Source organism: Lepisosteus platostomus, chromosome 2 (assembly GCF_059453375.1).
Source record: "Lepisosteus platostomus isolate fLepPlt1 chromosome 2, fLepPlt1.hap1, whole genome shotgun sequence".
Lineage (NCBI taxonomy): Eukaryota > Metazoa > Chordata > Actinopteri > Semionotiformes > Lepisosteidae > Lepisosteus > Lepisosteus platostomus.
In genome coordinates this window covers 60,760,196-60,904,374 of record NC_142612.1, presented here as the reverse complement: position 1 = coordinate 60,904,374, position 144,179 = coordinate 60,760,196, and the positions used below count along the sequence as shown (strand labels likewise).

The 144,179-nt window shown below is 37.3% G+C and overlaps 3 protein-coding genes across 4 annotated transcripts; 2 read left to right on the top strand and 1 right to left on the bottom strand.

The window, feature by feature from the left end:
- The first annotated feature begins 23,313 nt into the window (after window positions 1-23,313).
- Window positions 23,314-31,159, top strand: LOC148676675 (5-hydroxytryptamine receptor 3C-like). Its single transcript, XM_088622781.1, has 7 exons — window positions 23,314-23,323; window positions 23,789-23,958; window positions 25,091-25,200; window positions 25,897-26,066; window positions 26,535-26,695; window positions 27,744-27,954; window positions 30,906-31,159. The coding sequence occupies exons 1-7, from the start codon at window positions 23,314-23,316 to the stop codon at window positions 31,157-31,159; spliced, it is 1,086 nt and encodes a 361-aa protein (XP_088478907.1).
- Window positions 31,160-52,584: 21,425 nt separating this feature from the next.
- On the top strand, window positions 52,585-64,042 carry ostn (osteocrin). The gene is made up of 5 exons (XM_088611012.1): window positions 52,585-52,965; window positions 55,673-55,771; window positions 59,143-59,360; window positions 61,579-61,667; window positions 62,427-64,042. The coding sequence occupies exons 2-4, from the start codon at window positions 55,673-55,675 to the stop codon at window positions 61,661-61,663; spliced, it is 402 nt and encodes a 133-aa protein (XP_088467138.1). The 5' UTR covers window positions 52,585-52,965; the 3' UTR covers window positions 61,664-61,667; window positions 62,427-64,042.
- Window positions 64,043-72,002: 7,960 nt separating this feature from the next.
- Window positions 72,003-114,466, bottom strand: masp1 (MBL associated serine protease 1). 2 transcript variants are annotated; one of them, XM_088611001.1, is made up of 16 exons: window positions 114,314-114,466; window positions 113,263-113,488; window positions 101,931-102,108; window positions 100,210-100,341; window positions 94,768-94,964; window positions 92,459-92,606; window positions 91,902-92,020; window positions 91,693-91,771; window positions 88,174-88,311; window positions 86,708-86,782; window positions 79,702-79,836; window positions 77,502-77,615; window positions 75,850-76,047; window positions 75,352-75,419; window positions 74,992-75,091; window positions 72,003-72,242 (listed from the first exon to the last, which is right to left on the bottom strand). In XM_088611001.1, exons 1-16 carry the CDS (start codon window positions 114,316-114,318, stop codon window positions 72,049-72,051), a joined length of 2,106 nt encoding a protein of 701 aa, XP_088467127.1. In that variant the 5' UTR covers window positions 114,319-114,466; the 3' UTR covers window positions 72,003-72,048. The 2 variants fall into 2 exon arrangements, with proteins under 2 accessions (XP_088467127.1, XP_088467119.1); XM_088610993.1 differs by lacking the exons at window positions 72,003-72,242; window positions 74,992-75,091; window positions 75,352-75,419; ... (1 more) ...; window positions 77,502-77,615; window positions 79,702-79,836 and adding an exon at window positions 84,695-85,596.
- Window positions 114,467-144,179: the final 29,713 nt, after the last annotated feature.

Here is a 144,179-nt window from a genome sequence, read left to right as displayed (position 1 = left end):
AGTTTGGAGATGAAAGTATGTGGTCTCATCTTAAATATACTTTATAATCTATAAAACAAATCTATAAAACAAAAGTCTTATTAAGCATAGTTTTTTATTAATTGTCTGGAAACTATATATTTGTTTCGTTTCTACTTTGTTTTAATAAACAACATCATCATCATCATCATCCTTCTTCTTCTTCTTATTATTATTATTATTTCTGTGGGTTTTCTCTGGGTGATCAGGTTTCCTACCAGAGTCCAAAGACTTGCTGGTAGGTTAAATGGCTTCTGGGAAAACTGGCTCTGGTATGAATGTGTGTGTTGTTGTGTGACCCGTGATGGACTGGAATCTTGTCCAGGGTGTGCTCTGCTTTGTGCTCATTGCATGCTGGAATAGGCTCTGCCTCCCCTGGGACAGCAACCTAGGCCTTTTGAAACTGAAACTAGTTTATTTTTGTGATCAGGGTCACATTGACAGCATTTTCATCAATAACTAAAATACACATATTTTGGACTGTTTGATACAATATTAAAGTGAGATAAAGGCAAATGAGAAAAACAATGACACAAAACCAGCAACTGATACAGAAGCGGGGAGCTGAAGAGGAAGATCTTTTAAACTGCCTGGCTGAATTCTTTCCGTGTTATCTGCTCTACTGAATGAAACCTTTCTTGTAGTTCTATTGTTCACCAATTCCTCTCTCTCTCCAAGCCCTTCATCCTGTCACCTGGCCTGACCCCAGCATGGCCACAGCCTGAACTGGTCACACGCGATTTTGAAGAATTTTACAGTTACAGATATCACTTACAGTAGTTGTCTCTGTTTGCTCTGTTGTCTGTGATCTTCACAATGGGAGAGGGAGCGCTCCAATGAAAGTGAATTAGAGATTCGAAGAAGTGTCAATAATATCAAAGCAATCAAAAATGAAATTAGAAATGTGGAAAACTCCAAAATACAGCACCTCTACACACTTTTAATTCACAAGCTCCTCATTTTTCTTTATAGAAACCATTTGTTCCTAATCCTAATGAAATGGGGGTTTTGAAGGAAATTCCAAATTGCATTCAATTTTAAAATGGCCTTTATCGAGCTGGCAGCATAGACATTACTGTGTTAATATTATATTTGGCATCTGACAGCGCATTTTTAGCTTTCATTAGTTAGGAGGGACTTCTCATGAGAAACACACAGCTGGCTCTATTTTAAAAAGCTGGAGTTTAATTGACTCATACGTATCTGCCTGATCTGATTTCTTTTCTTGAATATGAAGAGAAATCACAAAAGTCCCAGGCTTTAAGAATCTGCGTTAGCCAGATCCTGCCAAAGCTTTCCACTGAAATCGAGACCAATTGGAAGCCGGGCTACATATCCCTATACAACAGGCTTTCATTAGAGGTTAATAAAAATTCAGAGAGAGAGCCAGATTCTAGCTGCTCAATGTGTCTGTGGACCCAAGCCGAGAGAATCACTCCACACACAGTGTCTGAAGGCTACAGATGCATGTAAACATTTTTCAGCTCATCCCTGTGAATATAAAAAGATATTCCAGAAATAACTAAGTGGTGGGGGGGTTGTTTCTCCACTGCATTATGATAAAAAGATGTTGGAAACAGTTCTAAAATAACAAAGTAGTTTTTTAAAGAATGAAGACTTTTTTAAAAGGTGCCAAGAGAGGGGTCGCTGGGTTTTCTACTCCTAGCATGCAAATCATTTATGTGATGTTACAACATTTACATTATAGTGCTGATTCAACCATAGGTCTTTTGTGGGATTTCACAGAGTCTGAAAGAGCAAAGAAAGCATTATAGAACCACCAATTGATTAATTAAATGATTGTATAAGAAACTCTTAAATTAGAGGGAGAATTGTACTATTTAGCAAATGGTAATGAGCAATTTCCCAATTCTGAATTCTGAGAATTAATACTCAAGATGAAATGAATCATTGAATGAAATAAATTGAGTAGTGATCTGGACACTATAAATTTCCCATCATATAAATGACATACTCATTTAAATAAATAGTATTAACTCGTATAATTTTTTTCTCTTTTTGGAGATTTGGAATCACGTAATTAAAAAACAAAAATTATCTCCATTGAATTTGGAATTGTTCATCAGTTAGTTTAAGGAGAAAAATGGTCTGTGTATGTTCTCTCTCAAAACACCAGCCTGTCAGAATGATTCATCACAATCTCCCACACTGCAAATTCCAGAGAGCCGCTCAGGACAGTCAGAACTGCTTTGAGGAGTGGCATCTCTCACTGACAGCAGCTCAGAGGTGCCTAGAAGCTAAGTATGAAATGATTTAAAGGAAACTCTCAAGTTTTTTTAAGGGACTTTGAATGTAGCACATTAAAGGCACGTGCGCATTCACAGTGAAAGCACATGTGCATGCATACTAAAGGCTGCTTCTCCCTTTCTCTCTAATTAAACCTTTGGAAATTTTGGATTTGCCTCTTCAGCACCTGCATAATGTATTATGACACCATTTTAATTAATGTTCTTTTTTATGTTTTGCTGATCACTAAAAGCTTAATGTCAATCCTGTATTTTACCCAGGGCCAGTGGAAGTAAGACAGTTTTGGAATGATGTGAAATAATTGTCTCGATGTAAGGATTCTCACAGCTGCACATTACATGAATTTCAGTTGTAACAAAGCCTGGTTAGAGAATCCAGTAAAAGGAACTCTGCTTTATTCCAGTCTAGATGTAATAAAAGCACAAACCATTTGAGCAGCACCACTGCTTGGGGAATATCAGTCACAGCCTGGGTAGCTAACATAGCCCCCATTGAAACAGGTGATGTCTAGGATTTAAGGCTCAAACTGTGTTCCAGGTAAGTTTCTTTATCGACAATCTAACTTTGAATATAGGTACTTATTTGCATCTCAAGCAGGTGAAATGTTGCAGTAGTTATTGGTCTTGGAGGAAGTAACTCTGACAACTGACAACACTCAGTTTTTACTCTGGGTGAGAAAAGATGAGTCATTAGTTTACAGATCTCTCACAGATTTAATTCCTGTTCTACAACTTTAATCCTCATTTCCATTTTATTTCCAGTACAAGAAGCTACTGATCATTTCCCCTCAGAACTGCCTTAATCTCCAAATAATTTATTGTGAGATCAGACAACATTGACCAACAGTGATGGATGGACAGTTGTGACTGTTCAGCAATTATCAGCCAGGCAAGTGCCCTGAGTCAGATATCAACGTGCATGAGGGCTGGAATACAGAATTACCTGATAAATGATGGTGAATAATTTGAAGAATTATTTGGCTGCTTCCTAATACATTAGATCTGAGCATGCTTTTCTCTTCTTAAATAGGAGTAGTTTTAATTTTTGTTCCATCATCTTTAGCCAGCAGTCAGAGAAATGGATTTGGATACTTTCCCTATATGCTCAGCTGTATAACAAGTAATAAGCTGTACAAAACCTATAGTATGTGAGGAAAAAATTATAAGGCTTGTGACCCGGGTAAGAACTTTGTAAGAACATGTGTTTAAAGTGTTAAATATGAAAGCTTACACCCAGGGCAGGCAGGAAATGTTCTGTGCAATATGTACAGAAACTGTATTTCTATCAGACGGTTTTCATTTTTTCCCTTATGAAATGTGCTAATTACACTTATTTGTGTTATTTGTTTTAAGTCTGTGAATGCAAGATTCTTCCTTAAATGGTATGACTTGGAATAGAGAGTAAATAAAAAATCGGTGTAGCTGCAGTTGAAAGCTTATCCCTCTAGACTGATATAAAAGTGAAGGGTCTTTATCTGGGGGATATTGGGAGTGCAGCTGACACTTTTTCCCTTCATGAATAATTTCGGCCTCCAATGTGTGGCAGAACTCCAGAGTCCCGGTGTGGTGTCGGACGAGGAGTGATTCCGCCAATGGGATTTGTATAATCCCTGTTCACTGCTGACTTCCAGGGGGCGTCTGGCAAATAGCCAGTGGTTAATGCTGTCCACAGGTCCAGCACAAATAGAGAGGGGCTGGAAAAAATAGGAGATTTCTTGGCATCTGGAGAACAGCCAAGCCTGAAGGGGCTCCTACGGTATAAAAAAAAAATTAAAGAAAAAAACATCTGCTTCTTCTGATAGGGACTGACTCCTAATGCTGTGCAGTACTCTGGTACTCTCAATAACTTTCATTTTTCTGTACAGAATTCTATGACCTGGAGGGACATACAGGACTAATATTTTGTTTAATAGTATTACTGTTCTTTTGTTGTTAAAAATATTATTACAACTTCAATTACAACTGTTAATAGCAACAATAAGAAGAAGAAAATGTCACGCTAGGCTTACAGTACATATCTTAAAGGTTCTAATTACAATTACATGTATTTTTTCTATACAAAAATGTGTTGGTGTCAATGTGAAGTAGATCGACATTTTGGCTCAGACATGAAAGAGAGAAAAATAATTAACTGAAATGTATGAAAGGATTATTTGTTGAAAATCTATGAGGTGTAGCAGAGCGCCTAACATTTCACCATTAAGGATAGTATAGAAAGACAAAATGACAAAATCATGATATCACTATATCTGTAATCCAAATGATTTTTTTCTAATAGTAACATACTGTATATTCATATTAAATGCATAACAGCTGTGTATTTGAACCTGTTCCACCTCTAGTAGTAGACGAGCAGGCTGGGCCACTTATAGTATGTGCCATAAATTAATAGTTTAAAAAAACAGCATAACTTTATCCGATCTGTCTGGATCCTGAGGAACTGAACTGGACTGTAAATCAGTCTGTAAAACTTCTTGATTCACGAGCACTTACACATAAACCCAATATATCACTGATGCCATGGGAAGTGTCAAGACAGACAAGCAAGAACATCATCTTACTTGATTTCTGGCAGCCAGAGGAATCATCTGATTGCACGTGCACCAGGCTGCTGTTCCAAATCTGCCATTGCATTTGGGACCCCAAGGAAAAAGTAAGCAGATCCCCCACTTCTGTGTTTTTTTCAACCTTAGCATTTCATCAATACAAAAAAGGTGTTCCAGAAACAATTATCAAGGAATGCATCAAGTTAAGCAACATGAATGTACTAGATCTCAACACGTTACAGAATCCCCCCCATGACATACATAAACAAATGTAAATCACAGTAATTTGGGAAGCATTCCTTCATCTCTTTTGGTTTTTTTTTTTGGCTTTTGAAGTGGAACAGAACTGACAGACTAAAGCGCTGCAGACTTGGAACAGCAGTTGATCTGATCAGAGCCCCAGGTCATTGTTCCACATCAGGCAGGACAAGCAGGTTGGGCCACCCTGTCTTGTACATAACAAACAACACCTCCAGGTGATAACCTGTGCCTGAAGGACTTGTGCTTATCTCTGAAAATGGTGGCAGAAGAAATAAATATGGGATTTGCTTGACAAGGAAATTCCTTTGTCAGCTCTCCAGTTTCACCTTTTACCCTCACACAGCCATCAAATGGAAGTCTCATATAGAAAGCTTAAGCAGAAGTCCATAAATATATCTTGTCTCTTTAATGTTACACCTGCCAAGACTACCGTAATGCAAGAGAGCTTCCTCTCTAGCAGAGAACAAATCCTTTAATGGAAATATGAAAAATTCATATATTCTGGATGAAACAGAAAATACACTAGTTCTGGAGTGATGTGAGAATTTATCCTTTATTTAAATTAAATATGATACAGCAAAATCCAATTGAAGTGAGCTATTTTTTGGATGAGTGATCCATCGTATAGAATCATACCGTTTCCTTGCTGAAGAACTTACATGAAGAGCAATTACGTAAAAACGTAAAATGTGAAAAAATATGTTTGGAGTTAAAAAACCATAATACACAATACAAGGTACGGCGGTTACAGCATAAGCATGGATGGATTGTGGGATTGCAAGGCAGCCTAAATAAATGGATCTTGATGAGGTGGCGGAAAGCAGTCAGAAATGCTGCAGCCGTGATCTGCCCAGGTGTCTGGTTTGACCTCAGAGATACTGTACATGGGTCGAGCATGAACAGGTATGAGATAGGAGAAACAAATGAAGGAGCAAAAAAAGTATTCTGAATATGAGAAATATTTAAATTGGGAACAATAAAGTCAGAGAAACAAAAACAAGGGTCCAGAATTGACTGGAGACTGTGAAGAGTGGATCTGTGCTCTGGCTGTCTGCAGATTGACACCGGCAGTGTCAGAGTAAGTCTGATTATTGAGTGGGAGAGTGAAGCCCACTTAGAAACAGTGTGTAGGAGTCATTAAGGCTCTGGATCATAGGTTGTGGATAATACTATTGTGCCCTTGAGCAAAATACTTCACACACAAATTAAGCAATATACTCAGCTGTATGAGTGGGCAAAGTACATGTTGCTTGTGATTAAACGTCAATCAAATTAATACAAATATTACATTTTACTGGGTATAAAACAGAAGCTAGGATACCATGATGTTTAAAAATGCAGATTTCTGTAGTGTGGCTAAGCCTAATTAGCAGAGATGTGATTTAAATTAGTTTGCTTCACTCACCCTGCAGAGCAGGAGAGGTGAGAATGAAACTGACGTCATGAAGTTAAATGTGAAATTTGTGTTTGACATCCATCAATTCCTAAACATCTGAAGTTTGATCTAACATGCCCCGCATTAGTATTTTGCAAGCTTTTGAGATTTTGTGGAACGATTACCAAAGTACTGTAAAAGTACGAGGAATAACAGACCTCATTTGCCGTGTAATATATTTGAAATATTTATAGCCACTCCACCTACAAATGTTAAAAAAGTGGAGTCAGCTAAATCTGTTTTATTGTTTAATTGTCACTGAGTACACATTAACACCAAAAATATATAAAAAGACAGGATCAGAATAATTTTTGTTCACAGTTATATATTCTTGTAAAGAAGGAGTCTGTACCAGGGATGATAAAGATGATAGTACGTGATCACTGATCGTCTGGGATGATGCAAGAAAGAGCTCAATTTCATCATTGTCTTCTTGCTTCAGTTTTCATGTTTGACTCAGAGCTTTACAGCTACGTGGAGTGGGTGATGAGTACGTGTGGGCTGTCACCGGTTGCGAAAGCATTGCATTAGGACTGCTTCCCTGGGCTACCAGAGAAAGGTCCTGCGACTACATGGGCCCAAGTCCTGCCCTTTGCAGCCTTGTCACAGTAGCGAGTAATATACATAAGAACCATAAGACACACGAGGGGAGGCCATTCAATCCATCTAGCTCATTTGGTTGTTAGTAGCTAATTGATCCATGGATCTCATCCAGCCTTTTCTTTAAACAAGCCAGGGAATCCGGCTTCGACAGCTTGGCATGGCAGCGTGTCCCAGACTCCCACAACCCTTTGTCTGAAACTGTCCACTTTAATTATCATTTACCGACTCAGTTGTGTTAATATCACATCGTACAGTTCAAGTAGGAAAGTGAAGCACTTCTGAAAACTCAGTCTCTGTTGTCAGTTTGGAAACAAGGCCGCAAAAAGGGAAGCATAAAGCATTCTTTTGAAGCATCACTTTTAAATTCCACATATGTTTTAAACAAAGCCACTGGGTGTTTCCAAATAAGTTCAACTTTACAAGCTCATCTAAAAGAGGCTCAAATTTGCATTGCTTTCTCCCCCACTTCAACATTAAGTGGTTAGTTTTACAGTTCATTAGGCAAAGTTAGCAGTGCCATCTACTGATCTCTTCTCACCACTACCAGCACCATTTCATTATTGTTCAGTGTTCACCTGTATAGTCCTGTTTACTGCCCTGTTTACTGAGAGCAGTGAAAAGAAATTTGCACAGTATGACTGATTTCATTTCCTGGCCCACCTTGCTACTCTTGGCAAATAAAGGCCATACTTCTTTTATCCGATTGAAGACAACAAAAATATCAATCCCAAATACACAACCAAAGTGTATTTAAACTGGAGACAGGAGAAAGGCAGCCAGGCCTTTGGATCTCTGTGTGGGAATTGCAGCTCGAAACTGCTGAATAGGCCTTCCTGTTTTCAGAATTCAGAGATCAGAGCACTAGATGGATTGATTGAAGACAACAGACTTGAAGGAATTGTGTCTTAGCGTGAAACTGATTGTGATGTTGTGTGGCCCCCAGCACAGAACGACTGCACAGTGGGCACAGGACTATAGCCGAGCGAAGAAAACAAACAACAAAACTGAAAGAAATCTTGTGGAAAGCCCACAGTGAAGCTTTGAAGGAAAATTCCACAATGCCTCTAAAAAAAAGAACTGGAGCTTAAGAGAGTGCAGCTTTATGCCAGTAGTGAGAGAAGCTGAAGATCAACAGAGGAGAGAAGAAAGACTAGTCGCTTGGGGAGAGGCACAAAAGACCTGTAACATTTCATCCTTTGTAATAGGAACATATCTGTGCCTTCTTAATTTTTGGGTTTGTTTTAAAGTACTGTCCTTAATTTTAGCCACTTACTTTCTCTTTTCATATCTGTGTATGTAGGATGATATCATCTCCAGCGTAATTAGAAATGAAAACGTATTGAATATATCTTTTTATATCGTATGATGATGCATTCTTCCTTATTGCAGCTGTTGCTGTTATTCTAATGTTCAACTTTTTTTTCATTAAACTTGCAAATATTTCCCCTGCCTGTTGGGGATCTTCTAAAAAAAAGTCAGTGTAGCAGTATGCCCGCAATATAAACACAGAAATACATAGTTTTTTTTAGGAACCGACATGTTTCTGTGCTGGGAAGTGCAGAATACTTGCCAATCTGGATATATTGGATAAGGAAATCAGTAAATATTACATAAAACATTTTATTCATTTGATTCATATTTTGACTGTCACAGCAAAAACATGTATTGTAAAGACTGCATCTACAACATCTTGTACTTATTGCTTTTCTGCTCTTGCAAAGATTTAAATTAGATTTAATATCGCCCTCTTGTGGATTTAAACTGCATTTTTTTACTTATTATACGAACACTGCTGATTCTAAAAGAAATGAGACACACAACTGTGTTTTTCCGTGTTTAAAAAATGAGAAATTTCAAGTGTATAGCACACAAGCAACAAAACATTTTTTGCTCGTTTTGAGTATTTCTCTTTTCCACTTTTCATTTAACTTTTAATATGAATTGGAAAACCTGATGTTTAAATATAGTGATGAATCTTCTAAGAAGATGACAACTCTGTACTTTTGTTTTTTGTTACAACATATCCTTAATTATATAAGGAATTGTTTTAGCACCTGGATTAATAATTAATGGTGAATTAAATTAATGTAGGATGGGCTGGGATGAAGGTCTGTTTAGAATGGATTGCCCACCTCTAAACTAGACAATATCGAAGGGCAGGCAATGATTCTTCAATAATATGAAATTGGCTTGAAAACCATGAAAAACAAAACAGCAAAGTCGTTATGAAATAAATAAATGATTAATTTTAAACTGTCACACAGAGATCCTCTTATCCACAAAAATTAAAACATTGAGCCGGCAGGTGGCACATGCCTGTCTGTAACTACGATAACTTCACAAGGACACCCAGAACAGAGAAGTGGGTGAGCCTGTGGATTCATAACTGGCAGGTTGTGGGTTCAAGTCCCTGTTGTTGCATCTCTGAGTGAGGCACTTTACCCCAGTGGCTCCAGTCCCAGCTGACTCAATGGGGACCAGCATTCCTAGGGGGGTCACCCCGTAATGGATCAGTGTCCCATCCCAGGGGGAGTCACATGCTCTCAGTCTGCCAGGGTGACCAAGATGAGATCTGAACCAATGAACTTCACTGTGAGCATCTGGATACCATTGCCCATGGAAATACACATGCTGTATGATACTGTATATTGAAAAAAGGTTGCCAAGTCTTTTAAAGAAGAAAAAAGGATCTTAACTGAGGTATCTGGAGTAAACTGCAAATACAGCACTGATCTGTTTTCTGTGAACTTTAGAAAACATACTGTACAAGGCACAGGAAATGATACCTTCAACTGAAAACATTTTCATCTTCCCTTTCCTAATAGCTTTACTGGTGAAAGGTAGGATTATTTTGGTTTTAAATCTATCTACTGAATCTGCTTCAAGAAAAACACAACTGTAAATGCTATAGATAACAATTATTTTTAGTATTTTAAAAACACAGTTTATGGTAAGTTTCTATACAGTTTCAGTACCTACTGTATATTATACATGATGTGCAATAACAATACTTACAATATTTTTTTTGTTATATGTTATAACCAGCTCTTTTCAAAGCTATGGGTTATTTAAGATTTCTTTGTAGTTTTCCTGCTGTTTTTCAAATAAATGTAATAGAAATTTGTCTTATAGATATTGCTTCTAGTGTAAGTTGGAAACTGTGCAAACTAAATCTAAAATGATAAAGAACATACATAAAAAATCTGATATTTGATATTTTTATATTTTGCTTTGCATTATTTATAATGACAGAAAATTGCACTATTGTGCTTATATTCACGAGACTGAAAAGAATGTGTTGTATACAAGATTTACTTGTTTAAAAATCACGTTTTGGAACATTATGGACAAAGCACATACAGTATGTTTTTCCACAGCTGAAGAAGGACCTTTGTTTAATCACCCTATAAGAATTGTTTTAATACTTTGAACCTTGTGCACAACACAAAATCTTTTTTTCCTGTTTTATACAGTTCAGTTCAACCTCCTCTGATGCATTTACTGCATCCAACATTGACATATACAGTATATAATATATTGTATATACTCTCTGAGGCACAATGTCTTTTGAATTTAGCTTGCTTTATATAATGATTCCCCAGGCACAGTTGTTTTTTCATTATTTTCCATGTTCCATATGGCAATCCATTATCTAATCACCATTTTGTTCTCTGTGGATTTTGGCTCTACAAGTAGATTGCTGCTTATAATACAGGCATATTAAAAAAAATCACAGCCTGGTAGTTTAATCGTAGAGTAGGACTTTTGTATTAATTAATGTAGCTAATTACTATGCTATTTCCGTTAAACATTTCAGACAGTAACAGTTTTAGGATTTTTGTGTAGTTTCATACTGTAAATGTTAAAATGTTTAGCTGTGTCTAAAGGTAAGAAGATAATTAGTCAACATACATAAAGTTTTGTGAGGGAACTGATGGGGATGTTACTGCAATCTTTAATATTTTGGATCGAAAGAAAGCCATAAACTTTTTCTTGCATTTAACCAGGGAATACCACAGACTTAAAGGATGTATACACTAAAAGTGTCTATGAGGAATTTTATGAGAAGTTTCAGCTTATTCTCAGCAATCCTGGAATGAGACCGAAAATCAACTCAACCTATCCAACACGAATCAACATTTCAATAAGCATTCATGAGATACTTGGATTGGTACGTACTGTGTCTACTGTATATGGAAGAAATACGGTTGAAATAAGGCATAAAATCAGGTAGCATGTTGTGGTGGAATGTAAGGTTTTTGGAACGACAAGTTTGCAGCGTAAAAAAAGAATAATGCTTGGAGTGAATTCTTGTGAAAAGATTAACATTTTAACAATTGATAATAAAAATATTTTCTTTCCTTAGAATGAGAAGGCACATATCCTTACAACCTTTCTTTGGGTAAAACAGGTAAGTCTAATTAAAACATACAATTCTTTCAAATGTATTTTTATCCAACAATATTCTTGTTTGCCTTTGATGGACAGCTTTGGCCCTTAAGACATAAGCACAGAGTTATATTATAACAGCACTCAGAATAGAAAGAACAGAAAATTAAAAAAAGAGGGAAGGAACTCTAAAAAAAACATGAACTCACTTAGGATGATGAAAAACATTTGTTCAGTTATTATGCTGTACCTTCTTTGATAATGAAAAACCACTCTTATTCTTAACTTTAACTACTCTGTATGTAACTTTAATATTGTTTTTCTTACAATAAACTTTTAATTGGTCTTAAGTTTTGGGTGAATGAATTCCTGATGTGGGAGCCTGCAGAGCTTCAGGGCATTCAACATCTTACTGTGCCCACTGACTTCATCTGGATCCCTGATTTTTACATTTATGAATTGTAAGTGTTTTCTATTCCAAGGACATAAAAAACTTTAGAAGTAAACAAGCCATCTGTCTAATTTAATCATCCAATGTCTAGTAGATTGATGACCCAATTACTGTTACAATTTTGCCCCAACCTCCGCCCTAAAAATACACACCCTACCAGTCCTCTTCATCTGTTATTTGTTATGTATATTATATATATATATGCATAAGTGGGTGACACAGTGGCACAGTGGTTGGCATTGCTGCCTCACAGGATTGGATCCCTGGGTACAGTTTCTGGGGTGCTATCTGCTTGGAGTCTGTATGTTCTCCCCATGGTCGCCTGGGTTTCTTCCAGGTGCTCTGGTTTCCTCCCACAGTCCTAAAACATACTGGTAGGTTAAGTGGCTTCTGGGAAAATTTTACCAGGGTATATGTATGTGTTGGGAAATAGATGGAGGGTAATGTATGTGCCTATAAAACTGAAAATAAAAGGATATCTGTAGCATTATCTCAGTTTTAAAACATCTGATGGCAGGGGGGAAATTGTTTTCAGGGTCACTAGGCGCACGTTTATAAGACAACCTTGGAGCAATGGAGTTAAAATAATATAAAGGAAGGTTTTCAGTGCAAGGATTCACCGAATTACATTAACTGGACTAATCTGTCTCTATATTTGTACATCTATTTGGTTAGATCCAAATAAATGCATCAAGTTCAGAATCGAACCCCAAGATCAAAGAGCAGTGAGGAAGCAGAAGTCGCCTTCTATGCCTGCCCTATGCCTCTATGGCACCCCAAAACCCTAAGATCGGGTCTCGTATTCATGGGATTCAGAAGTATGGTCAGATCCTAATAAATGTGATATTGGGATGAAATGTATTAGATGAACTGGATAGAACCTTCCTCACTTTCAGAAGGAATGAGCCAGGGAGCTGCTGTAGGGGATGGAAGGGGTAATAGAGAATGTGTGAAGGTAAGCTCAGGAAGTAAAATATATACAGAACAGAAATGGGTGAGATTAGGATCCAAACTTATGTTAGAAACTTCATGCATATTTCACAAATGTTTGTCCTTGTATGGTAAACACTGCCTAGTAACAATGTATCACTAGTGTGGGCGAGGACCTCTCTCCTGCTTCTCCGTACCTGCATCTGAAACATGATGGAATGGTAATCTGGAATGAGCCAATCCGAGCCGTGACCTCTTGCAACCTGGATATTTTCTACTTTCCTTTTGACACACACAGCTGTATCCTTACATTTGGACCCTACCTACACACAGGTAAAAAATAATTTCTGTTTCATGGAGAACTCTCCAAAAATATGAATAGGCTCTTAGCAGGAGGCAAACAGTACATGAGCTTGAACAAGGTTGAACTACTGTACATACCCTTCCTTTGTCTGAAACCTCCACAGATCACAGTCCTATTGAAAAGTGCTGGAATGTGCCATTTAATCCGATGCATCACTACCCTCATCACAGTCTGGAAGAATGGGATGGAACTGGGCTGAAAATGTAACAAAACCTTATGGAATATGGGCTTGTTCCTGCTAAGTGAAGCCCATGTTATTGGTTAGCTTAGGGAAGCGTCCTAATATTTTGGCCAGTGGAGGCATAGAGACAAATTAAGATTAATAAATTACGTCAGACTTTATAAGACACTATTAAACAAGGGATGATTATTTCATCCATTTCAATAGTCTTATATAAAAAAGATGTAAAAACATTCCACATTTTCAGGCCTGTTATATGAAGACTGGGTTTCAGTACAATGTGATTGTACCTTGGCTGTTTTCATTTGAGCATTTTGACCTTGGTTTCAACTGAAGTCAAGGTCAGGCCATTCCATTGCACAGACATAGCTTTCTAACCTTGTTCTTGCCTTTGGCTGGTACTGCACACATGGATCTGTATTTATAATACAATCTATTAATACTGTATACTATATATAATAAAGGGTGTAAATCACACCTTTTCTGATTCTGGGGTTCACGCAACCTAAACTTAGTTATTTACTTTTAGAAAAATAGGAAATTTATGTATTATCAAATATTGGAATAAATACATATTCAGTTTTTTTAATAAATAATCCTTATTTCTAAGTATACAGCAGTCGATTCTGTCAACATACAGAGGTAATTTGATATATAAATATGATTTCTAGAGGGTAAAGGATATCTCACTTCTGATTCACGCAACACAACCAGTGGCCTGCCTTGGTCTAATTGCGTAGATATTCTTTCTGAATGCTGCAAAAAAAAACTATAAAAAAGCTACGACAAACTAGGTTTCCACTATGTTGCTGTTTTATTACTAAATACTTGAAATAACTTGGATTGCAGTTAAAAAGTGCAGGACTGCTGCAGTCCCTTCCTTATTTTCGCTTCGAGCAGACGGTTTGTAGCCCATGAACTCTTTGTGGACTCCAATCCCATACCGACTCAGACATCTCTTTTTTAATTATCTTGGAGCACGTACGCACGTACGCACAAACAAGGTTTACTGACACAGCATCCAACACCCACAAATCAGGGAGTCAAAGGTTTAAAAAGAACTGCCTAAAGGTGACTTGACTGCCTCCTTATCTCCACCCCAAACGGCGGAGGGCAGATCCATACAGTAGATAACGAACACAATCGCAGGTGAGATGGACTGCCACCATCCATCACTTGCTGTCTACTGGGCTGAAGAACCTGTTTACCAAGTTTATATGTGAAATACTTTTATACTTTAGACATATCAACAGTGACTGAGTGAAATTAGCTTAATGGGAATCATATACTAATGTATATCTTTATGTTTTCTATGTAAACAATGTTCCAGTTTTAGGGGCAGTGCTTTGTAAACCTACTGGTTTATTAGAATTGCACTCTTTGTTCATTTCATACACCCCATGAACTCTAGATATTTTAAATTCTTTCTCAACTTGCAAAGTACTATACAACTTGCTCAAGCCCTGCAGTACCCAGAAATAGTGTTCAGGGTTCATGAGACCAGTAGCTATATCCATGCTTGTGCACTACATCGATTCTGTCATGTTAAAATAAAATATGCAGAGCGTTTATGTGGTTATGGCACCAAAAATGTCAGAAAGTGACACAAAGACACAAAGAACAGAAGCTGTCAGAAAAATTTGAGTATCTCTGTCCCTAACACTGTGGCATTGTGGTTAGCACTGCTGCTTTGTAGTGCGGGGGCCTTGGGTTCAATTCCAAACTTGGAGTGCTCTGTGTGGAGTTTGTATGTTTTCCCCATGTTTGTGTGGGATTCCTCTGGGTGCTGGTTTCCTCCCAAAGTGCAAAGACATACTGGTAGGTTAATTGGCTTCTGGAAAAACTAACCCTGTTGTTAGTGTGTGCATATCTGTGTTTGAGTGATCTGCGATGGACTGGCATCCTGTCCAGGGTGCTCATGTCTTGCGTCTGTTGCTTGTCCAGATAGGCTTCTGCTTCCCTTCAGCCCTGAGCTGGAAAAAGAGCTTAGAAAATGAGCATGGAGCCTTTGAGAATTAAAGTGACTTCTTTAACTGCTTCTGCTAAGCCTACCTAAGGGGAACTGGTAGCTAACCTCAGTAAAGACAGAAAGTCAAGATCCCCCAAAAAAGTGATCCACAGTGTGCACATGGATCAGAGATTTTTCTGGTTCAAACTCTGCCTTCATCCAGCTATGCTAAGGATTCCCAAAGCAGAGGAGAACAAATGTCCCTTTGTAACCAAGGTTACATGATCCTCAGGCAGCCAGGCTTGAATCATTTTTTCAGGATACACAGCACTTCCTCGGAGCTTGAGGGAGTGCTTGCGACCTCATAGTGACATCAGTGGGAGATGCTCTGCTCCTACAGCTGGTGTTAGCAGTCCTGCGTGCCAAATAAAGTAGGGTTCTGAGAGGTGAGGAGCACACAGGTTCCTCTAATAAGTATCACTTTACTGAGGGAACAGAGGAATGGCTCACTTATTTTGCTTGAGGGTAGCACTTTATTGCTCTTTCATCCCAAACTTGTAAGCGTGAGGAAAAAGTTAATTGTACTGTATGAGCGTACTGTATTTGCTGTCTGTAAAATGGTGTCTTTACTGAAAAGCTGGGATGAATGTCCTGTATGTAATTGTATTGTATGTATTTAATTTTTTTCTACAGTGTCTGACATTGTGATGGGGCTTCATCTTCCATCAGAAGAAATGTTTAAAGATTCTCTTCAAAGTCTTCAAGACAGGGGAGAGTGGGAACTGTTGGACATCAATGGGACATCATCCTTGTTTTTCTATCAAAATGCTGTCTGGCCTATGTGTTTCTTCACTGTGAGTAATTCTGGGCCAAACCAAGCATTTCATAATTGGAGCTGAAGGTGCTTTTAGTGTTTGGTTCTTTGATACATTGTGAATTGGAAGAGTTAAGTTACTCCAGCGATGTTCTTAATGTTACAGTTATATCCTAATAGATGACTAACAAAAGACGTACACTGAAATTTAAAGCTAAGACAATTGACCATGATATTATGGGTTAATATGCAAGATAAAAGTAACCAAGAGGCTCTATTGCCTGCAGTGTGAACAGCTTCTCGGTTTATTATCTCCCCCTCTTTTGTCTCTATTCCTGGGCATTTGTTTTGAGTTTCTGGTACACAGTTAAGAGTACCAGCTCCAGTTCCACCAATATGTTTTAATTTACCCAGTATTGATCAGCTTCATCTTTCCTTACATACAGAATTTTGTTGAGATCAGACTACTGTACCATATAATAGCAACATAGAGTCTGTGGAAACCATGTGGACAGACAACACACAGGAACAAACTGTGAATTTTGTGTCACTAAACAATAATAGACATTTATTTCTTATAAAAACTGTAGGTAACAATCAGAAGGAAACCGATACGGTATGTGGTCAACCTCCTTATTCCCAGTGCATTCCTGTTGCTGCTGGATGTCCTTAGTTTCTATCTCCCACTCCACTCTGTCAACAGACCACTGTTTAAAGTGACTCTCCTGTTGGGATATAATGTTTTTCTGCTCATGACGAACAGCATTCTCCCCAACAATTCAGGAGGGACACCCCTTATTGGTAAGTGTTGATTGTATCCTACATACTCAATCACTTATTAAACAAAACCATGTGAAAACTCCAGAACAGTGCAAATCAGAAGTATTTGACATTACCTGTATCTTTCTCAAGGATGATCAAAACAAATCAAATAGGATGTCATTAAATATTATTGATGTCATTGTGTGATTGCAAAATGTTGGTTCACTTTGGTATATTCTGTGGGAAAACTGTGTTTGTTTGTTTTTTTTAAATTGGTCAATTCAGTAGCTGCTGGATTTGCAAGCAAAGACTTTAGGGGGAACAGTAAAACATTTCTTCAAAAAGTTTTAAAGGAACACCTCTGGACCCTCAGTGCTCTTACACATCCCTAGCAGCTATAAGCATAGAAACTAGGATTTGTGCAAGATAAATATTTCACTGCTTTTCCATGGGGAGCTGTTCAAAGTGGGTTTTCGGACATGCATGCAAATAAAACAGAACATTACATTTACTGTAACTGTTTATTGGAATGTGAGTGTGTTGATTCCAGGCATGGATCAAATAAAAAAATCTGATGTTACTTTGTTTCTGTTTCAATTCGCAGGGGGGTATTTTTTAGTCTGGCAGGCACTCCTGGTTTTCAGCTTGTTAGAAAGCATGTTTGTTGTTTACGTTCTACATGGAAAGTATCAGACCCAAATGAAGGTTCCATCCTGGGTCAGAACACTGGCCATGTGTTATCTGGCCATACTCATAAATTACAAAGTGGACTGGTCCTGTCAGCATGAGAATGAAGAGATGATCTTCACCATAAAACTACATAAATCCAGAGATGGTATGATGCATGAATTAAAAATATTCTGTAAGAATTATTTTATGCCCAGGTTTCACCTTGCCATCTGTGTATCAAGGTTTACAAATAAAAATGTAATTCTAACATTAGAAGAGAAAGAACAGGTCTTTTAAAATAGAATTTCTCATCATTGTTTTTTGTGTCTCCAGCTATTTTTTTCAGTATTAAGACATTTGATCAAAATAAATTAGACTACCTGGACACCTGATCCCACCTTTAACAGGTGAATTGTTGGCAGAGACTGACCGGAGAGAAAGTTTTCATGTCCTACTTTGCAAACCTCACTTTAATGTTGAGGTAGCCTGAGTCTGCCATCCTGCCTTTTGCTCATCTAATCAACAAAAATCACCTGTTTACTTTCCCCACAAATTCCACAGATGTGGGCAAACATCTACAAATATTGGTTTGTTAAAGAAGGCAGCTTTACATGGATAAGAAGATGAACAAGTGTCTGAAAACATTAATGCTGTTGTATAGGGAATTGACACTTTTGTACCTTGTAAGCTTGTCACAATTTTGTTGCTTATTGTTCTAGACACCTCCTGTTTAGAACTCGACAGAAAGACGTTAAACTCAGAAGACACCATGAGAGTTCTTTGCAAGATTTGTAATGATGTGGAAGCAATATGCAGCAGCCTGAAAAAGCACCATAAGAAGGAGAAAGGGCACCAGGACTGGACTGAGGTCGCCTGCATTTTAGACAGATTTCTTTTCCATGTTTATATTGTGTTTGTAGCTGTATGTGTACTCTGCCTCTGCGTTCTGTGGAACCAGTGGTATATCAGATAAGGAATGGAAATAGATAAGTCTACTCTGCCTCTACATTCTCTGGAACCACTGGTATATCAGATAAGGAATGGAAACAGACAATAACGGTATGTCCTTCTGGGTCATAGGCAGAAAATAGAGTACAATAGGAAGGTTATACTTTGTAATACCACGTTCATGTAACTCCTAAGCTATATTTAGTAGGTTTTGCTGTCTGGTCAACTTTGAAATTGGTTACGTACATACTGTACATTAAATAAAACCTCACTTCTTCATATCCTGTTACAAGAGGGCATGTTGTTCGTTTAATGGTTTAAAACAGAAAAAAATAAAAAAATTGAATGTACAGTATGCTATGCCTGCTTTGTTGCATTATGTAATTTTTAAAAAGTATGATTTCCGGCAAAGGCCTTTCTTTAGCACTGTTAGAAGCAGTCAAAAGGAGATGATGTTTTCCAGAAACATACCTTAGTTAATAGAAAACAATATTTTTTGCCGTGCCTTTGAAAGAGAGGCACTGTTTTAACTACAGTATACAGTATAAGATGAGTCCTCCAAGTGAATAAACATTCAGAATAGTTATAAACTTTTCCAACACCACTTTCATCATACAATCACCTAATGTTCAGTATTGGTGTAATACTAGGGCAACATGGGGACACAATGGTTAGCATTGCTGCCCTACTACTACACCAGTACTGAAAAAGAGGTCATCACCTGATGAAAGTGATAAAATATGTTAAAACCCAAAGCAAGAATTCAGTGGTTCATTGTCTAAAGTAGAAGCAGCATGGTAGGGCAGTGTTGCCTTGCAGCGCCGGGACTGTGTTCAATTGCTGGGGTTCTATCTGCATGGAGTTTGTAGGGTCTCCTCCCTGTGCTCTTGTCTCCTCCGGGTGCTCCGGATTCCTCCAACAGTCCAAAAACATACTGTTACAGTAGGTTAATTGGCTTCTGAGACAATTGGCCCTGGTGTGGGTTTTTGTGTCTGTGTGTCTCCCCTGCTATTAACTGGTGTCCTATCCAGGGTGTACCCTGCCTTGAGCCCATTGTTTGCGGGGATAGTTTCAGGCTAACCCATAACCCTGAATTTGAAGAAGCAGTCCGAAAATGGATGGATCAATTTTCTAAAGTGACCTTTCATAATGGAGGCCTGAGAAGAAACCACTCGTGCTGCAACCTACTGTATAGTGTGTTTCTGTGAGTTTCAGATACAGTTCTTTGATTCATGTGCAAGCAACATTCTTCAATGTCTCTCGCTCATCCAGAATGAGTCCTGCTGTCATGTCATGGACTCCCAACAGGCTAAAGTAGCTACAATAATTATTTTTTTAAATATGATTTTGGGGATCTGGCATTTCATTTGCTTATTCTGACTCTGGCTGTGGGATTCCCATTTCAATTAATTAATCTAAAACTGCACATCTCCCTTCCAAGCAAAATTTTGTGAAAATCCCCATGTCATAAGCAATTTTCTTTTAATTTAAACAAAGACTTTCTTTGTGTTTTCACATGGCCTGCCTTGTGCATATCTGCCATGCGACTCCAGGATTGGGTGCAGGAGGTGGTATTTCAGAAGCCAGGTCTGTTCTTGGATTAAGAACATGCAGAATCCTGGGTTTCATTGCAGATGTTTACACCAGGAGAACAGTATGTTCTGTGGTGGTCAGTGCAGGATGTTATGCTGGACAGCTCACCCTTTTAAGCCCACTGTGTTTCATATACTACACAGATGGGAAGAGAATTAACAACACCTGCAAATCGGCATGAAGAAACATTTTATCTTACCATCTCAGTAAAAAGTCCAGTGAACTTGTTTTTTTTATTATCGTCTATTTATCACGAGGAGCCAGTGGGTAAACTGCCACAGCTTAATGGGTCTCAGGGTGGCATGATTTATAATGAGTTGATTTTAAAAAGGATTTATTAACAGTTATTATCAATTTAATAGTGTGGTTGAAAAATGCTGTCATACTTTCACCAGGATACATTTTCTTCTAATGCTCCTCAATGTAAATTTTCAGAATTTGTATAATGATTGCTTTTTGATACTCTAAAAGGTTGACAACTTTTTGCTCCTGTCATGGGAAATATCTTTTCCTTGGATTTCCTTTCACTTTAAAAAGAGAAAAAGTGAACGTTTTCAGTTCCCATTGCCACGGGGGGTGTTATTATTACTGTGCCAGCATTTTAAGAGATGTGATTAAAAAAAACTTAAAACACTTCACCTCTTTTTCCTCCAGAGGGAGAAAGTTCTCTTGGCTCATGTGGCCTGTAGCATATAAGCATTTAATTGCACTTGTGCCTACAACTCTGAGCTCTACATCTCATGCCGACAGTCTAGAGTCTGTGTTGATCTGGGGAAGGACATGAGGTGGAAGGCTGTGACTGTGAAAATGGTATTGTGTTACACTTTTAACATACAAAAGAGCCAAAATGAGTGAGGAAGAAAGACTGAAAGTCAAAAGGTCTACACAAAACTGCATAACAAAAATGATTCTCTAAAAACAGTTGCTTTGTATTCAAAGCCATTCATTGCGGTGGCTTAAAGACTACAGAGTGACCCTTGGGCAGCACCTGCAGCTGCAGCCGATGAGAAGAAAACATGTGTGAATATTCACATGCCAGTCAATCAAATAATTAAGCAGAGAACGGAAGCTGGCACAGCAGCCACATGTTCTAAGATCATGGTAGCCCCTGATTGCCACACCTGTTTATTGAAAACCCTGGGTGACAGATGACATTTATAATCCTAAACTCCATGCCTTCATGAAGCAATATGTTCCTGTTAATATGTTAGGTGTGTCAGCAATATGCTAACTGTCAATTAAATCATTAATTGACATAATAGTTTGTATTCATTTTAAGCTGCCAAAATTATATACTTTATATTTAAAAAATATATAAAGCTAAATGAAACAATAGTTATATATATAAAAAAAACAACCATCCATTCAAAAAAGGACTCAAGTAGACCCTGGAATTACCAAGATGAGAATTGGGAATCCTGGTGGCACAGTGGTTGACTTTGCTGCCTTGCGGCTCTGGGTCTTGATTTCAGTTCTTGGAGTGCTGTCTGCATGCAGTTTGTATGTTCTCCCAGTGTTTGTGTGGGAGTTGCTGTGTGGGAGTTGTTGTGTGTTTTCACCAGGTGTTCTGGTTTCAGGTCACAGTCTAATGAAGTACTGGTATGTTAATTGGCTTCTGTGAAAACTGGCTCTGGTGTGAGAGTATGTATGTCTATCTCTGTGTGTGCCTGATGTGTATGTCTGATGGACTGGTATCACATCCAGGGTATATCCTGCCTTGCTCCTGTTGCTTGCCGGGTTAAGCTCCAGCCGTGTTCATGACCCAGTATTGAATCAAATGTTTTGAAAATGGAATAATGGATGAAAAGACCAGAAAGCCTAGATATGGAGAATATAGTTAATAAAAAGGCAACAGGAATGAAATTAAAAGTAAAATAACATAGTTTTGTTACTTGAATAGGTGTAACGATATGTGGAAAGAAAACCACTCTGTTTTTTTTAGCTCTGCCTTTTGTCCTCAGAGAAAAAAAACTAATTTTGTTCCCTGTGCCTTTATATTATTCTTTAGTAAGCACTTTCACATTTCCTAAGCGTAAACACATGCATTGCCTCTTCTTGGCACTTGAATTAAAATGGCTTTATGAGTCTCCTCATGGTTAATTATATTATTGAAAAATACAAAATCCAATTAAGGTTTTGCAATGGGAATATTTTTCAGCCACTGATTTGTCTAAAAATGTATGCCTGCCTTAGGGAAGAAAATAAGAATCACTAACACACCAAGGTTCCTCTTGAGAAACTGGACAAAACAAAACTAACCTCATGGGATCTACTGTATTTGGTCAGAGAAAAACAACAGATTAACTCTAAAGAGCCTGGTACTTTTTTGCACTTCATTTGAAACCATTTTTTAAAAATAAAAATGACATAACATTGCCATGTTTTGGCATGCTCAATATCTAAGGTACACCCAGAATCAACATACAGGCAGTCATATAATAGTAACTAACTCTGTAAACACTTGTATATTCATCATTTACCAAAGGCTATTAGCCAATTATTTACCTTTATTATGAAATGCAATTCTTTTCTAAACACTAACTACCCTAATAACTCAACAGACACCCATCTCTGTCTTCCTCACCCACCACGGTTTGTTCACACTGTAATTAGATTCCATCCCAGGAGATGTCTTTATGAGCTGTCCTTCAGTATTCCACATTTAAAGGGGAGTATTTTCTCTTGGTTTACACTAATAAAGGTAGACAACAAAGGAAATCTGCTTCAGTTACTGTAGGTCAATAAATCTCCTTGTACTTCACAATGGTAGGGCCAACGTTGATTTTAATATCATGGTGTATGATTTCTAAAGGTAGGATTCATTTTAACATTTTTTCAAATTAAATATTCAATATTTTTAATGTAAACGTATTTCTTAAAATATATACATTTTACGGTAAACGATGTGCTCATTTTAATATTGGAGAAACCAGCTGATGAAATGTGATTGAAGTTTGCAGCGTTTTTAAGGAATTAAATTGGGTCAACTAGTAGTAGTTATTTCAAATTTAGCCTTTTTGCAGTGAAAAACATTATAAATATGACGGATAGACTGAGATCTGAATGAAGGACAGATTGAGATTAAAAATCTAAGTAACAGACTGTTAAGACAGGTGCTGGGATCTCTTAAGTCTATGTCTAAGGGTAAGATATAATGAGATAGGGTAATAGATAATCAGCACAAGTGAATAGGTTGAATTGCCTTTTTGTATAATTAATGTTTAAAATAGTTAATATATACATGCATGTATCATTATTATTTGCATTAAAACCATTAAAACTTTGAATTTTTGTAACAGAGGTGGATACTACTTGGAGTCTGGTAGGTTCTCTACATGTGTGTCACGTTATAGTTGGTTTAGTGTTTCTGATATTGACCTTCTCTCAGACACAGAAGCCATCTCTTTAGTTTTCAAAGTTTAGTACGTAATCATTCAGATGTCTTAAAATATTAGATTCTTGGGTTTTTCTGTTATCCACAAGGCTCATGGAGAGGCCAAACCAACAAATCACATCAGATAACAGCCACCTTTTTCAGAGAAAGTGAACGTTAAGAAAACTGACAGCTGTAAATACAAAACTAATATCGTCTGTTTTTTCTGCCTAAAGTTTTAGAAACGCAGAGTGACCCTGATGTGAACTTCAGCAACTACGAGTATGTTAGCTTTTTTCAGACCTTCAAAGACATAATCAACAACAAGTTTTTGAAACCTGTGAGGAACTGGACAACACCTGTGCAGCTTAACATCACCTTGACCCTGTATGAGATTATAGGTGTGGTATGTTATCAGTTTCACTGTTCTTTATAAAATCCAAATTAATTTTGAATAAATCGCAATTTAAACATTAAGATGAGCTTAAGAAGTGTATTTTAAACTATACATTCAAAATAAAAAAAACATGTTTGATGTACAGGAGTTGACTTTATAACAAATCTAAACACTTTGCTGCCTTTGCCTTATCTTTTTTGTTAAGCTTTTGAATACATATTGTTTAGCACTATACCATTCTAAACATTAATATCAGAACAGGTACATAGGTGATACTCCGAGCACCCCTATTAATAGAAATCATGTCTGTCTTTGCAAAGTATTCAGCTGAAAAGTTAGTGAGCCGAGTTGCAATGTACTTTGAAGGTGCAATATTATGTTGTTACATTGTATTTTGTTTCTTTTGACAGGATGAGAAAACACACATTCTTCAAACCTATGTGTGGCTTAGACAGGTGAATCTTCAAAACACTACTTCTTAAAGGAGACTTACTACATGATTTTTCAAAAGTTGGCTCCCTGTACAGTATATCTTGGCTACTGGAGAGATTTGCAAAGCACTGTTTTGATTAGAAATGTAAAAAAACAGAAGCTATAAGTCAGTTACTTCAAAATCAATGTGAGACAAGTGCTGGAAATATGAACATGCTTCTCTTGTTATAGATTTGGTTTACTTATAAGTTTTCATCTGTAGTATATTTCTTTTTCGTATGGCTCTGGTAGGTGCAGTAGCAATGATTACACATTTATCTGTAGATTTCATAGCACATTGTCTGTGCAGCGATGTGGTGAACATCCTTTAGACCCAATGGAGAAATTCAGTTTCAATAGGTCTCTCCAAGTGAGATAGAACCTTTACGATCATCATTATACTGTACAAGCATTTCGCATAGTACAGATTAATATCATAAGCCAAGCATTTTCTTATAACTAACTGGCATTGATCACTTTTTGCTTCACTGCAGGGCTGTGTAGGATATAACCTGAGTTGTTTTAAATATAACCTGACATATTGTGTTTCATACAGTATGTGTCTATTTATGCACAAGAGAGATTGTAACAATGAACACAATATTTCATTGTTATTTTCTTCTAATCAAAATGAATAAAAAGATGCCCCATGTTCGACTTCTTGTTTAAGTTTTGGGACAATGAATTCTTGGTTTGGAACCCAGCAGATTTTAATGGACTGTCCAAGGTGTCGATTCCAGTAGACAACATCTGGCGACCTGACCTCTATGTATATGAATTGTAAGTCAGATTCTCTTGTGAGACAACTATCACGTTTGAACTTGCAACATTTTACAAATGATTATCTAAGATGAGAAAATTCTGGTATCTCCAATTATAAAGGCAGTCTGTGAATGTTTCTGTTAAGCATAGTGTGTCGTGGGCTGATACCAAACAAATAAATTGGTCTTCAATACAAGAAAGTTTTTCTTTGTCATCCCTTCTTTCCTTTTATACGATAATGTCTTAACCTTTCAGACATTCCACTACTACTAATGCAATTGTTTTGTTTCTATTCAGCAATGTATAGTTGTATTGTACGACGCCCCCCAGTTATTAATGTTACAGTAATCTTTCCTTTCCAACACATGCTCACTGTGATTCATAATGCACACTGAACACCTGGAGCTTGTAATGTCATTGGTAAGAGCTGCATGAGTTCTCTTTAAAACTTGCTACTACTCACACTGTGTGGCCCACATTGTGAAAACAGATGGGCAGTGTGACATTGTAGATTGCAGAGAAAGTTGTGGATGCTCCAACAAAAATTATAGCAATAACAAAAACACTGCTTTGTATGAATCTATTTCCAATAAACTGGCTTTGGAGACTAATATCACATTTTCTAGTGCCCTCTTTGCCAAAGGAATTGTCATTTCATTGGTTACTGTGTTCAAAGTATACTTAGATTTCTTAACTTTCTTCTTTTTTCTGCAGTGTTGAGGAAGACTTGTCTCCACAGATTCCATACATGTATGTGAGGAACAACGGGAGAATCACACATGACAAACCTTTAAGAATTGTAAGCTCCTGCAACCTGGACATCCTGTACTTTCCTTTTGACATTCAACACTGCACACTCTCATTGGGACCTTATTTACACACAGGTACAGTATACACAGTTTAACAAGTAGGAGTGAAAGGAGAATGTTTGCTGTCAAAGAAAACCTTAACACCTTACTTACAGCGTCCATTTGATTTATTCATGCCCCTGAAGAAACAGGGACCAAAATCCTCATATAACAGAATGAGTTATGGATGGGATAGTGCTTTTCTTCAGAAAATCTAAATATGAATTCATAATAGCAGTGCCCTGCACCTAGGCATTTCAAATCTAACCTTAATGTTTTCTGGGCTGTAGTATTGAACACAAAATTGACTATGCCCTGTGCAATCCTATTAAGATTACAGTACAACATGTAGACATTATTAAGATCTCTTACATGTTCTTTTATACGATTTCAATGAGTTAGGAATATTTCTTCGGGGCATATGTTTGATCCTCAATTTCCTTTTTTTGTGTATTCAGTTGCAAGAAATGTAACTTTGATTTCTTTGATTCCCTGTTTTCAAAGCAAAAGATTTAGTCCTGGGACTCCACCAGACCTCAGAGGAGATTACGAATGAATCAAAGGAGAACATCCAGAACAAAGGGGAGTGGGAACTCCTGAGAATCGATGCATACACAAGTTCTTGGAACAATCAGGGGGAGGAGTGGTCAAAAGTTGTTTTCACGGTACAGTAATGCCACAGTCCAGTCAGAAGAACTCAAGTGAGCAGCATTTATCCAGCACTGAATCGCTAAAACGCATTAATGGTGATTTGAAACAAAGGTTTGGGAGGTTGTCCATTTTCTAATCTCACCCACTTCCATTCTCCTACTCATAAATATCTCACCTCCTGAGCCCCCTTCTTTGCACATTTTCTTGATCCTCTCCCTCACTCTTGCAGTGGCTAATAATAATAATAATAATAATAATAATAATAATAATAATAATAATAATAATAATAATAATAATAATAATAATAATACACCTTAATCCATTTTAAACTTTCAATTATTTTCACTTCTATGTCACCTCTAGAATTAGAATTAGGCTGAACTACTACTGTAAATTGACCTTTAGTTGTATCTTTAATGATACCCTTGGAACCTTAGCTCTCCTGATTAATGGCCCACCCTTGCACTGCCACTCCCCTTGTCTGCCAGAGTCAAGAGAGCAAGCAGAGGCTGGGGAGGAGGGAGTAAATTCTAATACATAGCATGACTGGTCGTGAGATGTAGCTTTAAAATTCCTTTGCTCGTCATTCAATGCATCAACTTTTTAGTTTAGGAATTAACAGGTGGTCTTAGGTGAGAACTTATAATTTATGCAGGGAAAAGGGTGCTTTAGTGTTTTGTGTTGTACTGTATGTTGAGAAAGATAAGCATCTCCTGCCTGAACCATCACTTTGCTTGATTTCCTCAAAAACCTCATGTAACGGATAACCAAAGAGACAATGGCTAAATGGGCCAATGTTTCAGAAAAATATTTTCAGGTTCCTTGTTCAAGTCTTAAATATGATAGTGTGTAAGCTTGAGTAGATTATCTAAACTACTTGTACTCTGCCCTTTGGATCAGGGGTAAATTAAATTCCATACACTCTGGGACTCTGTAGCTGCAGGCATTATTACATAGTCCAACCCCTTGACTCTATGTACATGTCCACTTTGGATATAATTAGTTTAAATTCCTTTGCCCTCTTCTGCTAATAATATTCTCCTTTATATCTTTTCCCATCAGGTTACCATCAAAAGGAGACCTTTGCTCTATTTGGTCAATCTTGTGATCCCAAGTGCCTTTTTGATGGGCATTGACCTTTTCAGTTTCTACCTGCCAGTGCACCAAGTTGACCGTGGGGCCTTCAAAATGACCCTGCTGTTGGGTTACACTGTCTTTCTTCTTATCATGAATGACCTGCTCCCCAACAATTCTGGTGGAACGCCGATAATAGGTAAGAGATTTACAGAAGTTGGAAAAGTATGTTTTTTAAAAGCAGGTTACCAGGAAAACTGTTATATAGAAAAGTATACAGAGCTCTATACAGGAGAATATTTCTTGTGAATATGAACATTGTTGAATTTGCCATGGATTTTTACACTTTTTATGGTTTAGCCATATTTAGGCTATGGTTTTAACATGTTGATGCTACACTATCATATTGCAAGATCCCCAGCTGCTCCAGTCACAGGTGCCTCAAACTGGAAAGCTGAGAGACCCTGACCGACTATTCCCAGCTTCACTCCAGCGACACTCTGCAACCTGTGTGCTGCTGCTGCTGTACAGATCCAAAACAAGGCTGGTGGCATGAATCTGACACACAACAGAGAAATCTGTGTTATCCAGCTCAGCCTGTGCTCGATGCAAGCACTTCTACTTGTTGAGCAAAGTAATGTAGTATACATTGCTTATTTATCACAGTACATCTGTCATTCTTGGATGGAAGAGAAGTCAATACTGCTGCCTTACAGCTCCAGGGATCTGTCCTTCATTATCAGGAATGTGGGAGTTTGGAAGGTTCTCCCTGTGGGTCTTGTAGAGTTCTACAGCTTCCTCCCCTGTCCTTCCACTCCTATCCAGCAAAGCCATAATAATAACAACAACAACAACAACAACAACAACACCATCAAATTTGATCAATTATACTGTAGATGGGGATTAATAGGAATCCATGACTGGTAAAGGTCACGGGGAAATTTGGCCAGGATACAGGGGTAAAACTCCTACTCTTTTCAAGGCACACTTGGAACTCTTAATAACCAAAGAGAGTCAGGACCTTGGTTTAACGTGTAATCTGAAGGACGGTGCCTTTTTAACAGTAAAAAGATCTCCATCACTATACTGGGGCATTAAGACCCACACAGACCACAGGGTGAGCACTACCCTACTGGTCCCACTAACACCTCTTCCAGCAACAACCTTAGTTTTTCCCCACAGGGTTTTCCATCCAGGTAGTGGCCAAGCTGACAACTGCTTAACTTCAGGGTGTTGCTAGTTGTGAGTTGCAGGGTGATTGTTACATGTAACAATATCTAGGGGTGATTGACTTTCCTTTCTCGACAGCTCTACAGGGTACTGGCGTCCCATCCAGGGAAGGGCACTGTGCAGCCTCAGTCCCTCCTTGCTTCCAGGATATGTTCCAGCTTGCCACACCCTCAAAATGACTATGCGACTTTATGATAATGGCTGAATCATGACATTCATAGTCCAGTGCAGTAACGCCCAGTGAAGCCATGTTAAAACCACTCTAAATCTATGATTAATCCATGGAAAAAGTGGTAAAATCTTTTTTTAAATTTCCAGGCTAATACAGAAATAATTTACGCAATACAGAATGAAATGAATGATTTGTGCGAGTACACTGAGACAGCAGGATTACCAAAAGGACAGAGCCTATGTGAACATCACCCCATGTCTGTAACAGATAGAAAAGGCAAGACATTTAAAAACAAAGAGAGATCTGTTTTATTTTTACTTCAAAATCTATTTATGAAAAGTCACATTTAATCTTTTTAAATCAGTGTAACAGTATTTGTGAATGACAGGGCTGATCAGTTCTGGTTCTGTAGGGCAGTTGTGTCTATAGGTCATATCTCTCTAGGTCTCTTTAAACCAATAGTACTTGAAGAGCTGGGAGAAGCTGTCAAACTGGTCTAATTTAGTCAGTAACTAGCTAATTTAGCTCATTAAGAGCAGACTTACATTTAAAACCCACAGATACACCAGCCCTCCTTAGACCAGGACTGATCAGCCTAGGCATATGGGTTTTTTTTTTAATCACTGTCTGTTTATGTAGGTGTGTATTTTTCAGTATGTCTGGCTCTGATGGTGATAAGCCTTGTTGAGACTATTTTTATCACAAACATTCTGCACCAGACAAGATCAAAAAGCCCGCAAGTGCCGATGCTACTCAGGAGGGTAACATATAATATTATCAGCAGAGTTATCTGTTTTTCTCCTTCACATCGACAAGCTGTGCCATTCAAAAACAAAAGAAATACTGAAAAAAGTATCCAGAATGGTAAGGACCCTGTTTAATGTTTAGTGTTTTTATATGGCTCAGATAAAGTATGAACTGTATATTAAAACTAAATGTTTCATACCAATATTTCTATAATAACTGACAAAATGGGCCTTTTAAAGTGATATTTTAAAGTGATAGCCTTTTCAAGCAGTAAATTATCCATCTGTAGTCACCCCATCCTGTACAGAGCTGTGGTGAGCTGATACTAACCCACCAGACAGAAGGCAGGAGGCAAGACACACCCCCAATAGGACCACAGGGTTGTCAATTACAGGGCAAACACAGACAAATATACAATTTAGAGACACAATTTAATCTAGCTGACATGTCTTTAGAAGTTTAGCAGAAATCAGAGAACCTGGACAAAACAGAAGCCACCCAAGCTCATAGCTTTTATAAATATTTGGGAATTAATTTTCTCATTTAAATATACCACATTTGTAAAACGAAACTTCATGTAATGGCCTTTGACCATTTTGCATTAATGTGATGCAATAAATATTAATCTTACCACAACAATTCAGTTAAATCGGAAGATATGTATACACACAGAAGAAAAGCCTGTCCACTAAGACTTCTCCAAAAGGATAATTTTCAAAACAGCTTACTAATCTTGCTATCATTAACACTAAACATGACCATCAAAGCAGCTGTAGCCTATATTTGATCTCTCCTTTTTTCTTCTATACTCAGGATATTTTCAAGACAATCTAGAATAAATCCTAAATGTATTCTTACAAATTAACATTGAACACACTTATTTTGAGAAAGCAAATCATTCTTAGTCTGCAGATTTTGTGGAACTGAGGCACAAGCTAATCTTAGGCTGTAGAAATATTCATTCAAAACAAATATCCCATCTTGTTGCTTTATTTTAACAGAACGCAAAGGCCCAAGTGTGATCCTGGAAGACCAATCAGGCGGCATGATTCACAACCTCATTCAAAAACTGTCCCAGGATGTGGAAGTTATCCGGGCTCACCTGGATTCCCAAAGCCAGTACCACAGCACACAGGGGGAATGGATCCAAATTGCCTACATCTGGGACTGCCTGCTCTTCAGACTCTATGTCCTTCTGCTCCTCATTTTCACTGTCGTGATAATCGCCTCATGGTGCATGTGGTACAAAGCATAGACACAGTCAGCATTTACCAAAGCAAATTTAGAAGAAGACAAGCATTACAACTAAAGTGTGCATCCTTGTTACTGTTAATATTTTAAACATGGCTTTTTAAAAACTTTTTTTTAATGGCCCTGGCATGTCTGTAGCACTCCTGAAAAGGAAATGACATTCTATATGCAGTATAAATGCTTGGGTTGTAGTACATTGCATTGGTTATACAGTGGGCAGATTCTATATCTGTTTCATTACCATGGGAAGCACACCCACATTTAAGACCATAGATTGCAGTTCCTTTCATGTACCCTCAAAAGATAAATAAAACCACAAAGATGCAATGGCTTTGTCTTTTTCACGTGTAGAAAGCAGCAGGTCCAATCTTTCCACAATGGGAATGAGGATCCAGTTTTTCACTATGTTTATTAGGGTGGGATTTCCCTTCAGTCTCCCCCAAAATATTATGTTTTCACACGAATTACGATTTTTCACAGGTAAATTAATCTTGAGTTCCAGAACGTAAAACATTTCAAAGGTCTAACTAGTAGATTATCTGTAAAATTTAGGGTTGGCCTAAATGATTGAGATCTTAGCTGATGCAAAAATCAGAGTTACAGAAACTAAAAAGTCCACTAACTCAATTTAACATACACTGCTTTGCAATGAATTAACATTTTGTATAATTACAAAATAATGCATAAACATTTTCTTTTAATTTGATATTTTATTCAAAACCTGAATATACTGAAACAGAAAAAACTCTAAGGACAAGGTATATTGCAGTAAATAGAAATATGTTGATTTTTATAAGTATTCAGACCTGTGAGCTCTATATTTAGTGGAAACACCACAGACTGCGATAACAGCTGCAGGTTTGTGGGCCAGTCTTTACCAAATTACAACACCAGTTTGGTGCAATATTGCCAATTCTTCTCAACAGAGTCTTTCCATAGTTTCTCAACAGGCTTCTCGCCTGGGCCATACAAAGACATTTCTTATTCTTAAGCCACTCCAGTGCAGCTTTGATCTTGTGCTTTGGGTTACTGTCCTGATGAAAGGTGAATTGTTATCCTAGTGTTAGCTCTGAAGCATGTTTACCTTTAAGATTTGCCTGTACTTTGCTCCATCTACAGTATAATACGTTCCCACCCATCAGTCTGAAGCAACACCTCAGACCAACAGTGGAGCCAAGCTTTTTTTTAAATGAATTAAAACTTTTGTAGACTTTCTCTAGAATTACTTTGAAACAGTAATTAATATTTGTTATTAATATTAAACTACTTCCTCCACATATTCAAAGCAAACAACAAAAAGTGGTAAATGGATAATTAATATGAAAGAAAATGTAATTTCACAAATATCCAAACGCTTTGCTGTGGCGAACCTAAAGTAATTGAGGTACATAAAATTTAAAATTAGCCACATAATAAGTAGAATTGCCTCTGTCTGTGTACGATAATAGTGGTTCACATGATGTCAGAATAAAAACACCTGTCTCTGTAAGGTCCTTCAGTCAGGTAGTAAATTAGCTATTTCCCTAATTAAGTAATTAAGTGTATAACGGTCACTTATGAATGATCAATTAAAAGGATGCAAAAAATAAATTAAAACAATATGAAAAATATTACTGCTTTGTTTTATTTCTGAAAAAATACTGCACATGCATAAAGTTTCTAAAAGTAAGCATGCACAGTATATTCTCAAAAAGTGCTGTGATGAAAGGGTTAAAAAGACAGCTGAATTTGCGTGTGCCCTCTGGTCAACTGTGGGAAAACCAGATAAGAAATAAAATATTTGTATAAGTGACAAAATGTATCTGTGACCTTGGGCTATTGCGTAACTACAGACAATAAAACACAATGAGGGGTGGTTTAACAGGAAAGTGGATAAACGTGAATGTTTTAGGATGTTAGATGTAAGGTAAAGAAAAGATTATGGGCTACACTACATTATTTTCTAAAATATGTTAGTTTAATTACCCCTTTTGCCAAAAATTGAATTATAAAAGCCTTTTAAATTTAAAAACCTTCAGAGAAAATCAGTTGAAAGAGAAGGTTTATGTCAAATGGAAGCAATTCATGCTCTATTAAATATGTCAAAAAAAGATGTTCTAAACTGAGGCACTGCTTTTTGAAAGCTTAGAATTTATTTGCTTGAAACACAGGTCCTTCAGCACAGAGCTTAAGTGGCATTCTGTTTACAATACATCCTTAAAACCAGGCAGTTTACAAAATCTACACCATAAATTAATCTGTAGACAGACGGCACCTGCCAGCTCTTCTTTTTCTTTCAGGCTATAGCTGACCTTTTATCACGTCATGACCCCATTACAATGGTCCTGATTGTGACCTGAACAAACATGCTTCACCTCCTATTTGCAGGGAAGCACATTCACGCATTCCTCCAGTTATCACCTCTTTGTCTTTCACCAAATTCTTCTCCCCATCCTCACGGGAGGACTGACATGAGCCTTTTCAAGAAGGAGCAATTCAGTATCAACAGGTGTTTCTCAGACAACACAAGGGTCCTACCTACATATAGAATAAAAACCTCCCGTGATAAGAAATGTATGGGTATGAACAGCACTTTCCATTAGGGTCCACTGATAAAACATTATAATTCTTCTTCCATTACTAGCAAGCAACAGGCAGGATGCTAACAAGCAATAGACAGCCATCCATGTTCAAGTGTGCTAGAGGGGCATACAGACCTGATAAGTAACAGGATTGTCTCTCTCTGAAATTCAGTTCTGAGTTGATTTGAATTGAAGTTGTAATCAGTTTAAAAGAAAACCATTGCAAACACGGGGAGAACATACTGTACTATACAAATTCCACACAGATCGCACCCCAGGTCCAGAATTGAACCCAGGGCCTCAGTGCTGTCAGGTAGTAATACTAACTACAGCCCCACTATGCTGCCCCTATTTATAATATGCTGTATGTAAATGCAAATATATCTGTCAATTATTTATATAAAGATAATGACATTTTTATTTGTAGATCTTATTATACAATAAACTGGGGAAACTGTTCAAGACTTCCAATCATTAAAAGGTGTTTGGAATGCTTAGTACACGGTAATAATCATTTGCAATGCAAATTGTTCAATGTTGCAAAATTAAACAAGGAAATGCAGGCCTCTGCCATTTACTAGTGACGCAACTGCTGATTGTCCAATATCACGCATCACTGGTCCAGGAAACTGTGGTATCCCATCAAGGTCTCCCCACTTCACTGATGCTTAAATATCACCAACTCATCCAGAAAATGAGTTGTAACAACTAAATGGGATGCTGAAATGATTAATACCTCTGTAGCCTTTAACAAGACTCCATACATGAAGGAGATTGTGATCCATTCATTCATTTCTCTTCTGTTTTCTAAAACTACACTAGGATAGGGAAGACAAAATAAGCATACCTGGTGTTTTGTTTTGAGCTGTTCTCATGATTGATATTCTTAGTTGGCAACAGAACTGTCACAGGAATTGTTTCAAAATGTATTATGTATGGATAGCACACTGTTTGTCTGTAGCTCTCTTTTGAGTACTCCAGTTGTTTTCAACCTCTTCTGGTCGGGGCACCATTTTTCAAGTAATACTAAAGGACCCTCAATTTAAATGTAAAAACAAAGTGAAATATTAAATTAATGAAGATAATAATGATCAATTGAATTATTTACCAGAGGTTCTGAATGAGGTCAAATTCTAATGTCACAATTCTGCTTTCCTATTAGAAATGCTTCCTGGCTGCCCACAACATGGTGAACTTTTATAGCCCCTCCCTCCCTTCACCTCAACTTCGTCTTTGCAGCTGACTCCTGGGTTCATTCCTCACAAACAAGAGGGTTTGTGACATTATTGATCAACAAGAATTGGGATGCAATGTTTCCTCTTGTTTCTGAGAGCCCTAGGAGTCTCTAAGATTGTAGCTTGTTAAAACAGGAAAAAAAATATTGAGTTACACCTATAATTGCACACATATAGTACATTAATGTATTGTTTCTAGGAAGATGTGATCTATCTCAGATTTCCATTGCAACATCACCTATCCTCCAAGTGTTATTAGATTTTTGCTATTATAATGGTGCGTGAATTATTTAACATTATACAGTATATTTTACTTGTCTCCTCGAATTTGAACACCTTGTCTTATGGAATCTGGGATATGTTTTCAGCAGAAAAAGCATAAAGGAGCATGGCTTCAAGTATCTGCTGACATATTTTTATTTCTATTATCATCATGACCAACATTGTTCTCCATCTACTATCTTTATTAGTTTTTGAATGGAAAATCTATAGAATCTATATTTTAAGCTAAATTTTCATTTTTCAGTCATTTTTCTTCCTTTATCCTTCTTGGAAAGCATAGTCTCTGGGACAGGAATAAAAAAGTTGTTTATTGAGCACTTGATCTTTGGTTTGGCAAGAATATGATTACAAAGTGCATCTTGCAATTACATGCTTTGTTTGGTAAGGATGAAACCTCCTGAATGTGCTTTTAAAGAGTTGTGAAAAATATTTGACACACGCACCTTTAAGAGAACAAAATCTAACATTTTAAAATGGTGCTGTGCGCATCATAAGCAAAAGCATTTAAACTAAATGAACAAATCAAAACCAAAGAAATTGAAAAAATACAAACTTGAAAGGGGTTTGAAAGGAGAGGGATGGTAAGCAGACAGGTGCTAATTTAGTACTAAAGTTAGTTGCACAGTAAAAACTCTTACAGAAATTATGACAAGATACACTGCCTGGGGTTTGACATTTCAAATATTCATCTGAATATCCAAGAGGCTCTGTAGGATATAAGGACAAAAAAGATCTGTAAGAGCCTCATTGATGTGAGAATCATATCCAGCAATTTTTAAATCAACCAAAATATCGTTACATAGCATGAAGCAGACATCTACAAGTTTCAGTAAAGAACTCCCACCTGTTTTTACTTTTAAATGGACTTCGTCAGCTCAGTTTGGTTCTGTTTATTTGTCATATGCACAAGTGCAATGAAATGCTTATTTTCATATACCCTCCAATACAAAGACATTAAACTCTTTATTTAAATAATGCCTTCCTTGTTTGGTGATTTTCATGCCTGTATCCAGGTTTTTTCTGGAGTTGATGGGATACAGAGCTTGCACTGATCAGGAAGTCACCACAACACTCTTTCTGGTGTAGCAGCAAAGAACAGCAACCTGACTACTTCCTGCTGTTAAAGGAATGTTATAGCCAACAAGCCTAAGATAAATAAAAACTAACAACAGAGAAGATTGTTTAGACTAGATTCAGGTATTCATAAACTCAATGTCTTGTTTAAGACCAATACTTATGTCTTTTTATCTTGTACTCCATTTTTTTAATAAAGTATATTATTAAAAAGACACGTACTGTAGTGCTCCCTTTGTAATGGGAGCTGGTCCAGGCTCCCATGAAGCGTAGTTCAGGACCCTACGCAGATGGTATAATCCGGAAGTAAGTGGAGACGGACAAAAAAGTGCAGAACAGGTGGCAAGTGTGTATAATCAGCAAAATATGAAAGAGCCGGAGTGCCCTTAAGAGAAGGGATTATGATTGTGACACCCTTGTTTTGCATCTCTTTGAAAGGTGGGAGGAAATCACAAAATTCACAGTCTCGGACATAGACATTTATGTATGTAGAGACATACATGTACATACTGTAGACACAGAATAAGAATAGTCATCTTACACTTATATAACACTTTGTAATGGGGACTTGCCTCCACCAGCATCAATGGTTGTCAGCAGCCAGCCAGGACGCTGGGGTAACATCCCTACTCATGTAAAAGCAGCACTTTTAACTGTCAGAACACCCCATGAATATTTATACCTCAGTGAAATAATAATTCTAATAATAATAATAATAATAATAATAATAATAATAATAATAATAATTCAGTTCAATTAAATAGTTTCATTACAAAACTCTTTGGTTCTTACATTTGTGTTCTTTGCTATTCCACCAGTCTTCTGTACACCAGGATCAGGAAAGGGAAACTAAAAAAAAACCCTACATATTAAATTGTCACCTGTAGCAATTATATGTACTAAATCGATTAAACTGAGGGTTACTGTATTAAATAAAGTACAATTTTCTCAAAAGCAACCAAATTACTTTCTCAGATGCTGACTGATTTAAATCATGCATCACATATTTTGAGGAGTAGTGAAGTGGGATTTGTGTATGACACATGATTCATATTTTCATATGCCAGTTTGGAAAATTAGTGACTCAGCTGTTGAAAATTGTCCTAGCAGAAGAAAAAGTCTCGAAAGTAGAGTGTTTAGCAATGAGTAATGTGTGATGCCAGTTATTAGGACTACATGCAATATGTTGCAATATTGCTTGAATGATTTTCTGAATCATGTCTTAGTTATCCTGTTCCAGTCTTGGACAAGAGGAGCTTCTAATTACCTACAATTCTGTGGCAAGTGGTCTTGCCAGTTACATCTGCACCAGAGGAGCTCAATAGGAGCTATTATATTAAATAGAGCTGCAAGTAACTGGCTAGGGAATTTGAAGTCAAACAAATTTTCTGAATTCAATTCAGAATGTTCAGAAGAACATACAAATGTTATTTTTCACACAATGAACAAAAACACCAACATACTCTAGGGTGAATATAATGTTAGCTGCCCATTCAAACGAATGCATCATGGAAACTGTTGTAGAGTCTGTAACACATTTTGATGGAATGCAGTCCTATGGCTTATGACATTATACACTAGAGGGTGCTATTAAAGTTGAGTATGACCACCATTGTGTGTTTGATGGCAGCATGCATGAAAGAACATGGAAGACACATGTATGAAGTTCAATGTAATGTTGTGGTCAAAGAGGATAATAAAAAAATGGTGTTATTTATTCTATAGTTACAGTTATATGGACAGATACAGATAAAAATATACTGTTTTGTGTTTAAGCTTGTATATTTCAAAATGAATGTCTATTAAATATATTTATCAATTGTGTGCAGCTAAAACCAGAATGTATATATTATCTTTTCGCAATAGTTCTTCAGTCTGTTACCTTCCAGTCCGTATTTGCAAATAATCTAAGGCACGTCAATCTCACAAGAAACAATTGCATTTTATTTCATAACTGCTATCCTAGACTTAAATTTTTAAGCAGCAGAGCTAGGCCACGATGAACCCCAAACGAGAACCTGAGACAGGCTGAGGTGCTACACTCAAGACGGGAAGAAAGCAAAGGACCTGGGCTGATGTACTGTTTCTTTTTTGCTCCTGCTGCCCCCCCCCCCTTTTTTTTTGTTTGAGGAAAAAAAAAAACAAAGACTGTCCCTGGGAGAAATTAAAATCTTGTCCAACTGGGAGAGTACTCATACTATTTAACCTCTGGGGTATACTTCGATTGGCCATCAACCCAGATAGATACATCACTTTCCCTTCTTTCAGAGTCTCCACTGACTCCTGGGTCAGCTAAGCCCAGAGGCGATGCAGCAACTTCTGCAAGCCTACAGCACACCTGTCAGCACCTCAGTCTTGGAGTGCTGGAATGTGTAGACTGTAATTCTGCAGCATAACTTGAGGCTCTGTAGACATGGCTAGAGAGGAGTACTGTCATTGCATTAAGTGAGACAAATGTGTTTTGTGAACTTAACTGATTGTCTAGACTGTCTATACTATTGGAAACCTAAACACTCACATCTGAAAGAGATACCCATCATATAAGTGGCACGTAGGCAATTGGAATCATGTTGAATTTGTGACCTATGGAGACTGGGGCTTTATCAGCTGCAGTTCAAGAAAGAGAAGGAAAAAGAACCAGGCAAGCCAGCTCACAGGAGAGTCAATTCTGTCATTGCTTTGTGTGATCTTCCAAATTTTTAAACTCAATAAAGTAACAATTATGTTGTCAAGGCAGCTGTGTGGCACAAATTGCTATAGGCTACCATTCCAGCTTCATAGAAGAATGACAGGCTGGGTTTCTGTCACTGTTTGATCAGCTTTGTTTGAAGCACTTAGTTGAAAATAAAACACCCAGCTATTCATTTTAACTTTAAAGCAAAATCCTTATTTCAAACACCTCTTCAGACTAACTTTCTTTATAATTTCAGATCAAATTAATCAGATACTTGACCCTCACCTGAAAACATATGAGCTGCAGATGAGTGGAATCCCATTTTTTTAATTATCTGGTTGTGTTGTGATCTAACACTAATGTTGTTAAAAGGTTTTAATGTATGAGGTTGCACATTTGGATTTGATTGTGCTTTGTAACATTTTATAAACTCAGGTCTGGTCACATTTAGTTGTCACAAGCATAATTACTCTAAACCGTGTTATGTGTAATTCTTTCAGACATAAGCATTTTAGGTTTCAAATATTATGGATTTTGTTGGCCTTTCTGTAGAACATATTCCCAGGCTGTCACTGTTACTTGGCATTGGAACGAGTGAGCTATTAAACCATTTTCAAACGAATTGGTGTGAAATGTCGCAAGCCATGTGCTGTGTACTTTTAATGTATTGACAAAGAGAAGTCATTGAAACATACAAGGCATTTGTCAGCATTGTGAAAAACTATAAAATACAATGTATGATTGGTGTCATTTTTTAATCTCTAGAACCGTATACGTCTTCTTTTGGAACTGTGAATGAATGTGAGTCACATGTGTTTAGAAGTTGTGTGGAGAGATGTTTACAATCTTACTGAAACAATCTCAGGCTGAACAAACCTTTTTCTTACCAGGCCAATAACAAATACTGCTGCTATTGAGGCAAAGAGAACTAGCTATCTGGCATGGGCGTCAGCCTTTTATGTAGGAAACCCCTCCCCTTGTAACCAACCAGAGTGATTCTTAAAGGGAAACTTCTTTTTCTCTCCACAAATGCAATCAACAGTGAACACTACCTATAACCATCCCTCCACCCATTTCCTAAACACTTTACTCATCTGGACAAAACTGTTACTACAGTAGGTTATGTATCCACAAGCTGAAAAGTTTACACAACTGCCCAGCTTCTCAAGAGGTACACTACTGAACTGGAGCAGATTCAAAACAACTGGCTGGGAAAAAAATGAGTAGGTACAGTAATTGGATATAATCTTCTTTCTATCTGATTGCACAATCTAGTCAGGGAGTATGAAAAGCCTATGACTTACACTAGTAATGTACATTTATTGACAATGTATGTGTTATATGCTGATTAGTAATTAATTGTGAACATATATTGCAAAATATATTGTAAAGCAATGTACACAATTTAACCACCAATTGTAAACATCAGTTAAACCATTACTGTACGTGTTATGAGACACAAACAGCACAAAAATGCCTACTGATAAAAATAATTATGATGACTAATAAAATAGAACAATTATGTTGTGCAGTTCATAAAAACATCTGAACCCACTGCAATGTTTTCTTAGAAAGTAAAGATGATATGTCTGCATGGACAGATAACAACATGTTGCTGACAAACATTTCTCAACTTCTGAAAAATTGTGTCTCAGTTTGCAGTTTCCAAACCATATCCGAGGCATCCTCATTTCAAGGTAAAGGGGAAAGATCACAACTGTTTTATCTCCATTGTAAAAATGTTCATTCTGCCTTTTATTCTAATACAGCCAGTTAGCTAGTGATACCAATGTGCAAGCAGGTGTCTCATTTCAGACTTTATTGTTAACACTACTGTCAAAGAAAGGGAGAAAACACAACAATGTGCTGCAGAACTATTATGATATTATAGTGTTCTGCCCCCTAGAGCTGGACTGCTGTTACTGCTTCTCTTAGCCTTGTTTACACTCTGCACACATGCTGACCTTCTTCTCCCTTACTACTCCTTTTCTAGACATTACAAGATACAAGTGCCTCGTGTGGTGCAAGTATATGCTGTGGTCTGCAACTCTAACCACCTCCATCACTGTCTAAAGAAAAGGAAGACAAACTATGACAAATACAATATAGTAGCTTGTGTACTCAAGGTGAGCTGCAGTATTGTGCCTTGTCATTCCATAGTGATGTATAGAGAGGCAACAGGGACATAGAAACATATTCTTAATGATGTCTTATAGTATTTCTCATGTGTTGAAAGGGCATTAGATTATACATTATCATGACTCTTTAACTGTTGTATTAGAAGACCACTTGTTGGCATACTTGTTTGACAATTCATCCATTTTCTAACCACTTCATCCAATTTATGGTCGTAGGTGAGCTGGAACCTGTTCTGGCAAGTGACGGAGGTAAGGTAAGGTGTACCCTGGATGAGATACTAGTCCATTTCAGAGGACACACACACAAACACAGATATGGACACACACTCACACCAAGCCCAATTTTCCCAGAAGCCAATTAACCTACCAGTATATCTTTGGACTGTGGCAGGAAACTGGAGCACCCAGAGAAAGCCCACACAAACACAGGGAGAATACAAAAACTACAAACAGATACTGTAGCTCCCCAGGCCCAGAATTGAACCCAGGGCTCCAGCACTGAGAGGCAGCGATGTGACCCACTGCACCATTGTGCCACCCACAATACAATGTTTTGGGTTTTTTTACAGCAAAAACTAATTTATCTATACCTATTGTCATTATAAGGTACTGTTTGAAGCTTCTTGATGTTTGGTTCAGTATAATAATAGCTCTTCTGTAACATGGTCCACTACTACACTGTGATGTTATGCACAGACCCCAGTCTGCAATCTAGATGGGCAAAGCCTGTTCTAGACACAGCTCTGTTTAATGAAGTGTACTGTATTCTATTTCTGTTTTAATCAGATTAATTTTATGGTTACAATAGTGACCTTGTGACCTTGCTTCACTATTGAGTCTGAAATGGTGCCCAGGGCTGACCTTCTCTATATTGTTTAGGATTTTAAAAACTTGATTTAAAACTCATATATACTTGATGATAGACTGAAGATAGTTAATTTATAGTCTGATTATGATATTATTTTAGAGGTGTTTTGACCCAACCACAGCACAATATTATAAATATGGTTTTAGTAATGTGTTGTAAAACTTAAGGATAACTTCCTTTGATTTAAATTCAAATTTTTCTTATATCTCCTAATGATTCTTCTTCTAATGCTTACCACATTATCCTGAGACAGACAAAGAATAGAATACATACTGTAGTTTTACTAGTTCCTTTGCAGCCTATGCATGCTGATGCAGCTACCTACTGGTGTCTAGTTATGTTTTTGTGATGCCATGACTCTTCCTGTCTTTATACGTAATAAATGTGTAAAAAAAATATAATATTTTACACAGCAGGAAAATACACATTGCCACAATACAGAAATTGCTTATTAAAAACCATGATGTTTCTAGATCCTCTAATGGTTTCATTTCCATGACCATCTCTTCTACGAACAGTCAAATAAATGTACAAATCCTACTATACTGTAACTCTGTTCATTGTCATGGATCACTGGCGTGATGAAGCTTGAAATTTGTAATAAGTATCTGCAGGGAATATTTGCCTTTATTTCGGTTTATTCTAAGGACATTTGTCTCATATATTTTCAGTTCCCTAACCAAATTGCTCTCCGATTGTAGTTTCGTTATTAAGCTGACATGAATATGATTGTAAGTCCCGTTTTAGACAGGGGATCCAGACAGCAGCGAAACAGGAGATTTACATCTGTACAAAATGTTCTGCCAAAGATCTGACCTTTATTCCTCTAGGTATAAATCTTTCTTTAGGATCTATTTTATTTTCACATCCCTTCTCTCCTCTTAATTATGAGATGCTAATATTCTTCCACTATCACTTTCAGACCATAAGACAAAGCTGTCTATCCTTGCTTTGCTGGTATTGCACCATAACATAACATTCGTAATTCAATATTACCAATAATACAATTCAGAATTATGCTATAGTTCAATAAGTAAACTATTACAAGTTTAATTTCAAATGATTCCTAATTTCATGGTTTTCTCATTTTGAATTGTGGTTTCGTTGGTAGCCCCTGTTTCTTAATTTGGTAAAATTAATTACATTAGTTTATTCTAATCTTAATAACGATAAAATTATTGTTTGTATGTTTAAAAAAATGGAAACAAATTAACAGTGTGTGTTCAGCTGCATATAGAACAACCTGCTCTCTGAAACTGTTCAGTTGGAACTGAATATTACCAGTTCCTCATCCATTTAGTTAAAAGAAGCCTGCAGAATATGAAAAAAAAATTAGTTCAAAACCTTTCTCTTAGCTCTTCAGTATTGCATAAAGTTGAGGATCCCTCCCTCTGTCTCAGCAAGTGGTCTTTGTCTATAATCAAATCTTGGTTTTATTCAAGAAAAAGCTGGATTATGGGTTAAATGGCCTTCACTTGGTTATAACCTCTTATGTTCTTGTGAATTAACCACAAACAACCACTCTTCTCAAGTGGGACAACTAGCATTGGGATAGTAAATGGGTGAGGATTTGGGATTGCTTAGAGATGGAATACATTTTAATTTTATAATTATTTGTTTGTAGTTCACTGCTGTGATACAACAAGTGCTATTTCCATGGTATTTTAACATGAAAAATAATTCGAAAATGCATATGAATTATATAAAATATTGCTGTTAAGTACTTTCTTACGCAAGATCATTGCACCAAGGGCCAGTTTCAAGTGAGCTCCAAAAGCAAAAACTTACAGGGCTGAGCAATTATTGAAGAGTTTTTTTTATCTATTTTTTCCCCTCAAGCTACTGCACACATTTAGAGCATAAGGCTACTGAAAATGGTTTATAAGAATGTAGCAAATAGAATATTTAGTAAAACATATCACACTAATATATCAGAAAGTACACAGTTATTGGAACTAAATAGGCAAATATGCATATTTTACCTGATTACTAGTGTGGTGCCCAGTTTCCTAAATGAAGCTTGGGTAAAAATAACACCAGTTCTATCTGTAATTATATTTTACTTACATTTCAGTTAATAGAAGTGCTGCAGCCAAAGTGAGCACAGAAGCGCTTTCTGGCAGTTACCTACAGTATATGACTTGCTCTAAGTGAAGTTTTTATTCTTTCCAGTGGCTGGTATAAAAACGGTCTTCCTTCCAAAAATGTCAAAAGCAAACAATTACCACCAAAAAGTGGAAAGTTTAGATAATTGTACATCTCACACCCACAGTGGAGAAAGTGATGTGGGACTTAACCATGAGCAGGTGTTGCTTACATCCCTTTTGAAAAAAAAATATCTCCACTGTCAGTCAGAACCGTTTCAGATGAAGAGGCCAAAGTCAGCCAGTCTTCATACAACATGAACTTACAAGAAACCATCATTAGCAAACACATCGAACTGCCAGACTTGTGACTTCTTGGACTATAAGTAAATAGTTAAAAATGTACTGTAATTAGAAATGAAAATAGGAATTAATAAATAAGATGGTGATCTTTAAGTACGAATACTGTGTATCCGATGAATAGCATAGAATGGAGAATTAGGGCCAGTTACATACTGTACACAAATGTTTTAAACACAGGTACAGTAACAATGTGCCAAACTGGATGGTGATTTTAATTCATGGCTTTTTGAAAATGTACTAGCTACTAGATGGCCAAGACAAGCTTTATTGTCTCCTCTTGCTTTTTTTGTAAAAACTCTATATTAGTTTTGGTTAATTCAAAAACTCCCTACTTTTCTCTGACTTTTTTTTTTAACTGGAAATATGCAATACAAAAAATTGAAGACCGAACATATAACAGTAAATATTGGCATTTCTCATTAAATGTACTCAAAGTACTGTATGTGCTGCAGACCCAGCTGAGATTTACACTCTTAGTATGAGCTGTACATTTGACTTGCCATTTAACAAAAGGTAAAGGTTTTCATTCTAAGGAAAAAAACAAAACAGGCTAAATTGTAGTTTTCTAACCACAAGGAGTAATTTTGACCACTTACCTGCATGGTTTTGTACAGTATGTTCTCCTCATGTTCACATGAATTTCCGGTGAGTGCTCTGGTTTCCTCCGACAGCACACTCCAAAAACATGCTGGTAGGTCAACTGGCTTCTGGGGAAACTGGTCCTGGTGCGAGCGTGTGCATTCTTTGCTGGGATAGATTTCCAGTCCCCCCCCCAACCTTGAACTGGATGAAGTTGTTATAAAACGGATGGACGGATGGCAAATGCAAATGGGCAATAATGCCAAAATAAAAGAATTCGCTACTTAGATGGAAAGATAAGCAAGTCTTTCCAAAAGCCCTCTCACTTTGTTGCCACCTTAGTGTAAGTAATGACAAGCAATATCACTTCCTGCAAGGCCACATTTCATTTTGTAAATTAGTGAGCCATATTACTTTCTCCCCACATCCTTACCAGAATGTTGATCTGTTTGTTTTTTAAAACAAATCTTTTCGTTTTCTATAGCTGCCTTATGCGACTGTTCTCCCAAAAATGGAAAATGGATGACTAACCAACATTCCACAAATAAAATAGACCAATCTCAGCCATGGCATTTAAGTCATGACAATTTAATCTCAACATGGATTTAGTAAATGGATTGACCTCACTGTACCTCATTAAAAAAAGTCCCAAAGGTGCAACACCTAATTATACATCTTTAATCAAGTTCTGGATAAAGCAAAACAGCTTGTTGTTTCATACATTCTTACATTTCAACCTTAAAAAAAAATGTTTTATAAAATGCAATATTCTGTCAATAGCATGACCAAGGGTACACTTGAGCAGAACATTGTTTGATGCAGCCATTTTGCAAATTCAATACACTTTATCATTTATTAGTCCTTTGGAGCACTTCATGGGACAAATCACATTTCTAATAATAATTATATACCAATACATTAGGCTTTTTGTTTAAAGCATGTACTATAATGAGGGACACATTATACATTGTAAAGATGGTCTTTACAGGCATAAACAGTGAATTATTTCCCCCATACTGTACCTCCTCTGCATTTATAATGCCAGGCACTACATGGAACATGGACAATGAAAGCGCTGTTCTGTGAAGGGAGTGACATTTTTGGTGACCTCGCATGCGGAATGACAAATGGTCATTTTCCTTTCACTCGCTGCCCAACTGGAGAACCTTTCAAACTCATGTGGAAATCAAGGAGACAACACACGAGTACATTTAATGAGACAACTGAGGAGTCTGGATCTGTACCATAGAAATAACCCGACAGCATGATTTTAAGGAAACCTTCTTTTGGTCTTGTGATATATTGCACAAACCGATAGCATGTTTGTTTAAACAATTCTACTGAGTTTTTCCACCAAACTTGTCCTACTGTATCATTGCAGTGATTAATCTACTGTAAATCTTCTCATTACGGCCAGACCGGATACTTTTCAACTAGGCTTTTTATGAATCATAATGAATGCATTTAAACGTAAGAAAACACATCACATTGCCTAGGAAACAATCAGGGTAACACTTAAATAAGATGTGTAGGACAGGCTACATACTGTAGCATGCAAGGCCCCTTCATTGAGGCTAAATCAGCTTAGTGTGACCCAGAATACCCAGGGTGTGGTGCATTCACATCCAGGGAGCTTGGGAGAGTCTGCGGTTAGTTTACCTATCACTGTACAGCAGCCATCCAGTGACTCATCAGGTGCTTCTGAGCCTGTTGAACCAGTGTTTGAGCTGTGGGGTTTGCAGTGCAAAACAAATCAAATGTTTAGGCTGCATCTCTCTACTTTGGACAGTAAAGTACCAAGTAGTGCTAAAGGAAAGTGTATACAGTGCTGAGTTCTGAGCTTCTAGTAGGAGTGGTTGTGTCACTGCATAAGGATTCTATACTACAGCACACAGTTTAATGCATTTACCAACTATCATCATACATGAACACATTTGCTTATCATTTTTTAATAAGGGCACAATATGATCTTTTAGGTTTTCAATACAAACAAGGCTACGAGTTTAAAGATTGCAGAAATTGGATTTATACTGCTCGGTTTGCAGTTATGTTTTTTTTGTGATACATTACTTTAGCAATCATTTCTGTACATTCTATTGTTCTGACCGTTGTGAATTGCTTTCACTTGTTTATATTGTCAATATTTTAAAGTTGATTTACCGTCTTTGAATTTGTATTGCCTTTGGGGAAAAAAAAAGGCATCCGCTAAATAAAACTATAGAAAATAGGCTTAATTATATTGTTTCCACCTTTTCTGTTTAATAAAAAAATACGCTTATTATGCCTTGCTTACTACACAACTTATACACAAACGATACGCACTAAACTGCCCATACAATACAGAACAATCACATGTCAATAATAACGAAACATTAAAAATTAAAAAAAAATACTGAATCTTTCATGCTAGCGTTTTCTTCTAAACTTTCTTCCTAGCATTTTTTTTTATACTGGTGTTGGTGAAACATTTTAAACTGTAATCTGAGATGAAGTAAAAAATGTCGATATATAAATGTATGCAAAAATGTTACGACACTTCATTAACCATCCAAATTAGCAGGTAGCGAGGTACTGTATTTAATCTCCGATTAATTTTGGACTTCAATTCCGAAAGCGTAACAAATATGATCCGTTATCAGAAAAGAGATTGAGGGTACCTGATTGTAGTTAAATACTAGAATGGCAATCCGCACATTTCGCATTGACATACTTTACGCTTTTAATTGCAGCGCAAAGGAATTCGGTAGTTCGCCGGGATTCGCTGCCAGGATGTTTTCTTGCCTGCTGTTGAAGATCGATGGTGTGCGTGGAAGGTGCCGATATTTAAACTTTCATTTATTGTTCTTTAGCCCGCCTAAATAGCAACGACAAGTGTGACAAATGACATCATCAGCATAAAATGTCTTAATTAGGTAAAGAAATTAGACTCGATTCCTGTGCTAGCAATTATTTTCCGATATTATTAAAGAATTAGATGTGTCATTATTAATGCAGGTGTGTTTTTCCAATGACCAAATTATTTTCTTTATTAATGGGCCCTGTCACAACTAATTGTTGAGGATCAGACAACCAGCTTCTTCCTTTTCTACCCTCTCCGGCTTTATTTTTAAACTAAACTAATAAACGTAGTGGATCAGGAAATGAGCTGCTTACATTATTTAATTAGCATCATAGAAGTGCTAAAAGGTCAGGAGCCATTCATTTTTGGAGCAACTCTATCTCTTTGAATCTATTAAAAGCTCCCAGTGTCTAGTGTCTAGTAAGTAGTAAACAGGTGTGAGGCTCTGTCTCTAAGAAGCTTGTTCTGGTTCAGGTTTATTTTATTTTGGTTTATTTTCTCCTGTAATAGAAGCAATGTTGTCTAAATGCAAATGTTCTACTTTCCAGAAAACTCTCATTGTGTTTCTTTAACAAACAGTTTGGTGAAGGTGAAGTGGCCCAGCAATCCACTGTTAGCAGCTAGAAAGGCTAAGTCATAATCATCAGTTCTAATAATATAATTGCCCAGGAACCAGATGGACAAAGTGGTTTAAATGCTGTCTGTCAAGATGACAGAGAAAGTGGTGGCAGACAAATACATTTCACTAAGAATACTCCTATGATTAAGTGCAGTACAGTATGTTACAGTATATGTGGCGCTGCAAGATGGTGCAGTGATTAGCATTGCGGCTTTGCAGTACCGGGGCCCTGGGTTCAATTCTGGACCTGGAGTGCTATCTGTGTAGAGTCTGTATGTTCTTCCCGTGTTCACACATGGGATTTCGCCAGGTGCTCCGTTTAATGTGATTCTGGAAACATTGGCCCTGTTGTGAATCTGTGTGTCTGTGTGTGCCCTGTGATGGACTGGTGTCTCAATAGGGTGTAGCCCGCCTTGCATCTGTTGCCTGCTGGGATAGCATCCATTTCACCTGTGACCCTCTATTGGATAAAGCGGTTAGAAAATAGACGGTTGGATTCTGTGAGGGATCACTCAAAATCCAGAAGACATTCGAAAGAGCTGATGAAAGATTTATTAATCAAAGAAATTACTGGACAGGGTGCACACACACAGGGACCATCTGGACCAAGAAAGGAGGACACCGGATACCAAGAAAAAATCCACTCGAGCCCAAGGATGAGAAGGCAAACTCCGCACAGAAGGTGTACTGGTCTGGCAGCCAGGATCAAAAAGCTGTGAAGCAGCAGCACTGACCACTATGCCACTGTACCACTGTGCCACATCCCTGTAAAAGATTACAGACATTCCTCAAGCACGGTGAAAGAATGAAGCAGCTGTTGTAAGGGCGTCAGGGAAAGCTTTAAACCTCACTTATGTTCAGACATTGTTCTGAGCTACAAAAACAGAAGACGCAGTGGGAAATTTGGAAATCAACCTTTTTGAAGCCACACTCAGCTATGAGGCTTGTGTAACCAGGAATATACAGTAGGTACATGTAATTGTCACTGGAAAACGTCAAAGGATGCATCCATAGTTCCTCAATACAAGCGAAACTCAGTACAGTTTGGCGTACATGACTCATAGTTGTTTTTATGTCAATGTATGCTTTGGAAATGGAAATAGCTCTGTCAGATAGTACAAGCAGACTGCTGCCACAAGATAAGAGACAACGGGGGCTCAAACAGAATAGAAGCAAGAGCTTGAGGGCAGTGAGTGCAGCATGGCGGAAGTACAAAACGATGGATTTATTCCCAGAATATAACATTAGTAGCAGATCAGTGGTAGAATTAAACCCAATAATGAAATTAAAAAACCTGGGCCGCCTGCCGGGTGGACACATGTCAGAACAGAAATGCGCAGGAGGTGGGCCAGCTGAATGTTGTGGTCTGTAGAAGGAGTGAATGGACCCCAGTGGATCAATGGCAGTTGCTTTCTGGAAGCAGGGTTAGCGGAGCTGGTTTATGGACAATACACAGGCAAAAATACAGGACAGGAAAAAAAGACACAAGCAGTAGAAAAAAGGAAGGATGTGAGTTGGAGGGGAGAATGCCTGGTTCCTGGACCGTTTGCCAGATTCGTTTCGATACAGGTGCCCATGTGGAACTACACAGCCTCACGGGCTGATGGCCAAGAGAAGAGGGAGCTGGAGCTGATACAGGGCATGAGGACGCGTGGCAGGGGATGGCACTTTGTCAGCTAAGATGCTGGCAGAAACAGACAGAAAGATACGAACAGAAAACATCTGGCAAAGGCCAGCAATCTTTGAGCTGGCAGGTTTATGGACATCGGTCACAGCCTTGGTAGTGGAATGCTGGGAGGGAAGGATCAAAGCACCTTTTTTTTACAAAATATAAAGAAATTAGGACACCACCATGAAGTCTGTGTGGTCTCACTTCTGATATTTCAAATTAGATATACTGTATATTCAAAGTATCAGTAAATTAATTGATAATAATAGTGTTGATCAGAAGCAAAGGAAACACTGACCTGCATCCAAAGTGACCAAGAATCATTGAAGAAGAAAATGCTAAAGTGTTAGACAGGTCTTTACCCAGCAGTGAGTCAATAAAGGCAGAAGAGTTTACGGATGATGAGAAATGTATGTGTACCCAATAGTGGCATACTGTCTGTATCCATCCATCTAACCCCTTTGAACAGTACAGGGTCGTAGGGGAGCCAGAGCCTATTCCAGCAAGCGATGGGCACAAAGCAGGATATACCCTGGACAGGATGCCAAACCATCACATGGTGCACACAGACACGGACACGCACACACTCACAACAAGCCAACAAGCCCAGAAGCCAATAAACCTATCAGTATGTCTTTAGACTGTGGGAGAAAATCCAAACTGTGACAAATGGAGAACATGCAAACTCCACACAGATATAACAGCACATCCGGAATTGAACCCAAGGGCCAAGGGCTGTGAGGCAGCAATGTTAACCACCTTCGCCGCCTTCTTGGGATATTAAATATATATTTATATATCATTCGTATAATTTGTTTGGGCATTTATGTGCTTTACTATAAGACTCTACTCTTCTGAAAATGTACCTCTCAATGAAAAATGTCCAGTCATCAAAATTCCAACATGCTGTGAGGCAACATACTGTAAGATATTTTAGTACAATAAAAAAAGAAGGCTGACTGCTGGAGTCAAAAGTCAATTGTCAAAAAAAAAGTATTTGAGAGGTTCCAAACCACTGATTTGGGATTGATGAAAACGATTTAGAGTGGAGTTTGGTTTCAGTTGTTCTGTTCCAAATCCTGTCATCTGTCTGTGTAGCTCTGGAATGCCAGTCCATTTCCCTGGCCATGGTGATGTCATTTTCTTCAGATATCACACACTCATAAGCCCTGTTCTGAGAGTGCTGCTGTGAAGCTGTGTGTGGTAGACAACTCAAAATTAAAACTAGAAGCCCTTCATTTAATCAGATTAGACAAGGCTTTTTTGTAACAGCAACACTCTATTGTTTATATTATTTCACATTTTAAAATTCCTTTAATTTAATAAAAGAAAAAAATGGATAAGTGAATTGAACACTTAAGGGAAACACTTTTAAACTCTGGATATCAGAACAAAAAAATAATTAAAACAGGCAAAATAATCATGTTTAAAGTAATGAAGAAAGCAATTTAGATTTCACTCCTTAAAAATGATGAGCCTAAACAGACAGGGAAAACAATATTCAAGAATTTTATATCACACAATTATAGTGTTTTCAAAACCTACAGTATTAATAACAATAATCATTTAAAGGAAACAGACATTTAAATCTTTCAAATACTTTCAAGAGTCCTTATTTGTTTTTGACAAAAGTTGTATTGATGGGTGTTTACAAATTCAAAATAAGTGGAGGCTGTGAAATGTGTAATATAAAACAGAGCATATGTGTCAACTATATATATTGTATTTGTGTATTTAAAAGTCAGTCATATTTTATATATGCATTCATAATCTCAAATAGATAACAACATGTGAATTCCATCATCAAGTGTGGTAATCTCTTGAAAGTTATGCACTGTATACAGTATATACTGTATCCAAACACACATACAATACTTCTTGGTCCATGCTCTTGCAGTTAAACATTTTCAAAGTCCCTTTTCATACATTACATCTATACATAGCTCCACAGTGCTACTTTATTCCCAAGAGCACTTTTTACTTCTATGGTTTCACAAATATGAAAAGAATTTCAGGGTGAAAAAATATTAGTACTTTGTTTCTTATTATTTATCAAAGTACATTAACTTTAATTACTTCATGTATTTTAGTTTTCAAAAACGATTGTACTTTTAATTCTTTATATGATTGTAAAAGATACATAATTATGTATGTCCAATCTAAGACCTGTTTTGGGTAAAGGCTTAGCAAATGAGGCATTGGGTTGTTCTTCCTCAGAATCTTTTTGCTATCCAAATACTCCATGTTAGCAAACTGTACATTTTAACAACTTTTGCCCTGAATAGTTGCTTGCGTCATTCCAAGTAGAACATAGAAAATCTAAATCTGGGGCAAAACACGGAGCAAAGTTTTATTAACATAGGAATTGTCGGGTCTCTATGCCTTTAAGGCTGTCAGTCTGTAACATGCTTCATCATTTCTGTGATGTGACCTTTAGTGGATTTTCTAGGACATTAACTTTGCTCTGTTGTTGGTAGCAACATTCAGAGCTGAAAAGTCATCTAATTCAAAAGGTGAAAAACATTTCCCTTTTACCCAGTCCAGCTGGTCTCCTCAAACTCCAGACACTTAATTAGCAGCTAATAACCCTGATCAGTGTAATAAATATTAAAATGTCTGAAGGAGAGAGGTTTAGGGCAAGGAGCAATGGAAAATGTTGAGAAATGATGTCAGAGGAACCGGGACCAGGGATTGGAGTGGAGATACCCGAGGAGAGACTATAAAAACCTCATAGTCAACACCAGGAACAAGCAAAGAGAGGGAAAACTTGAACTTGCAAAATTCCAGGAACTTTTGTGTGGTTCGTTTCAGGCTTCTGAAGAAAGGTAGGAGAGGATAATTGCATGTCAGAAACTGGTGTTTAATGTGATTTGCTGCTGTTGTTTTTTTTTTCACAAAAGCTTAGGTCTGCTTTATAGTAGCAGAAGGTATGTATACTGAAACAGCCCCTGTAAATACCAAATATTTCCAAGGTAATGTGAAGAAGAAAATAAATAGTCAGGGGCACTGCCTTGAATTATCTGAATACAACATATGCCAGCAGCAGGAATATTTTTATGCAGCTGGAACCTAAAATGTATTAGTGATCAGCACCCCCTCTTTAAAGCCTATATATACTGTTACATTTAAAACTGTAACTGTTGGGGGTTATTTTTAGGACCTGTACATGCTAAAATGAGTGCATGTTGCTAGACAATGAATTTCACTTCCTACAGCTGAATTAAACCTGGCTATTTAAGTGTCAGATCAAAAAAAATAATTTGGTTAAACAGGAATCTGAAGGAGAATACAAATAAGTGAGGAGTACAACATCAAATTTTCTGTAAATCAACAAGTACTTAATGTACGATAATGTCTCATTTGGAAAGTCCCATCTTATCAAGAAATTACATAATTCTTACACTTGCTGCAAATCTTATACTCATTGCAAAATCTTTTTAGAGTTAATTGGAACTGATTGTAGTTATGCAAGAAAACACATGTGAGACTATCATGAAAACAATTAGTGATGAAAACAGAAATGTTCATCTGAGGTGAGACAGGGGAACTACTGAGCAATATTTTTTTAAATTTCCAAGTAGTAAGATTCAGACTTTGAGTTCATTTAAAATATTTAAATCTTTCATAGTCGCATTTTGTTGAGAAAAATGGCATCACCCTTTAACTGAAATACAGATGAGAATTCTTGAAATGGTTTCTTAGGTTTTGGATTTTGCAATCTGGTAAACGTAAAGTGTATATGGCACATATGCTATCAATAACAAAGTTTAACTTCAGATACAGTGCCACCATATTACTGGAGCACATGTGATAACGGGTGTTTGTTTTTATAAAGAGGCATAGGGTGAACAGAAAATGCTGATGTACATGTTCTGACACTAAAGTGCAAAGCACACCACCAAATTTATGAGCCAAGAGGAGTATATCAATTTGCACATTATAAAAATCATAGTTTATATTGGATGGGTATGTGATTTATTGTTACTTCCACAAACATTGCTTTGTTGAAAGCAAATAGAGATATGGATCGTATTCTTCCAGGTTGTCATAAATTTGGTTTCACAGTAATTCTGGCTGGGGACGGAGCAAAAGCAGAGAAACGCAAGAACTGATGGGAGCATTCTATCATTCACTTAATTAAAGAGTCTGTACATTGCACGTTAAATACATTTGTCATTTCCGTGAGTTTGGTTTTATTAAATTAGAAGGGAAAGATATAATTTTGTGAGATGATTGATTATATTATATAATAAATTGTACTGCATTTTCTATCTGTCCTGTTTTTTATAACTCATACAAGCTTATCAGAGAGCTGTTTCTTGCTAGACCTTCCACCCTGTTCCAGAGCTTGCCGTTGATACATTCAGCTGTTCAGTGATGTAACTGAGTTAATTAGTACTATTAGTAATTACACAAATAGAACTGGTTATGTACAGATCCTGCATAGGAACAAACTGAAGGTCTAGTATGTGTCTGTCCCTGGCTTATGAGTATCTTAAAAGGACAACACATTGTCAGAATTGGAATCAAGCAAAACCTCCTATGCACAGACTTGCAAGACATTTGCCTTTTCAAAAATAAAAGCTTAGTTTGATGTCACATTTCACTAAGATGAGCTGAAAAGATGCTCTTTAAAATTTTGCTTTTCCAAAATACTCATTTTAAAAGTTACATAGTGAGACTTCTGTATCATTCTGTCATATAAATATCCCTGCCTGATAAAGGTTTTTCAGTAAATCTTTTTTGTGTCATAGCTATTCTAACAATTCTAGTTTCAAATGATATACATCCACTGTGTAATTATTTCTGTTCTGCTTCATACTGTATACTGTACAATCTCATGCTTCAGCAGCACTAAATTTTAGCTTACAATGGACTGCTGAAATATTACGTAAACTCTGCCAAACATATACATTGACAAAAAGTGATTTCAAACAATCATATTAAAAGTGCAGAAACCAAAATGAAGGCTGTATTTTGAACATTTACAGTATAAAGAAATCAACAGTGAAGAGTTAATGTGAGCTGCTTTGCTTTTTAATGTATTGATTTCCAAGTGGTTATGTAGTATGGTGACTAGTGGTTAGCATTGCCTCACAGTGCTGGGATCCTGGGTTTAATTCCAGACTTGGGGTGCCGCCTGTGTGGAGTTTGTGTGTTCTCCTGTGTGTTTGCGTGGGGTTTCCTCCAGGTTCTCCGGTTTCCTCCCACAGTCCAAAAACATACCGGTAGGTTAATTGGCTTTTGAAAAAACTGGCTCTGGTATGAGAGCATCTATGTTTGTCTGTGTCTGCCCAGTGAGGGACTGGTGTCCCGTCCAGGTTGTATCCTGCCTCGTATCCATTGCTACCCTGTACTGGATAAACAGGTTAGAAAATGGATGGGTGAATGGACTTCCAAATGGATTTAGCTCTATGCTTTGTTGCAGATTGTCTTAAGAAGGTCTGCTGCCAGAACCATCCACTTAATGAGTAAATGGTCTCCTCTCTTGTTTAAAAGAATGAATAATAAGGAGTGTTTGCTCTGTTCCAGATGCTGGGCTGCAGGTGCATTTTATTACCCTGCCTCTTCGCAGTGACTCTTCTCCATTGGAGCAAAGGGATTTTACAGCTAGCAGAGGGGGCACCAGAGGTAAGAATTACTTTGGTGCCATTTGGGCATGGAATTTCACACTTCAGATTCACTGCCCATGATTTGAATGAAGGAAAACTAACTCACAATTAATTTGCCAATTAAAATGATTTTCTTAAATAAATAATACCATGTTACTGATATGGTGGAAGTTTATCATTGGTCATTATGGGTCCTCACAAAATGCCAGCATTGTAATTAACTCAGCTGAGTTCAATACAGTTTTCTTTCGCCAAGATCATCTGTATTCGTATTATTATAAAGCAATTTAATTTTTTTCATTATTTAATAATAAATGGAAGTTCAAAAGGAATACTGACAACCAAGCAATTTTTTTTCAGCTGTAATTAATCATAATTATTCCCGAAATCTTTCCTGATTAGCTATATATATAATATGCAAACTCCTCTTATTCAAATTTAGTCTAATGTATACCTCCTTCTCCACACCTGCACCCTTGCAGTTACCACTTGGTATTCTCTGCATGGGTGTCCCAACCTTGTCTTCTTGTGGCCAAGGAGATGTCCCTGACTAGGTGGATTAAGTCGAATCTCCCAAAACCAAATTACACAAGATACTGACCACATCTAATTCTTGAATGTTGTTTTGTATCTCATCAGTAAATTTTACTATATTATTTGACTGTTTCCTTGGAAGTGCAGTAGTGTGAAGTTTGAGTTTCTTAGAGTGGAAAGTATTACATAGAAGGTATGATAATTTATAATAAAATCTGGCGCAATTATGTCTAATTTCTGTGAGAATAACCCAGTTTACTTCCCTCTGACACTCAATGGCAGCAAAAGGGTGGAGAGTGCTAAATTCAAACAGAACACCTCCCACAGGATTTATTATAAGAGAGTTATATTTAGATCTAGCATGACTAATAAAATGGAGTTAACAACAGATATTCTATATATATTTCCATTATGCCAGAAATCATTTTTAGCGCCTGCAAGTTCCACTCAGTATTTGGTATTCCCTAAAAACTGCTCTCAAATCATCATTGCAGTAAAGCAGACATGTTGTGTTGCAGGAAAATATATTTGTGCATAAAGGGATGGCCATTTTATTGATGCTGTGTTATTTAAATATTTCTTTCTGCCTTAAAGTCTAGGTCACACGGGAAGCACAAATAGATATTAGAGATATTGCTGAATATGACAGAAAATAGCTTTCTTTTTGTTTCCACTATGAGTTTACTGCTGAGTGCTTTTTAATTGACTTTTGCAATACATATGGCAATTATAGCAATTAAGAACTGTGAGAAATACAGTAGTTTCTTGGGTGGCCCCAGAGCACACTAAAACCTGTGGTCAGATAGTAGGCTTGACTTATTATATTGAGTTCTATTGGCAGCTGTACAAAAAACGATCACAGCTTGACAGTGCTTGCTTTGGAGGATGTCTGTATGCAGTATCTGCTTTCCTTAGTCTGGTACAGGGGGTTCAACAGAGAATTATATCGTCTAATGACTTGCTATTTCAAATTAAGGGGGATAAAAGGGGAAAGAGAACAGGTGCTACCAAGTTTTGTTGTTCTGTTTTTTTAAGCACTTGGAGTCATTGCTAGTCATTCTTATTTGGTGTAGTTTTCATACAGTATAATTCTGACCTTCGTGTGAGTCTGTGGGACTAAAGACCTCCATAGTGAAACTGGCTGTAATCCAGTTCAAATTCACCATTATTCGTTCGTTAATATATGTCTTTATTCAGGGGAAATGGGGGCACTGTTATTCTTGGCTATGTTTCCTCAGACATTTAAACCAGTAGGAAAACTTTGACTTCCATAATGCTATTATTCAGTATAAGCGTGTAATTGCATGCTGTCATCAGCTTATGTGACTGAGTTAAAAATAAACATTGTCACTTTCCTTGTAGGAGGTAAGAAAATGCAGCATTAATTTCTAAAGAAAAATAAATGACCAGAAATAGAACAGTGCCTCCTGCTTAGTAAGACATCTTTCATGTGATTCGAGTTAGCTAATGAAGAGATTAAAAATAAAGCATCAAATTAAATATGTGAAATCTGAAACACAAACAAGAGACCTTTGTATGTCACTGTGGTCTGGATGAAAATTGAGCTCATAAAGAGTAACATCTATTTCTATGACTCAAAGTATTTGCGTTTGGCATGGTGGCGCACTGATTAGCATCACTACCTCAGAGCCTTTGGGCCCTGGGTTAAATTCCTGGAGTGCTACAGTATATGCGTGGAGTTTGTATGTTGTCCCCAAATTGACGTGGGTTTCCTTAAGGTGCTTTGGCCTACATTGTGATGGGCTGGCATCCTCTCAAGGGTGTACCCCAGTTGCTTATCGAGACAGGCTCCAGCTGCCCTACAACCCAGTATTGAATAAAATTGCTAGAAAACCAATTGATGTTTGGATTAAGTATTTGTATTGTAATACAGATCGTTACTTCTACCTTGCTACCCAGCCATGTTGTTGAAGCCATCACCCTGTTTTCTTTCAAGAAACACCTAGATGAAATCCTAAGATCAAGTCACTACTATCAAAAGGACTAGATGGTCTGAAAGTTCTCTTGTTTGTAACCTTTCTTATGTTCATATGTTCTAACACGATCTTGTCAGATCTCATTAACTTAGGTCATGGGCTGGGCCTGGTCAGTACTGGGATGAGACATCTTTAAGGAATTGCTGCAGTGAGAGGTGTTGGTGGATCAGAAATTGAAGCTCCAACATTTCTTAATCCCCGTTATAGTGTCCACGGTTGTAGAAGATGACAATCTTCAAATGAGATGTTTTACCCAAGTCCTGACAACTTGGTCATTCAAGATTCCAGGGCACTGTTCATAAGAGCAGGGATATCTCTGCTAAATTCTATGTTGGGCTTGTAAAAAATGGTCACCTCTCCACTTGATCTGCTGTGCAATGGGCTGTTGCTACAGAATGTCTACTGTGTGTCACTGCATTTCACTGGGAGATGAAGTGGGCCCTGTTCTTGATATAAGAGAACTTTGGGATATTTTGAATGAAATATAATAATTATTATAAGACCACATACTGTAGATGATAAATGCCCTTAATTGTCTCTAATTACTGTAATTAAGAGGACTTTCATCTCTATTATTCTATTTTAAGCTATTGGACTCAGAACAAGCGGTTCTTTATCAATTGACTGACAATTCTGTCATTATCAAGGGGAATCTTTTAGTTATGGTCTCATTTGTAGCTTCAGTCAAGTCCATTGTTCCACAGTGCGATGGGAATCATACGTATGATTCTGTTATTAACTGGAATAACTTGCATACACAGCAACAGACAAATAAGAGAATAATGAATTATTTCTGAAGAATAATAAAAACAAAAGCAAGAAAGGACTCTATAAAACCCATCATCCTTGTGTCTCCCAGTTTCTGGACTCTTCTTTGGTTGAAGCGGCAGACTCAAGGTCTCTCTCCAGTGATGAGAAGTCTTCCAATGACCTAGCAGCCAAACTCCTGCTTCTGGATGAGCTGGTCAACCTAGAGAACGATGTCATCGAAACCAAGAAGAAGAGGAGCTTCCCCGGGTTTGGATCTCCTCTCGACAGACTGTCTGTGAACAACATGGAACTGAAAGGCAAGCAAAGGTAAGCACCACACCACGCTGGACTGTGTGTTCCTACTGTAGAGAGTTTAATTTATCTCTCTAGCCCCTTCTCTGTCTTGTCTCTTTCTAACTCAGATCTATATTTCTATAGAAATAAATATCAGTGCAAAACCTTTACATCAAAATCTAATTTATGGATGCGAAATACAGCTTCCATAACCTGCACTATGAGCAACAGGTATTAAAAGAAGATAAAATATCAAACAATAAAGTAAATAAAACTGAGAAGCAAAGGTTTCAGTCTAACATGATATTTCCTATTGCAGGATATATACAAACATGCGTTGACAGATGAAAACCATTGTAAATTTTGCAACCAATTCTTGTGTACTTATTAATTTTGCTTTGATCTGATTAATGTGTATAAAAATGTTACTGAGCTGATTCTGTTCAATCACTTGAAAAAAAGCAAAAACAATGTTATTAAAAAGAGGAAATGATTAAACTATTGTAATGAACAGGAATTGTGAAGTGACAAAAAGAAACTTCCAAAGAATTGAGACAGTGCAGGAGAGTACAGGTACAATTCTCCCTCTGCCGTTGAACTCCTCCATCAAACCTCCTTACTAGAGATCTGGCATCTGGCACAAGATTAGAAACTTACTTCAGTTAAATGGGAGCTGTCTTCCAGGAGAACTAAACCCTTACAGCTTACACCTCAAGGCAATCATTCTCCATAACATTAGGGGCAATCATGCAAAAATGACAGAATAGCCATGAGATTAATTAGCATCCACAGCAGAATTGTAATAAAAACAGCTGGACTGTGCTATACAGTATCTGAAGTTTTTTGCTCCTAAACAAATTATATTTCCATATCAATAGTGGGATTGCATTCTAATTAATGATGCTTAAAAATATGATGAAAAACTAAATTCAAGTTTCATTAAATTAAAGTAATACAATATCATTTCATATTTAAATTCATTACACTATAAGAGCATGCCACTTGAATGCTATTTTAAGTGTTAAGCTATACAATATATAATTACAGAGATCCCTTAAATGAAAACAGTTAATTAGATTAAATCATTGGAAACACATTGCCATTGACAGTGAAATGTATTTCTAAGCTGCATAAATAGAAATATTATTTTTAAAACATAATTTTGGTAACTTTGTTGGAGTATAATCCACCATCTCCACTCATTTGTAGCCAAAAGAAGCAAAGGCAGTCATTTTTGTATGTGAAGTAACCTCTGAGAAGCAACATGATATTTCAGTTTTTAGCTTAAAAATACAGAAGCGTGTCTAATCCTCTTAATATTAGGATAGACATATTTGGGCTTCCCAGGTTTAGGTGAAATCTTATCTTTGTTATTATAACCAAGCAGAACATTTTACAGAAGCTAACATAAATGTCAAGAACATCCAATTTGTTTGAAAATACATAGACAAAATCATATAACTTCATCCTCCTAATAGAAATTATCAAGAACAAGAATGAGCCTGTTTATTATTCTATATTATTATATTTCTATATTCTATAGATCCAATTATTCTAAAGATTAGTAAAAAAACAATATATGTTATCTATCTATCTATAAGATGGGAACACATCACCCACTACATCCATCCATTTTCTAACCTCTTCATCCAGTTCTCATCTGCAAGGGAGTCAGAGCCTATCCCAGCAAGAAACAGCCTAGGGGCAGAATACACCCAGGATGAGACTCTAGTCCATCACAGGGCAGACAGCCACAAACAAAGACACATACATACTCACACCAGGGCCAATTTACCTACCAGTATGTCTTTGGACTGTGGGAGGATACCAGAGCACCTAGAGGAAACTCACACGAGTACAGGGAAACATACAAACTACACACAGAAATCATCGCAGCTCCAGAACTGAACCCAAGGCCCCAGCACTGCAAAGTAGCACTGCTAACCACTGCGCCACCTTGCTGCCTTCACCCACTCCCCTGAACTGTAAATCAGAACATACTTTGAAAGACATCATTATTACTCTTTCTGCTACAATTATGGAAGGGCTAAATATACAGTAACTCATTCTTTCTCAATAGATTTACTCATTATTTTGCTGTTGTGTCCTTCATAAATAGGGTCGTTTCCTGTACATAAAGTGCTTGGGGATCCTTTGGAATGAAAAGTGATGTGTAAGTGCAATTATAGGTTTCTTCCATGCTGAAAAGAGAAGAAAGGAAACACAAATGTCGGTGTTCTTTTGATTACAGGAAAGTGGTTGACCTTCCCAGGAGAAGACTTAATGTGCCAATAGACCGGATTGCGATGAATCGCATTCCCAACAGCAGGGGCTAACCTGGTATGATCTGACATACAGAACAGTGTTTGACACATACTATGGTCCTCCATTTTTCAGGGAATTCTGGTTTTCATTTAAACCAAAAGAAAATTTAAAACGAATTTGAACTAAGAATCTACTTAATTAGACATATTTGGAGCTCTGAAATGGCTGGAGATTTCAAACTACAAAAAAAAAAAACCTGAAAGGAACTAGAAATGTGCCGATTTATTCTTCTTGTTCCATTGCTTGACCTGAGGAAGGAGTCTTATTCCTACTCCTCAGGATTAGCCAGTGCACCTATCCAACACGTTGTTGGGAAATGTGGGGAAACTCAAGTATCTGGAGGAAGCCCTAACATGCGGGCTCCACACAGACTAGCACCAAAGGCTAAGGAAAAATGTCCCCATGTCACCCCCAGGAGATAGAAGCAAAAGGATTAGCACAGTGATTAAAGCTGTCCAATAAATCTTAACTGAAATGAAAATCAGAAGACACAAGGTCCCGTGAAGGCTAAAGATGGGTAACTCAATTTTCCCTTAGCTAGATACCATTCAACCATCTTGTTACAATTAAGTAATACACAGTTTGCTTGCTGACGTCTTTGTACTGCACACAGAATAAGCACTTAATCACTATAAGGGAATTTTTTGTTGCAGACAAGGTACAGTAGGGTGTATTACTCCAGAGCAGCCAGATACTGAAGTCTGTGAATGGCTAGCAATGAGAAAACAATGTCACTGTATCTCATTGATTCTTCCTTTTTATATTTGCTTACAGGATGATAATACTCAAACATGGTTTGAAGATGCATGGACAACGTTTTTCACCCTGAATCCACTGTAGTTTTCAATGTGACATAGCATTTGCCACTGTCTTATATTATAGTTTACCAGGTGGAGTCTGGACCCGCAGTATATGGTGTATAGACAGCAAAGAATTTAGTAAAAGTAGGGAAACTATTGAGCTAGGTCTGCACATATGTACATATCATTATCACACTGTATTATGTATTTAAGCTAACATCATTTGCATGTACTTGTACGAAATCCCCCTTTTAAAGTATAATATCTGGTTCTGACAAAATTTAAAGACTAGAGGGAGATGCATGTATTTTATTCTAAAATATTATAATATTTTCAACCCATTTAAGTGATACAGTTGCTGGTAATGACTGGCAAAAGAATCGACCATTTTATTATTGGCTCTGTAACTTAATGTTGCACCAAGCCACTAGAAATGCATCGTGAAACTGGGCAAGGCTTAAGTCCACAGATGTAAGCTAGAAAACACAAAGAATAAACTAATTTCATTTAGTTTTTCTAAGAAGAAAACTATCTGGGTGTTTAATATTAACTGATAAGCCTTCCTCAATTGTATCAACAGTTGCTATAATGGGGACGGCATGCTTCATTTTAAACATTTAAATCTAACAAGGTGAAAAGAATGTTAAATATACAAGTACACTTTCTTCTAAATAAAAAAACTTTTAAGATTCTAAAATTTATATATGGAGCCTCAGATTCAAGGGTTTCAATAAGACATTCTGTAATGTATACATTGACGTTGTACTTCATTTCAAAGCACATATTCTACAGATCACTGTGGCCTGGTGTATTTTAAAATATGTCCTGTATATTATTGTAAATGGGGAAAAAAAAACATGGAAAGCAAGCTCTCTATGAACAAAAAGCTGTGCTCAAAAAGTCCAAAAGACATACCCTAACAGCAGAAAAAGTAAACACTTTTTTCTAAATAAGTAAAAAAACGAATTCTCCATAAATAGACAGTATTCTTTTAAACAGAAATAAAAGGCTGAATGAATGGTAGCAGTAGTCCATACTCAAACCTACTGTAGAGGCTCATCAGACCAGTGGTTGGATGGGAATGAGACAGTGAGCCTTCCCCAGACTGAAGCGATCAGGCTGAAGTTCCTTGCTGAAACAGCAGAATGGTAGAGTTCTTGTAAATCACTGCTGCCCTTGCTCTCAAAAACCCTATACTGAACTCCTACAATACTACTGTATGTAGGATCCTTAAACGGCTAATTTTATTGTTACTGGCCACCCAGTTTGTACTGAGAACTGAAATGCTGTTTATATAAAGGGTTATTTTGCAGTAAGTTTATAACACTGAGCAGCATTAGTTTTAATTTCTTTTTGTAGTACACTGTTGCAGGTGATCTGTAGTTGTTAAATGTTTTCCCATTGCCTTTTTAAAGATGAACTGTAAAACAAAGTCTTTCAACTCGTACCACATTGACCATGGCTTTTCTGCAAAGTGAAGGCATTTGTTTTTCTTTGCTAACTGTATTAGATGTACAGAGGGTGATTTAATTTGGGGGATGGAATGAGCAGTGAAATTATCCATTAATATAAATAAAGTGTGTAACTGTTGGCAAGTTTTTTTGTTTTCTTTTCATATGAACAGTTCTAATTCTCTGTACAGAAACACCCTGAGGTGTAAAAATTGTGTGCTTGTCATTTTCCTACTGGAAAACAATATAGGGGAGAAAAGCTTTAAAGATTTGGTTAAGATGATAATCATATTGTATGGACATTTTTTATGAAGACAATTTTAAGATTATTAAAAATATGTATTTGTGGGTGACACGGTGGCACAGTGGTTAGCATTTCTCCCTCGCAACACTGCTATCTGCTTGGAGTTTGTATGCTCTCATCATGTTCGTATGAGTTTCCCCCATCAGACTAAAGACATCCCGGTAGGATCATTGACTTCTGTAAAACTTGCCCTGGTGTGAGTGTCTGTATGTATGTGCCCTGCGGTGGACTGTCATCCTGTCCAGGGTGTATCCTGCCTTGCGCCTAATGCTTCCTGGGATAGGCTCCAGGCCACCGTGACCATGAACTAAATAAGCAGTTGAAAGTGATGTGATGACGTTATGTATTTGTGTTATGAATCCAGAAAGAAGATCCTGGATAGTGCTTTGTACTTATTAGAGAACATTAAATCCATAGTTGAACCTAGTGTCTCTTCAGAGTAGAGCTAATTTTGGTTTCTATAGCAGAAAACAGACTGAGTGTTCATGACAACTCCCTGAATGGGGAACAGGAGGCTTGTTACCTTCAGGAACAATGGTTACCATTTATACTATATTGCTGAGTGGATTGGACCAATCTGGGTAAGGTAATGCAGTGTAAGCAGTGAACACAGAACACTGCAGCTAAAAGCACAGGGACCGAACTACCAAACAAACTGGAGAGTAATTAGAAAGTAGCTGCATAGTTCTGTGTTCACCCAGACTGCAAAAATATCTCCCTCCAAATCAAGAGGGAGTATATACAAAGTTACCATCCTGAGTTAACAGTAGAAACTGTCCTCAAACATTATTTCAACAACACAAGAAGACAATAAAAGTCCCTAACATGAAAGGGTTGACTGGGAGAGCTTATACAGTACATGGCTCAACAAAGTAAACTGAGGCTAACCAGTTTGGATAAGAAATTATGAATTGCTCTGTAAAGTACATTGTAACTTAATCAGATGGGAGGCACCAAACTTTCACAGTAAAAAAAAGAATGCAGAAACTATTGGGTTATTTAGTGAAAAAGCACAATCTCTGAATGAAGGAAATTAGTGTTATATGATGCACTAGTGAGACATCTTTTAGAATTGCAGACTGAGAACGCATGGTGCATTCAGCAAAGATGATGGGTCCTCTCAGTGCTGTGTTCAGCTGAGTTAGTGTGAGTTATTATTTGAGCAGCACAAGTTATAGCCTGCAGTAAATAATAATAATAATTAATAATAATAATTGCTTACACTTATATAGCGCTTTTCTGGACACTCCACTCAAAGCGCTTTACAGGTAATGGGGACTCCCCTCCACCACCACCAGTGTGCAGCATCCACCTGGATGATGCGACGGCAGCCATAGTGCGCCAGAACGGTCACCACACATCAGCGATCAGTGGGGAGGAGAGCAGAGTAATGAAGCCAATTTTAAAGAGGGGGATTGTTAGGAGTCCATGATTGATAAAGGCCGAAATAAGAAGTAAAAAAAAAACTGAATGAAAGAGCTTTCTTCTGCAATCTTTTTTTTGTTAAACTCCACACGGCATACCTTATATGTGTTTTTAAAAATAAATAAATACAGTTATTTAAAACATAATTAATCTGTGGAAACGAAGCCCTAGCCATTGTTTGATAGCACAAACACATGATTCCCATGGTTACCACTGTCTTGATATTGGAAATTGTGTGCGGTGTTTCGATTTTCAGTGCCGCTTGTTGTGAAAACAGACTGTGCGATGCCAAGGAAATACACAGATTACTGAGGTATTTCCAAGTGCCCTGGTAAATAAAAGGGGATGCCAATTTCTTTCAGCTTGTCTTGAATGTTTTAATGGTTCTGAAACACACAGCCGAAAAATAACAAAACATCCTGTTTTGATCTGTACATGTTAATATGTTCAGAGTCACGATAGTGTAAGACAGATCTCCTGACTTCGCCTTGGGGAATTAATTAAAGCAATGCTATACATTTTTTACAAAAATGACATATTTATTTATATTCGAATGCTTGAGAAAAGAACAACTCTAGAATTTTATCTGTAGGTCCCAAACTGTGATGCTATATTACACTTTTCTAATTACACTTCATTTTTTTATCATCAGTTTCAATCTTTTATTGAGCAAGAGTACCACAATAGTGCATGCCCATGATTAGAAAAAGAAGCAAAAGTTTGGGCTGGAGGGATGAGTCTCTCAACATACTGTATGTGATCTTTCCTATACATAAGTTGCTACTTTACGTGTGGAGATGTAATTAAAGGCAGACAGCTCACAGCAGATGGAAGCAATTAATTTCTAATTGAGAACTTTGTGAAACAAAGGTATGCAGTAAAAGCAGGGGTTTACACACCCAAACACATTTTTCTGGGCTCCCAGTGTACGTAAGCCTATGTGACGAACCTCAGCAGTAACCTTTTAAATTTATTTTCTTTATAAACTGTTGCAATGTACTGTACACATCTAATTTCATCACAGCGGAAAGTTACAGTGGGCTTCAGTGGAATATGTCCCTGCAACAGAGATAAAACCTACAACCTTACAAGGGTGTCCTAAGGTAGTCCCTTCTTTCGTGCAAGGTACCAAAGACATTTCTAGTTCAATTTGTCCCTCTTTTTTTCATTACACCTCATACTGAATTCTTTTAGTAACTGGCACCAGAATGCACAATAACACTACTCTTGTCAACAACCTGTATAAAGCCAAAGTATTTATGACTTAAGGCGCAACTTAAAATAGCATGAAGAAGCAGTCATCCGCTCCTTTTGACACCAGTGCCTTCCCTATCTTATTTCTGCACAATTGCTGTTTATTTGCCTAGGTAAATTTCCATATGCAATAAGTAAGTGCACGGACTTGGTTTTTTTTCCGACAAAGGTTTCTTGTTTAGAGACATAAGGAAAAATGTCTCTCAGCTGACTGCTTTAAATTCTTTGCAACATGACGGATTTGTTCTTAAAACAGACAAAGCCAGGGAAATCTTTATTTTGTTAGGAGATACATATGGATTGCTAGACTATTTAATCTTTTTTATAGGACATGCTCGGTTTTAGCTTCCCTCTATTGACACATTTTATTAAGAAATCTGCCACAGTTGCTAGAGAATAATGTTGCTAGAGAATAATGTTGCTAGAGAATTGACAAGCTTATTTACATACAGTACCACATATTAAAAATGTGTTTAGAAATAAGTTTAGCCAATCATGAAAATACCGTTTTCACTTTTTAAAAAAATCTTACCTTAAGTGTCCATAAACTCAAGAGTTTGAAATGCAATATAATGTTTAGATGAAAGTATATTTGATACAAATATACTTTTATCTGAAATTATAATGGTATATTATGAAAGATATAAAATATCTGAAATTCATGTTTGGAAAACAATGTATGTTTTTTTGTAATTCTATGCTCCATGTATGGAATTTCGTAGTACAATGGTTGTCCTACCAGGGAATGTACACTTTTCAGAGTTACTGTATTTCGCATTTTACAGCGTGAGAGCCTAAAGTATCTACAGCTGGCAAAACTTAGAGGAGTGGTGCAGCTCTTGGTGACAGACCATGCTTCCAGCAAGACACTGGAACTGCTATTGTTATGACTCAAGTCCCCCAGTCCTGGCAGCACTTACTCAATTGCACATAGCTTCATGGGAAATGCTGGTCACAGTTAATGAAAGTGCAAATTCAAACCAGCCACGTTTGAACTATAAGGATCATGCTGTCCTCGAAAGGAGTGACTTTGACCTCTAGTACACAGAATCCAACAATATATTCAAGTCCATCTCACAACACCCATGACCTTAGAACTCAATCGAACCTCAGCAGGCGATAAAAGCCAACACACAAATGAAGGGCAACAAAACAGAAGGAAAACATAGCTTTGACTCTCATTATACAGATCTAGAGTGAAGGACTAGGACTATAACATTCTTCAAAACTCAGGACAAATCCAGAGGTGGAAATTAGAGCTGAATCTCTCTGGTGTTCATCATGGACAAAGTAATTACAAAAATTGTCCTGAATTGTCTCATGCCTCTTGCTGAAGACCATCTCCCAGAATTTCAAGGTTAAGACCTTCAAGAGGCATGGCTGACATGATTATTACAGTTCATCATATTACAGGAAACATATCTGGTGCCAACATCTCTACAAAGCTTTCTTTGACTTGACAGATGTGTTCATCTCTAGAAGTACGCATGTTCTCCAAAATACGTCAATATCCGTTTCCTGCTTCAAGATGATATGCATGCAGTAATTCTCTCTAATGAACCTATTACACATTCCTGTGAAGTCTGGACAGGGGTAAAACAAGAGTGTGTCATCGACCAAACTCAGTATTTCTGAGTGTCATGTTCCAATTTGATAATAAACAAGTTCCTAGCTGGAGTGCAGCTGACTTATAAAATGGACAGCAAATTATCACTTTGATGCACAGCTAAAACCACCGCAACTTCAGTCCTCAAAATGGAGCAGAATTTCTTGACAGAAATAGAACCAGTAGCAATACATTGCTGATATTTTCGATGAGTAGGGTGTCAGATGGACTAGCTGTGTGAGATGAGTATGGTCTAGTGGGGATAGGGAAGTTTGAAACAGATTTGAGGTAACGAAGGAATGGACAGTTTGGGGTGAGAATCCATGGAGAAGAGTGATCAAAGATGTTGAAAAAGCAAACAGAGGAAGAGATACTGGAATAGAAAATTCGAAAAGGCAGAGAACTGGCTCTGGAAGTGCTGAATTTCTAAAAGGGAGACAGCAAACTGGATTGCCTAATAGGAAAAACAAGCAGCATTTATTAAAAATAATGAGATACAGTACAGGTAGAAAGCCAAGTGAGACATCTGGGAAGGTTCATGATATACTGTACTGAGATTAAAAGCACTCAAATTTATAAAATACACTAAAAAAATATGCCTGGATGAAGGCAGATTTTGGCTCCAAGTGGAACCTCTACGAAAAATGGGATACAGTTCACAAAATGTTTCAAAGGGAACCAAGACATTCTGTGGGGCCAGGGGGCTCATGAAAGATATTCCTCTGTAAAGACACTAAGCCTAAATGATGGTGAGACAGTGGTGAGAAGTTGGAGGAAGCAGAAGGTGACCATTATAGAAAGTGATGCCATTTTATTGCTCCAGGAGCAGGTGCCACTTCCTGTAGTTCCGCTGTGTGGTTGGTGCCCAGATTAACACAGCACTACAGACATATTAGAGATGTTGTACATACAGCAGCTTACAGGTAAGTAAATGAGAAAGGATGAGGGCATGCACTGAAGTGCAAGAGCCAAGACACATGGCGAGAACTGCCAAAGCTTTACAATTGTTACAGCTTTAGGTGACTTAGAAGTGTCTCTTAGATTTGAGATAAAGTTTGTGACAATGGGAAGAGTGAAAAGAGAGAGGATGTTTGCTGAGGTCTGGGGGGGTCCCTTAAGCAGAAACAATTGTACAGTTTACCTTAGTATACAGTACCTCTGGAAGTTGTGGATTGATGATTGGAAAGTACAGAGCAGTACAGAGTATAGAGCAGTACAGAGACACACAATATTAGAGGAGTTGGGACTTGTAGCTTGTGCAGGCAAGAGCCCCTTCTTCTTGATCATCCAAATCAAACCTGACTGGAACTACTGCAAGTATTTGAACCTTGTTAGAGAGGGCATGCTTTTCTATGTTTTTAGGAAACTTGGGTTTCCTGGTTAAAGATACCTCAGTTAGAAAGTTAGAAGTTTTTCCTGCTTAGGGTGCATTTTTATGGATAGGGATATAGGCTCCCATTTATTCTGTGGCATCCAGGGTGCAGAGAGAGAGATTCAACTGCTGGTTGCTTTGTATTTAGTTAGAAGGCAGCTCATCTCTTGTGTGGCCTCTGTAGGCATTTTAAGAGTTTAATGCTTAGAAGAAGTCTGGGGTGAACTGAATGTTAGGCCTCTGAAAGCCTTGTTTGTAAATACTGTACATAGAGTAACTTGTGTGTTGTATGTTTTGTTGTGTGTAGTGTAGTTTGTGTGTTTTGTCATTGCAATAAATGTTTGTTTTAACCAAGTGTGCCTGGATTATGGATTAAGTGTGCCCCCTCTCACCAAAGCTGTATCAGAGAATAAAGAATTCACGTGCCTTTAATTATACCAGACGCTCAGGTATATTGCTAGAAATCAGTTACAAGTCCGGGGTTATGAATAATTATTTCACTGGCTGACTAAACCGCTTGGTCAATTCCTGATGTTCACCAGTTTTGTAACCCCCCCTTTGTGACAACAATGTTTAAGCAGCATAACAAACTGCAAACTATAGATCAGTGACTGCATTACATCTACCTGTACTCAGTGAGTGGCATACAAAGCCTTTTAGCCATGTCAGGGAGTTCTGCAGCGAAACATTTGGGGTGTCTTTATGGCAGTACTGCACTGTTGCTGTTAATAAGAACATTTTCCCTGTGGTCCCATTTGTACTTGTACCACATTTCATAGCTTCCTTGTGCTCAGTGTTCATGATGATTTAGTTTAAATAGGTCAATAATCTTAATAAGTCTCTCACATGACATCCAACTGGACACACTGCTGTAGCTAAGAGCATGTGATGATGGGACATTCTTATAGTTCTTCCGTAACAACAAACCAGGGTCACAGGTGTCTTTATCAGTTTAGCAAAGTTAACGTACAGTGAAAGGCAGGACTAAAAACAGAGCAAGTCTTTTTTTTAAATGAAACCAGTGCAGCAGCTCTTTAATTTGGATTTTAACAAAGAATCCTAAAGAGAAAGAAAAACTCTTTCGTGTTCGGCAGGTTTCTCCATAGGCCATCAGGGCTTGCAGCCATCAGCGCCCCAGCAGCTATTCCAGGCTTCTTTACTGGCTCACCGACAGAGCACTGGTGGTGCCTCTCGCTCAGCTTCCACCCCTACTCAAGAGAACAGCTGTGCTTCTATAGGGAGAATCACAGCTGTCACCGTCGTCATGGCAACAACTGGCAGCAGCTGTGGGTCTCCCAGGTGAGAAATAGCTGACGCTATGTCACATATCGCTTTTGTGGATAGTTATTTTATTAGAGCAGTGTTTTCCATGAATTAGCGTGGCGGGATATTGTGTTTATCAGAGAGACTACAGACATCCAACTATACAGAAGGCTCAAAGATAATGGCATCCTTCCACTCAGAGCACCCCGGAGTTCAGAGAACTCTGGTTCAAAAACTGGGTTGTAAGTGGACTACAACTAGAATTGCACTAAAAGCACTGCACATCTGGTAAAGTGTGGGTTGGGTCTCAATTCAGCTAGGATTTCCTTAGTTTTCTATATAACAATGTGGATTGAGATGTTAGGGGAGAGAGGGTTAAGATTCCTTCATCCAATCCTAAATTCTGCTGTTCACACTCTGCCACTTTCCATGTGGAGAGAGGGGTCAGAAAGCGTGCACTTGGAGGGACACATACAGTACAGTGTGGAGTTCACACCTGCCGCTTGCTGGCTCTCATGTGATAGCGGTGAGATGAATTTACAGATTGTGCTTACAACATTGGGGGATACAATGAAATATTTGTTGAATACCTGAGATATTTGGAATGTGTTGCATTTTAGTATATATCCAACAAGTAATTTAGTTTTCTCCTTAATAATTACAGTACTATACATATATTTTAATGTAACAATATTTAATTTAATTCAGATAGCATTATTCTAGCTTTTGTTTCTTACCATAAGGTGCAAGACAAAAGATTTAGAAATATTATATTAATGTTATGGAAACACAGGAATATGCCTCCTTAACATTATTTTTTCCAGGTCCAAGTATTATGTTCCTTTAGCGGTCAAAATAATTAAGATAAAAGCGACTGAGGTAACAAAAAATGATTTATTGTTTGTGAGGTACTGAAAAAGCTCAAATGTTCTCTACTCCTGTAATATTTCTAATCCAAGCTAGGCTTTTCAGGACACTGGAGTACACACCATATCGGTCATTTGTACCACACCCATCTCCCCAAGAAACAACTCCTACTAAAAACCAGCGATGATTGTGTGGGTTCAAAGTCACCATTGGGCCACCCGAGTCTCCTTGACAGGCATCCTTTCCTCCTGAATTAAAAACAAAATACAATACATGACACAATGTTGGCAGAGCTTATAGAACTGTGTTATAAGACAATGTTCACCCGCTTATAGATGTTTATTGCATACCATCAATGCCAGCAAGCTGAATTGCATCTTGTGATTATAGTGACTGCTTTTTTTCCTGCCAAACAATGTACATTTTTAGGGATATCCATGAGGTCATGTAGTGAGGCAAGAACTAGGTGCTCTTAAATTACTATTCTATCTATTCACAGACCTACTATTTAAAATGCAAAATGTACTTCAGACGATGAAAGACATTGAATGGAATGAAAGCAAATAAAACTGGTCTCCATTTTCTGTCAAATTTACGTTCTTGGACAGAAAAGTGGAATGTGTATTAAAAAATGATAATGGGGAGTTTTACCCACAAAAATACAGTTCCCTCCAAAAGTACTGGGGCTGTAAAATCTCTTACTTTTCATTTAAAGTCAAATAATTTGTATTTGTGATGATGAGATAAAAATAAAGTATACTATATATGTAATTTTTGGATAATTGTATGCATACAAAATAAATAAGCATAAAAGAACATATCATACAGTACGTACACAATCCATTTATGGATCATAAACTTCATTCTAGAAGTTCGAGATGCAGGTTAGATCCTTATCTCACACACTTCCACTCGCCAACTTACATCCAGTCTCACACCCAGATCTTCCCTTTGAGTGCCTCTCTCACACGGCCCCATACCTCCCCATCTACACCTGCCCATGGCTCCTCATGGGGGGGAGATTTCTCCCCATCTTCACCCTTTTAGCTTCTCCCTAGCACTCTCCTTGCAATAGTGAGAGTAGTTTGGGCAGTCTATCCTCACAGATGGACTACCATCCTCTCAGCTCGATGCATCACGCCAAATACATTTCAGCCTCTATCGCATTCATTAGGATCAAACTGAACTACTGAAAAATAAACTGTAGGGAATAAAAATAAGTATTCGGTTGCAGATCCTTTTAAGACAATAACAGAATGAAGTGTTCAGTTGAACAGCCATTTGTCTCGAAACTTGCAGTCACCTGAAATGGGGGTATTGAACACAATGAAAGACATTGTTTTGAAAGACATTGACACAGGGCTAAACATGTTTGCAAAATAATACCCGGCAACAAACAGCTGAAATGCTACACTTTTGCCTCATATTAATCTTGATCTGAAATACAAATTTTGTTAATACACAGCAAAAATGACCAAATTCACTTCAACATCCCAATGCTTACGCTTCCCACACTGTCCTGGAAAAGTAACGAGACCCTTTGTAGTTGTGACATTTTGAAGAAGCAATTAACGTGCGTTACACAGCATACACAATCAACTGCACTCATTCAAAGCAAAGAACAAATAGAAAAACGTGAATAAATAATTAACATGAAAGAAAAAATGATATTATTGCATAAGTATTCAATCCCTTTGCTGTGGAAAATACAAATCAATTTAGGTGCACCTAAGTACCTTAACAAGCAACACAGTTGAGTGGCCTCTGTCTGTGTGCAATCATAGTGATTCACATGATAGATAACTAGAATAAATAATATATTGTAGAATAAATAATTTTAGATGACACCTCTGTAGGTTTCCTTAGTCAGGTAGTGAATTTCAAGCAAAGATTAAACTATGAAGACCAAGGAGCTTTCAGAACAACTAGAGAATAATGAGTTATTTACAGTACATATGCAGATCATAAGAAAGGGAAAAAAACTCTTTATATGTCTTTGAGCATGGGAGATTAGATCATTAAGAAGTGGAAGAAATCCGAACACTGCTATCCGATTAGGCTATTCCTCCAAACAGAGCAGCTGGGCAAGGAGGAAACTTGGGGTTTTCATCAAAGCACCAGAATGACACTGCAAACATAGATGCTTTTGCCAACCAAGTCTAAATGCAAAGTGGTACATCTAATGCAAACTCAACAGAACACATCACTCAGTCAACACCATCAATCATGGTGGCAGCATTATGGACTGGGAAGCTTGTCATGACTGATGGGAACATAGATGGAGCAAAATACTGGCAAATTATAGCAAAAAACCTGCTTCAGACCTATAAATGGGATAACAATTTACCTTTTAGCCAGACAATGATCCAAAGCATAAGGTCAAAGCTTCACTGGAGCTCCTTAAGAATAAGGAAAGGAAGGGAATGTCCTTGAGTGGCCCACTCAAAGACATGATTTTAATCCTATTAAGAATCTGTAGCCAGATTTGAATCCTGCTGTCCATGCTGCATGGACAAAAATGGCCCTAAACCAGCGTGCCTGAAGCAGGTGAAGACTTACCTGAAGACTTGTGGCTGGAATTTCTGCTAACTGTGCTTCCACCACATACTGTATTGAGTTCATGGGGCTGAATACTTATGCAATCAATACATTTCATTTTTTTCTTCAGATTTTACTGACGTGCATTTGAGCTTATTTTACTCTTAAAGTTTTTAGGTTAGAAGAAAACAAAGTGTTAAATACATGCATGAAATATTTGTCTGAACACTTCTGTAAGGCACTGTATATACTGTATATACTGTATATAAAGTATATATTATATTCACTGACATGCTTCCAGAACAAAAATATGTTTGTTATCATATTTCATTATCCAAAACTCATTATTTTGACGACCATCAGGTCAAATTTACATGCAATAAGATTTTGTAATCAGTCAACATATGGCTCATATTTATGGAAATATTCAGTAAGGAGACATAACAGCTCCACTCCTACCTTCTTTTTCTCCAGCACAGATCATTTCATCAGTCACCTTCCGACCCAGGGGTCCATAACCACTTTCACAGATTGTATGGTCAACAATAGGGATCTCAATCTGCAAACAAAAGATAACATAATCAAGCAATTACCAGCATAGTGCTCTTAAAATACAGGTATACGCAGGAAACCATCACAAACAGGGAAACACATCAGCATCACTATATATTCCATTAAAATCCACCAGGTGGCAGCATGTGTTAAGTAACAAAAAGAAGCAAATCTAATGATTGTAATAGTGGCTAATGGTTTAATGGCTTGTAAATGTCCTACATACTTTTAAAGGTAAATATTCCAGAGCATACCTAACACACTAACCTCCATAAGTGAATCTGGAAGTCTGCGCAAGAACTGCTTTCCCCATCCACTCACAATCACCATGTCCCCTAGGCAAAACAGAAGCAGAGCTTAGGTAAGCACTGTACCACCATTTCATCTTTATGGACTTTCACTACATGGCTGGCTTGCTTTGCTGCTCCAGCAGTTCATCACAGCTTCTGATATGTTTCTTTCTGTGCAAGCCCAAGCACGATCAACGTCTAAGCTTAAAAACAAACTTGAAATGCTTTACATGTACAGGTCTAACAGGAACAAAGGTCTCTGTGTTTTCATTCTGCATTCGTGGTGATTGTTTTTGCATTACGCTCATGTACTATGAATGCAAACTAAATGAACTGCAAGAGCTAAAATGCCTTTGAAAGCTGAGTACTGTATGTCCCCTCTATCAGTGAAACAAACAGCACTGAGCTGGACCGTCACAGACAGGAGACAAGAGAAAGCTCAGAGCTGCACTGTTGGAAGATCACTCTGTTTTACCTTCTGTCAGGGCAGAGTGCTCACTGGCATCCGGCAGACAAACTGGAATGACATAGTTATTCAGAGCAGCGGGTTTGTTGAGCTCTAATAGAGCAACATCAAATTCAAATGTAGCTGCTTGATAAGCTGGATGCAGAATAATACTCTTGGCCTCAAACAGCTGCTCAGTGTTCTCCTTTCTTCTTGTGCTGTGTTTTCCTAAAAATTAAAGAACAAGCAATTTTTGTAAAAAAAAGCATATCAAATATTACACTGCACTAGCAGAATAAAACAGTCTGATTTTGTTTTTGTTTGTCAAATAACAAAGTATAATTTTTTTCAAGGTTTCTCAAACAAAATCTCAACAACGATACAGTAAGTACCAATGATCATTCTGATCACAAAAGCAGTTTTAGAATTAAGTTGATGTTGTCAAAAAGTGATGTGACAGAGGTCTAAAACCAGCACATGTGCTTTAAAGCAGTAAACACAAGGTTTCAGTGGATCTACAAAATGTCAAAGTGTAGAAAATAAAAGATAAAGACTAGACGTAGTGCATAATCCAAATCAAATTCAGCAGTAGTGTACATTCTTTCGTTTGGGCTATATTTATAGTAGACGTTTACTTCAATTCAGACAATTTCTGATTAAATAAAGAGTAAAGATTTAAGTAACACTATCAGAATCACTAGACAAATGTAATACAATGTTATGCAGTGAATGTAATCTTGTGAAAAAATATTTTGAGGGTTTTGCTATTAATTGCATAATACTACAATATTTTACAATTCTCACAGTTACATAAAACTATTTCGACTACTTATAAGCTATCAAAATTAAAACATAGAAAAAATGATTACATTATTTGCTCACTTAAGTGACTACATGAATTATTAGTTCAAATTAATTATTTTTGTAACTGATTTAAAATAAACACAACTATATTAGTCATATACAGTACATTATTAAATACTATTAACTATTTATTTGTCTGACACTTCTATCCAAAGCAGCTTAGTTTTGTATCTATTTACACCATTTGAGTGGACTAAGATGAGCTTTTTACTTGACTTTGCCCATGGATATGACCCCACAGACTTAAACTTATAGGACTACAGCCCTAAACAGCCCTCCACACTTCTGCCCTCAAAAGATGATACTTGAAAATTCTTGCGTTCATCTCCATCCATCCCTTTTCTAACCGCTTTATTAAATACAAGGTAACAACCTACCCAGGACCTGTCCTGGTAAGTACCAGACACAAAGTAGGATGCATTCAGGATGGGACACTAGTCCATTGCAAGGCACAGACAGACACAGCCACGCCCACTCACACCAGTGCCAATTTTCCTGGAAGCCAATTAACCAAGTTTCCAGAATCCAAATACAAATAGATACGATGTTGTCATTTAGCACATTTTGAAAGCTTTCACATTCTCTTCTTTACAAGGCATGTTCCAAGGGATATTTTACAAAAGAAACACCTTTGCATTTGTACTTCACAAAGAAGGAAAGATCAGATGGAAAATGGGATACGCAAACAAAGACCTACTGTACTGTATGTAATGGCCTTTTAAGGGGTGCAGGGGTGAGGAACCAGTTAAATGACTTTTCTGAAATTGTTATTTCAAAATTTTGACACTGCTTCTCAAATGATGGGATAGTTCACTAACCCAGGACAATATGGAAAGAAGTGTGGCCGACAATGTGTGAGCTGCGCAAGACTAGGTCTTCAGAGTCCAGTGGCTCATGAAGGCAGTGGGCAGCAGTCACTATCCACCTGTCACCTGCAGAAAGAAATTGATGTCACTCAACACACCGCAGAATTACATACTCGGCACTATTCGTAATCCTAATAAATAACAATTAAATAATTTAATAGACTTGTATTACTCAACACATGATCATTCACTTCTCATGAAATACTCCTAAAATGCTTTATTTTGATGTCTTGTCAAGCCTCTTTGTCTCATTAAATATCCCAATGTACATGTATCTGATACATAGTAATTCTGGTCTTTTGCTTGCATTTTAGTGGTATAATTCACTGCTATGTACATGTGTCTATATCCTAATATAACACATATATTACAGTTCTGCAATGAAAACATGAAGCCAGAAGCATACCTCATAAATATTCTGAATGGTATAGTTACAGAAAACAAAAGCGAAAACAAAGCAAACCTCATATTGCTGTCTGTTGATAAAACAGATTACATTGAATGAAACTAACAATGTCATGTAATGGCAATAATAAACAATTTTTGAGACCATTTGATATTAGATAGATAAGACTTTATTGATCCGAAGGGAAATTGAGGTGTGACAGCAGCCCAGCCCAAGACAAGCAAAAACAGACATCAGAATAGACTAAAATATGCAAAATATGCTAATAGTCACTGTAAAACAATAAAATCTGTGCAAAATGCGCATAGGTATATACAGATTGAAAGTACCACAGTATAAACAGTATATAAATGCAGTGCCCAAAAAGTAAAATAGTGCAACATCCTGTCCTTAGATGAGTCCTAGCCTAGGGCAGTGTTATACACCCTGACAGCCACCAGGAGGAAGGATCTGTGTAAGTTCCCTTGAACACCATAGCTGAAGCAGTCTGTTACTAAAAGTGCTCCGCTGCCTACTAACAGCCCCATGTAGCAGATGAGAGGCATTGTTCATGATGGCTGTGAACTTGGTCAGCAAACTTCCCTCCGCTTCTTATGATTCTAATGTCTAACTTGAAAATTAGTATTTCACATGAAATGCATGTTACTTCCAGTACAATCCATGTGGAAATGTTTTAGATGAGTTGTACTCTGGAATTTGTTATACTTGTTGCTACAAGAAGGAGGCAGTGTGTTATTAAATGTAAAAAATGGAATGATAAACCTGTGAGACCAGTTTAAAATAGCAGATAAGTTGTCACCTGTCGTAAGGAGAAAATTCCTAGCAAACAGAACATGGGGTTTCACCGTTTCCTGGCACAGTAAGATGGTGGCCCAATGTAGAGACACAAACTTAAACGATGAACACATTTTTACTTACAACCTTCAAACTAACTGTAACAACTATCTAAATATAATTTACAAGGACAGCGAGTCCATAAACCAAGGCTTGTTGCAGTGCAAAGCTACTCTCACATTTCTCACTTCTCCCCTCAATTACGTACCAACCTCGTTGCTGACTGAAAGAAACATGACACCTTTAAATACCGTTCACTGAACAGTCTACTTTCTTAAACTGATACACAATAATGAGAACCATTTTTCATACCAGATAATGCATCTCACAGATACGAGTTATGTTTTACTGCTACTAAAAGGCAATAAATCTACAGTACCTTCAAATATAGAAAACACAGCCCTTTGCCCTCGATTTATTTCAAGACTCTTCTGTGATCAGAGTTACCTTCTCTCTTGCAGTCTCCCAAGAGTAGGCCAAACTGCGGGTACTTTGGGTCAGTAGTAAGATGACACTCCCTCACAGTGCCTTGATATTTTTCACTCAGGAGGGTTGGTGAGAGTTTAAGAGAGCAAACAGTCTCATTCTACTTCTTATATAATAAAATCAATCTGCTACTAAGCCAGACAAAGCCCAGATCTGCCATAGCAAGAGACCTAGTACTGGTGGATAATTGAAGAAGATACCATAAGCCATCTCCAAATTGACCTCGGATGTTCCTGCTGCATACTGTAGCTCCACAAGCCAACTGTGTGTATTCCAACCTCTAATTCTAGATAAATATTACTTGTTATATGACTATAGAGTGGGTAGTTCACAATCCATATTGATATAGCCATTATCAACATTCAATGATATAAGAGTACTCAGGAAGACTCTAAGATCATTGTAGTAGCCAATGTAGTGACTTACCAATTAGTGATCCTCCACAAAAGGGCAACCCATTTCTTGATAGCATAGCAATCCATGGAGAAACACCTCTGGTTGCATAGTTTCCATTTGAGATTCTTTGCAGTTTGGTCCTCCTGAATTGGGGTGTCCCACACACTGCAATGAGAGGAATCAACTTCAGGTATCTGCAGGCAAAACAAATAACAATATTCAATTGCTCGGCGCTGGTGTGCATTGAGCGTGCTCAGCTAATAAATGTTATTGCCATCACAGCATGCCATGCACAGAGGGACAACATGACACAATATGCATTTCTCTAGCACTGATGCCAATACAAACATCACAGACTTTAACCGTTTCTTCTTCTAAGCACTCATTTTGATAATGAGCCTTTTGGTCCTTTAATGGATGAATCTTTTTCCAGGTTTACTTATATTGAAACAGCTTATACTCATAGGCACAAATGTCTTATGTTTATGATAATATCAGGCAGAATAGAAAATTATATACTCAGAGAAACTGACACGGTTACTATATTACATTTCATTTTTGTATAATTTGTAGAGCTCAGAATTGCATCTTGTTAAGGCAAAGTACTGTACTAAAAGGCAGCTTTGTTGGGCCATGCAAGTATAGGAATAACACAGGAAAATTAAAGGATGAAATTCCAAAGAAAGGCTTGGAAATCAGAGATGTGCAGTGGCTTCAAACAAACATGCAGGACACTGAAAGTCAAAATTTGATTCAGTGTGGGAGACCTCTTGGCCTAATTAACACTGAGTGAGGTTTAACAATAAGGAAGAGCCAGGATTTCTTTACTTTGGTAACAGGCTATTTGGTATGCAGGGAACACAGTACAGCTCGGCAATCCTCAGTAATGTAGCTCAGCAATCCTAAGTAAACAGGACAGAGCTTATTTTGTTAAAGTTAGAGGAGACATTTTGAAAAAGACGGGCAATCCACCAGAAAGGAAACTGTCTGTAATGTTGATTAATAAATGATAACAAAAAAAGGGCACACCCACATGACTGCAATTCAAATAAGGTTTTTAATTATCAAGTGCTAAACACATCTTATGGCACATAGTTCCAAACCCTTTTACATGCAACTTTCAGATTCAAAATACAAGATAGAAAACAAAGTGCCCTGGTTAGAAAGGTACAAGTTAATTTCACAACAAATTTGAAAATCTCTTGGATTAAAAAATGTTGAAAGGATTTTTCACCTCAGCCCACAGATATTCAGTAGGGCTTAAGTCTGGTGATCTGGGCAACCAGAGCATGATGGTCGCATTTTCTTCTTGCAAGAAAGCCATTGCTACATGGGCAGCAGGAGGATGTGGGTGCTGTCCTGCTGGAATGGTGTTGCGTCAGGATGATCCTGCAGGAAGGACAGCAAACAAGGTCCCAGGTCTTGATGAGTGTAGCACAGTGCAGCCAGGCTGCCATCAATCACTACAAATGGAGTTCTGTAGTGACGAGACACTCCTGCCAATGCCATCATGCGTGGACCTCCCCATTTACATTCGGGATAATGTGACTACTGAGCTCCCAGATGCTGGCTTGTTATTGGTGTACTGTGTTTGGCTGTAATGTCTTGAAACCGCCGTCCATGAACATCCCAGACAAGTTACAGTGCATGGAATCAGTCCAGTTTCCAACACCATCACACTTGGTCTTCCCCATCAAGTGTTTGTCGTACATGAATATGTCTGTCCTACCTTCACCTTCATTCATCACCATCACACCAAAGGTTTATTGCAGAGAGGTGCGACCCTCACTGACAGCACCACAAGCCAGCAAGAGCCTGGGAGGCCACAGTCACAGTGGCTCACAGAGCCCTGGCCCACTAATCCCATTTTACCCTCCGTAGCACTCTTTTGTCATAGCTGGATAGTCACTTTCTTGAGGCTTGAACATGCAATCATAGAGCTTTCAGATGAGCATCTTTTCCAGTTGTGCTACTCAGGAGACCCACACAAGAGTCATTTTGAAGACATTGAGTTTTAGTCAACCATTCTCTCTAGAATTCTGAGCAGCGATTGCAGCGGTCTGTGTCAAGTGCGTCCATGACCAAAAAGGCATTGAATTCTTGTATTTTTCAGAAGTCTCTGTGCATAATCTTGAGCCGCTATAATATGACCTGTTATAGGGCTGAAGTGTTTCTCCATCAGATATTACAGGTGTACATGTACAACCGTTTCTCGTGTTGAGACACTGGCATTGTGGTGTAGATCCAGGACCATTAAACCAATCCAGCTCAGTGAAGTTTTAAATTGCATAGTGGTGCGGATCATACAGAGTTGATGGTATTGCCAAGAATGTACTGGTCCATGACTGTAATGTAGTAAACATTTCTTGGTGAAAGATTTTCATGTCTGTTGGCACGTCTTCTGCAGCTGCTTCTTGCATATTATTCTCTACTGTCCACTGTCTTCAGATCTAGAAAACTTGTGCATATCGATGGAAATCCAATTTGAAATGCAAAGTTAGTAATTTTATATATTAAGATTATATTAGATACCAAAATAATGCCTAAACTGATTAAACCTAGTATCTGGAATGCAGTACAAAGACAGTTATGGAACTGAATATTATGAAATATAAAAATGTTATAATATTTAATATAAAAATTAAATGTTTAAACGTGGTTTCTTCTCTTTGAGTGAGCTTTAAGAATGAAGATCTTAATGATGGCTTTGTTTAACTTCAGCAGGTATAGCAAGCTTTTACATAACTCATACTGTAATTTAATAATAGTCATAGTTATTTCATTTAGAAATTTAGTTGAAGACTAGAGATCAGAGAATTTGTTTTGATAGTGCAATACAATATAATTATGCATAGTCCCAATAATCGTTTGTACCCAATAAATTCAAAATGAGTAAAATGATGCACTCAACTTGGCCAAAGCAGAATGGGCATTTCGGTGTCCAAATAAGAAAACGTTTCTTTGGCAGCAATAATAATAATAAACAGAGAGAAACATCATCAAAGATTGCCATCTGATCTGCGGCCTACGTGGCAAAACCACAACAAAAACGGGAAGAACTACAAATATGATGAGAAAATCATGATGTGACTCACACAAAGGAGTTCAATATTGGGCCAGATTCTAAGACATTAAACATACTTTCTTCATATAAAATAAACCCATATAAAATAGCATAAAAAACAGCTATTTGGGTACTTCAGACAATGGCTTTTCATGTCACTACGGAAAACAAATGGGTAATACAGTATTTGTTAAGTCCAAACACCATCATAATTATCTGTATCTTCCCTCCAACACAGATAAAAAGTCTTCTTTTTAACTTTGTTTCACATGGAAAGTCATATGAGAAGTAACTAGCATTAATAATCATGATCTGGAACCATTTTCATACAGCAAGGCAACACTTTGAGTGCCATATCATATCTCAACGTATTCTATATTTTTACAGCAGAAATCTAGCCAGACTTTGAATCCATGACCGTCACTTCTGGAGCCCAAACTACTACTCAATTCTGCTGCTTTCTTAAACTGTTCAACAGGCAAGAGTCAAACAAATATCCAGGACTGTATGAAACCAACCAGTTAGCAACCTTAATTGCTCTACTTATGAACTTTGGCAACAGTGCAGTATATAAAGTAACAGCCTATTTGACAGACTCTTGCCAATCCATAACACTGATCATTACTACATTTCCCCTGATCAGACAATGGGAATGGCTGATCTGTGTTACTGATCTATTAAAAAGGGCACCACTACATTATACAGAAGACAATATTTGGAACACATGGCTAACTCCAAAAATAACATGACCAACAGAATTTAGAACATATTATAGCAAATGTATTATTTTTCAAGAAAACTGGTCTATGATGCCATACACCACTATGCATTGTAATTAAGTAGAAAAGTTAACTGCAACAATAACCTAACAGTTTAAGCCTTAAATTCTTTACACTTAAAAGCAAATTTAAAAAATACTTGCTATGTATTATACATAAATACTTATGTAAAAAATATTGAAAAGCTTCTAGATCTTAAGCCGTTTAATTAAAACTAAAAAAGATATACTGTAGATAGCACATCCACATAGACAAAATACAATTGAGATAAATTGTTAATTTTATTAAGTTATGAAATAGTTAACTTGCAACTACAACTCACAACTACTTCTGTCAGGGAAGTGCACTATAATTCCATTTATAGTAGAAAACATCAAATACAAAAAGATAAATACAAGCCTTAAGCTTTCTACTATTTTCTATTCTATGAAAAAATATAATAATTATAATTAATAATTGCTTACACTTATGTAACTGGAGATATTACAGAAGTATAACATTAAGTAATTTCTAAACACTTTTTTCCCACAAAAAATTGAAAAAGCAAAGTTAAACACATATACAGTGTGTTAACACAATTCTGATCCTGATATAAAATACCAAATTTGAAGATGTGCATTTCTAAGCACACAAAACCAAGACAACTGCCAATCAAAACACACACAAAAATCCTGAGCAGAATTTCTGTTTCCTCCTGATATCCGTCTATTACAGAATCTGTGCTTTATCATTTATGGAACATTGTGACAAGAAAAAAAAATACCAGATGGTGAAACAAGACAGAAAAACAAGTAACATTTAGAAAAAACAGACTTAGATTCTGTTTTAGCCTAGCTAAGGCTATGGTAGAAGCTACTACAGTACTTCAGCAGCCTGCCTTAAGTTCCCACATCTACATCATCAATTTAGCTTATAAATAACAATTTGCTTTTTAAAAGAAATACACAAAAAAGTTGGAAGATAACTTTACTACAATGTCTTACTGCCAAAGTAGAACGCATACCGACTGAGATCTCGACATCCTTTAAGGCAGCAGAAAAGAGCTCTGCAATGAAATTGGAGTGTTTTTCTGTTTATCTGGAGCAATTTTGGGAGAAAATCAAGCACGTGGTATGGTATGAGACCGAATTCCTCCAATAAAGTTTTGCCCAGAGCACCGACGCGTAAAGTATGATAATGCTTAAAGAGAAAAAATGTTGGACTGTCTGTCTTCCTACCATCTCATTCTGGTATCAAGCTGATTTTCGAGCCACTCTCCGTAATTAGACACCTTGGTATAAACTCCATAGACGCGCCGGCTGCCACATTCCTCAGGGCCTCCCCAGGAGACTAACCCTTGGACAACCCATCTCTTGGTCTCGGTGTCCTCCATCACGAAGGCTCCTCCGCTATCTCCCAGGCATGTATCCTTCCCACCCTCGTAGTAGCCTGCGCAGAACATGTTCTTGGTGATGTTATATTTCCCAGACCTGGATGCGTAGCTCGATTTGCACTCCGTTTCCGGGACCACTGGAAGTTTGACATACTGCAGAACGTTGGACACCATCCCCACGTCAGAGCTCACTGTGTTGTCCATGGACACATTGGGCTTGGAGATGCCCCATCCTGCCACTAGGCCCAGGGTGTTGAAGTGGGGGCTCGAGGAATCCTGATTCGCAGGTGGGAGACAGATTGGCATCACTAAAGGATTCATGGTCACCTTCTCTTTGAGTTTGACCAGGGCGATGTCGTTGTTGTAGTTCTGGGGGTCGAAGTCCTCATGGAGGACGATTTTCTCCACACTGCGGTTCACGGCGTCCATCTTGTTGCGGATGTCATGGAGGCCGAGATAGACGACCACGTGGCCCTCGGACACAGGGGTCACGGTGCTGTCCCGACGCTGGGATCGCAGGACGTGCGCGGCCGTCAGGACCCAGTACTCCGAGAGGAGAGCGCCGCTGCCAAACCACTTGTCCTCGGGCACCCGTGACATGTCTTCCACCATGATGAGGGCTTGCCAGGGGAAGAAGCCAGGATCCGCACTTCGCCCGCCAACAATCCTCTTCATCAAGCTGGGTAACGGCTGCAATGGCTCTCCGCACACTGAAAAAAATCCGTTGAAAAAATTTCAGGTAAAAAGAGAGCCTTAAAAAACAGGCAAATGTTTGTCTTCTGACATTATATTGGTAGATTATGCCATGTAAGGATTTCTACATTGTATGGAGGTAAATGATTCCCCTGGCAATTAAAGGTTCTGGTTTGTTTTGGCATCAAACCGCTTGAAATGGTCTTCTATTGTATGTATATTTCAAATTGAAATGATTTATGATGTGAGTTTCACAGAAAAGCAGTGCACTTTTTAGACAAATCACCAACATATTCCCAGATTTTAAAGGATTTTAAAGGATTTAAGATCACACAATCTTCCCCTATTACCCGTTACATTGTGGCTTAATCTACCAGCAATGATGAGATGAGTGCTTAGGAATATCCCTCATTTCATCATTGCAATAAAAAATAGAAATACCTTCTAAGAAGTTCAAAAATGTTCCTCTTTCTTCTTTTAACATTTAGTCTATTACCCCTTTTGTGCAATCTTGAGAGGTATTTTAGCCTTTATGTTTCATGCCTTCACTGTCTTCCAATTGCTGTTGAAAGGAACTTAAGAGCTTGTTAAGAAAGGGGGCACAGTAGAATCATTAAATAGGAAAGTTTAACACTGTCTTATGCTCTTTACGACACTGGAATAACTTTATGCTTTATGCTGCTGTGACTTTAAATGGGACAAAAGAAATTAATTGCATCAGTACTGTATATAAGTGCTGCTGAATGAATGTAGCTTTACTGTTTAGAATCAAGGTTTCAGCTGCAGCAATTTTACAACAAAATAAATGAAATGATCAAGTGAAGATAAAGATGTACCATAAATACATGTGAGACTATAATCAGGAATGTACTGGAACCAGGACACAGCCCTGAGGAAGCAGAGAGGAATATGAGGGAATTCTGCACCTCATAGCTGTGAGTCTCCATTTCAGTAGCAATTTTGATTTTTTCAAAAATCACACTTGCATTTGAGAATTAACTATTTACATTTCTTTTGACATACCACACAAAAATAAAAATTCCATTAAATAAGCAGTTTAGCAAATAATAGCAGGTATGTTGCTTGTTTCTGAAATGCTAAGTGACGTTAGTTAAACCACAATCTTACCTGGCATGCAGGAAGGCAGTTTAGTGTCTACTTCCTTATTTATCCATGCTCCTTTCTCCCCACATGTATATGTACCTGAAAGAAAAAAAAGTGTATTAGATGTATAAAACATATTCAATGGAAGGAATATCTGATCCTGAATTGACTGATTATACTGTCCTTTGCTACAGTATGTGTACAATAGTAAATGTACTGGGATCTTTCATGATCATCAGAGATTTGCCATTTTTTTACTCACTTTCCATTGGTTTCCACCTCTAACAAACACGCTCCTGCGCATAACAGGGATCTTGGCCACTCAGGCTGAGGAAGGTCTTCTTTAGCTCAGCCAGCAAAACCCCTGTTGAGCTACGCCACAGACCTGGGTTTGCGCCCATGCGGTGGAGGAACAAACTGGGGCGGGGGGCGGCGAGGGCACAAGCCTGAGAACCTGAATCCGTTACGTTGGTGTCAGAGTGGGATGGGATTGCCCTTCGCCGAGGACGGTGAATTTAACTGGGGAGAGTGTAACGAAGGAAGGTCAGCTTTAGCTTAGCCAGCCAGACCCCTGTTGACCGTTTTCTAGCTGCTTAATGCGGGAAGCAAAAGCCAATCCCAGCTAGCAATGGGCACAAGGTGGGACACACCCTGGAGGCCAGTCCATTGTAGGTCAGACTGATGCAAACACAGACACACACACACTCACTACAGAGCCACTTTTCCCCAAAAGCCAATTAACCTACCAGTGTGTTTTTGGACTCTGGGAGGAAACCGGAGCACCCGGAGGAAACCCACACAGAAACCACTACAGGTCTGAAAGTGATCCTGGGGCCCCAGCACTGCGAGCCAGCAACGCTAACCACTGTGCCACAGTCCATATCCTACATTATGTGTCTTCTTCAGTTTACAGCGCTTTAACTGCCAAACTATACCATAAGAACACCATAGTAAAGTTTGGATTTAACCAATATTCTATAATTGGAGAAAAGCTGAGATAGTATTTGTCTGTACTTGACTCACCATTTTCTCTTTTCTCTTTTAATTGTGACCTTAGAAATACTAACACAAATACTTTTCAGTGTATTAATACAAGTCATCAATCCATTTTCAACCCAGAGCCTATCCTGGCAAGCAACTGAAGGATACACCTTCGACGGACCACTGGTCCATCACAGAGCACACAGACACAAACACAAACACACACTCACATCAGGGCTAATTTTCCCAGAAGCGAATTAACCTCCCCGCATGTCTTTGGACCGAGGGTGGAAACTAGAGCACCCTGAGGAAATACATGAGAACACAGGGAGAACATCTAAAGTCTGCACAGATACAGTAGCACCCCAGGACCAGATTTGAACCCAGGGCCCCAGCACTGTAAAGCAGCAATGTTAACTACTGTGCCACCGTGTCACCCAAACACAAATCATACTTTATACAATTCAGGAAATTTTACTTTTTACTCTTATTCACAGAAAGAATCTTACCATTGATTTTGGGGTACATCTGATAGCGTGGCTCTTTACAGGAATACTGAATGGTGGAACCATAGGTGGTAAGGTTTTTGCTGCTGTCATAGATCACATATCCATATTCAATTTCTACTGGAGCCTTGCAATCCACAACTGAAATGTGATAAGAAACAATATCAGAGAAAGAGTCCTTTTCAAAATATATGTCCTCTCCCACATTCCCATACGTGGGCACAAATCTTATGTACATCATTAAAGGTTAAGTGACTGGCTGAAGAATGAAACTCAGAAATCAAATAAGCTACAAATGAACAGTCAGAATGAAAAGGTTATGCAGGGTTAACATTACTATTGTTAAAAACCAGATTTAATTAAATGCAAAAATATGTTGAGATTGCTTGAAAAAAACATTAAAGAATGGCACCAAGAGGAATCTAATCATACAACAACCACAGCCAGACTCCTGAATTTTGCATTTTGCAAAGATTTTCGTAGAGCAGCTATTTATGATCTCAGAACACGCTGCTCAGAACACGGGTGATTTGATTTAGGATCAATAAATTTTTCTGATTGCTTCCAAAATGCTCTTTGTACCTTGGAGTCACCTTGGACACTGTAGGATTAATGCAAGTGTTGTTCTGGGGTGTGTAATCCGTGCTGGTCTATCTCTTCAATAATAATGTCTTGCTCCCTATAAATCCAAAATTGGCTTTCAGAGCCTGAACAACAACCTCTAGAATCAGAATTGGCTTTCCCCTGGTGAATCAGGTATCACTGAACATATTTAGTACATCATTGCAAAACAAGGCTTTATGCTCTTCAAAGGCTAGCCAAAACCAAGACTGAATGCAAGCCAACCGTTCCCTAAATACTGACTTGTCTTCTGTAAGGGGTGGGCATTATTTACACAGTACAGAAAATGGGACTCTATTGTCTTATCCAGGCAAGGGTTACGTTGCTTTTTTTTTGCTGAATAGATACAGTTTATAAATCATACAGTCAAACCCACTAAATATCATTTTAAAGGAACTGTGCAAGTATTGGCAACATTTAAAAAAATTGACTTTATTGCAGTAACATTGTGGAATTCAATTTTCCTGTATGTGACAGATATGAACGAACGGAAGACAACAACTGATGTGACATCAGGAGTTTAATTGATGTTTTTATTCTGTCTGAGACATTTCAGTTTGATATTTGATTACAAAAAGCTGAGGTTTACATTAACGGGAGTGATCTAAAGAGGGATATTAGGTATCTCTCTATCAACATCCTGAAAAATTATTTTTGAATAATTTAAGCCTCGAACACATCAAACACAGCCTTCTCTTCTTTTTTCGTTCACAATATACTGTACATATTCAGTCTTAAGTTGTGTTTTTTTTAACAGGAAGCTGTTATGGATTATGGGAACGTGATGATGAATTATCTTTAATTTTTAGGTACACAATGAGCAGAATTAGAAGTCTATTTTTTATGTCTCTGCATTCCATGTTGTAAAATAATGATATTTGATTAATATCCACATTCCCACAATATACTTCTCTATATTAAATATATGAATTAATAATATATATATGATATATGATATATGATATATATGATATATGATAATATCCTTGGACAGTGACTGAATATTTCTAATGCCATATGTTGTTTATGAAAATAGAAGTTAAGTGAAAGAAGATAAATCAACAACAGACAATGCCAGCGGGGTGAAGTGACAGTGAGTGACTCAATCAGAACAGGGTTATGCATACCTGTCCCTCCCAGTGTACACACCACGCTGGGTAAGACAGAAGATTTACACTTCACCTTCCTCTCCGTGGCATGCATGCTACTGACGAATCACTAAAAACTGTGATCATCTGTCAGCTTATTAACAGCATCGCTGATTTGATGAAATCATTAATGTGGACCTCTAGAGGGCATTTCAAAATTCTGTCATTTCAGGAGTTAGATTTGACACACCCCTTTAATGATCAAATAGTAATCTTAAGATTTAGAAGGGAAAAATAAAATCCAAGATTACAGTATAGAAGAAAAGCACGAGGTGGAGAAAAGCAAATACTAATTCCAGCTCACATCCTGCAGAAAACACAGACCAAACCTGAGAAAGGTCTGCAGGTGAGAGGGGGCAATTTAGCCTGTTGTACTCATTTAATACTCATTTCACTCGGTTTAGTAGTTTTGTGAATCTATAATTTTGTCCAGCTGATTTTTAAAGCAGCCCAGAGTTTGGTCCTCAAAATCCTGGCTGAGAAGGCAGTTCCAGACACCCAGTAGTTTTTGAGTGAAGACTAATACTGCAATTACAAACATATGCATGTCTGACAAAGTGCAATACAACACACAGTTATACTGCATGGGGATCTAGTTATTTTATTTGTTTTCAAGTCTGAATCTGAATTCATTGAATTCACAATAGATTTTCATATTACTTAGGGCAGGTCATTACTTAACATGGGGTGTGACATGCCCTTTCTGGGGGTGTGAGACATGCCAGGTTTTTTTAGAAGGTATACTGTATCATTGAAAATATAAATTTACCACAGGCACATACTGTAAGTACAGCTTCTTTGTTTCACCTAATTTTAAGGTAAACGTAAAAAGAGTGTATTTTTTCATGTATTTTTAAATTTACTGTGAAATTCAAATAAATGATATAATGATATACTGTATCTCAGATTTAAAGAACTGGCCTACTTCAACTAGTGTTGAAAAGAACATGTTTTGAGAACCAAAGGGGTGCAGGCTGTAATAAAGGTTAAGACCCACTGACTGAGGGGGAACACTATAGGCCAGAGCTCAGAATAAATAAACTAAGCTAGAAACAAACAACTACATTCTGTCATCTAAAAAAATAATTTAGAATCCATCAAATGAAAGCAGTCAAGAAGACTTCATAAGATTTAATTGGATTCCTCTTTTATGTAGTCAAGATTAAGAGCTCCCATACTTGCTTAGCTGATTAGTTCTCAAAGCAAACCTATAAATTCTATTACTTCCTTCTCATTCCTTTCCCCTGTCTAGACCAGTAATTGCTTTGTTAAGATGCATTGAGTAGTGATCTTCGACTCTTCTTTAATTCCTTTTCTGGAAGGCAGCAAAGAGAGGGGGAGAGGGGAGAAAGACAACATAAACTGAAAGATTATAATCTGCAACTGCAAAAAAGTGGAGATTAATCATACAGTAAATCCAGAGGGAATGTGCATCAGAGTCAATTGCATTAATTTTATAAATACATCTACTGTAAGTGATACAGTACATAAAATATGTTAAATACAGTACATTAATACTGAGGATTGAAAGTTTTTTTTTTATTTGAATAATGCAGAATTTGCTTTGGTATTTCTTTGCTGTTTTTTCAGTGTGCGTCTGGATGAATTCGATATTTACTTCAATTGTTGTATACTGTCAGAAGCACTATTACTTAAAAATGTGACACTTTGTTTTCTGCCTTGAAAACATGTAACATTCCAAAAAAGGGGAAAAAAACATATATCTCTGAGAAAACAACCATTAACATCTTACTTTTGCAAGAGGGAACACTGCTGCTCCAGGAACCATCTTTTAGACACTCCATTTGATAGTGCTCAATTTCTATATCATCCTGAAAAAAAAGATGTAGTACTTCAAAACCACACTTAAACAGGTTTTTGAGTTGCTCTTGTACATAGTTAAGAGAGAATGCTATAATTTGTTCTGCAGAATGTCTTAGCTACTTTTACTGAATGTCTTACCTTTAGCACATTATATCCAGTATCACATGTAACCAGGATCTGATCTTTAAAGGAATACTGGACAAGAACTGGTTCAATCTTCCCATTAGCTGGGGGCTGTGGGTTAGGACACGAATTCCCTTTTGAAAGAAACAGAAGACGCATGTAAATAATCAATTTTCTTGTAACATGCAGTTTGCACGTTCCTTGTTTAAGAGAAAATAATTGGTAATCAGGTTTTTTGTTGAAGTGACTTGCAGGACTGTGACACTAAAGTATTGAGGACAACAACCTTATATTCAGCCTATCAGAAATGGCATGTGCTAATGAAGGTTTTCCTTTATTTAAATGCATAAATGCTGTTAAGGGATTATCTTTCGTGAAATATTTTCTATTTATATTTATGCTTATCACCTAATATTTATAGCATGCATTTGGGTTTATTATTTCCTTTTATGAACTACAGTACATCTAAACCAACACCGCACTCCTTTCTGGATTGTGCAGGCATCCTCAGGGTGCTGTGTACATGGGTGCATGCACAGCAGCTGCTTTCTGGACAGGCATCAAACTCTTACCAACAGCAGCGTAAGACAGCCTCCAGCCAATATTCTCTCCTGAGTTGTCACTGTGGAAGAGAATCTGAACGCTGTTGCTTCCTGTCTCAATCCGTCCAGGAGAGCGATCACCACACAGTGGCCCAAACTCTCGTTTTCCAGCCTTGATCTGCAAAACATGCAATTCCATCTTTTACTTTAAAAAAAACAACTAAAGACTGACTTTTTCCCCTCCGGGACCTAGACATGCCTTTTTTTATTGTGCTAATAGCAGCCTTCCATTCTCAAAATGCAACACACATGCCAATACCATTTGAAAGGTATGCACGTGTATATCTAGCTAAGCCAGTAAATTGAGTACACAGCTGCTACCTGTAATTCACTCTACAGTGCTGAATGTAAGCCCCTTCTTCATCTAAAGTTCCAGGTTCACTGAATGTTAGACATCCAATTCTAAAGCCTCACAAAAGCTCCAGAAGCAAGGATACCTTTTCATCTCAGTGTCATATAGCAGAGTTAGTGCTGATTGGGGGAGAAGATTGTGATATCAGTGCAATCTTGCAGGTGCCCTGCAAGTCACAGGAGTTGCTGTGTTGATGAAAACTGCTAAGACCCTGGTAATCCACTATCTGACTGTCAGCCTTAATTGACAATTGTCTGACGTTGCCTTAGGACAACATCCACTTAGTGACGTGAACCAGGCTTGAAATGTTGACAGCCAGTCCTATGAGCCCAACATGCTCTCAGCAAGAGCTATTGCTGGTCGAGACATTCAGAAACCCTCAGAAAATGGCATTTTTAATGTTGCCCATTATACTGAGTGGGACACAATTTTGCACTCAGAAAGAAAACACTCAAGTGTTCACTAATTCAATATGGATTATTGAGCTTTTTCCAAATTTCCTCATTGATTGATGGCACAAATCACAATTTTGTGATTGTCTTTTGTGAGATTTAACACAGAATCACTAAACACTAAAACAAGGGATTATGAATGTTCCCGACTGCTCCAACGGTGAATACGTTTGCTAGCTATTTTATTTGACTTTAATCAGAGTGAAAAAGTAATTATTTGTTTTAATCTCTAGTGTAAAAGGAAAAAATGGCTATTTATAATAAGGAGAGTACTTTGGTGTTTCTATTGATGTGACACATGAGAGACTTTATTTTTGTTTCCTTTGAACTGATCCAAGTTCCACAGTTTTTAGAATACCATGTTTTCTAAATGAAATCTCTTGTATAACGTTAATTACACTAGTTTAGGTTTTTTTCCCCCAAACAGTTCCTAGGGTTCTTCTCACACCACATCAAACACTTTTAAATACAGGCATAGAAGGGGCAATTCTAAAAACAATCCAAGCAGCAGAGTCATGAAATTGTGAACATGTCACCTGTATTTTCCTTTTGATCTTTTGATCTTCCTTAGAGAAAGTTCTCTTTTAACATTTCTGAATATACACTGACTCTATGGGCATTCATTTTCATACATGAATTAAGGCATTGCTGAACAGAAACATACAGTATAAGCACAAGTACAAACACATATTACTTCTTAAGAAGTCAGTCTTTCTTTTTTCAGTTTAGAATTGTTCCTTTCAGTCTCAGCTGACTAAATGTACAACTTCAGCTCAATTTTCACAGCTGAAATGCCTGAATTTTTCACAGTCAATCCACACGTAAGTCATCCCAGAAAAGCAGAATTTGCATTCTCAATTGATTTATAATTAGGCTATTGCATATGGAGGTTTCAGTACTCTAAACTGCTCCCTTACAAACAAATGGTTACTATACAGTACAGTACACATCACAAATTAAATCAATAGCTTTAGTCAAGTGATTCACAATGCTAGTGCAGTGCCCTTAATCACCAATGCCATCTCGCGCCAGTAGACTGATCAGTCTTTTTTCTGCACTCAGTCCTTCATTAAAAAAAATCCCTGGTTAAGGTGCATTACTTCCAACAACTTCAGCAAACAGAACTAAGTGAAGACATTATTTTTTAAACCAAGGTCTCAGTAAAGAAAACAAAGCCTAAACAAGCAAGTAGATCAATTACTGGAGGCAATGAGCATTTGGGATTAAGGGCTCACTTGATTAAAACACCAGCAGACACAAGAGTAGTCCAGGACCAGGACTGAGAGCCATTTCCTTAGCCAAAATCCTTTTAGGGAATTTTTCCTCCATAGAATAGGCATACAGGTTTAAACTTATTCTTTCTTAAATACATGTACTGTCCAAAAGGCTTGTGAAAGTGGTGGTTCAAGATCTCAGTACCATACAACCACATTTCTGATCTGTATTATAACATAAGCATTTCTTTTCTGTCTTACCTTTAAGTAGTCATATGGACACGTGACCTCGGGATGGTCTTCAATATCAAAGTTGTCATCAAATTCCAGGTTTATAAAAAATCCCTCCTCCAGCTCAATCCGGTACAAGCAGTCAGAGCTTTTAGGGTATGGGTTAGGGAAATCAGAGCTGGTAACAATCCCTGTCCTCTCATTGAACACATTGTCACTGCATTCCACTAGAGAAATAAAAACTTTCAGTGAGACAGCATAGCCTTGTCTTGCAAAACAGAGGATAACATAATACACTGTGTATGTTAGTATGGTTACAACACTTATAAAAGTTTGCTGAGGTATAGCGAAGAAGTCATGATACAAAGATTATGTAAACTATGAAATTGCAAATCTGCATTGCTGATTTAGATTTGGGGTATAAAAAAAGAAAAAAGAAAAATGAAACAAAATGACTGCTTTTTGACTCACTGTGCACACAAAAAAAGCAATATGAAAATTTAAGGTCAGCTGGACATGCACTCAGTACTCCAAAATAAATTTTATTTAACAATATTTTAGATTTTGATATCAACAATCATTTGGTCTAGTTTTGTTTCAGTCACATAAACATAAATCAATGGTTTTAGAATCCCACACGCTTTCTGGTTTTCGTTCCAGCTGATCTTAATTACTTAATTGAAGCCTTAATTGGATTATGAAGTTGCAAGATTGGAACATTTGCAAGTTATTGTTGACTTCAAAATGTTGGAATATTGCATGTACTGTATGTTATATGGTATTTTATATGTATTTTATGCTACTCATATGGAATAGTTAATAGTAACAATAATTAAAGGGCACCTTCCAACATTTTTAAAAGATGAAAAAAAACAGCAGGTCTGAGTGTCTCCAGGGTCAGGACAGCCCTGACATAACCAATACTGGTTAAACAGGGAACAAATACCGACAGTAAATGGTCGGTTTTAACAACCAGTCATTGGGAGAAGGGAGAAAACGTGGGTACTCTGTGAAACCCCACACAAACATGAAGGGAGCATGCAAACTCCACAAAGACATGCACTCAAAGCTAGAATTGAACCCAGGACCTTGCAGTTTTGATTTCTTGCCAATGTGCCAGTGCACCCAAGACACAGAAGTCAAAGCCTACTGTGGGAGGGAGTTTGCTTACAATGTAATCAGACCCCACTGATTTAATGAAATGCCCAGAGGTGTCCAGAATGACCAATGCCTCGGATGACAAGGGAAGATGTGAAGATGGGCTGATTAGCACTGGAGTTTCTGGATTGAGGATTGGGGATTGGGGATCCTAGATTAACTAACACTAGCAATTCTGGATGGAGGATTGGAGATTCTGGATAGAGACTTGGCGATTCTGGATTGGCTAGCACTAGAGAGTGTGGATTGAGGATTTCACAATTTGGGGTTGACAAAGACTGGAGAGTCTGGATTGACCAGCACTGGAGAGTCTGGATTGAGAGCTCTAAACTGACTAGTGCTGGAGATTACAGTGTTTTACATTTTGTATTTCTGCAATTCCTGCTCTTGTTAACACGTGATTCTGTTTAGTTCCTTGTTTTATTTTTGTTGTTGGAGTACCACCCAGTATTTGGTCAAGAGAACACATGCAAACCCTTGAGCTGGCAGAAAACCCTGCAGATGCTGCACAATCTGCTAAAGAAAACAAGCTTGTGTGGTTGTGTGCATATTCAAATTTAAGTCATGGTAACAAAAATCTTTATGAGTTCTTCTTTTCATTATCAGTAAAACCAACTAGTTACTAGTTGGGTTCTTTGTTCAGTAATGCAGAACAGACAGTGTCACTGGTGTTTTTTTCCTATATCTTATGAAGCAAACTCCAATGTCTTTTGCTATACTGGAATTAATTAACCTAAATTGCATTAAAAGACGGCAAATAAAAGTTATGAAAGGACGAATGATGAACTAAAAAAAATCAAAACCAGGTGATAGCTGGGATTTGTTATATTTTTACTTGACATTTTGAATAAAATGACATAAAGAGGGACAGAGTGGCAATGAAAGGATAGAGAAGGATGATGAAATAATTAAAAAACCACACTAACAAAGACCAGACCATTTTTTTTATAAAACTTTGTTCATCACCAAATAACCTGGCCTTCAGCACCAGATTCGCATAAAGAATTTAGGGAAATAGTAATTCCAATTATGAACAAAGATCAAACACAACTGTCCTTTATATCCTTGGAAAAAAAGAAAATGTACTTCTGTGCTTTGTCACAGCAAATTCTGTTTTGAGTTTATGATCAGTGAGACCAGATGGTGTCTGGGCAGTGTCAGTCCCAACTAGTTATAACAGCTGTCTCCAGCCCTGGTCCTGGAAAGCCCCAACTCACTTAGTCTGTTTTTACTTACAACACCTGTAAACTATTAATGAATCAAGTAAGAAATATCTTCAGTTAACAGAACCCTAGTTCTTGAGGGCTGAAGACAACCCTACATCAGGGTTGTCGGATTTCCTTTTTGGAGGGTCTTGTGTCTTTTGGATTTTGGTCCAAAATGAGAAGTCAATTAAACAATTAAAATAATGAATTAATTAAACTGACATATAAATGCCTTTTCGTGCTCAGTATTGAAAGATAACCCATGTCAGAAAAGGTACAGTTACCTATAAAACAACTACAAGCTTGATAAGAAGTATTAACAATTAAGGTTAATTAATGAAACCAGCTGTGCAACTGAGAGTTTGGGTGGCACAAATACCAGAAGATATCATTGCCCTCCAGGATTTAAGGATGACATCCATGACTTTGATTTTAGCCATAAATGATTTCTCAATTACTTAATTTAACAAAGACAGCTTAGCTGATTTGGAATTATTGTGACGTAGTGGTAACCTATAAAACCTGCTGGATTGGGTTATGCATGTCTCATCAAAACCTGCTCATTCAGAAGAGCGGAAAAGAAGGAGCAGGCAGCAGTATCCCATCTATAGGGCAGCTGTGATATTAACACAACAGTAAGTTTGTTTTTTTCTTACGAGCATCAATATGTTTATCATGAACCCCCAATTCTGAAATAATTTTGAAAAACACCTCCAGTACCCTTTCAAGAGAGACTGAGACAAATGGGCATGTTCCTGCAATGTACCCACCTCCAGAGACCCTGTTTGAAAGATTGCAAGATCGCCAGAACCTCACAGGAGAGGCAGCACTGACTGGAAGTGTCGTGCTTCTTTTAGGCATTACTGCAAACCTTCAGGAGCCCAGCAAGTCTCCAGAGGTGCTTTAGCAGGGAAGACAAATGACTAATCCAATCTTTGCTCCTGGAGCAGTCAGCCAACTAAACTAAATTTTAATGAAGGGTCTCCAGTAAGTTACTGGATCATTTTTTTGTAGTTTGTAGCGACCAAATGAGAATATAGATGCCTAACATTTTTTGCTTTATTTCCTAAGGAATGAAAACAAATTTGAAGTATTTTAAAAATGTAAAATAATAATAATAATAAACTTTATTTTATATAGCACCTTTAAAGTTGGCTTCTCAAAGCCCTTTACAGAATGACAACAACAATAAATAAAAAGAATACACAAGATAAAACACAATTACAATATATAGAGGAGACCGTGGATGGTGGTACTAAGAAAAGCAGAGGGATGAAGAATGGAACCAGTTAAGTAAAGGCTTTTCTAAAGAAGAAGGTTTTGGGTCTGGATTTTAAGGAAGAATAATAATTATTATCACAATCAGATGTTATTGGAAGTTACTTTGGAAGAAAACATCAGCCAAATAAATAAATCATTATTATTGTTTAATGTAGATGTCTTATTCTTCTCAGATCAAATATTAGTAGCAAATATCAAATTTATTTTGAGTAAAATACAGTAAAGATAGTTAGGTTTTTTGTTTGTTTGAGCAGAATAAAGTGCTCTGCCATTTATTTTTCAGTCTTGCCTCCTGAACTCAGGAAAAACGTCAGTTTTAATTTTTCTTCATCCATCTGCTACTTAACTGCTTTTGATTTCAACATATTGTCTACAGTAAGTGGGGTAAATAGGGGGTTCCCACTTATGTCATATGGTGAGGTTTTGTGCTTGTGAAAACACCACCCTGTTTATTTTTTACTGTTTGTATATCAGATACTGTAACTATTTTTAATCTGCTGCGCATGTGGGACCACATCATAAGTACACATGTACTGTATCTAAGAAGTTAAATCAAAGAAGGTTCTTTGACCCATCATGACTATTTGCTTACTAGTAGCTCATTGATCCTAGGATCCCATCCAGCCATTCATTACTTGAAGGGATTCAGGGGGAATCAATTTCAACAGGATTGATAGCTCAGAATACTCTTTATCCACCTTTGATTTGTGGTATTAACCTTCTTTACACAGAAGGGTACAAGTATCTGGAATCAGGTTTCCCAGTCAGGTGTAATGAGTCCTAAACTCTGGGCTGGAAACAATTTCAGATTTGCTTAGCTACTAAACTACCAAAAAAGCAAGACGTTCCAAATCTCATCCTCTCTTTTACTAAATTATATTATACATAATATAGGTTGCAGTGATAGTGTGTATGTTCTTCATTCTCAAAGTATTGAATTATTGCCAACTGTAAGATCTATGTGACACTGTTTTGCAGTTTCTGAGTGGACTGTCATTCCTTGAGTTCTGGTCAGACCCTGGGATAATTCCCTCCACAGCAAGGCTTGGAAAAGTTTTAAATTTCAAGGAGACTGATTCAAAACTATACTTTCAGTGGGTTTCCAAGTTCCCTCCAAGATGGTAAATTCCACATTTTCCAGGCTTCCTGTTGAGGGAATTATTCCATTTCTCTGTGGGTGTTGAATCATAAGCTGCCTTCAGTACAGCCCAAAGTCAAAAGCAATTTTTCTTTAGAAAGTGCCTCTGAATAGACTACATGTCTTTATTTAATCAACACTGGCACAATGGAACTCATACTGGAAATTACTTGGGGTCTAAAATGCCTCACATTATGAAAAACATACAAAAAACAAGTTGCTGGCAAGTGGCCCTATAGAAATTTTGAATGGAACTGTTGGCATTACTGGAAACTAGAAAATAACACAGAACTTCATACCTAAAAATCGTAATGTGATTGTAAATGGTTTGTAGTTTGACCATACATAATCACCACTTTTCAAAGCTTTCCTTCTTAAAGGATTTTCCTACACATGGCCTATGCAATAAATAGATGTTTAAATGCCTGCAATGATTAGGAAAGAAGGCTGGCAAATACAACTACTAGGGAGAAAGCTGGACATATAATTAGGTAATTTGTGCTTGGACTTTTACCTCTGAAACTGTGAATCATGCTGTTGTTCAGGGATAAGAGAATTACTGTAACACACCGGTTTAGGGCACCATGGAATATTATATCACAGAAAATGTAGATGTCTCCTGAATTAGAGTTGAAGGGATAAGAGAAATGGTCATCAAACTGGAAATATTTAATAATTTTATTGCATTACCTCTACAGGTCCTGTTGTCTGAATGCAGAATGTAACCAAACCTACAAGAGCAATAGTATCCACCAATGTAGTTATGGCAGTAGTGGTCACAAACCAGTTCTTCATCATTTCTGTCTTTACATTCATCCACATCTACAAGAAAGAAATCACAGATGTGAAAGGAGGACAGCTCAGTGTTCACATACTATGAAACTCAAAGGATTATTCACACTGGCAATGTACAAAAGTGTATCAAGCTTTTACCAAGCTTATCAGCTTTTACTTAGCGTGATGCCTCTTCATAGTGAGCCCCATTTGAAATTAAAGTGTCATACTGTAAGACACTTTCAAAAGAGGAAACGTAGAACAAAAAAATATCTTCAGAAAAAAATAGACTCTAATTTAGTAAAAGTTCTCAATGCAAACTATACAGATGTACAAGAAATGTACTCTTAGGTCTGCTTGTTTTAATCAAACTTTTTAAACATAGATATATATATATATATTTTTAAATCAAACAATTATAATACATTTTCAGTAACAGGATGCACATTTCAAAATGAAAACACTGAAAAGTCAGTGCTGGGTATACACTTCCTGAGCACTAAGACAATTTTGGCAGTATTGACATTGCCTACTCGGCTGTGGGATGTTCTGCCACTCTTCCGGTACAGCTGCAGGCAGCTGGAGAAGGCTGACTGGTCACAGCTGTCTCCTGTTGATGGGACAGATGACTTGGTCCTGCAGATGTTTGGTTGAGACTCAGATCAGGACCAAACCTGGCCATCCCAAGACCTCAGCAATGTTTTCCCCATCTTGTAATGCCTGCACTGGTCTTGTGTTGACCTCATGGAAAACATACTTCCAGATGGGAAGACAGGAATGGAAAAACTTTGAGGTTGCCCTCAAACTGCACCAAAGATGTTTTAGTGTTGAAGAAGGTTCCACCCTATCCTGTTGGCTCGAACAGGATACTATTACATTGTGTACTATGATGTCTTCACACATATTGTGTCTTCTATCAGCTCTGTCAAGGGCAAAACTGCATTAAATACTAAATAAAACATTCACCTTTCTCTCAGACATTCTTGCCCAGTCCACAGAGGAAAGCAATACTTTCTCTCATCAGTCAATGTTCCTGCCGACTGGAACCTACAGTGATTCTGCTGATGCTCAGGTTATTTCCCCCTGTGCTGTAGCCACAGCATTGCAGTGGATTATGATTTATGAGATGGATAAGACAGATGAGACAGTCCTGGGCTACAGTGGAAACCCTTTGAAAATCCTTTTGATTGTCAGAGACAAGCCTTCACTCACGCAACCAGGGCCTGGCATATCCTTTCCGTTTCTTGAGTTAGTTCAAAACCTGTTTTAAATGGATTTTCACACAGACTCTTATTCCACTTTTACTTGTCAATTTTAATTCAAGTCAAATACCAAGCAATGAGGAATTGATTAAATGACTTGAACTCAGTATTTTGCTATCTCCACAGAACAATTGTACGGCTTGCTATTTAAAATTACTACACATTCTCAAACAATTCGTTTTTAAAAGCAAATGAGCAATTTGGACCGAATGACCTCCTATTATTTGTAAAAAACCCTTCTTCTTCTTGTGTTTTTAATTCAGGAAATTCAGAAGTAGAAAATGAAAACATGTAGAAATGGATGCTGTGTTTTTGAGGGGCTAATTTGAATTTGCAGTGCTTGTTTCAGTTGTAGTAGCGGTGCAAAGATCTTACCAACTGCAGTGTAATGGGCCTCGAATCCAGTGAACCGCTCTTCGTTGGAGAAGTCAGACCTGAAGGTGACACTAAGCTTGTTTCTGTGAGACATGATAATCTGCTCCCTGGGCGTCTGTTCTGTATCTGTGTCCTCCCGGCCACAGAATGTAGCCTGTAACCCCTGGTCTGCCTCAATCTGAAAGAGATGGAAGACAAGAAAGGTCAGATGGCCAATTATCACACATGATAATTAAAATTATTACTTACATTCTATTTTTGTTAATCATGTATTTTCATTTCTGTCTTGCATGTTTCTAATTGGAATTGACCATTTTTATCTTATTACAGAACTGGAGTACATGGAGATAAGGGTATCACAGTGATTCTACATGCACGCAGGAGAGAATGAGCTACACAAACATGCTCCTCTGACGTGTCCACTTGCACTTACGGGTATTTGATGCCCTGCAGGCTCCAGAATGCATTACAGGAGACTTGCCCATCTCTCACTGATCTCTCACTGCTGAGTGCTAAGAGGACTTTGGCTAACTACTCAAACCCCTGCCCTGGTAATGTCTGGTTTGTGTGCTGATGCATGGGTGTTCCTGGACAAGCTGACCCAGGCTCTATCTAGAGACATTTGTTATTGACAAGAACATAACAAAAAAAAAGGTTTAAAACAAACATGTCTTGCTTTTGTGTTACTTAAGTAAATACACAAATCTAAATTTTAAACACCAGATCTTGAAAAATCTCAGAGTTTGGGTTTCAACCACCTGACTGGGAAGTCTGTTCCAGAGATGTTCTACCCCTTGGAGACAGAACTGTTTCCTTTGTCCTAAATTAATTCCCCTTAAGTCACCAATAGTGGCTTCATGTCCTCGTTTCACTGCTGAGATTTCTCTTATACTCCTGAGATTTTCTATACTTAACTAAAAGTTTAATTTTTTTTAAGTGCCTGACAAGCCACAGAGGTTGCTGTTGCACAGCAAAATGAGGATACACTATCTAACCCAAGCCCACCCAATCCTGGTAGTTCTCAGCTGTGAACTGAATTAGTCAATCAGAGATATCCAGTTAATGGTGTAGCCAAGGTTTGAATCAGTGTTGTTTGCCTGCTCCCCACAGTAATATCTGTACCTGTTAAGCTCTTGGGTGAGCTTAGAGTATAATTGTTAATGATTTACACATGTGGTAATATGGTGTGCCTGCTCCCACTGTGATATTGGAAAGTGTTGCAAAAGACAGGGACATTTGCTTATTTCTAAATCATTCCACCCTGACGGAAGGCAGTTTCAAAGGTCTGTGGTCTAGAGCAGACTTTGCTCCTGATTTGCTTGAAGATAATATAAAGTTATGGAAATGACAACAAAGCAATAGGTGGGGGATGTAGAATACACATTTATATTTCAGATAAACACTGTTTTTTTTTTCATTTTGATGCATTTTATTCTGAGACATAAAAAGTGAAACAAATTTTGCACATTGAAAAAATGCTTTTAAAGTTGCCATTCTAGTCCCAGATTGTCAAAAAGCAAATGAGAGCAAAGAAACTGCAGACAGATGAGGAAATTAAATATAGGAAATTATATTTACATTACTTCTGACGTCAAGGCGATCCACAGAAGTGACACACTCATACTTCAATCTCATCTAATCCTACATACAATGCAATTCAAATAGCAAATATTGCTGGCCCATTTTGTTCAATTACAAATTATGTACATTATACACATTTAAGTGAATATTTTTTATTAAAACTTGAATCATCAAAATGAACACTTTTCTGGCCGAAATAAGTTCAACGGTCTGGCAAAACTGCCAAGACAAATATGTTGAATGTATAAATACTCACCTCTGTAATTCAGTAAATGGTGGAATCACTTTTGACAACGATTACAGTCTAGATACTTTTTGGATAAGTCTCTACCAACTGCCCCCTATAATGATGCAAATTATGCCCATTCATCATCGTAAACCTGCTCCAGCAAAGTTAAATAGGTTGGAGATCACTGATAGTAATTTTCAAGTCCTGAAACAGATAGGTTTCAAGTCAAGACTTCAACTTGACCACATAAGAATATCAGGTTTCTTTTAGTACATTAGTACAGCATTCTAGTGTAGCTTCATCAGTTTTAGATCTTTAGCAGTCTGAAGCATGCTTTCTTCTAAGATTTGCATCTACTTTGCTTTGCTATTTTTGGCTTCATATTGATAATCTAGTCTCTGCTGATGAGAAGCAGAACTATAATGCAATGCTGCCACCACTGTGCCCGACAGCAGGGATGGTACTGACACAGTGAGGAGGTGTGTTGTTGGGTTTATGACAGATGAACACTTGGCATTTAGTTTACAAAGATAGAATTTTGTCTTGTCTGACCACAGAACTTTTTGCCACATTCTTGCAGTTTCACTTAAATGTTTTCTTGCAAACTCCAACTCCATAAACTTGAGATGGGTGTTCCAGTCTCCCATATAGACCAGTTTTGACTCGTGGACATTTTCTACTCCTTCAAACATTGAATGCTGTGGCTCCTTCAATCCTACTTTTTATCTCATGGTGGCCAGTTTTCTTCTTGTCTGGCTGTACAGTTAGGAGAAACAGCCTGATCTATGCAATGTCTGTTCCTCTTCTTTATAGTTGATGTCACCAGGGTCAAAGGACTATCCTATCCAACAATCCGATGTCTTTTAACATTTTTATGTAACCTTCTCCAGGAAAGTGCTTTCTACAACCATATCCCTGAGGTGTTTGGTGAGCACCTTGGTTTTCAGAAAATAATGTAACCTTACAGAGACAGATGTATTTATTCTTATAACCATGTGAATTCTTGCAAACAGATGGCCAATCAACTACTAGTATGACTTGTCAAAGACGTTTTGTGCACTGGACAGAATTTAGATTTGTTACTGTTTATCAAAGGGGTGAAAACCCCCTTATGCAACTAGAATATTTTAGTTTTAGAATCTTCCTTGTAATTGTAGCTGACGATTAATCCTTTTCACCCATAAAAACATTCAGTCTGAGCTAGTTGATTAAAAATATTAACTTTAATGTCATTTTAAATTCAGCAAAATGGGATATCATTGGAAGCAAGTGAATACCTTTGAAAACCTTTGAGCTTCTCATGCTAAAGTCACTTTTTTATCATATCCAGTAGAACTGAAGGCCTTCAGCATACAAACAAATCCTTGAAGTGATAAGTACAGACATTCCTGAAACGAGAGCCATTCTCATCTGCTGCAGGACTCCAAATACCCTGAGGGATGGCATCTTTTATACGGCTTCTCAATTTCGAATTAGCTACAGAAAAGTTTAAACAACAACAAAAAGTCAGTTTGACTAGCCTGCTGGCAGGCTGATGGCTTTAAAATGTACGCTCCCATTCATTTTTTAATCATGCGCCTGGGTGGGCTTAACAGTTAAGCAATTCTCCTGCTCCACCACTGACAAACTGCAGAAAAAAAATTACAGGGAAACCACTGTTTCATTGGTAACTTACAAAACATTCTGAGACTGATCTGTGGCCATTAAATGTGCTGTGTTTCAAGCAATATGCTTTGGCTTTCCCCAGCAGTAAGGCTCTCAAAGAGGATTAATTCACTTTTAATACAGCTGAACTCTAAAAAAACTGACTGAAGTGCTGTTTGATTTCACACATGCACTGCAGATGACTATTTTATCTTGTTCCCAAGCTGCGTGTTTACACAGTAGATGTCACTAACCCCCTGGGTATGTTTAGCACAGTCTGATGGCGATATGCAATTGCTAAGAAGCTCTGATGCAATGTATTTTTTAATGTTTTTGCAAAAAAAAAAACATTCCACATAACACAAAAAACTCATTCCAAGCAAACACAAAGCAAAAAGATAAAAAGAGAAGTGCCAGAGCTTCCGACGAAGAGTAGCACATGCTTTTAATTGTATTATTATATTTAATTATTTACATAACCCAGTAAGGATATGTGAAAGCATTCTAAATCAATTCTTCATGGCCAAGGAATTCATAAAATGAAAAGACTGAGATTTAAATGTCAGTAATGTGAACCAGGTCTAGTGCATACAGTATGTGTGCAGGATAAGTTAAACAGCTCAATCACTGCTAAACATGGTTTAAAAGGATGATTAGAAACTGACTCCATCCTTCCACTTACAATATTATACTGTATATTACAACATAAGAATATATATTAATCCACCTATACTCTGCATGAGCCTGTGACTAAATGTGAATCTCCTGCTTATAGTTTTCACACCTGAAATTACATCTCATAGTGTTTGCCCATGAGAACAACAGTAATAGAACAAACTGCTTGATTAATCTAAGAGGAAACTTAGACATTACTATAAAATAAATGAAAAGATTATGGGCATTGAGTAGGATTTAATTGTAAGTTAAAAAGAAAAATAAACATTGTTAATGGTGTTATAAAACTGATTTGAACAAAAACAAATGCAAGGCAACATGTGAAAGTGATCTAGCATACATTCCTATATAATCTTATTGAATAACATCTGGTGGTTCTGTGAAATTACATGAAAAGCAATGCAAAAAGTTTTTGTTTAATTCAGGTTCATTGAGGTGCTTGCAAGAGCTACTTAGAACAATGGTTATCTGTCTCAGACAGTGTTGTCTGTTGTGAAAAGAGCAGACTATTGTGTGCTGTATCTGAATACTCTGCCTGCCATTTGGTGCCTGAATGTCAGATGGTTAAATTCAATTCCTCAGCCTGGGTGTCAAGGAGATCGAACAGGCTCCAGCTTTGTTAATAACTTACTGATTCCGCATATCATTTTCTTACGTCACTGCTTAAACGGACTAACAATGTTTAAAAAGAAAAAAATAAAATATTAAACAAAACATAGGTATTCATTTTTAGATGACATCTCCATATAAATCTATGAAATTATTAGATGTGTCCTAATGAAGGGCAGGCAAAGTACTTCACAAAAGCCAGAATGATCTCTTTGTACCTGACAATTTACAATATTATCCAAAGATGCATGTACATGCTTATTATCAACCGTCATACATACTAATGCAATTGTATTAGGACTCTTACAAAATTAAAGACCTAAATCACAACCTTCATCACTTAATTATTATGTCACTGTGTATTATTTCATTGTTGCTCATGGGAATGAGCTATTCTGTCTTGTAAAATGAGCAAGGATGGTAGTAACTGGTCTACAACACATAATAGAGCTGAACGTTTACTGTTAGGTGTACTTTAAAATGATCTTTGTGTAAAAAACCTTTGCTTTATGGACCAGTTGATACAGTAATGACTCAACAGTACTGCAATTCTCAATTCTTTTAATGTGCTGCAAGTTCCACATAAAGTTGCAAATTCTCACAATATAACACAAGAAAGAGGGCTGAATTTGTCTGTAATTTCTCTATTAATAGCAGCATACACTTTGGGCAGGTGAAGGTGCTAAACTGGCACATTTTGAAATAAACTAATCTCCTTTTGCATCCTGGGTCTGGACACTTTCTATGTCTCCCTCAAACCAGCTTTACATTGGCAGCCTGCCTGAGCCTGTGCTCTTTTGTCTTTCACAGCTGCAGTTTTAGATTAGTGCACACCACTCCTCTAGAAGGGCATTAGAATATGAATATGCTCCACATAAGATGGAATGCTTTGTATTAATATGCCACTGCTCCAGTTCGTCATGTGGAATGAATGCTATTAACTTTACCATAGGAGCACTTGTATAGACCCCATGCCTCTGAGAGCAACAAGACATTAGTTAGTTGATGAAAGAAGAAAGCTTGCCCTACTTTTGTACAAGTAAAAGGATGCCTCCTCAGAAATCACTTTTCTCCTTTTTATATTTACATGAAAAAGTATGCATGAATCGAAAGGAAACCTGTCAGAATTGAGATATTACATTACCTATGACATTGCAAATCTCCTACAATACATAGAATTAGCAATTTGTTCAAGCATTTAAAAAACATATCCTACATTTCTCAGTTGAAAAAAGAAAAACTACAGGGCAGTGTACCACTAACACTAGAGTTGAGCTGCAGCCACAAAAATCAGAAACTATAAAAAATATATACAAATAGTACATAATAGTAAAATAACTTTACTATACAGTAAAAGGGCATATGTTTCAGTTAGCCACTTAACTTTAAATTAAAGGTTGCAGCTTTTTCTTCAAATATAAACTTTTGTTTTTTTAAGCAAGCTAGAACTTTGTTCTCTATATATCTCTTTGCTTGTCAGTGTTACACTACAGTTTAAAAGAGGGCTATTGGAGCTCACATTTAAAGGAATTAACAGAAAAACTCTACACTTTGAACAAGTGCAATCAAATTATTCTTTCACCAGCATTACTAACGATGCATGAGACTGTGGAATCCTGTCACAAACCATCTTTTCATGCCAAACCTAATTTAAAATTCAGTTTTACACTGTTGTGAAATTACACTCCTGACCAACAGATATCTTCGGACGAAACCAGAACAGATTTATTTTGAGAAAACAAAAATGAATATTTCAGCTCTACAAAATTAATACCCCTCTACATAATCTCTAAAAGTGTTTCTTGCAATTCTCTTTTAATCTTATCTAGAATAGTTTCAAGTGAAGTCCCTGTGACAAAGTCCATGTACAGAATAGCCAAGAATCTAGGTCCTCAAATCATTGTTATTGTGATTGTGTAATTAGTCCCATTTAACAAGTTATGTCTTAAAAGTTTGTATTGACTATACACATTCAAAATGTTGGCTAAATGTAACCCATGTAAATGTAACAGCATTTTCCAAAATCTGGAATTAACAAGAAACTGCTGAACTGTGAACTGCCTCATTTAAGTTTTTTATGCTAATTACCTCTTTTACAGGCCTTATTCAGGTAGATGTATAGTAGGCATCACCCAGGCCTCTGTCAGAATAAGACCCTGTGAATGAAAGATGTGCCTGTGAACACAAGTTCAACCAAATTTCAATTAGTCACTTTAAAGCATCAACTGTTGGTTAAACTTGTCTTTACTTTGTCAAATTCATGTCATAATTAGTTCTGTTTGGCAGCTACCTGCTCAAGTGAAATAAAAGTATTACAAGCCTGTACATCCTCAGAATGATTCAACTACAATTTATACATTTTAAAGATAACATTGATATTGTAGATAAAAAGGGGGTGTAGGGTGGCCTGGCTGTTAGCTTTGTAGCCTCACAGCCCTTCAGTGTGGCACCAGTGCCCCGGGTTTGATTCTGCACCATGGGGCCCCTGTGTGCAGCTGGCAAGTTCTGGTTGCTCCTCACTGGACGGATTTCAGAGCAGCAAAATATTTTTTATGATGTGGCAACCCAAACATGTACAGTATTCTAAATGAGGCCTTATTGGTGTATTATACAATTTTAACATAACCACCACCTTTGCTTTTAATTCTAAGGCTTTTAAATATACACTCAGTGGCCACTTTATTAGGTACATCTATCTAGTAATAATAATAATAATAATAATAATAATTGCTTACACTTATATAGCACTTTTCTGGACACTCCACTCAAAGCACTGTTACAGGTAATGGGGACTCCCCTCCACCACCACCAATGTGCAGCGTCCACCTGGATGATGTACCGGGTAGGACCCCCTTTTACCTCCAAAACAGCCATGTTTGTGTGTCGGTTTCCTCTCACCTTACAAAGGCACACTGACTGTGTGCACTGGCATCTCTAAATTGTCCTCTTCAGTGTCTGTGTCCTATGATGGACTGGCCTCCTGTCCAGGGTTTCCTCCTTTTGACCTTTGTTTCTGCAATTGGCTCTGGGTGGCTACAACCCTCACCAGACAAACTGCAAGCAGCTTTCTAATAATGGATATATATACAGTATTGTATTTGCATGTACAGTATACTTTTTGTGCTTGCATTTCATAGGTATATCGTATACTTTCTTCTATATTTGTAGTCTATGTACAGCGTTTGTTTTCACAAGAATTGTGCTTTTGATTGACTGGCTTTAGTTTCATAAAACAAAATCTTTGTGGCCTAGGACTACTGCATGAGGGTGTTTGCAGCCACTTCTCAGACAAATTTCCTATATTTCTCAAGCCCAAGGGTAACATGAATAACTTGGACCAAGGCCTTGGCTATATCTGCCTTCTTAAAGTAGTAGGTATATTTTTAAATCTCTAGTCTTCCCTTCCAGCTCTGACACCATAGCCTACAAACAGTTACTCAAAGATATGCATTTCATGCTGGGATTGGATCTGGATTGAATTATGCTAGAGACTTCAAGGCATTCTAATTTATTTCTAATCAAAGTGTCGTGAGGGATAATAATTACACACAATGGCATCCCCGTCAGCACATTTGTAAAATGAGACCAGTCAAGAAAATTTAACAGAAATAGCATTTAGTTGTGTCAATAACCCCAAGATTCAAATGAGAAAAAAGAAGTTCATGAGAGTATAAGAAGTATAAGAAAGATTGCAAACGAGAGGAGTTTATCCAAGGAATTAGATTCTACAATGTAATGTAGCTGTTCCAGATGCCAACCCTACTTTGTAAAAGTGCCTCCTGTCCTTAGCTCTAAATTTGACTTAGTTTCAATTTGTGTCTTTATGTTTTAGTGTTGATCATGATGTTCTCTGGTGGAGTAATCTAATATTGTATTTCAAGGCTTTATCTCCTCTGCTTGAGAAAGAGATTAAGTTCTTTCAATGCATCTACAGTATGTGGCTTATGATGTATGCATCCTAAAATAACTGTTAATTGTATTCCTGGCCTGATGGATGTATTTATTCCACGGTTGTCTTTTTTCTTTTAAAAAAAGGGATTCTCCTCTCGCAAGGATACCAACAATTAAGATCTCTTGCCTAACAGTATGAGATCTCTGTCTAGCCAAAGGTGTGAAGGCATGTGTTTGCTGATAGTCACAAGTGAATGAATAAATACATTACTTTGGAGTAGAGAGAGTCTGCACCCAATATATTCTGTTATTTTGTTTTTCACTAGACAGCACATGTGTAATCTTTGGGAGCACATTTTTTTCCTTGTTTTTGAAACGTGTCTGTGTATGCCATTCCTTTGCAGATGCTAGGACATGATCAGAGTTAATTATGATTGCAGTCCACTATAGACCTTGGTTTAAATGCATTTAAATTCACAGCCACGGATTTGCAAAATAAACACAATCATAGGTGCTCTTGAGTGGTCCATCTGGTAGAAGCCTTTGTTTGACGCGTAGGATGGACTGTGTGGTTTGGGCTAAGTCCAGGCTGTCCCAGAAGCCAATCATGGTCAGATGTTCCCAGGAGGTGGCAAAAAATTGCCTTTGGTTGTATTCCAGACTAGTAGCAGGAAAACCCGGAGCAGAATGTCTTGACTTCTTGAAATGATTTCTACAAGCCTGTTTGTTAGCATGCATTATCAACAGCTTTGAAAGATGTACAGTACAGATGGTGAGTGGCAGAGTGGGATGATGGCACAGACAAAGGCTGAAGGAGGCTACAGTAGAGTTCCTCTGCAAAGTCACGGAGGAATGATTACATCATGGAGAAAATCTGCCTTCCTTTTGGAACGTAAGCAAAATCAATTTGGTTGGATTTTTTTAATGAGTCTCACCCACACTAAAAATTAAGTTGAAGAAAAAAAAAAGTATCCATGACTCCAAAATCTGAAACGCAAACACCAGATGAGAAACTAACTATGTATTTGTTTAAGCCTCCTGGATGTTTCGTGTCACTTGAAGTAGCAAATTAGCAGAGGGCAGTAAGTCTCAAACAATTAGAAACAAAACATTCATAAGGTCAAGCAGCTTATGGGCACTGTATGCAAACGCAAACATAAGAAATATGTAAATATTTGTAGGTTTAATTACTTTTTCAAAATGAATCCTTATACAAGGCTCCTAGTAGTAAATCTGTAATTGTTTTATATTGATTTAATGCATTTAGACTTTATTGTGCTTTCACTACAGCATCACAATTATAAAGGAAGAGCTCAAAATAGATTGAAGACTTCAGATTATTACCCTCCGTACCCACCTCATTTTACAATCAAAACTGAAACATAGAGAAGAAATCAAGAAGCCATAGCCTTTTCCTATTCTTCTGTAACATAATTCCACAGTAACCACCCCTCTTGACATTGTCTTGTTGATTCTGCACAACTCATGGTTAGTATTTATAGTATTATAGTATAGTATTTATTTCCCCTATCCTGTTGTAAACAGAAGGCAACTGCCAGAATAGGATAATATTTTTAAACCTCTTCAAGAGTGCAGCACAATCTCCACTTCTGTGAGCCAAAACTCTGAATTTATAGTACTTTTCCTTGACCGGCCATATTGAGGTGGTCACAGTCTTCATATCATTATTTGGAAGGTCCAGGATTTACAAAAGCCTTTGCCTCGAAACAACCATTAAACGACTCTGATAAGGGTTGGTGTGGGTGATACTTCTGCAGCCTGTTGAGAACCAGTTGTTCACCAATCAACACTGCTTTCACCCTGTGCTGTATTTGCTTGTGAGAAGATTGACCACATTGACCTTGGGAGGGTGTGGGAAGGGAGCACAGCAGGAGGGGATACATCAAAACAAATTTCATTATCTTTTTAAGGTCCCTGCTCTTCCCTCAGTAAATGATCCACAGAAAGTACACAAACTGAGGCTCCCTGTTAACCCCATTTAGGGATTTTGACCTCAGTGTTTATATATCTGGAAACTGAAGGAATGCAGAGTGCTCTAGCTACCAGCTGAAGGCTTGCTTGACAAGTAACAGATGAGGAATCATTGGTGCTCTTTAAATCATTACACTCATGAATTCATAACACTTAACTGCACTAAAATTGATGGAGGCCTGTTGTTAATTTTAAGCCATTAAAGACAAACTTCCAGCAATTCCAACAAGCAGTTTTCATCATCTGGCTGATGGACTTTATTTTTCCTGTATTATGTAATGTAGGAGACTTCAACCAAAAATGGATGACTAGACAGATATCGCATTTTACAACACTTTGGATTTCACCGACTTTAATTGAGAACACTACTGAACATTGTTTCCTTTGCTTACTGACAGGAGGTAAATGAAAGATGAAATAATAATTCACTTGAGGTATGCAACATGTTTTTAAGAAGATAAGTTAAATTCAGAATGAAAAATAATAACACTAATAGTTTTTCAACTGCCACATAGTTGGCATTTACCTATCACAGCTTGGATTCATTATGTTTTCTGTACAATATATTTTTATACAGTATGTGCTTGTTTAACTAATATAAATGTGGCTCTCTCACAATTTAATTTTGCAATAAAAGAAAATGTATTATAAAATAGATTGTGGTGAAAACAGACAGAGATGTATACACCCAGAGATAGATTGTTTTCTTACCTTAACATAATCATATTCACAGAGGTAGGATGGTTCCAGGTCAAAGTGCATAAAATAAAGTTTTATTTTAAATCCGTCTGGGACAGATATATTCCATGCAACCTCAGAATCTTTGGGATAGGACTCCGGGAAATTGGGAGACTGGATGATACCATACATCCCAGTTAATTCAATACCTCTGCACCCATGCACAAGAAGACACAGGATGAAAAATCCTATCAGGATTCTGTGAAGATGTGCAAAAAAGAAAGAACATTTTAATCAGAACAGCAGTTGTAGCTACAGTACAAATTCACACCTGTTACTGTAGCAAGAACACTTTTGTAGGCCCCTGTGAATAATGGCTTACAAAATGTTCTATGAATATATTCTGGTTAAGCATGATACTACATTTGATTTACTATAAGTAGTTTCTATTAGTCTATTAAAAGAAGCTTTTTCTAAACCTTTTTAACACAACTCTTTAAAAGCATTATTCAAGACTTTTGGGTTTGGAGATGAAAAAGCTGTCTGTCCCATAGCAAGGTTTTATTCTCACAGTTACTGTACTTCAACCGTTCTAATTTGAAATGTATCATTTGAAGTCGAGGCAAAATCAAAGGAATACGATCACAAATTAAGTCCTGCAATGCATTAAAACGGCATGATATATTTTTAAAATTATCACTAACAACAAAATACTCCATTTTATCCTTTCTTTCATCAAATTCCATCTGCCTCAAAAATTCTAAAAACGGGACGTTAAAAAAGAAATATATGCTTAATTGATTAATTGACAAGTAAACATTATACAGGTTTTAAGATACTTAATATATGATTTTCACGAATGTTTCAATTTATAAAGACGTACATGTATACTACTGCTATCAATAATAACCTTCAAACATGAATGCATTACATAAACCAAGGCAGTTGCCTTTTGTCAGTAACAATAACGGCACCCACTGCACGCCTCGTAATCAAAATTCCAAAACTTTTTTCCCCCTCGAAACCTGTTGCTTTCTTTATGCAAACACGTCGCTGCCTTTTTTTTACTGCTGAAAATACTAACCTCATTATTGCTGCAGTTGTTGCTCCAGCGACTCTTGTCTCCTACTGTAAAACGGCGTGTGAGAGTGTTTGTGCTCCAGGACCCCAGCGTGGTCTAGCATTCCTAATTCACGTCATACTAGCAGTGTTTACCCTTCGGCAATTTACTGCAGGAGACGAACAAAGAACAAAACAAAACACTTTCTGCTGCGTGGAAAAGATCGCACTTCCTAGTCAGTATTCGTCTTTGAACGACATCGTCAGTAGTTATCGACTGCCGCTGATTAAAATACACTATAAATCAAATTATTTCATTTGCAATTTCCCGCTGATTTAGCGTGATTTTTCGTTTGCAATCGAGGTTGCTAGGGATAGCATATTTTTAAAAACACTTCACACCGTACATTAACCTATCGGTTTTGCATAGGCAGTAGGTTTGTAATGTAATGCAGTTCATGTACAGTAATCCCATTTTATGTATAACTTAATCTTCTAAAACATGTAGGGGACATGGTTTTTAATTGTTACTATATTGATGGTACTACATTCAACAACACTGGTGTGGTACCCTCTGCGGTCACCCTGTGGCAATCTCAGCATCCTCGGGCTCCCGCCGTCACGCTTCTCAGAACGATGTCACGCTTTGTAGAGGTCTGCTGCTTTATTTCAAATTGTTCTTACAATAGATTTAGAGGTTCTCTCTTCACTTGCTAATCTATTTTACAGTGCTTTCTCCATAATAATCAGAATCATCATCAAAATCTGTTTTATTATCCTTAATTTAGCAGACATTTATGTCACAGTAAAACAGTCACAGTCTGTACAATATATTAACACAATTTCATAGTCAACCATACAGTATATGAGGTAATAGTTCAACAAGTGGTACAGAGACTTTCTGTACACTGATATTGCAACCTAGTGAATTGAAACAAGAGGTACAATACAACAATATTTTATTCTGATTTGGATTCATTTAATCAGTCAAATAAAGTACATTGTACGAAGATTTTCAAAAAGCAAGTTCCAAAACAGATCATAGTAAGCATACTTTTCCTATGTTGTACTGTACCGGCCGTTCTTTATACTGTATGTGAAAATACGTATACTGTATGCGTTTTTTAAAAAGTCAGAAACCCTAGCTCTGATTCATAGTGTTATCGGTTTGCCGTGAAGAGATCTGTTCGTTAAAGCTTTGTGTTGTTAGAACGAGCAGGTGAGGACCGGGCTTCTACGATCACTGATTTGAGATATCAATGACTCTAACACGTACAGATGCATTAACACGGAAACAATAACATATACATAACATAGTTTGCTTTCTATAAAAGCAAACGGAACCGCTACTGTAATTACAGCTTTCAAGAAACTATGTGGTAGAAAACAAACGGAAATGTATCGACCTCTAGTGACCGTGCTGGGTAAATGTTACTTTTAAACCGAGAGTTGAAGTTTATGTACTGTACAGTATGGGTGAAAGCATTGCATGATTATGCAAAATTAATTAATGCCAAAATTATGCCAAACCAGTACATCAAATAACAAACACTGGGAGACTGTAAGTGAACACAGACTGTCAACGTCCAGATTAATTTCAAAATATCACATATCACATGGCTTGACAAATGCCAAAAATAATGCCCAAGTTAAATTTTGGACTCACAAGATATGATTACAAAGCAAAATACCAAGGATGATGAGACTTAATTAATGCAACATACAAACCTGTAATTGTTTGTGATTCCAAGGGAAATGGTAAATTCACATATGGATCTATGGTGATTCCTCTATACTGGGAATTTCCTTAGAAATACAAAATGTACGTCTGGGAAATCAGTGCTTTGAAAATGGACATGGGCAGCAAGACAGATCACAAAGCATTGCTACTCCTTCCTCAAACTATCCACATTTAGTTACAGCTAAGCTGTACAAACTGGCAGGTATTTAAAGATGTCTGTCTGCATTTCTACAGAATTTCTTCATTGAGACCAACAGCAATTCTTGAACTTTAATTTGAAAGTCAAACAGAATTCTGACAAGAATGTAATATCTTAACTTAATAATTGAAGGTACATGAAATTTAATTCATGTATGCAAATGATTTCAATAAGGTGACACCGGAATAATTACAATATATTTTTTAAAGAGTGAGATTAATAAACAAAAAACTGCCTGGGTTTTAGTGCAATATACTCACAATATACACTGATATGATACATATCTGCTTAGAAAAAAGAATACTGTAAAAGAGTAAATGTGATAAACAGCAGGACTCCTAAATTAAACAAATATCACTCTTAATTTGGTTTTAGTTTGTAAATATCAATTAAGACCTTAAATAAATATCATTTTTTAAATAAAACTAGGGAAGTTTAGATTTCCATTAGATGTAAATATAGAGTGAATGTTTTGTGTGACTGACAAGAAGAGCTTTAAATGTTAAAAAAAGTATTTAAGAAACATTCACATTATTTTATGAGTCATAATGTAAGTGGACAGTAGTAGAAGTATACAAATACTGACCAAAATGTATTAATTATTAATTCTTATACTTAAATTAAATTAAAACAGGCAGTACAGAGAGGTGTTTGTGTTAAGACTAAAAAAATAACCTTTTCATGGATTATATACTGAGGATCTAATAAAACTTGTAACTACTGTACTGTATGTTTATGAATACAGGGTTCTAGAAAACAGCACAGTAGGACAGTGCATGTCCTCATGTAAAAATAACTTTCATACCAGAAGAGAGAGTGACAGGTACAGTATGTTGATGGTGTGAATGCCCTGATTACTAGAGTTGGACCCCATTCAACATCTCTGTGGGATGAGCTGGGAAAATAGGTGGTATCAGTAGTGATTGCACCACCTGGATTTTGGTATATTTTTTACTTTGACTTGTTAACTGACTTTACCAGAATACACTATGTATTATGGATATAAATTATGAACAGCACTGGTCCTTCAGATGTGCTGTTCTAAGCAGGTGGGCTATTTGGTCAATTCAATTTGGCAAATTCAAGGTTGGGATCTGATATGCAATACGGATGTGCTTTTCCCTTTTGTAAGCACACTGAAATACAAGAGGCAGAAGGCTTTTCCCAGGATAAAAATGCCTTCCAATTAATTTACTGAAGAAAATGAGTCATAATGGAAAGTATTTCTATGTTTTAAACATCTACATATGACTTTAGTGAATTTACTTTCTTGAAAAACAGGGGATATGTTTATAGTTTTAAATGACTATTCAGCTCTCAGATAACCCCTCAAGCATCTGCCTGTGGACCATATTTATTTCAAAATGTTTTTTTGATTATTGACTTAATACAAGTTCAACACATTTTTTGATGCATGTTTACATTTTCATAAAAATAGCAAATTGCTGAAATATTTAAAATCAATGGACATTACATACTGTACTATACAGTATAACCACATTTTATCATGCTGAAAAAAAGGTTTATCTTTAATACACATACTGTATAGTGTAGAGCAGTTCTTGTACTTATTTTTTTTTCCTTTAAGAGATTTTCTCTTCCAAGTTTTTACTATGAATTACAAACTTGTTCAGTTTTTTGCAGGGATGTATTCAAAGTGTGTTTATTTCCAGCTGATGAATATGGTATTGCTTCCTGGATGGAATTCCAGTTCATTCATTGGGCACACACCAGTAACACACTGGTCTTTATTAAACCGGTCTTTGGGAGTAAATGGGGGTGTCTGAAGAAAATTGTTGCCTCTCACACACATCACGAGAGATAGCTCCTCCGAGATAGCACTCCAGGATTAGAATCAATTCCAGGACCTAAGAGGCAGCAGCTGGCTGTGTATATTTTAGCATCTCAGTGAAATTGTCTGAATTGATGTTGGTAAAACATTATAATTATGATTTTATTTGGCTGATGCTTTTATCCAAAGCAACTTTATTTGTTCCAGTTTATTCATCTGGGCATTTCACTGTAGCAGTGCAAGTACTTTGGATAAAAGCATCAATTTTCATCAGTTAAATGAAAAAATTTAGAAACATCACTTTTGGAAAATATTTGGATATTTTAGAGCAATTTACACATTTGAACACTAGATGTCAGTAAATATCACTAAACGTTTTAAAGCACAGAAAAAGTCACTCCATTGAGGTAAATGGAATGGGATCATAACCACATGGAAAAGGGACAGAGGGAGGAGCAGAACTGAGAAAAGTATTTTATAGAGTCTATTAAGAAAAGCATAACTTTGGAACAATGCTTCTGCACAGAAGATAAAGAAGAGAATTATCAATCAGCTTGCTATTCTACAAGAATTTTTATAAATTTTGGTACTTGCATCCAGACTTACTTAAGAAGAAACTTAATTTCTATTTGAGTCTGAAGAATAAGAAAAAAATGGTGGTTCTAGGTTCACAAGACCACTGTCTTCCTTCCTTTACATACTGTGTATATACATGTATACAGCATAGAAGATGTAATGACTATACTCATATGAATGTAGCACAATGATAAAATACTAAATGAATGAAGTCTAAGCGATTATTCTCTTCCTGTTGGATATATGTAAAATGGAGAATTGCTTATACATCAGTTGAATTCTCATTCATCTATCTTTGTAATCAAAAGAACCCTTTGCATTGGTGAGTAACCCAGCCTACTGTAGTGGCACAGTGGTAAAGCAGTTAGTTTTCCAGTCCCAGATGAGATTCCAGACACAAGCTTTTTCATGTAGTACTTTCCATGTGGGTTTTCTCAGAACACAAGCAGTATGGGTTGGTTGGCTGTCACAAATTGTCCATTTCTCTTGCAGCCAGAGATGCTGGACCTACAGTACCTGGTATACACTTGGAAAATGTAGTTGCGTTAATGACATATGCCTTAGTTACAGCAGTAGCCAAGACTATTGACATGAGAAATAGAAGTAGACCAGTTGTCTTTCTCATTAGCAATCTACTAACACTTTGAATGGATACAATTTACATCAGCTAAGGTAAAAGACATCAAGAGGCTCTGAAGATAACATATTGCCTAACATTTGTTCTTGGGCTGAAACTCAGGTTTTTCATTTAAAAAAACACACACAGACATTTTTTATCAATATGGTATCTATTAAGCTTAATTATCTATTTCCTATTTTTTCCTTTTTATATCATTGCTCTTGTTCTAGCATGTGCAGCACAGACCTCATACAATTACGAGAAAAAATCTCCCTCCGAGATGTATGTTTTGAAAGAGGGGAAGCAATTAACATTCAGCCATCTTCCAAAGCCACAATTTCTCTTTCTTTGGTGAAAGTTTGTTCCCATCATGGAATGTAGTTAATTAGCTTGTTAAAAGTATGACTTTACAAATGCACCTTTGTGAGTTGCAAAGCCTCCGCTATGGAATCCACAGAAAAATTCAAGAAGAGGAGAAAAAGGAAGAGCACATGGAGGGAGAGGGAATTGCTGGAATCACATTGTGAAGAATTTAAGCCACCGCTATGTGAGTGTGAACACATTTACAAGTGTGCAGCTCGACGAACTGCTTCCACAGGCTCTGGTAGTGAGGACTGAGCACATAATACCCATGATGGATGGCAAATACAGTGCGAGACTTTATTCACCAAAAATATGTTCCCACACCAACATTAATCTGTTCTAAACAACCCAACACCAACTATCACCATGCATCCCTCTATGTACAGTACCAAGAAGTTTAAAATAACCCCACTGAAAAATACTTAGTCCTTAGTAAATTAGTAAATTAGTAAATTCTTAGTCCACAGACAATTAACTGATTAAACAAACAATGTATCTCACATGAGCTTCTAGCAGAAAGCGTCTGGAGGCAGGTCAGAAACTACATGCTCTTTACAGCTAGCCTGATACAAAGACCAGACTGAAAAGTTTCACTTGTTAACTGAAAAACTGCATCCTTTGACAATCATTTTTATGTGCATTAAAAACACCTAATGAAAATAAAAAAAAAAACATTTAATTTCATTCTGTGAAATTCAGTTCATGAAATATTATGTATTGTTATTTTTATCTCTGAAAGCTTGTCACAAAGCTCCTGAAAAAACTAACTTACTAACAGTTGTGGCAGTATATGGCCACTGAGACAGTGAGGTCAAAGTGGCTAATGCTATTGTTCATGCCTCAGCCAGAATGTGAGGTCACCCATTCTTCAGCAGAAGTTGAGCCACATGTGGATCCTGCAGCAAGGATTATATATATATATATTTGTTTAACAGTCTTGACTCTTACAAATAATTCGCAATGTGACACAGTATAGAAAATATAGGGCAAGTCAATGCTTCACATCTCTGGTCCTTGGAGTCTGTAGGCAAGAACATTTTCTGAACATGATATGTCTTGGTCATAGATCTGTTTAAAACTAAAACTCTATACAAGATTCTAGGTTCTAAAGTTGGCCAACTCTGGGATAAGAGGAGTGAAGGAGTGGATCCTGAATGAGGTGATTGACAGGTCCTGAAATCCAAAAGAGAACTCTACTGTCTTCTTATTTGTTTTTATCATGTGGCTTAATTAGGAGATCTCAGTATCCTTTTCGTATCTCTTAATCTCTTTTATAGTTCACCATTTAAGATTTTTAGAAAACTTTCAAGAACATGAGCTGGATATGATACCATCGATAAGGTTAGGCATAAAATTATTTTATGAGAGGACACTTTTACATAAAAGGAACAAGTAATAGGTTTATTGCATGGATTAAACCTATTACTTGTTCCTTTGCAACCTACAAATGCTGACGCAGCTACCCACCTAAATTTCTACATAAAGTACCAATAGGCTGTTTCCTGGTACAGCAGATACAAAAATCAGAGAATTTCATCTGTGTTTAAATTCTAATACTTCAGGAGTGCTTAGAACATGCACTGTACCAAGTGTGTTATACTAAGAAACCTTCTTAATAGTTTAGTTTCATTATAAAATACTAACACAATTAAGACATCAACTGTTAAACAAGCCCACTAGCCAGGGTGATACAGAGGTCAACAGATAGTTATTAAATTACGAAAAGAAAACATACAATCTATTGCAAATCATCTGCCTGACCTAGGCATTCCATTGTTCATCAGAGCCATGTCAAGACAGAGTTAAAGTTCTTTCTAACTGTGCCACTAGATGGAGGCCCTCAGCATTATTTTTGCATTCTTCAAATAAAGACAAGGGCATTGATTGAATCCCCTATTTGTTGATCAGACTATTGTTTCTAATTAGCACTGTGTTGCTGGATATTGTGGATTTCAAAGTACTAGAGAGCTTCAGGAATTCACCACAGTGGTGTGTTTTTCCATTCCTTTTTTTGGATATGATGATAAAACAGTCAAAGTATTTTACATGTATTTTGCAAATAGCCAGATCTCCCACTTTGACAGCACCTAAAAAACACATTTTAATAATAAATCAACAGAGATCAGGACAATATGTTACTAACAGTAAATCTGTGTGGAAACAGAAAACTATGCTTTTGCAGAGCAACATTTGCAAATACATAATGATACAACCTCTGCTTTAAGATATGTTGTATATACAGTATTTTATGCAGTGTAATTCCATTTACCAGAAACAAAATGGTCCTCCTATACTAGTTCTCTAGATGATATGTTGGACTAAAATAATAATATTAACAATGTCTGCATTTTGTTATCAGTTCTTAGTTCTGTTAAAAGGCATGACAATCTGCAGGCCAGTAAGGAAATCTTCCAGTTTTTAATAATAGTTTGTTTTGACCACATTTTGCTTACTTAAAAGGCATTATTCTTCTCCAGCTAAATAGCAAGGTGCACAGCTCTGATTATTTTCAATAGCAACCCTGCCATCCTGCAAGACAAAGAATGCAAAGCCCTTATTGTTTATGGGGTAGCAATCCTTTAGGAAAGGCACTTTTTTCAGTGTGTGTATAAAGATAGTGGAAGCAACAATGAGCTGAAGGAAAACTATTAATTGCCTGTGTTAAGGAACAGCAGGATAGGTCTGCAAGTGGTATGAGCACCTCCAGATGCTCAGTTAATGAGTCCCTGCTAGCCCAGGTCAAATAAATCAACCTGATCAAGAGAGGAGAGCATAGTTCATTCTTTATGTACATCAGCTCCATGTTTCATGTGTTCTAAACTCCTGACATTGATGGTTCTTTCATTAATATTGAAGAAGCTTGATGATTTCTGCTGTTGAATTCTGTCCAGTGCAAATACTTTATATATATTATATATACTGTATATATATATTAAATTATTTAAATATAATGTATTTATTTTATAGACAGACTTTTGTCCAAAACATCCTAAAACATTGGGCCTTTTAATGAATTACACCATGTGTGCAACATAACTTTCTTTTAAATTTTCAATTGTTTTTCAATTGTTGTACTTCCTATTCAAAAACCATAGCTATGCATTTCAAAACTATTTGTAAAAATGGATATATAAACTAAGCATATTAGACACCAGATCTATGCACAGTTGGTTTAGCATGAATATCCAGGTATACAGTACAGTACATTCAATACTTTTTTCATTCAAATGAATAAACTACTGTAAAGACTTGAATGACTTCCAGCCACTCTTGTGAGGTCTTTTCTTTAACTCATGTCATACAGTACATGTTCAATTGGGGACTGTGATGATGTATCAGTAACAATTATTTTTTGTTCTCTTTTAACTTTTTGTTCATTGAGTATGATGACTTAAATACGGTATATACTGTATGCAGTATATAGAATTGTCCTGTTATGAAGACCTTTTGCAACCAAGCTCGAAGTACACAACAGACAGCATCATGTTATGGCTAAAATACTTTCTCAATCCATCTGCTTTTTGGTTTTGCACAGGACGCTAGAATATAAACCATCCCTAAAGCAAAACACATTCATTTCTGTTCTTCATAGAAAGGATTTCATTTTTTTTTCAAAACAAGCGGCACCTTTCTGTGATAATCACAACCCTGGTGGAACTTAAAAAAAACTCAGTCTGTATCCTGATGAAGCCAGAGATTTCTGAAGATTCGCAATTGTTACCTCTGGGTGCTAGTTAACCTGCCAAATCACTTTCCTGACTGCATATTTAGATAAAATATTCTTACCTCTTCTCCCTGGCAGGGTAGTAATCATCCTGTTACTCTTGAAATTCCTGGAAACTACAGTAAAAACTGTTTTGTCATTGCTGTCACTAGAGTTGTTGAGGTTGGTGATCTTTTACCTTATAATAATAACAATAATAATAATAATTGCTTACACTTATATAGCACTTTTCTGGACACTCCACTCAAAGCGCTTTACAGGTAATGGGGACTCCCCTCCACCCCACTAATGTGCAGCCCCACCTGGATGATGCGACAGCAGCCATAGTGCACCGCTACTCTCACCACACACCAGCTATCAGTGGGGAGGAGAGCAGAGTAATGAAGCCAATTTGTAGATGGGGATTATTAGGAGGCCATGATTGGTAAGGGCCAATTGGAAATTTGGCCAGGACACCGGGGTTACACCCCTACTCTTTTTGAGAAATGCCCTGGGATTTTTAATGACCGCAGAGAGTCAGAACCTCAGTTTTACGTCTCATCCGAAGGACGGCGCCTGTTTACACTATAGTGTCCCTGTCACTATACTGGGGCATTAGGACCCACATGGACCGCAGGGTGAGCACCCCTGCTGGCCCCACTAACACCTCTTCCAGCAGCAACCTTAGTTTTTCCCAGGAGGTCTCCCATCCAGGTACTGACCAGACTCACACCTGCTTAGCTTCAGTGGGTTAATTTACTGTCCTTATATACTGTATTAGGACAGTTCTCTGACAGTATACTAATGTGGTGCTTTCTTTACTTCTGTGTACGTTCTCCTTTAATGTCCTGTGCAAGGAATATTGCATTCTGAAACATCTAGAAATTTCCGGATACTTTGTGAAACTATCAGATGACAAAACATCAAGTAGTTAAAATATACAGCATTCATCAACAAATATTGATATTGTTATATTTGAACATTGTGTATTTAGAAATGTATGTCATTATTGTTTCCATCACATTTTATATTTTCACAATTAAAAAATGTTGAAATCTCTTGATATACACTTGTGTTTTTGCTGTGTATAAAACTGGAATAGATATTAACTAGCTCAGAAGGTTTCACAATGTTAAGGGAAGGAATGTCAACATGTACAGTGTGTACTATTCTTGTGTTGCGGTACATTAATATAATTATATCGTTATTAATTTCTTTAGATACGCGATTCCATATTATATTCCCTTTTAATCAAATTCTAAAAGTATGCTTGTTGACTCCGGTATCACGTTAGTTAAAGACTTCGATGCTTAAAATGTTTAGGGAGAAATGGAATACTGGTGTGTATGTTTTCTTTAAAGTACCGAAACCAGCCATATACTGTATGTTTAAGTTCCAAAATTAATATCGTTTATGGTCTTCACACGCGTTACAGTATGCTCCTATTATTTTTATGCTCAGGTACTAAGATTTCCCTTCAGTGGTAAAATTCCATATAAATATTCAATACTTAAACGGGCACAGTAAAGACATTAAATATATATTTATACAGTATACAGTACAGTTTGCATACAGTAATACGTTTATGTTCCTAAATCAGTCTTTTATGAGCATGTGAAAGGCATGGATCGGAGATTCTCAAAAATTACTGTACTTTGCATGATTGGAAACAAATGCGTGATTGCGAAATGCTGTGGTGTTACTTTTACAAAGACGGTCAATGAAAAAAATAATGTGGACCAGGGCAATACTTTGAGTTTACAGCTTGTCCAAGGTCATTCATTATTAATACTATTAGTAATATCTTCGTTAAAGACTTTGATGGCGACGGCTCAAACATGAGAGGTTGAGCTTTATTAGCTCCACCCTGCGGAAATTCTGGATACTATTATTTTACTTGCGGTACTATAGGAGAATTTACTCTAACTCGCGGTAGACTGCGTAAAGCGCACCGCAAAATAATGCGGTATCACCCGCTTGTTTTGAATGGCTGCATCTGTATGAAGTCAAAGTTGTCATCCACAGACACTGTTGTCACCCTTCTTAGAGTTCATTCCCTTGACACATAGTAACTCAAACACACCAAAATCCTGAAACATGGTCCTTGTAAACATGTGTTTATACAGTACGTTGCAAAATTTATATAATCCTGTGCAAGATGTTGATGTCATAATCAAGAGGTCCACAAGTATGGAGTGTAAAGATGATTTTTTCTTTCTTTTCATAGCAGTGATGCATAATAAACATATATGATTCTTACTGTTAGTCTTATTCTAAATAGCTCCAATCCTAGAAAGAAAATATATACTGTATATTGCACCTTTCCTGTATCCCTGTACACAATATAAATATTCTCCTTCTTGCATAGTAATAATGCATTTCAAGAGATGTACAGTACAAAAAATAATGCAAACAAACATATAACAAGGGAAAGAACATGTATTTGAAAGGAAAACACATCCATGAACTCATGCATGCATTTATTATGATTATTAACAGAAATTAAAAGTTTAAATCCAAGAATGTGACATTTATTTCATTGCAGTTCAAATTACACAAAGCAGGCTACTGCCTTGTAATCGTCTTTGGTCTTGTTTAAGCATACAGTTAGTCTTTGTAGAAGGTGTTCTTAGTACATTAAAATCAGAGAGAGAGATTGAAATTAATTATATGTTTTTTTAAAATCACTTTCTCAACAACTTTAATGAATTTATTAATTTCTCGATTTTTTTAAGATGTAAACTGAAGCCCAGAAATGTTTTTAAAGGCCTGCGGCTTTATCTTAATTGGAGCATTTCAAGCAGTTCAAAATCAGTTTATCTTAAACAACAGCAACAACTTGGTTATAGGTCTATGAGAAGAACTAGGTATACTGTAGTCCATTAATCACAAGTAAAACTCTTAGGACCAAACATCATTCTAGTTTCCACAGCATTAATGAAAATGAGAAGCAGCCCATTGTGTAGGTAGGTTAAGCACCAGCAATGCTGGCACTCATTTCTTCAGCTGGTACAAATGAAGTAATTAAGGTAAAGTACCTTGCTTGTATCTGCATTGGAAACTAAATTTATAGATAATTACTTCATTACGCATTAGACATAATTAATAATAAGCACCTGCTAAGGTTACATAACCTGAATAACACAAGAATCTGGAGTTAACTATATTGAAATGTTTTGATTGTTGTAAAAGCCATGGCGTTTAAATGATAAAAAGCTACTTACTTGTAAATTACCATTTGATTTCTTTTCAGTGCTATTCATTAGTTTTCTATTCTTTTGCTATTCAGTAGTTGCTGGCTACTGAAGGTTTCAAGTATGGCAGTACACATAAAAGGTTTGACGAAAAATAAATGGTCAGAGCATGAATAAGGATGTGTAATGATTTTGTAAAATAAATTGTAATTAATACTTCTCACATCCCAAAACATGTTGGGATGGCTTACAACTTTTGTAGAGCACTCCAATGATTTGTGACATTTCGTGAATGCTAACCAATTCACTATAAACTTAACATGGTGTTCATGGCGAAATCTGAGAAATGACCTTTCAATGAAACGCCTGCTAGAAGTTCCGTACTGAACACTGCTACTGAAACATTTTCTTCAAACTCCTGTATGTAAAACTCAGTCTACATTAAATTTTGCATGTTGTGAATCTTTTAAAATTTTTACAGAGTTTGCTACCACACCTGTTTTGGTATCAAGTATACAGTACATTTGGCAAGTTTAGTTATTATACAAGAATCTAAATAATAAATATACTGTAGAGATGTCCAAATATTAATTATCCAATTTCACAATCTGAAACCACTTATCTGTTCCCTGTAAGAGTTCATTTTCAAAAGCTATATTCTAAATAAACTATTACTGCAGTTCCTTGTTTAAAGATATATAACGAGTTGATTTAGAAAGACCTGCATTTTCGTAACTACTGTAAATCCATGTTCATTATCCTTTAATTGCATGTACAGTTATAGCCTCATTGGCCTGGGATTTCTTGGCTCAGTTTTTTCATCCTTTATGTGAATGGGTGCTACTGTGATTATCCAGTCAGTGAGTAGGACAAAACTGATTGACCATTTAAAAGACATCTGCTAACGTTCCACAAATTATATTCCTCATTGACCTGTTGATTGCCTATCAGTATTTAGAAGTCCTAGATGAATTTCTAAACATGTCTGTTCAATGCAAAAAAAAAAATCCTTCATCTGCTTCATCTGGCATTCCCTTCAGACGAATATCAGAGAACCAGTATTTTACCTGTTTACCTTGTTAAGGCAATTTTGTGCACCTAAATACATTTTTGCCCTGCCAAAGAGTTTGTATACTTGTGCAATCACAACCTTTTCATTATTTTAAGATTAATTATCTGTTTGGTTTTGCTTGATTTTTCCTTTGAATATGTGGAATAGGATTTTTATGTAACTCCTTATGAATATTTTATGAATATTAATTACTACTTGAAAGTGTAATAAAAAACTTCATAACTGTGCAAAGGTGTGAATGTTGTTGCAAGGCACTGTATTTTGCTGCTTCTCATTTCAAAAAGATATTTTTGGTATATTTCCGATCTTCATCAAGCAAAGGCAATCACTGCTTGTTTGGAAAAGGACACAATTAACAAGATGGTCTGGCTTGAGCAAACCTCCCGAACTCATCCCCAAATGGAATTTCTGTTTCTTTTTTGTAGAAAATAGTCGAGTGGTTTGATTTCATGAGGTTTTGCCACCAGACTCACCACTTAAGCTCACACTGAGATTTAAAAGTAGCTCACTTTGGAACCTTAGTAGTATTTACTGTAACTAACAGAAACCAGCAAAAGGACTGATTCAGCCAAAGTACTGACCCTTTCTTTCAACCTGGATAACTAAGTACATATATTTTTTAAAAGTGTGATGCATTATTTTCCCCCCATAAACTGTTATTCCTGAATCCTGTTATTTTAATACTAACTAGAGGTATACAACATTCATATGATGAAAGGATTTTACTAGTTTGCTGCAATAATGTGCATATACCATTAGAGATTTTCATTGTCATGCACTGTTTTTAAACGTCGGTGGCTTTTCTGCGGAAATTAGATATGGCAGATCTTGACAGGGCTGAGATGACTACATAAACAGAGTACTCCATATTACCATACTTCCAGCATTCCATAAGCCTGCATTTGATTGACAGGAGAACAAAAGCAAGGGTGAGCTTTAAAGTCTTCACTGTAGTGCAAATTTGTGATTTAATTTCCACAGCCGGTTGAGATGGAAGTGGGTCGGCAGTAATCATTGCAGCAGTTCTGTTCTCGGTGTCCCTGGGTGTACAACAGGAAACGTGTTCGCTAGCCCTTTGATGCAGGACTGTTTGCAACAGGTCGCCTCAAGAAGGCAGAGGCTGACAGAAACACATAAAAGCCAGAGAAGATATCAAAAGTTCACACATTCATTATATGTATTATATGGTTCTAAAATGAAAGCTCCACAGAAAATTGTTATTATTTTTGAAGTGCATGCCATTGCCGTCTTCTATCTGATGAGGCTTTGCTAATTATGTGTTTTATTCTATTTATAATAAGCATTCCAGGAGCTTACAGGGATTTTGACATAATTGAGCACAACTGTGAAACTCCTCCAGGTACTGCAGGTTCAGTTTTCTGGGTATCAGTTATGTAGTAGTTAGCAGTTAAAAAAGTAGCTTTTTAACCGTAAGGATGCTTAGAAAGGAACAAATTATGTAAAGGTCCAAATGATGTTAAAGATTTGGGACACTTTACTGTGAATCAAGATTTAGATTTGCATGCTATTGTGATGATTAAACTCCTACAACGATTTATTTGTAAATTTATCAGCTGCGCTTGTACATGATACCCCATTGGTTGTGAACATTACTTTTTGGGGGTTTCTTTTTATTCCCAATAGTCTGTACTGTAGTAATAATACCCAAAGATATTACAGTAGTAATAAACACCACTTGAGGCTTTGAGAGATGCTTGCCTGAATCATAATGTCTGAATATGTTTAAGATTTCTAAGATGTTGCATAATAATGTTATAGTACTATACAGCATTTTCTTGGCTAAATCACTAGAATAGTTAACATAATAATTCAGTTGATTCTTGTTATTTATGGTTCAGCTGACTTTTTCCAGGTTGCAAAATACCAAACAAAACATACAGTATACTGTATAAAACCCTAACAGGGGGATTTTCACAGCTTTGTGCCCCAGAGTAGATTGCTCTTATTTTAACATTCTCAGCTTTCAGTTACCTGTCAAGCAGGGGGCTGCGTAGATGTGGAAAATAAAAACACACTTAAAATGATTTTCACTTAAACATAATTTAGGGGGTTTAATATCAAAAAAATCAAGTAAGTTTTGCTGTGGATCAAAATGCATTTAAAGTGTTTCAGTAAACGTTCTGTTAAGACTGTTAATTTCAAGGCTGAGTGGTAACGGAGGAACTGCATGTAATGTACAAAACATACTGCCTCATCCAAAAGATCTTCATATCAAGGCATTCTTTTCAAACAATATATTTCTTATTTTAAACTGGGTCTTGATTTACAGCATTCTTTTTCATTCCCTCAAACCTTGGAACTGTCAGTTGTTAAGCACCCCCTCTCAGCCTGTCATGCCCTCTGCAGCCAGAGGGCACTCCTTCTCTGTCCTGTCTCTTGTTTTCGGTGCTTTGCTGTCCTTCCGGTGTTTCTCTCTCTCTGGGGCTATATATTTCTGGGTCTTTCATTTGCCTTCGCTCAGCATTGACGTTCGGATGTCCTGAAACCCGCCTAGCACCAGGTCACCCCACATCCGCTACCTGAGGGCATAGGTTTCTTTACGGCATTTCCTGAACAGCTGAGCCCGGGCTAACCCCCGTCTCGCTGCTACGCATAGGGTCTTTTCGCTCTCCTGCCATTCTGCGGTTCGTCCCTTTCGACATCCGTGACACAGCCTTGCATTTCATCCACCGGGGGAGAAATGTTGGCTACCTGTTCACATCCTTAGAGATGGGATATGTCATCACACATTTCCTCTCACACTGCAAGCTTTCCTGCAACATCTAAGTGTTCACAACCTATTGTCAGTGTGAGCAGCAGAGGAGGACTGATGCAGATCTCAGTGGTAACAGGACACCAATGTCTCTGTTGGGCAGTGGGTTGAGAAAGCTTGCTTAAGTTCTGAGATCTGACAAGATTGGAGTACAAGGTGGAAATGCTGTCAAAAAAATGTATTACTAAAATACTCTAATACTTTGATGCAAATTGAATTACATTCGTACAGGAGGGTATTTTACCATTGCAATATTGGTGACACATCCTGCTAAAGTGTACCGTACCTTCCAGTTATGAGTCCCAAACCCTAACCACTATGCCACACTGCTGCTGTGCAGTACAGTACCTTGTCACCCTAAGGTGATTCATCTCATGGGAGTTAACACTGTCAGGAATTGAAGTAGACCATGGTTTTCAAAGTGTTTGAAGCAATCTGGCATGCATTATTAAACACGGTAAGGAAAATAGCACAATAACAGCTTTCCAAGTTTCCAAAAAGCTTTTGGTTTCTTGACATGTCTCATTCTCTTGGACATGAGAGCCTTGACAGATATGGTTAAAGTGATGATTTAAAACTTTAAAATGACATCCCAGAATCCCTTTCTCAACATATTATTTTAATGGAAAATATTTAAAACTTGATGGGAGCTCAGCATGTTTTACATTTATTCCTTACATTATTGCGATACAGTGTTAGAATTTAATCCCAGGCAACCTCAAAATGATGTGTGTGTGAATAACCATACCTTAATACTTCATGTATCTAATTTTAAGCAGATACTCCTGTTTTGAAATGGCTGTGCTGTCTGCTGGAGAGGAGTATGCTTCAGGGAGTTCCCAATTCTATTTTTGTAGTGTTATAATAATGAATGCAGCTTTTTTTGCACAGCTTACACTTTCATTGTAACAGATATGGTTCTTTACCAACATTTTGTTTCCCTTTACAGTTTACAAATTATTTTCAACTTTTGTGGGAATTTAGAATTGATCAAACTGAGCTCATGTCTGCCAAAAACCAAAGGAGATGATGCTGACATACTGTACAATACGCATCCCCCAAAACACACATTCATAAGCTACCTGTTTCAATGTACATCACAATGCAATCAGGCAATATCATTCACAGGACTTCTGTGACAGAAATAAGGATGATCATCCACTGGTAATATCAATGACTCTGAGCAACTGGATCTGGTGCAATGTGAACCAACACTCCCATAACCAAACTTTTACAAGTTGTTATCTCACCTCATAAACCTTGCAGGGGTGTTTACTGATGCCCCCACAGTGTGTGAAAGGAATTCATACTGCACATTAATTGGAATATTAAAAGTTTGCTAAATTCAATTAAATACTACCAGGCAATGCTGAAGTACAAAACCCTTTCATTCAAAACAGAAAAATGGAATGTATCTTGAATGCTTTTATGTTAATTCTTGTTTTTTTCCCTGTTATGAATATTTTAAGTGTGAGGTTTGTCTTCTTTATTATCCCACCTGAAACAGAGCAGTTATTTCTCTAAGATGTTACTTGTTTTAAATTGAGGAAGGTGAATTAAGGACAAATTAGAGAGAAAGGGAGTGCAGGCATTTGCTTGCATGTCACAGCAGGGCCCAATGCAGCTGGTTCCAATTAGGTTTTTACTCTTTTAATTGGTAAAGTGCACAGAAGAGAGTGTCTAGGTTATAAGGATAGTTTAAAGGACTAGCTCTCCAGTGAGGTCAGTTCCTGTCTGTCGACTCAGGGCTTGCCAACTACAAGATAAGAGCCCTGTCTCTCAGTTGTTAAGGAACAGGTTATTGTGAGATGTGTGTAGGAAGAAGCACAGTTTGCTCTCCCAAAGAACAGGTTTAGCTACTACCAGTGAGCTCAGTACTTGAGGAGGCACTTTGCTCCACTGGGAACAGAGGTGGGAGTCGTTGGGTGGATGGAGCAGTATCACCCGCTGGTTCAGGCTGAAGGAACCCAGTAACGTTGTGACACAGGGGGGAAACGGGTTGGCAAAGAAGGTTACAGTAGTTCAGGTGGGTAGCTGGGTCAGCATGCGTAGGCTGCAAATGAACAAGTAATAGGTTTATTCCATGCTGAAAAGAGAAAAAAGAAAACATAACGTTTCAGACGTTGATCCTTCTTCAGGTGTACACACCGTTGTGTTTTCTTTCTTCTCTTTTCAGCATGGAATAAACCTATTACTTGTTCCAAAGAAGGTTATAGACCATATTAAGGTGGGGTGGTGTTCAATTACACCAGATTTATTTCATAATCAGCTTCGGGGCTGTGATTCCCCATTTTATCATGCTCTGTTCAGTGACATATGTAGTAACATCTCAATTGATAGGGAGCTCATATGAGAAGGTCCTCCAACACCATGCTAATGGCATTGCAGGTCCTATAGATTGATATTGTTTCCATTTCAGTTGTTCCATCGAATTCTAATAATGATGAAACCAGTTATTGAATTTAAAGAGACACTTTACTGCTTTACTACTTCTCGGGAGAATGTAGCTTTAGTGGTATCGTTATTATCTGGCAAGGTTCTAGACTGGGCTACAGCACTTGTTGAACGCCGAGCTACTGAAGAAAATTATTTTAACTCTTATCAAAAGAAGACTTTTGATCGATCTGACCCCGGACAATTTGCAGCAACTCATTTGTCTTCACTCCACCAGGGAAGACGATCAGCTCAGGAATATTCTGTTGAATTCTGCACCCTGACCGCAGAAATGTCTTGGAATCAGGAGGCGCTAATATTCCAATTCCTACAAGGACTATTGGAGGAACTTAAAGATCACCTGGCATTATACCCCATGGATGGGAATACACCGGATGAAGTAGAGCAGGTAGTGAAATTAGATAGCCGAATCCATGAACAGCGTGTTGAAAGATTCCATAGTCGCAATTGCCCCCCCACCATGGTTACTCCTACTCTGCCAGTGATGTAGAACCCATGGAAATAGCTCACTCCCACCTTACTCCTGAAGAGAGAGAAACGCCAGAGAGAATGTCGCTGTCTTGGGCAACCCCGAGTTCACTCTCCAGCTGGGGTAAGTCAATTCCTAATCTGCTCTAAGAATACTAATGGCCTATATCTTACGGCTGTATCATCTTGGATTGGTAATCACTTACCCCTATCTGCTTTTGTAGGTTCTGGAGCGGCCGGGAACTTCTTAGATATCACTCTCTCCAAAGCTTGGAAGATCTCCCTGCTGCCAGTCACCCTTCCTCTGGGGTGCAAACTCTAGATGGCTCCTCCATGGCATCCGGACCTATTTCTTGGCAAACCTGTAAACTTTCTCTCCTGATCGGGTCTACACACTGTGAACAGCTTCAACTCTACCTAGTGGAATCTCCCTCCCACCCGCAAGTCTTAGGGTATCCCTAGCTTCGTGAACACGACCCCCATGTTTCTTGTTCTACTAATGAACTTCTGGCTTGGGGACCCTGTTGTCTAACTAACTGCTGTCATCTTCCAGTAAAGGTAGCCTACGCAGACGTTACTCCACTTGAAATCTCGAAGATAACACTTCAGTACCGAGACTTGATGGAGGTTTTCAGTGAGCAGAAGACTCTCACCCTTCCTCCTAACCTCTCTTGTGATTGTTCTATTGACCTTCTCCCTGGCACATTGCCCCCTAGAGGTAGGATTTACCCTCTGTCCTACACTGTATCAGAGGCAGTAGAGAAGTTTATACAAGAATACTCAAGGCCGGAATCATACGCCCGTCAACCTCACCAGCTTGCTCCAGTTTTTTCTTTCATGAGAAGAAAGATGGGGGATTCAGACTATGTATTGACTGTCGGGGACTTAATGACATTGCCATTAAAAATCGCTATCCACTGCCCTTGATGACATCAGCTCTTAGGTCTATTCACAGCGCCACTGTGTTCTCCAAATTGGATCTACGTGGGGCTTATAACTTGGTTCATATCAGAGAGGGGTACTAATGGAAGACTCACGGACATTACGAATATCTAGTCATGCCTTTTGGCCTAGTCAATGTCTTTCAATCAAACATGAATGATATATTTTGAGACGTCCTACTGTACATCGTTTTGTTTTGATCCATCTTGATGACATCCTGATTTTTTCCAACAACATTCAGGATCACATCCTTCATGTACGTGAGGTTCTTACTCATCTCCTTAAGAACAATTTATTTGTTAAACTGGAAAAGTGTGTATACCATGCCTCTACGATTCAATTTCTGGGTTATGTTCTCTCACATGAGGGGATTACTATGGACCCTCGTAAGACAACAGTAATTAAGGATTAGACATCTCCGAGGAATCTTAAAGGAGTACAGTGTTTCCTTGGTTTTGCTAACTTATCCGTGATTCATCAGAAATTTCAGCCCAGTGGTGGCACCCATTACTACCCTTACCTGTAGTGGACACAACCAAGGAAAATGGAATTTCGAGTACATCCGGCCATGCCAGTGTAGTGTTGCCATAGCCAAAATGTAATGTAGTGGCTCTCTGAAGGCACCAGTTCTGTAGGGTTTGGGCATTTACTGAGACAATTATTAATTGTAGCAGTAAATCACAAAGTTGATTCTTTTGATGGCTTTAGAATCCAACCATGCGACATAACTCAAACAACGCACACACACAGGTACTAATACACGAGGATACATTTATTAATACATAGAATATGCATGTAAACCTAACAGATCTTATCGAGAGGGTTATCAGAATACAAAAGATATATATTCAGTCAGTTACAAAGAGTTATATATATCAAGAGGACAGACGTTCAGTATATCATTCATTAAGACCGTTTCGTAATTGAACTTGGTTACAACTTCTACATTAGATACTCAAACAAGTACATAACTCTTAGGAATTAAATTGATATCAACTGGTTGGGATAACAATTGAATTCTCGAGCTGTAATGCATTGAAGTTAAATACTCATCCAATCTCTGGGGATTCAGATCTCCTGTGGGCACAAAGAAACAGTTGCAGGCTGCTGCTGTCCAATCCGCGCTCTCTGGCTGTGTGCCAGGCTGTGCTGTGTGGCTTGCGACGGTGCGCTGCTGATGTTCACTGACCGGCTAGTTAGTGTTGGCTTTAACTAGCACAGTTTGTGCACAGGAGAAAAGATGACTGTGGGTCCCAGCAAGTCAGGAAGAGGACCGGTTCGTTCCTGATGAAGAGCTAGTTCTGAATAGTGATTCCGCTGTCCACAGTTCTGACCTGTTCATGAGGCCTGCTGCTGTTGCTAGCCTCAGGTGGATCCTCTGGTTACTCTCTGGCAACTTCCGCTCTAGACTCTTAGAACAAAGGAAAGTTCTGGCACTCGGACACACTGGCCGTTCCGTGGTTGTCCGGGCTGAGTCTCAGGATGGTCAGGAGGCGCGCTGCGAGAATGTCCTGCCCTTGGGAGCCTTCTGCTCCTGGGCCGTCCTGCCCTGGAATTCTCCTTTGAATTCCCTTTAGAATTGTCCACAGAATCCCCCACTGAATCTTCACTGAATCTTACAGGCTCTCTGTGTTGCCTGTTTTTACCTGGAGGAACTTCAGCTCATTCATTGGCTGAAAGTTCCATGGGTCCCACGTGGGTTACTCGGCCCTACCAGTCCCTGATTGGTTGATCAAGGTGAGATATGAGTCACTTACTCCTGACACTTAGGAATGCAGTCCAGATGTCCATCTGGCACTCCCTAGACAGATAGGCGCCAATGGATGACCATTGATCATGATAGCCAGGCTTAGCTAAGTGCATCCCCCTTTGGGAGCTTGTTTCGTATCAAAAGAAAACATCTTAAATCAGCCTGCATGAATAGTTTCTCTGTGGTTGCACCACAGAGATGAACAGAGAAATGGGGCCTCATTTGGGAAGGCTCAGAACACTTAATTCTTTCTTATTAATAAGCCTCGCCGCTACACCAGGTTTACACACGAATTAAGTCTCCACACCAAAGGATGGCCAGCCCTTTAAAACCTTTGCCTGTACCTGAGGGCCCATGGCTTTAAAAAAAAAAAAAAAAAACTGTCCTTTCACAGAGCATCGAGCTAAAGACTGTAAGTCTGCTGTAGTAGGCCATTACATGCATTTAATTCCATTCATATCACAGTCATGACATTTAATCTGGGAGAATGCTCCCTACTTGAACTGTATTCTAACAATGCTGCCAACACAGTGCATTGCAGACGGTGGACAATTAAAACTGTAAACACTAAAAGTGCTAGCAGTACTAAAACTGCAAAACAGATTTGTTCAGGTTTCATGATTGCTTCCTATGCTTAAATGAATTAGCTCCAACACATTAAAGCTGAAATTGCATTTAAATGACTTTGGAAGTGTTCTTAACAAGAGATTCAAGACAACAGGTCTTGCCCGAGGCGTTGGAGGGGCATTAAAGAGTAAGACGTGTGCAATAACGCAACTGGAGATCTTCTCTATTGTTCACACAAAGATAAACTTGGGTTTTAATCACTAGTTGGCTGATGTTCCAGTTATACAAAGCCAACATTATTAATTCTTTAACAAATTATTCTAATTTTTCACAAAGCAGCAAAACTGTGTTTGGAAGAGATTATGATAGATGGATTAGTTCCCCAAGAAAAAAAAAACAGGGTTGAATGCTTTTAATTTCTGAAATGTAATTAAACACATGAAAGGTCAATGAGGGCTTCTCTAGTCAATAATATATTTTATAATGACAAGGAGAACATGAATAACAGATGAAGTTGATTATGTTGAAAAATAAGAGTGGGTGGATGGGTGGTGAGCCAGTGAGCTACACTAAGTGTCATTTTAAATATTTTTTTAGAGATGCAGTTTCTACAAAATATTCGAAGTAGAACCAGAATATATAGTAAAAGGACAGACTAAATATACAAAACTGTATGTTTATTGCTAATTTAAGATAGAACATAATGTGTTGTTTTTTGGAAAATATTGTTTCGTGTTCTTATTGCTTTAATTTCCAGGTTGACACTATTTATTTTCTGGAACCTACATGTATGTAAAGGGAACTGAAACTATTAAAGTCAGTCTCTCTTTCAGCCTTCTTTCTACAAAAGGAAATCTGCAGATGTACTCTTCTTCTAGTACTAAAAAGAAAATAGCTCAGCTCTGGCAATCTCTGCCATGTCATTTTGGATACCCTCTCTACAAGGTTAGGGAATGATTGTTAATCAAACCAAAATATTTTTCAACCTAATTCCCAGGGAAATTGTGGAACCACAGAAATGTTTGTACATAAATAGCTCAACAACTTCATATGCTTTGTTAATCATCTGTTAATATTTGTAGTTATATTCTTGGTGTTTTACTATGTACTCTATGTTTTTCATTTACACAATACCATTAAGTGCACAATCTGAAGGCTATTGATGCTTAATTGTTTCTGGAGAAATACAAACTGCTAAATAGAAATTTAGAGTTCTAGGTATTTGGCTTATTCTGTGATGCCCAAAATGCAAACACTGTAAAAGTGGAGAATACAGTACATCCAGAAACATACAGATCCAAGAATTACAAAACATGAAAGTAACATAGAGGCTATCTATTGAATAAATGCTGAAGGCAGAATGGATGTTGCCTGTGTGTTGATTTTTCTGTACACAGAAAAGTTCAGGGAGACACGGTGTGCATGATACAATGTTTTAGATGTGTTTGTGAGAATTTTCAAGTGTAGAGTAAACAACAAGCCAACGTCAGAATTCATCAGTAGTGAAAAATGTCATTTATTTATAATATGTTCTGGTGTCTTTATAAGTCTTTACTTGCTTGGGAGAGTTTGGATTTTCTGCTGCTTTCAGTACACATTTTTCTCAAATGTGTTGTAACTTCTGCTCCTCATAGAATGACCTGAAGCTTCATCAGTTGGTAACACAGATGCCTGACACAATAGCCAACGATCACAGAATCTAACTGATTCAGTGGTTTAACCGTATCACGTGAAAGACATAAGATGCTATATGCAGTCTATATATAGGTGAAACTCAAACTATTGAAGCTCACATCATTACTATTAAGTAAATGGTTATACACGACACAACACATTATACAAATACAATACTTGTCCTAGACAATGTTATTGTAAAATAATTTAAATTAATCATTAAATCGATCCTATTTTTGAGGTCATTCTGAACATTTGACAAAATAGTGGATAACAGAAGAGTAGGTTAGAAAAAAATCAGTCACAAAGTAAAGCTTCAAAACTAAGAAAAATAAAATACAAGATCATGCAGACTTTCAGAATTTCTCCCAGTGAACATTTATGTTTACATCAACATTTTATTTGTATTTTATTGACTTCTACCTAAGTATTTGCATGCATCTTTATTAGTATTATATTCTTTTTCATGCAAATAATATGCCTGGACAGTTATCAAAGCTGGCAATATTTAAATGACTGCAAAATGTAAATAAAATTAATTTAGTTTAGGAGTCTAACATTTCATGGAGAGAGATTTCATTTCCTTCTCTAAAGAGGGAACTGTCTGATTCCTCTCTGATTATGGTGTATGTAATAATTCCACCAAAAAAATGAACTGGGTTTTTAATAGAACAAGCTGATAATGTGATATCGCAGGGTTGGATTTTCATTGAGTGTTGTGTACTTTTTCAGTGAAGCATTCCAGTTTTTGAAGCAATTGCATTTGTCAATTGAAAAGAAAAAGTAGGAAAAAATAGTTCTTGCTTTAAATGAAATTGCTGGTTGTGTTGCCATACATGTCAATAGCTGTTTACCTGTCTACCTGCTCTTGAAGCTGTGGATTCAACAATGCAGTATTATCATCATCATTTTTTTTTATATCTCAAGGGAACAGATCTAATAAGAATGACCTGGAGAAGCTGAAATGTTTGCAGGTAAGATGAGGTTTTAGCCACCTGAAGAGTACTCCAGCTTCTATTATTTTCTAAGGAGGACCATTTGCATACTGTGTTTATCTTAAGAACATAAGAGTTACAAAAAGAGAAGGTAATTCATTTGTGTTACAGTTTTGGATTGAAGTGAAAAATATCTAAAATTGCATCTCCATTCAATAATATTACAGTTTATCACTTAGTATTGACAAAGCTGTTGAAGAAGACTCAACGGCCAAAATGCTGTGTTTCTTCTTTCTACTTTTCATCATGGGATTAACCTTTACCTTTTCATCAATAAAGCTCTTGGTGTTTATTTTAATTATAGATTCCTTTGGTCTAATAGGAGCTTAATGTGGCACAGTGCAAAGATATATTTGTAATGAAATATGGTGTATAGCACACAAATATCTCTTCATATTCAAATATGTGAGTCCACAGAGTAGCTCATTAAGTTCAAGTCAAGTTGCACATAAAACACAGACATATTCAAGTTGTTCAAGGGTGCCTGGCAGTTATGACTCAGAATACATTTTACTGCAATCTACAGTGCATTGTGCACCTTGAGACAAACTTGATCACAGCTGTGATCTAGCTGAGAGGTGGCACTAGATATGCCTGGAAAAAAATATTTCATTTAATTAAAAGAAATTAGTACTGGAATTACTGGAACTGGAACAAAAGGTGTTCTCGGTCGAGATCTTATTTTATAAAATAGATATGGCATCATACCTATACCATGTATTCACTGCCAAAAAGCAGAGTAAAAAGTATTTTTTTATTTTACTTACAGCAACTGTACAATAGGCCTGTTACTGGGTCAAAGAAACACTATAAGCTATATACTGTAGCCACAGCATTCGGATGCTGAATTTCTACAGTATGTGTAGAGCCTTTTCAGGAATGCATGATACTTTATATTGTAAGGTTTCTACATCTCCAGCAGGGAACCCTTACAATATAAGGGTTCTACTGAGGCACTGAAGTTACTGCAGTTGTTAAGAGCCTGGAGATTATTCTCTTCTTGTTTTTTGGTGTATTTCGATGCCACACTTTAAAAGACTGTAAATGTTTTATTTTGTGTGGTTTCTGTTTCTAACCCTGTCTTAACTGTTTTGCCTTTTTACTAGTTCCTCGTCTGTATATATGGTTCCTCTGTGCAAATGTCTAGGATGCAGGACTGCTGTCAGATGGAACCAAGGTTTTCTTCCCATTCTGTTATTAAGACTGTCCTGTGCGTGTGTTTTGCTGCCCTGTGTGTGGCACTTCTGTTGGCTAAGTGGAGTAATGTGTTTGCGTGGATGTGCTTAATATTGAAAATACAATTGATTAGCCAGTCAGCTCATTGCTAGAACACTTTTGGTTCAATAAGGAATGTACTAGTCAACAATGGGAAAATGTCTCACTTAACCATAACGAAATGGATACCAAATTATTTCTAGGAATCCCTGTCAATTCATCCTGGTGAGCTGTTCCTTGCTACTGAAATCAGGATGGCAGGAAATGCCCTGTACCTTTTTAGCCTCAGTGCCGAGAAAATTCTGTATCCTTTACGTGTTTTCTCTTGCAATCTTGTCAAATGCCAACCGATAGTTTGTTTTTCCTCCCTCTGTCTGATCAGAATCTATACCCTTTTGTCTTTCTGTCTTCCGTTTGTCTTTTAATCCATTTTTAAATAAATAATAATTGACAGCTCTCCAATTCAGAGTGCTGCTGGCTCCCAGGAGCTGACTTTACCTTTCCCTGTTCTTACATTGCTCTCTTATATTTATGACATATATTTTGCTTTGTGGTGTGACTTTGAGCCTGAGGAATTCTTATTCATTCTTGCAAGGGAAAAGCTTTTAGTCACACTCTTAAGTGGTCCACAAATGAGTAACCCTGTATACATTGTCTGCAGTAATCCTTAAACAAATTGTCCATTAAAAAAAGTTTTCTTAAAAAGATTTGCAGTAATTACAAATTAACAGCAAGCCACTTTAACTGTTAAGTCATCTTGCACACACTTACAAACACTCCTTCTCCTTGGAAGGAATCTGGGATTTTGGAGTTTAAGGAAGAAAGGCAGTGAAGTGGCCCCTGCTCTTAAGGTTTGAAGCTTTAAATGAATTAATGCATAATTGAAAACAGGGGCCCTTGATTACTAAGGTGAATTTGCTGGCCATTTACGTGTCACTTACCTACACTTTTAGCTGCCATTCATCTAGTGGAAAACCACCATCAATTGTTAATTTCAGATAAGAAACACAAGGTGGTTTTCATTATATGACGCTTATACCTATGTACATACATTGATACTTTTATGATAACATACACTTTTCTAACTATTATACATACCACCGCACAATTAAAATGCAGCTGTTAAGGTTTTCCATCAATAGCCTATGGAACGCAAAATTGATATTTTTAAATTTTTACATTTACACAGTGTCCAAAAAGCATTATTTCCAAAACAAAAGTCATGTGATATCACGAAAACACCAGGTGCTTAGCATTTGGTATTTCAGTTAGAATAAAATGAATTGGTTAAGAATCACTTTAAAAAGCCATTAAAAAGAGATTATTTTAATTAACAGAACGGTGCTTGAAGATTGTCTGGTTACTATTGGTGAGATTAAAGGTGGTTTGTAAGTGAATGTAGTCATCTGGAGAATAAGATCTGCTTCAACAACTGCTTGAGTATTTAAGATTGCAGGGTTGGTAGGTGGGCTGTCTGTGTTAGACATCTGCCTGGAGCATGAGTCAACCTTGACACCTGGATTACATTCCAAGCAGGTTTTTGCTCAAATTTATCCTTGAGTAATCGGCAGCACCTGGGCTAATTAAGCAATTAAGGATCAATTCGGTACTTAACAGGTTGGACATTTTACAGCCTTGTAAAGGGACAAAATCCCTCTGCATTTTCTTAAACTAACTTCTCATAAAAATGTGCCGTACTTGTTTCTTATACTGTAGCTTTTCATTTTGTGTTTGTGTTTAGATTTGGTTAATACAAGCTTGGCAAACATAAATGAGTTAGGCGAATTTCATTCAACAGTTTTTCATTACACTACACACCCAGAAACCTGAGGTGAAATTAAAGATCAAATGTTAATACAGTAAAACTGCCTTAAACATACTTGGATAAATCATTACAACTCATGGCTGATGTATTATTTTTTGTTTAGATCATCAATTTAGCACCCTTTTGAGATCATGTATGGATTGATTTCGAACTGTTTTGTGATATTTTTGTCACATTTAAAATGAATAGCTGTATTCTTGATTGTTCCAGAATGGTCTGACACATTTCCATTACCTCCATTGCCAAATGAACTAGTATATGATAGTGTAGTCAATACCCATATAAAGTATTGAGTCCTTTTCTGCTCACAACATAAATAGAATTAATAGAACCATTTGTCACAGCCATTTCTGTAGTCATCCACCATGATGTAGGAAACTCTTTTAGTTGTCATTATTGTTATTAGTACTTCTGGTGTTATTATTATTTAAAAAGATAGAAAGTGCTTCACCATTTTCTTGGGGAAATCTATTAGACATTATAAATAGTTTTCTTTTTGGTGCCAGATAAAACGATACAATGATTGTTAATTATACAATGTGGTTATCTAAATGTGGCGCATGCAGTATTTGCAGTGCTGGGAATTAAAATCTTAATTTAGTATCCATTTAGTTATATAACACAATGGTGAGCTAATGCTTTTAACTGGGAGTACAGAACACTGTTTTCGATGAATCAATGTGGATAAATAAACAATAATGACCAGAGAACATATTTTAAAAGCTTTCAAACTCCAAACCTCAAGCACAAAAGGCAATCTGTTAATGAGAATCGCCTGCTGATTACTTAGCTTCAGTTTTAGTCTGTTTAAATTGTATAATGCTTATTGATGGAAAATCAAAATCCTCCAAAAACGTCACATAAGCATGAACTGCATCCACAAAAAGTTATTGTGTTCTGTTAATATGTGTGCAAAAGTAAGCACTACATTTTAATTAAAGGAACTTCAACAGTGTTTGGGTCATCAAGATAAAATAAAAGATTTGGAATGAGCCATTGAAACACAATGACGCTATTAATAATCTAAAAACCTTTGGTTTTAGCTTTGGTTTTCTACTTCATCTTCCACAAAAAGGAATAACCCAACAGATGCTGAAATGTTGTGTGATACCCATTTACGTCACTTGTTCTTATTAATTTGAATTTCACTCCTGGAAGACGCATCTAGGCATTTCTGCATGCCATCCTACAACAAATGCCATGCATTATCTGATTAATGCATTGTAGTCACTGAAAGGAGCTGTATTTGTAACTCATTTCCCCTTATTTCAATGACTCTTGACACCAGCGCGGGAGTCAGTCTCGTTATCTTCACTGCACACTCATTAGTGATTGGCATTGACCAGTGAGGGTGTCCATTTCCTGGCTCTCCTTTGTGAGAATGGCTTTTTTTCTGTGCCCAGTTTATACTGCTTCCCCCTTATCTCTTTGACAAGAAGCAACTCCCAGGTCAATGAACGTGACCTCTAAGAAGACTGTTGTCAATTGTTCAGATTTAAAAAAAAAACACTGATTGATTAGGGTAATGTCCGAAAGCCTCTTCTTGTAGTGCGGTTATACCCTTTGGTTTCACCCTTTAACTGTGCTTCAAAGCCTTTGTTCATCTCTTGTGATGAATCAAAATCAACTTGGAAGATATATTCTTAAAATAAATCAGGAAGATATCATCAAGTGTAAACATTTTATTGGATTATACTGTAACAGGTAAGTGAAAATAATCTGTAGCTTCTGAACTACTGTATAAGAAAGTGGATGACTTTAAAGATTTCAAGAGAGAAACATAATAGTCTCACGAAAAATCTACTAAAATGGAACACTCTAAAGTGCAAATCATTACAGTTTCCATGACCACCAGCCAAAGGAGATCATCTCACAAAAGAGCTAACCAGTACCAGCAGCGGGTTAATAATAATAACAACGTTAGTGCGGCAGCACTATTTAAACCATTCTATTCCGCTTCCCACTGCTC

Coding starts and splice junctions, on each gene's coding strand:
- masp1 (XM_088610993.1), bottom strand. Junction 94,965..100,209: donor AGACAACAGGACCTGTAGAG/GTAATGCAATAA, acceptor TTATTTCTCTAG/TGGAATGCAGTGACAATGTG. Junction 91,772..91,901: donor CTGGATATAATGTGCTAAAG/GTAAGACATTCA, acceptor CTTTTTTTTCAG/GATGATATAGAAATTGAGCA.
- LOC148676675 (XM_088622781.1), top strand. Junction 23,959..25,090: donor TGTATGAGATTATAGGTGTG/GTATGTTATCAG, acceptor TTCTTGTTTAAG/TTTTGGGACAATGAATTCTT. Junction 26,696..27,743: donor GGTCAAAAGTTGTTTTCACG/GTACAGTAATGC, acceptor TTTTCCCATCAG/GTTACCATCAAAAGGAGACC.
- ostn (XM_088611012.1), top strand. CDS start 55,673: ATGCTGGGCTGCAGGTGCATTTTATTACCCTGCCTCTTCGCAGTGACT. Junction 55,772..59,142: donor TAGCAGAGGGGGCACCAGAG/GTAAGAATTACT, acceptor TGTGTCTCCCAG/TTTCTGGACTCTTCTTTGGT. Junction 59,361..61,578: donor GAACTGAAAGGCAAGCAAAG/GTAAGCACCACA, acceptor TTTTGATTACAG/GAAAGTGGTTGACCTTCCCA.